General features: G+C 37.6%; 9 protein-coding genes, 4 non-coding genes and 4 pseudogenes across 29 annotated transcripts; 9 read left to right on the plus strand and 8 right to left on the minus strand.

Moving 5' to 3' along the window:
- The first annotated feature begins 1171 nt into the window (after positions 1 to 1171).
- Positions 1172 to 3484, plus strand: LOC131316456 (pentatricopeptide repeat-containing protein At5g15010, mitochondrial-like; annotated as a pseudogene).
- LOC131316461 (uncharacterized) lies at positions 1195 to 75958 on the plus strand. Of its 7 annotated transcripts, XM_058345836.1 has the most exons (7): positions 70368 to 70588; positions 70758 to 70842; positions 73000 to 73256; positions 74212 to 74299; positions 74903 to 74969; positions 75083 to 75144; positions 75487 to 75958. In XM_058345836.1, exons 2-6 carry the CDS (start codon positions 70787 to 70789, stop codon positions 75134 to 75136), a joined length of 522 nt encoding a protein of 173 aa, XP_058201819.1. In that variant the 5' UTR covers positions 70368 to 70588; positions 70758 to 70786; the 3' UTR covers positions 75137 to 75144; positions 75487 to 75958. The 7 variants fall into 7 exon arrangements, with proteins under 7 accessions (XP_058201822.1, XP_058201817.1, XP_058201819.1 ...); XM_058345839.1 differs by lacking the exons at positions 70368 to 70588; positions 75487 to 75958 and adding an exon at positions 1195 to 1253 and having other exon boundaries at positions 72995 to 73256; positions 75083 to 75480; XM_058345834.1 differs by lacking the exons at positions 70368 to 70588; positions 75487 to 75958 and adding an exon at positions 1203 to 1253 and having other exon boundaries at positions 75083 to 75480.
- On the plus strand, positions 3152 to 8353 carry LOC131316460 (quinolinate phosphoribosyltransferase [decarboxylating] 1a-like; annotated as a pseudogene).
- Positions 11801 to 22842, minus strand: LOC131316455 (RNA-dependent RNA polymerase 6). Of its 3 annotated transcripts, none has more exons than XM_058345826.1 (5): positions 22735 to 22842; positions 20819 to 20920; positions 15584 to 18451; positions 12654 to 13112; positions 11801 to 12542 (listed from the first exon to the last, which is right to left on the minus strand). In XM_058345826.1, exons 3-5 carry the CDS (start codon positions 18296 to 18298, stop codon positions 12120 to 12122), a joined length of 3597 nt encoding a protein of 1198 aa, XP_058201809.1. In that variant the 5' UTR covers positions 18299 to 18451; positions 20819 to 20920; positions 22735 to 22842; the 3' UTR covers positions 11801 to 12119. The 3 variants fall into 3 exon arrangements, with proteins under 3 accessions (XP_058201809.1, XP_058201811.1, XP_058201812.1); XM_058345828.1 differs by having other exon boundaries at positions 20774 to 20920; XM_058345829.1 differs by lacking the exons at positions 20819 to 20920; positions 22735 to 22842 and having other exon boundaries at positions 15584 to 18962.
- Positions 26962 to 31297, minus strand: LOC131317525 (probable carboxylesterase 6; annotated as a pseudogene).
- On the plus strand, positions 28949 to 29021 carry TRNAR-CCU (transfer RNA arginine (anticodon CCU)). Its single transcript has one exon. It is a non-coding gene; the product is annotated as a tRNA-Arg (tRNA).
- On the minus strand, positions 30620 to 30726 carry LOC131318272 (small nucleolar RNA snoR100). The gene has a single exon (XR_009197599.1). It is a non-coding gene; the product is annotated as a small nucleolar RNA snoR100 (small nucleolar RNA).
- On the minus strand, positions 31330 to 35273 carry LOC131316458 (SPX domain-containing protein 1-like). Its single transcript, XM_058345831.1, has 3 exons — positions 34576 to 35273; positions 32546 to 32672; positions 31330 to 32045 (listed from the first exon to the last, which is right to left on the minus strand). Exons 1-3 carry the CDS (start codon positions 34885 to 34887, stop codon positions 31597 to 31599), a joined length of 888 nt encoding a protein of 295 aa, XP_058201814.1. The 5' UTR covers positions 34888 to 35273; the 3' UTR covers positions 31330 to 31596.
- On the plus strand, positions 44571 to 54265 carry LOC131316462 (uncharacterized). Of its 5 annotated transcripts, none has more exons than XR_009197129.1 (5): positions 44571 to 45553; positions 50496 to 50573; positions 51230 to 51314; positions 51420 to 51583; positions 54197 to 54265. XR_009197129.1 is itself a non-coding variant. In XM_058345842.1 (4 exons), exons 1-4 carry the CDS (start codon positions 45484 to 45486, stop codon positions 51487 to 51489), a joined length of 303 nt encoding a protein of 100 aa, XP_058201825.1. In that variant the 5' UTR covers positions 44571 to 45483; the 3' UTR covers positions 51490 to 51859. The 5 variants fall into 5 exon arrangements, 2 of the variants coding, with proteins under 2 accessions (XP_058201825.1, XP_058201824.1); XR_009197130.1 differs by lacking the exon at positions 54197 to 54265 and adding an exon at positions 53156 to 53274; XR_009197128.1 differs by lacking the exon at positions 54197 to 54265 and adding an exon at positions 53112 to 53268.
- Positions 45650 to 45757, plus strand: LOC131318227 (small nucleolar RNA snoR100). Its single transcript, XR_009197562.1, has one exon. It is a non-coding gene; the product is annotated as a small nucleolar RNA snoR100 (small nucleolar RNA).
- On the minus strand, positions 54459 to 56069 carry LOC131316459 (ethylene-responsive transcription factor SHINE 2-like). Its single transcript, XM_058345832.1, has 2 exons — positions 55875 to 56069; positions 54459 to 55110 (listed from the first exon to the last, which is right to left on the minus strand). Exons 1-2 carry the CDS (start codon positions 55952 to 55954, stop codon positions 54567 to 54569), a joined length of 624 nt encoding a protein of 207 aa, XP_058201815.1. The 5' UTR covers positions 55955 to 56069; the 3' UTR covers positions 54459 to 54566.
- On the plus strand, positions 63968 to 65328 carry LOC131317526 (pentatricopeptide repeat-containing protein At5g15010, mitochondrial-like; annotated as a pseudogene).
- Positions 75959 to 78669: 2711 nt separating the features above from the next.
- On the plus strand, positions 78670 to 78772 carry LOC131318254 (U6 spliceosomal RNA). The gene has a single exon (XR_009197583.1). It is a non-coding gene; the product is annotated as a U6 spliceosomal RNA (small nuclear RNA).
- A 4277-nt stretch (positions 78773 to 83049) lies between these two features.
- On the plus strand, positions 83050 to 87309 carry LOC131313349 (EIN3-binding F-box protein 1-like). The gene is made up of 2 exons (XM_058341618.1): positions 83050 to 83354; positions 84508 to 87309. The coding sequence occupies exons 1-2, from the start codon at positions 83330 to 83332 to the stop codon at positions 86469 to 86471; spliced, it is 1989 nt and encodes a 662-aa protein (XP_058197601.1). The 5' UTR covers positions 83050 to 83329; the 3' UTR covers positions 86472 to 87309.
- A 1625-nt stretch (positions 87310 to 88934) lies between these two features.
- LOC131315561 (protein WVD2-like 6) lies at positions 88935 to 97614 on the minus strand. 3 transcript variants are annotated; one of them, XM_058344692.1, is made up of 10 exons: positions 97327 to 97614; positions 96153 to 96226; positions 95752 to 96030; positions 95310 to 95609; positions 95134 to 95195; positions 94808 to 94888; positions 94559 to 94658; positions 94390 to 94461; positions 94183 to 94293; positions 88935 to 89730 (listed from the first exon to the last, which is right to left on the minus strand). In XM_058344692.1, exons 2-10 carry the CDS (start codon positions 96153 to 96155, stop codon positions 89344 to 89346), a joined length of 1395 nt encoding a protein of 464 aa, XP_058200675.1. In that variant the 5' UTR covers positions 96156 to 96226; positions 97327 to 97614; the 3' UTR covers positions 88935 to 89343. The 3 variants fall into 3 exon arrangements, with proteins under 3 accessions (XP_058200675.1, XP_058200676.1, XP_058200677.1); XM_058344693.1 differs by lacking the exon at positions 96153 to 96226; XM_058344694.1 differs by lacking the exons at positions 96153 to 96226; positions 97327 to 97614 and adding an exon at positions 96518 to 96615.
- A 16099-nt stretch (positions 97615 to 113713) lies between these two features.
- Positions 113714 to 133935, minus strand: LOC131314431 (copper-transporting ATPase PAA2, chloroplastic). Of its 3 annotated transcripts, XM_058343046.1 has the most exons (17): positions 133284 to 133933; positions 130754 to 130831; positions 129999 to 130096; positions 129852 to 129905; positions 129528 to 129614; positions 128262 to 128426; positions 127561 to 127671; positions 124612 to 124680; positions 124203 to 124312; positions 122172 to 122277; positions 121352 to 121418; positions 120532 to 120611; positions 119960 to 120411; positions 119089 to 119263; positions 118387 to 118518; positions 115534 to 115684; positions 113714 to 114076 (listed from the first exon to the last, which is right to left on the minus strand). In XM_058343046.1, the coding sequence occupies exons 1-17, from the start codon at positions 133882 to 133884 to the stop codon at positions 113943 to 113945; spliced, it is 2670 nt and encodes an 889-aa protein (XP_058199029.1). In that variant the 5' UTR covers positions 133885 to 133933; the 3' UTR covers positions 113714 to 113942. The 3 variants fall into 3 exon arrangements, with proteins under 3 accessions (XP_058199029.1, XP_058199047.1, XP_058199039.1); XM_058343064.1 differs by lacking the exon at positions 128262 to 128426; XM_058343056.1 differs by lacking the exons at positions 113714 to 114076; positions 115534 to 115684 and adding an exon at positions 115713 to 116029 and having other exon boundaries at positions 133284 to 133935.
- A 4974-nt stretch (positions 133936 to 138909) lies between these two features.
- Positions 138910 to 142497, minus strand: LOC131315846 (G-type lectin S-receptor-like serine/threonine-protein kinase SD2-5). Its single transcript, XM_058345057.1, has one exon. It carries the CDS (start codon positions 141625 to 141627, stop codon positions 139177 to 139179), a length of 2451 nt encoding a protein of 816 aa, XP_058201040.1. The 5' UTR covers positions 141628 to 142497; the 3' UTR covers positions 138910 to 139176.
- Positions 142498 to 143448: the final 951 nt, after the last annotated feature.

Raw genomic sequence — 143448 nt, forward strand, 5'->3', positions numbered from 1 at the left:
CTAGCTTGTCTTACATGCAGTTACTTTCGGTTTGTTTGTACTTTAGATAATTAATTGGCAGTGAGTCAGTTTGCATGTAGTAAAGTAAATGGATAGGTGATGTTGATGCAGCCCCTGTTTTACACCATTTTCTCCCTTCCTGTCAATTTGTTTGTTTGTTACAGGGAATTCAAATTTGTACAAAATCAAAGTCAAAAAATCGGATTTGCATAATTACACTACGATTAAACTTGAATATTTACTTCAATTCCAAATTTAAATGGTAAAATTGGGAGTTTTGTCATGTTTTGGTGATTATTTATAGAAATGAAGCAAAATATTTTGGACAGCTCAAATTAAAAACATGAGCAAACAAAACGGGACGAATGAAGTGCATGATAGTATTCTGACTTGGTAAATCATTGGCTGCCAAATGGGGCATATGCATCGTGGTAGAATTTACAATTCAAAACTTTAATGGATAGAGTTGCCATTAGAAAATCAACCCCATAAATTCTTTTTGCCTTCTTCTAATCACTTAGGGGAAGTGCTACAATACACACCCCTTATTTGGGTGTGTATCATATGCACCTTCATTAAAATATATTAAAATGTTATGAATCCCAAAATGTTACGAATTTATTGTTAAAAAGTTACGAATCATATTGTTGAAAAGTTACGAATTTTTAGTATAAAAGTTACAATATGAAATAAAATGTTATGAATGACCGGTCCTACAATTAATTTTTTATAAGGTGGCACAACATGAACCACACAATAGGTGCATATGGTACACACCTTGAAAGGGTGTGTATTGAAGACTTTCCCATCACGGTAGAAACAAAAAGGACGAAATTACCTCTCACCTTCCATTTTAAATACTACTCATTGTACACATATGCACATATCATTGTGTTATGTATATCGTAACCCCTATATTTGTTGATTATTTAAGCGTTTGATATTCATCAATTTTTTGTTTCATCTTTTTACTAGAATCAAAAAACATTGTTTTATTTTCCTTGTTAGTTTTTGCAAATCCATATTTCAAAATCTACTCCAAAAATTAGCCCGAAACACAGCTTCTATATTTTCCAATAATTGGCTATGCTATCAACAAAGAAACATAAGTTGGTCATCCTTTTTCCCTCTATTTTAAATTATGGGTGGAACCGTGTAGCAGCACATGGGCACATGCTCTCTCTCTCTCTCTCTCTCTCTCTCTCTCTCTCTCTCTCTTTGTATTTATGTTTGGTTGCCTAGAAAACTGACTAGTAAGTTCCCTTTTTTTTCTCTCAGCAACCAAACGGAGTTGTTCTTGATCGAAGTTAAAAAGAAAAAAAATCTGATCCCGACTTTTGAATTCTCAATTTGGCCAGGACGCCTCCCAGGTCTCCCCACACGAGTAGTGCCCATTCAGGTATTTTCTCGAACACTTTGCACTCAATACTAAACAGTAAACACCTCAGCCACTGCAAATTCAATCATGTTTGGGTCTTTCAGAAGAAGATTTACTCTAACCTCCTTCTCCCTCAACCTTCGCCACCATCTCAATTCACAACATCTTAACCCTACCCATTTTCATTTTCCAAACCCTTCTTACACCTCACAAACCCTCACCATCCCCTTCAATCCCCCTAAATTCCTCATATTCTGCTCACCTTTTTCTGCCTCAATCACTCAAAACAGCGAAAAAGACGAAAAAGAAGAAGAAGAAGAAGAAGATGATGACGATGAAAAAAACCCACATAGAAAATTAGGTTGTCTTTCCCCTGACATGTCAACCCTTTTGGGTATTTTGCTAGATAAAGGGAATAGCAAACCTCAAGTTAGAATCCAGCTGGAGCAATGTGGTGTAATACCCTCATCGGATTTAGTTGTGGGGATTCTTTCTAGGGTTAGGAATGACTGGGAATCAGCATTCACTTTCTTCATGTGGGTCACAAAGCAGCTGAATTACGCGCCTTCGTTGCGCGAATACCACTCCATGATATCGATTCTCGCGAAAGCGAGGAAATTCGACACTGCCTGGGCACTGATCAATGAAATGAGAGGGGAGAATGGGAAGGGGAAATCTCTAGTGACTCCTAAGACGCTGTCGATCTTGATTAGGCGGTACTGCGCGATACACGAGGTGGGCAAGGCTATAAACACTTTCTACGCGCATAAGCTGTTCAAATTCGAAGTGGGTATGGAGGAATTTCATGATTTTCTATCTGCTCTGTGTAGATACAAGAATGTAAGAGATGCTGAGCATTTGCTTTTCTGCAATGAGAGTGTTTTCCCGCTTAATACTAAGAGCTTTAACATCATTTTGAATGGGTGGTGTAACATTGTTTGTAATCCACGCGAGGCGAAGAGAATCTGGAGGGAGATGAGTGAGAGAGGGGTGTCACGCGATGTTATATCGTACTCGAGTATGATTTCTTGTAGTTCGAAATTTAGTAAGCTAAATGAGGTTCTCAAGCTTTTTAATCAGATGAAGGAATTCGGTGTTTGTCCGGATAGGAAAGTTTACAATGCAGTCATTCACACTCTTGCTAAAGGCAAGCTTGTGAAAGATGCTCGAAATCTGTTGAAAACAATGGAAGATGAGGGTATTGGTCCTAATGCTGTTACTTATAACTCATTGATCAAGCCTCTCTGTAGGGCTCGCCAATTAGATGAAGTCCAAGAGGTTTTCCATGAGATGTTGCAGCGTGGCATGTCCCCTACAGTTCAGACTTACCATGCCTTCTTTCAGATTCTAAGATCGGGGGATGAAGTGTTTGAGCTATTGGAAAAGATGAATAAAGTGGACTGTTGTCCAAACAATGATACTTACACCATGTTAATTAGGAAGTTCTGTCGGTGGCGCCAACTCGACAATGTCGTCAAGTTGTGGGGTGAGATGAGCAAGAATGGTGGCCCAGACCGAAGCTCATATGTTGCGTTGATACATGGTCTCTTTTTGAATGGAAAGTTGGAGGAAGCACATAAGTATTACCAAGAGATGAAGGAAAAGCGGTTTTTGCCAGAACCAAAGCTAGAAGAGATGCTTCAGAGTTGGGTGTCGGATTCAGGTAAACAAGTTGCAAACTTGCAGATTATAGATTGAGAAGGCAATCAAGTGGATCTAAGTGAAAAAAGGCAATGAAAGGAGGGTTGCTTTTTGGAAATTTGATAGGGAAAGAGATGACATCCGACAACCTGAAACTAGAAGTGTTGGACGAGAACATGGGTTCTCTTGGCGCACTAGCTCAACCCATCACTAAAGCGTAACTGGTAACTCCGCGATTAATGACTTCAAGTGGTCTTCATGACTCCGTACAGGTGCATGACATTTTCTTTACTTGTCATGTTCACCAAGGTACACTCATTATGTTTGTTTACCTTTTCACAACTGATGCATTCTATGCTAAATCAAAGAAAATTTCTTGGAATCTTAAAGTTGATCCTATAGAGTTATTTATGGTTGCGATAGCTTATATTCGATTAATATGGTCTATGTTGGATACCTTCATCTCCATTGAACATTGCATTAGTCCTCAAATAAAACTATAGCATGAAATGTGTCAGTTATGTGTCTCCCTGCTTACATAATCGGAAAGTGTAGGATGGACACTTGCATCCTTGCATACGTTTGCATTTTGTATCCATTCAACATAAAATGTGTACGCATCAAATTTTCAGTGTAGCACTCCACATTATTCTGTTTATATGCATGTCGGTAAGTAATGCTTCATTATATTCAGCCCTCTGTTGGAGAACTGGAAGTATAGTGTAACCTCTTCATTTATTTTTTTGCATCGACTATTTCTGAAGTTGTCACAGTTTGAATGGTTTGATGAGAGTGAACTACCGCTCTTTTCTCATGTTGTAGCTTGGTTGAATCTCAAGATAGAGCCCACTTTAGCCATTGGGAAATAAATTTTATTTGCCTATCCTTGTATGACCACATAGGCTATTTAATTTCAGGATTTTCTGGTCATGGGCCATGTACAGTGGTAGCCCGATGTTGTAGCTTGGTTCAAGTTTTGTGCCCTCTTGGCAGACTGTCACCATCATCCAAACGTTAGGGAAGCTCTATGTGGAAAAGGTGCTCCCTTCCATAAAGATCGTCATGGCATGAAGTCATTTCTGCCTTTCCCCACTCCCAGGCCCGGCCTTGAGATTTTGGAGGCCCCAGGCGAGATATGAAAATGGGGCCTCTAATGTTTTTATATATAAATTGGTTGTCCATTATGAGAAGCAAGACTGCCTTGTAGCTTGGTGGAAGGCATGCTTTGAGCATAATTTTCCGAGTCCCCAGATCGCGAGTTCGAGTTCCACCACCTTCTATTTGAACAATTTTTTCGTAAAACGTCACATTTTAGAGACTAGGAAAACAGCTCCCAGTTTACGTCTGGTGGATAAGTGGGCTGTGTGAACTTATTTTGCTGATGCTTCTTGGATTTGCACCATATCTGTTCCCTTTTAATTTAACTGTTCTGTGATCTGCATTTATCTCTGAACAGGTACTGATAGGTGGAGGAAGGAATCACAGAATGGGTTTATTTGATATGGTGATGATAAAAGATAACCACATATCAATAGCTGGAGGTGTACAAAATTCTCTCAGATCTGTGGACATTCATTTCGAGGAAAACAATCTTCATATGGGGGTTGAGGTAGTTTTCTCACTTTTAAAGTTTTCCGCGGATGGGTTCCGCACTAATAAAGAGTACATCTAGTGGCAACATTATGTATGGTTGCGGAAATTTTGTATTTATTGCCAGGTTGAAACCCGGACACTTGATGAAGTTAATGAGGTGTTACAGTATGCATCTCAAACAAAAATTGCTTGACTAGGATAATGCTGGATAATATGGTTGTCCCACAACCAGATGGGGATGTTGATGTGTCAATGCTTAAAGAGGCTGTAGATCTGATCAATGGCAGATTTGAGACCGAGGTACATCCAATCATTGGTTCGCCTTTTGTGTATCATTTGTTATACCAATTTCTTTAGTCATCGCAAGAATGTCATTCTATACCTGATGCCTGCACCTAGTAAGGCCTTTTTGGTGAATCAATGTGCATAATGATGGTGCATAACTGCCGAATTCACATCTTGTAACTGCTGAAGTTCCCATGTTGGGCTACTTTCAGCTATGGGGCTCCTTTATCTACTTGATTTTCTGATCTATGAGTAGTTTCACAGAGTGTAGATGACACCAGAACTTTGGGTCATGGTTTCTCTGATTTCGGCTTTCTCCGCATATTTTCCCTGTGCAGATTACATGCCTCCTGCTGTATGTAGGATATTGTTGTCATCAAATAGATTATAGCTCGTCTTGACGTGACATGATCATGCAAATTCCATGCTTTACTTTGCTTTTTGATTTTGGTATATGCATTTTTTTTTGTTCTTAAAACATATTCTTGCTATTCCACACCATCATCATCAGAATTCTATAAGGCTTCTAGTAGAAGTCTTGCATGCCTTAATAGTAATACTACTCTCTTTATGGTTTCTAGGTGTCATGTCGTGTTGAAAATGACTGGTTGCTTGATTTCACTATCATTCTTATACAAGAGAGTGAATCCTAGGTCTGTAGCCTTAATGTATGTCGGTTTCATGTTTACAAGGCATCTGGAAATGTTACCCTTGAAATCGTAAACAAGATTGGACAAACTGGCATGGCATACATTTCTAGGTAATTATGTACTCTTCATCGAGTTCAATGAAGTTTCCATTTGGGGTTTATACAAACAAATACTGGGGTAATGGTTCACATGGTTGATGGAGCTCCCAAATGCCATCTTCTGAGATGCATAACAGTGACAAAAGTTATGTTGGCGGAACCATAAATGTTTTTCTTGGTATTGTGTTATTCACAAGAGGTGGTCACATATGCAGTTCAGATTAACTGCTCTGGACTAAATTATGGTGAGATAAATTATGTTAATTTTGGTTGTGTCAATGCGTCAATGCGAAACAAAATTGCAGCACGTTGCTGTGACAATGGAGAGAGACGTATTTCTTGTGTAAGTGGTATCTTTCTCTAGATATTGACATTAAGATCATGCATTGGCGCATTAAGATGTATGTTACAGCTCACACCCGCCAGGCCGGACCTATAATTTTTGGGGCCCTAGGTGAAACTATAAGATGGGGACCGTTAAACATTATAACCCATGCCTCAGCCCTTAAAGAACAATGGACACAAATCCTACCATATAACGAATCAGAACTTTTAGACTAGGACGCTTTGCGGTTTGACATAAGTTTTGTTAGCATTGTCTCATGCATTTTCACAAATTATTTTTGTTGATAGTGGTACTTAGTTGTTCGAAACATATTGGATGGACAATATTTGTTCACTCGTGCAATACATGTGGTTATTACACTGTTTTATCACACATGAGAAAAAGATTCTAAATTTTGTTTCTCGAACTCGCAAAATTAATTTCCAAAAAAAAGAACTTGCACATTAAAGATGCACCATTTCATTGGAGGTCTTGCCATATCAGAAGAACAACATATTTGGGGCTTGGATCACCATGTAAAATGTTAGCTGCAGGACTTGCGTAATTTTAGTTCCACGTCACGGAAATGTGAAAGGAAGAGGCATTTCCATCTTTGGGGGGGCCTATTTTTGGTCGACTGTTTTTTGGGGCCCCTAATTAATGGCCTGGTTCGCCTATGCCTAGGACCCAGGCCTGCACACCCGAGCAGGAAGTAGTACATTAGGGTCAATTTTTTTTAAATAATGCATGATTAGAGGAGTTTGTGCCTCACAATTCAGTTTTCACCCTCCATAGGTTACACGGACTCAGGTCCAAATGTCTGGCATGGTGTGACCTTGTGAGTCTAAGTGTCAAATTCATATACCTCTCATGCCAAGGACACGTGGACCTGCGAAATACTTTTTAATATTTCCTTAGTTAAATTGTGTTTCAAAGGTGTCTTAGGCCATTGCATGCCTTAAATAAGACTTTGCTACATAGCTCTTTCTAGGTGGATATCTGAGTAACAATGTCGAGCACACAAGTCCCAACTAAATGAGAGTTTGATCTTGATCTTGGCATCTCTTAGGTAAGTTGTTGGATCTTCTTCTTTAGTTGTTATTAACTAAGAAAGAAACATCAGGCAAAATACTGTTGAGCAATTTTCTGATACCGGAGACAACTGTGAGGACATTTGACTTGGAAATGCAGATGCACAAGATTACTGATGGAGGTTTTTTGTATATCAAGTTTAAGTTTGTTATTTTGTTCTGGATCATAAGATTTGGAAACCATCATAATATTATTTTAATGATTGAAATAAACAATTTAAACATTTGAAATGCCAAGAAAAAGTGCTTAGTTTCAAGTGACTTGCTTTTCTGACTAGTTTGAAAGATATGCCCGATTCATTGGAGAATATTAGTTGGTGCACGAGGAAGGGTGGATTAATTGGGTCAATCTATAACCATCACCCTGATCACCTTATATTTTGAATCATTAAACTTCTGCAAATCTGGAGCTTGTATGTGAATACTTGGATAATAGTGCTGCTGGACTCATCTACGAGACCATGATGCCAGTTGCGAGACTGTAATGACTAAAATGCAATGACAATTTTCACAAGCTTCATCTTATTGCTCCCAATTGAGTATGGGTAGAATCAGTGATCTGGGTATATCTAGTTTCGGCTAGGTAAGATTGGCAGTTTGGGATGCAAAATATTGTGTTTTACCTTACAGCAGGAAGGCCAAAAAACAAAACAATGGTACATCAGGAATCCTTTCAGTGTTTGGTTAAATGTTGGGATTTTGAACTTAAGTTATTTAAAACTTTTTATTTCCAACGCGACTTTCCATTTAGCTTTGATGGAAATATAGCTGCGTAAGTGCGTATCATTTTAAGAAATTGATAAGTCATTCATGTGTTGGTGTTTCGCAGTGGTGCATTGACGCATTCAGTGATGGCACTCGACATTTCCCTGAAAATTGAAACAGAGCTTGCACTTGAGGTTGGATGGCGTACAAAACGAGCATGAGCACCTTTCTTTTGTGCCCCTTCCTTTGCAAATAGGGTGGAGGAACGGAACAAAAGAGTGGAGCTGTTGAAAGGTAGGAAGTACCAGAGATTCCTAATGGAGGTAAACCTTTTGAGATGCTATGCAACCTGGTGAACTGAAGGATCTTAGTATTCATAGGAAGAGATTAGTATTTCCAAATAGAATTGTCTTCAATAATGCAGTTTGGAGATAAACACAATGGTTTCGATGTATTTTGTTACAAATGATGCGACTTCTTGGCATTTACCGGAGACAGATATGTATGGAGCTATATTCTCGCAACCTATGAGTGTATATTTGTATTATGTGTTTAAGTTTAAAAATTTAGAGCTGTTGTTGGAGACAGATGTACGGGCTTTTATTCTTGCAACCTAGGTTATGGAAAGATGATGTTGAACATAGACAACCGGTTTCAGGAGGAGATGATGTTGATCTAGGTTTGGAGGAGTGATTCGGGAAGAGAGAGGTTTTTGGAAGGCTCCCACACAACTTCCCCATGAAGACTCTGATGGTGACGGTTACCAAGTGCTCTGCTACGCATACTCTTCGAGACGGAAATCGAGTTGCCGATGCCCTTGCCAAGATGGGTTATGAGCAAGACGTAAAGCTCATCACCCTTGTGACCGCACCAGATGAAGTTTTGGACATGCTTGCCGCCGATATGGCAGGAGTGGCATTCATGCACAAGAATGACAATCTAGCCCGAATTTGGTGGTTGACCAAACCAACCAAACCGATTGAGGCTGTTTTTAACAGATTTTTAAACCGAGCTTATGATTTTGATTTTTAGTTTGCAAAAACCGGGGGGCTCGGTTTTGATTTCGGTTTTATATGATAGCCCACCGAAATCGAACTATAACCGAACCACAATAAAATTATGTAAATACCCCAATTTTTGCACTAATTATTTACATTGTTCTTAATTTTAATTCCTGCCCCTTTCTTCCTGGTTGATTAAAGATGGGTGATTAAAATGTTGACCAGTTCGATGAAAAATCTAACCAAACCAAAACGATAACCGCGATTTTGGTTAAGGTTTAAATAAAAATGAAAGCTGCCTATTTTAGTTACGGTTTTGGTTGAAGTTACAAGTTCCGGTTTTGGTTTTGATCTCACCAATACCCGAACCAAACTGAATCGTTGCCATCCCTATTCAGAATCATGCGGGGCTCGAACCCGTAGTTTCTGCCTTCTGTTGTTCCTTTCTGATGTACCCAAAAAAGAAGATAGCAATTTGATCAAAGCCATCTCTCTCTCTCTCTCTCTCTCTCTCAATCTTCATCGAGTTGGTCTTGGCCATCGGAAATATCCTCCTTGAGGCCATCGTTGGTGCGGCCGGACTGAGTTGATCCTCTTGGCCAAGGTTGCTACTATCGAACAATACAAATTTGAAATTGAGGGATCGAACAGTTGAGAAGAGATCCATATGCAGATCTATGTATACAACTTTGTGTACGTAGCATGTACTTTTGGTTATTTTTATCCTACATTTGTTTTGAATTGTTGGAATCTATTACTATGTGGAAGGGAATGCCACAGATTAAAGATGAAAAGCGCACACATCCGAACATCCAAATTCCGATGTGTTCCAAATCATCTAATACACGCGAATTTCACATGGTCAAATCAAATAGTTCCAGGCACACATGTGTTCGGAACTGTGTACGTCTAATCAAAATCGGCACCGATTTTCTTCGGGAAATGATCCATCCGCCACGGGAAGTCATTGGACCCCTAATGGGAAATACTACTTGGTTAAATCAGGGTGCCAATTGGGGTGGTGGCTGGCTTATGGGGCTAAGGAGGAATCCAAGTGAAGCCATCCTCCTCCTTTGTCCCTCCTAACAGGAAAATGATTTGGAAGTGCAGAATCCCTCCTGAAATCGAACATTTTCGGTGGAACGTGTGTGACATCCTTCTTGCGACTAGAGGCAAACCTTCATCGGAGAGTTAAGGCCAGCATTCCCAATACGTGTAGCGTTTGCAGTAAACATAGAGGAATCTGTTGAGCATTTGCTCTTCGGATGCGGATGGACTCATGCAGTTTGGTTTGGCAGTGATCTCAGCTTCTGTGTCAACCGGCCCCCAAAGGTTTAAATCCACACCCTGGAATGGACTGTGGACCTAAGTGCTGAGAATATCAAAGATCAATCAGAGTTGCTGGGAAGGGTGGCCTTTGTGGGTTGGTGTAGTTGGAAGGAAAGGAACAACTTCACAATCTCGTCGTTAATACAAAATAGAATAGATATTAATAATTTTTTAGCTCTTAATTTTTTAGGAAATCGTATTCCTCTGTCGATCTGACTTGAGCTATGCAGTCCGCTCACTCTATGAGATGGGAATTTATCTTTGAAACCTGGGAATTTATCTTTGCGGTCTCAAGTAATAGCCATCCGTCTCAAAACCCTCCTGATGCCTCTCCTTCTCCGCTTTGGATTCCACCTGATCAATAGATGTCGTTTGAAAATCAATTGTGATGCTTCTTTGATGAAGGGCATTTTGGTTCGTGACTGGAAAGGAACCTGAATAGATGGTTTCGCCAAATTTTACTCAGCCGCCTCAGCTTTCCAAGCTGAGGCTCTGGCCATTCGGGATGATTGTGTTCTAGCGAAGGCAAGGAACTTATCAAGCATCGAAATCCAAGGTGACAACAAACAGGCTACTCTTCTTAGTTCTTAGCATCTCAGAAAATGATCTGCCGCGGGAGTGTGGCCCCATCTTTTTCATCCTCTCTATTTAGAACGATCATCATCTCATCAAATTACCAGCAAATTACCAGCAAGAACTACCTAGATTTTTTTTTTTTTGGGTACTTCAGAAATTCAAGAACTAAATAACTAGATAAGTCAACACAAGAAGGGGGCCAAAAAAGAAAAGAAAAAAACACTTTCCAGCGGCCAAAAATATTTTGTTGCTACATAAAGTGCTGACCGAATTTGAGTCGATGGGCGACGAAATGATTAGTCGCCGAGAGTGCATTTTCTTGTAAGGAGAATGTCTACATATTTGCAAAAAGATCTGCGATGCGGCAATGTGCAATAGTCATGTTAGTTTTGAAGGAACTACTAACAAACAAGCTTAATGCAATTAACAGCACTACCTTTGTATTGGTCGTGGTGTTTTGGTCGGCTTCTTGCCTTCTTTTGAGTTTGGTTTCTCGGGTGGCATTATGTCTTAATCTTTGTATTCAGGGATTAATAAAATATTTTTTACCGATAAAAAAAAAAAATTCCAGCACTACCTTCGATAGCAGACAAATCCATTTTCAAGTTTTTAACCCCATGTAAAATACTTAATCTTCAGGAAATAAGATCAACGAGATAACCAAGAGTTTATGTATTCCACGAAAACAAATTTAATGAACCCGCGAAAAACAAAGAAGGTTAACGAAAGAAAAACTACCATAGTATTCAGAGTCCTTGAAATCGGATCAACCTTTCTACCAAAGTTGTTATACCTGTGGTTTTTGCATGATCTGATGACAGAAACTTGCCTAAACTGACAAAGATGGCAATTCCATGTCTGTTTGGGACCAGAAAATGAATTCAAATACACCGAAACTGTGCTCTTCAATACAGTTGGAAACACATTCGAAGCTATGAGCTTCTTACTTCCTATTCAAATACCCACCAAATCCTCAATCAGTGTCCGAAATGGATAAAAGATTATGCTTTTCTACATTCGATGCCTACAAGACGGATCGGAAAAAGTTCCGAAAACAACCGCTAGAAGGCTAGAAACTATATATATGATTAGATAATGTCCCGTTGGACAGAATGCAACAATAGAGCATTTAAAACTATGAAAATTATGGGTTCTCCTTATTTATAAAGCAGCAGCTTTTAATAACAGATCAGCACAATACTGCAGTAAGTCTTAGTACAAACTAACTCGTACATGCCATAGTTCATATATTAAATCCATTCTGCATAGTAAGAACGACAAAACCCGACTTGGCTAATGAAAACCAGTGAAACAGACAACCCAATAAAAACCTGACTTGGCTACAACCGCAGAACATTACAAAATAAACACCAGTTTTACTATAAAACAAAAACTGCGGTAAAGCTGACCTTCAACACTTGGCAGAGTGGTCTTGCAGCCTAACGTATCAAATCCTATCTGCGAGGTACCTCACAAGAGAATTAATTGGCTTTGTATGGTCCAGATTCCCAACTTCCCGTGACCTGATTTTGATCCGTGCAAGGAAATCAGTAGCAATCCAACAAAAGCTCAGCATCAATGTCTCCCCACCAGCACCATCAACATTGTGCATCTCCAGTGACTTTTTCACCCAACTAGGATGGTAAGTAACCTGGTACCACGCCGATGCCTTCTTCTCATACACACCATTCTTCTCATCTGCGGAAAGCTGATCAAAATTGGGCCCCAGTTTGTCAAAAACTTGTCTGAACTCCTTTCGAAGAGCACTGTAAGCATGTTTCAGCTTCTCTTGCAGGTCCCCCCTCTTTCGGGCATTGTACTTGGGCATGGACCATATGTGGCCAGTAACAACCTCTTCTTCCCGGTTCACCTTTTTTATCATCAAAGAAAAAAAATTAACATACAATCAATGAAAAGGGCATAAACAAAAGGACAGGTAATCTGCCAAAGACAATTAAAGACATAAAACCCGAATGGTCACCTTATATTGTCCAAGAAGAGCATTCAGTTGCCCATCATAAGAGCACTTATGCCCCCATGCATCAGATATGAAATCTGTCGAACCCGGAATCTCAAGGGCGGAATCATAGGGAATATCATCTGGGAGAAAGGTTAGATCGGATGATGCTTCTTCCACATCTTTGTCGTAAGCGTCTTTTATTAGACGATAGAGCCTCCCCAGGATTTTCTTTGACATGTACGTTTGATACTTTTCCTTGCCCATGAAGTCAGGATAAAGTTTGGGCTTTAGATGAGGAGGCATTGACACAACCTTCCCTGTTTTTGGAAAATCAACAGCTGTGGCAGCGAGTTCAGCTAGTTTAATGCACTTCTCATCATGTGCACCGTATTCACTCAGATCAGCATGAACCACATGAGCGTTGCATATTGTTCCCAAATTCTCATTCACCATGTTGCGGGTGAAAAATTCTATTATGTCCTGTAAAATTAAACCAGAAAATATTGTTAAGAGATGGGGAAGAAGCCAGAATTTGCACTGAGGACAAGCCCATACAAAACAATTAACTACTAAAAACAGGGCATTAGTTCTCAAAAAAGATTTAACAGAACACGACCAAAGAGTTCCTTTTTCAATAGATATCGACACTGCTTCAAAACTAAACTAAAAACTATTGGTTCAAATTAAATTCTAAATATCAAGACAAAAATGACTTCTCAAAAAAGAAATGACAACAAAACACGGCTGAAGAGTTACTTTCTCCGCTTTCCACTTTCGGATTCCTTTATCATCAACATTACTAAAGAACATGAACAAATCATCCATCACTACCAACTAGCTACGAAATCCCAAAAAAAAGAAAAGAAAAGAAAACAACATTACAACAAAGATAATGGATAAGAAATATTGTAACAAAATTGCAAATCTATCAATCAGCAAATCCATCACACATGAATGAAAACTACAATGATGAGAGAAGATCTAGAGGATGGCATCACTAATTTTTTTTGTTATACTAGCCTTATTGATGCTTTCAGCTTTGCAACACAGGGCCCCTGAAGTACATTCACGTCTAGAACATAGTTCTCAACGGCCTACTTGGGTTCCCAAACAGTCGACATACCAATGGTAGTAATAAGCATATGCTTTGGCTCCTAAGGCTTCAATAACAAACGATACGAAAATAATGACTAGATTATAGTGCTTCACATCATTCACCAATCTTGCTTCTTTACAGTTCCTTCTTTTTTGGCTGGACTCTTCCTCCTAGTATCTCAACTGAATCACACTAGTTCAACAATTATCTATTCTAGTAACTTTTTTCTCTGAAATCAATTCACCGCTAACACCTCAAAATGCATCCAAATTGCCTTGGAGCTTCGCGATTTGAAAGATCCACAAACTAATACCTTAACACAAACCTACAAGCTTGAAAAAAACTTGCTGACAAGACTTCTACTGTTCCAACATAAATATATAAAAAAATAAGGGAACGGTTCCACTCACACCAATTTTGACACTCAATCTCAACCATTGAAATCAATGGCTGAGATTAGATTTTACTCTCTCCCTCTATCTCACTCACACCTAATCTCTCTCTCCCTCAGCCAACTCCCGACCACAACTCCGGCTAGGCCTATCTCTGGTGAAACCCAACTCTTGCCAACCCCATCTCAGGTGAACCCTAACTCCGAAGTCAGTTGACTGAAAAAAAATTGATCATAACCTCTGCCCAGATCTAGTTCCCTTTAAAAAGCCCTAAACATTCACAAATGAACAAACTTCATCTCACAGCTGTCTCCATCTCCTCCAAACACTTGGAGAAAATCAATCGGAAACAAACAAAAAGTTCAAACCTTTTTTCTGCTTTCCTATATACCAAACTACAACCTAGCCAAAAATCAAACCAGTATAAATTATTCCCTCCGTCCCACTTTGTTAGGTCCTTATTCTTTTTTGGGATGTCCCAAAATGATATGCTTGTTTCAAAATTTTCCATTTTTAGATGTTCATATTACCATTTTACCCTTCATTTTCTCCCTCCCATATTCAAAATTTAAACTTGATTTGACATGACAGGACTAGTACTTGTGGGGTAAAATGGTAAAATTAACAAAAAGTCAATGAAATTATGATGTTCTCTTAAATATTGGGAAAGTCAATATAGGCACAACAAATTGAGACGGAGGGAGCATAAAAGTATAAACAGTTCATACCCTTAGTAGAAAATTGAAACCATTAGATTTGCCACATATTTCACACCAGATGATGACTAACACCCAAGCGAGCCATCTCTGCAATTTGCACACAGCCACACATTTGGGTGGAATCGACGGCGGCGGTGGCAGGTGGTACTTCATTTTGGGTGGGTATGGCGGGGGAGTGGAGGGGGTCAAGAGAAGGTCGGGTTCGTCGGAGTTGGGGTAGGCCGGAGATGGAGGTGCCGGAGTGGGGAGGGAGTCACAGGGCTTGTGAGGGAGGGAATGAGAGAGAGATTAGGTGTGAGTGAGATAGAGGGGAGAGAGTAAAATCTAATCACAGCCATTGATTTCATTGGTTGCGATTCAGTGTCAAAATTTTTTGTCAAAATAGGTGTGAGCGGAACCGGCCCCAAAAAATAAAGTGCTACTGCATTATTATTAGCAAAAAGATTAGATTCTGTCAGCTTTGAGTAAAAAAGCCACAATCACAATGACACCATTTTCTCCCTACTATTGCCAAGACAATGTGAAATAGAAAAAAAGTAAGTCAAAAGTTTTATTTCCTCCTCTTCCTTTAAGAAGGAAAATACCAGCAAGGGTCAATAGTTACTCTGATCTACGAAGTAACCTAAGTTACCTAACCACATGATAGGAGGTCAACAATTATGGGCATAGTATCAAGTAATGTATACGGACCAAAAAAAAAAGGCATCAGATAATAAAATGTATTCAGAAATGGCAGGAAATCACCTTCTGAATAACTGGACGAGGCAAACGTTTTTCTTCTGCTGGAGCATAGTCCATAGGTATCCAGCTCTTCCTACTAGGTGGAATCAGGTTTTCATCCCACGTGACAAAATACAGATCCCCATCAAGGTCACTTCCCGATGCTTCATTTGGATGTGGTCTATCTCCCTTTTGAGGGAAAACGAGACAATCAGAAAGATGATGCAACTCAGGGGCATCCACTGCTTTCAGAACTCGTATATCTCCTGGGTGAAGACAGGGATTCTTTGCTACCACCACACACCCCTTAATCACTTGAAGATTTTTTTTTGTTTCGGAAAACCTGGATCCATGATTCACAAAACAATTTTCCAAAGAGGGAGTTGAGACTTGGATGAAGCATTCGCCTTGTTCTAGTACCCCTAATTCATCTAAGCACCCCATTAGCCACCTTCCAGAAGGAACAAAGATCCGAGCCTTTTCTCTCAAGCCCCATAGCTGTGAAGCTCTTATACAAACCAACATGCCGCGAAGGTGAGGTTCTGCTTGGGGCTTGAAACCGGCGCTTAACATTATCGCCGCCGTATTCCCTTGATCGGCACATGAAGCAGTGAGGATATCAAAAGCCACTTCTGTGTCTACAACCATCTGATCAAGTTTCGAAATCATGCGCTGCTGCATTTTCCAAAAGACATCATCAGGAACGTCCAATGTGGAGAGTAGAGTCACAATCTGACGGTTGAGGAATCCCGGCTGGAACCGGGTCCAAGAACATATTTCAAGGATCGAGTGGTTGGACTCGAACTTGATCATGCTTGTCCTCAGGGAGAGGCGGACCCCGTCATTGTTTCCTGGCCAACAAGCAACAACCCCTTTGCAACCAGCAAATCTTATTTGATAAGCACAAGGAGGGTTCACTGCCAATTGCAATTTCTCTGCCACTTCCATTGCGAGATCAGGTGTTATTTTACCAATCCCATCAGAGAAGATATATGAATTTCTCTTAATTTCCGGCAGCTCTTTGTCAACCTCATTGGGTGAAACTTCAACAGTGGCATAAGTAGATGAGAAACATTGTCCCATTCTAGCAGCACACTTCGCAATGTTTCTGTTAGTGAATTTGCCCATCCAATCAATTATATTTTCCACTCTAATACGCTTGTTTTCGGCAAAAAACCAGGCCGAACGATCCCTCAATTGATTCGATGAGAAGGCCAAAAATGAGTATTTACGACCGCACAAATAAAAACCCTCACTTAGAATATTTTTTACCCTTCTGAACACGGCAGTCTTTTGAGGGAAGGTATTTGAGGTGAGGTCTTTCACGATTGGAGCAACAAAGAAGTTGAAAACACTGTTGTTTAGTGTTTGCATGCCTTCATCCATGAAGGTAACCCTTAAAAAGCGATCGGAAACTTCTCTATAATTCCTAAGAACCCGATTAGAGAGCTCCACCGTCGGTGGAAGACAGTAGGCTTTTGTTGGAGTAATAACCAATCTTCGTACCTCAACATCACCCACGTCTGAAGTACGGCTCTTGAGAAGTTTCGGGTTATTCATCAACCACTCCTGCACAAGTTTCAGCCTCCCATAGGCATCAAACACAGGCCTCTTGTAAGCATAAATGTGCTTCAATGCAGCTATATTGATTACATCTGATTGGTCTCTCAGCAGATCGAAAAATTTATCAGACAACTGGTGCAGGTTGATTATGCCTTTGTGCACAACAGCATTCACCATAAACATCACTTCAAAACTTATTTGATCCTTGTGTTGGATACAGAAGAAAACATCTTGCATTGGCATACCAAAATCTTGTTCATCAATAACCTTGAGGCGATGTTTGAGGATATCATTTGGAACCCTATGTTCCCGAAAATACCCCATGGCCTTCTTTAGTTTCAAACCATGACGGGGTGGAACCGAAACCCGGTAAGTATTACACTTACCAATGGCTCCACTTGGTGTGAAATCGGTAGTTCGGATCCAGGGATCGTCGTCGTCCAACAAATCAAATGGAACAGATTCCTCAATATCATCATCAGCAGTCCTGTAGTGCAGCAAAGGAGATGAAGACAGCTGCAAAAGAACAACCAAGGATGAGGTTTCAGAATACTGTTTAACCTCGTTGATATCCCGAACCAAGAACTCAACATTGAAGTTGCACTTTATAACGGCGTGTTTGGTGGTGCCTTTAATACCAAACGCAATATCCTGGGTGACGAGAAATTTGCAGCTTCTATTAAAGGGATCAACCACAAAATCAACCCCAGTAGCCGGTCCTCTCCAGCTGACAACAAATTTGTCTCTGCTAACCATGACCCCAACTTCAAGTCTCACGTCAGACAACTTAAAAGGGTCCACGGTCCTCCTCTTTTGATTCATGCTATACGGATTCTCAGGTCCCAAATTAACCTTCAAAAGTTTGTTATTCAACGCAAGATCGCAACGCCCTGCAGCATCCAAGGCCGACTTTGCTGAATCAGGAATTGCAAAATGCACAAAAGCATGCGGTTCCACCTTTTGATAATTGTTCGTTCTTTGGATATTTTGAGTGCCAATGTCGAAATTGGGGTACGATTCTGGAGGGGTGGAAGAAGTCTTCAGCCTACACCTCCATACAGATCCAATGTTAGCTTCAAAGTAATCCAGAAGCATTTTGGCAGTGACATAATTATCAAAGCCGCCAACGCTAATTTGCGTTACAACCATTTCCTTCTCGCTTCCCTCTGAAGCCATTCTTACTTTCACAGAAGTACCAGAATACAGTATCCTAAACAGCAAAGTCCTCGCCTCAATCTGCAATTTCCAGGTTCACCAATTATACAAACAAAGAATCAGCAAGGGAACTCTTTACAAGCCAAGTCAACACATTCATGCCGCATTCATTTTCTGCAGTAAAAACAAAAATTAGGTTGCACCCTTGGAGCCTCTCTTTACATATGTGGTTAATTAGACAAAAAGTACAAGAACAGTATCATTTAAAACTGTTAATCCTCAACCAACCATTACACAACATTCATTTTCTGCAATTACCAAGCGAATGGAAAGCAAATCAAAATTCTGGATGACACCGTTGTTTGACCAGGAAAAGAGAAGCCTGAAAGCCTTAAACTTGCAAAAACATTCGCCCGGATAAGGCTATGCCTTAAACTTTTGAAAAACCAAATCGAACCTTAACAATTCAATTACCTTATCATTTATGCTCAAAGAGTAGATACTGAATTTCAAAAGAAGTAAGATACGAATTTGAGTGATAATCATCTCGGCTTAGCTACAACTACAAATGCTTTCAATCCATACTACAGATGATATCCTTAGCTCTTCAGCCTCTGTAAATCAAATAAATTTGGAAACGCACTTTCAATCAACAAAAGGTAGAGAAAAGGAGAACACCTCTAACATAGTTGATTACCCAAATCAAGTGTTCATTTCTTTAGACCTCATTATACTAAAAGACAGAGCACAAATGCGTAAAAGCCAATACATACACACGCACGCACACACCAGCCTTCACATGCGGACGCCCTTAGAGTAGAAATCCGCGGACGTCGAACGCCTGCAGTTGGATTGTGTTTTCAATGGTCCGGATCTGCGGACGTTTTTTTACCAGTAAGAAAACGTCCACTGGTAAGAAAACGTCCGCGGATCCGGACCATTGAAAACACAATCCAACGGCTGGCGTTCGACGTCCATATTTTTCCTAGTTAAGGGCGTCCACTTGTGAAGGCTGGAAATCACGCAGGTGCTATATGAGGCACATAAACTATGTCAAGTAAAAAACAATTAAATTCTCGTACAAGAAAGGAAAAGGCAAACTTATTTGATAAATAAGATTTTAATAGCCATGAAGCAGATAAAGGAATCACCAACCCAATAAGTAAAGTATAAATGGGTATATCACTAGTTTTTTCCACCATTCTGCATCATCAAATGCAATACGAATAATTATTGTTGCAAAGAACTTCCTTTATAATTTTTCAACACAGAAGGAACCAAACAATAGTATTTAAACAGGTGCTGATACAAAATGGTGGCAAGAAAATGGTTTCCTTTTTCTTTCTTTTTTTCAAGTAAACACTATGAGGTGTATAACAGAATATTCAACAATGAGACCACAATTAGAATCCCAGAGACAACAAATAATTCATTAATTCCTACAATGTTCTGCACGATCTAACATAAGAGGATTCAAAAGCATTGCTTCAGAAATATAGGGGCCGGGGGGCAGGGGGGTGGGGGGCTGATTTACATCTCAAACTATTATACCATTTGTGTGTAAGTTTAACCATATACCAAAAGATAGACCCAAGACTAGAGTCCTAGACAACATAGAATGGAAAATCTTTCAGCAATAGAAGTGTGCAACACCTCCACTGTGATGAGTCTAAAGACTCTAAACTACATAGGAAATATCATAAAATGAAGGGACAGAGAACTCTCACTTAGAAACATCGAACGTCCTATCAATACTTAAAATTTCATTACAAGCAATAATCAAGATTTCTACTTTTCATGCGTTTGATTGATGGTTGAAAGATCAAATCCTTAAGATAATTCATTAAGGAACATAAAAAACTCAAAAGTTCATCGGAGCCTAGAACAAGTACTTCAATTAGCTGATTCATTAAAAAAAATGAAAATAATAACTTTTTCCCCCTCCATTTCTGCATTACCAAACAGCGGATAAAATTACTGATACATCACAAGCAAAAAGGTTCGCTATATAAAACACAAAGTTCCAGAACATATCAGAGAAATGTTGAATTTTTGCCATGTTTCCCCTCCTGTCAACCAACAGGATCTCACAAATCTGTCAGTATCAATAAGATTTGGATTTGAAGTATTTGTCTTTGGCTAATGTACGAACACAACAGCTAAACCAAGTGCAATTCCTTCCTATTGGTGTTCTCCCCAGAAAAATTGAGAAGACCAATGGAAATCTTCTTTAATCCACATAGCTCTAACGAATGAATGAATACACGGGGATGCTAGGCATTCAACTAGTCATTGTAATTTTTACCATTTTTAACAATAAATCTGGAACTCTTGATGCTAGATATTGGCTCAACAGCCCTTAACATATTAGTAAAACTAATGAAAAACAAACAAAAAATGCGATTTCATTCTTTGACTTGATCTTTCATACATGATCTTCTGCATATTATGCATACTGGTATCTGTATCCATCACCAAATAATTGAACTTAACTACCTGTGTATATCCACTGGTATAAATGGAGAGGGATTAGATGTACACCTTTCCAATGGATTTGCAATACCCTTAGGCCTGAACCTACCCTGGAACTATAACAATTGAAAGATGTTTCTTTCAGAGGCTTACTTCCAACAAGAGCCGCAACTGCGTAACAAGAGGAAGTAAGTACATTAGTCAGCAATAATACCCTCTCTAGCAAAAGAACAAGGACAACAAAGGAAAGGGTATACATTAAGCTCTAGAAAACTCGAAGGCTGTATACATATAAACTTGTACACAATAGGTTATGCATTTAGCTCTCCATTCATCAAGACTCGAGAAAAAACCAATCCACATTCCTGAGTTAACCAGATCATGTATTCCTTTCTTTAGGCCTGATAGTTCTAACATTCTAATACCGAAAAAATATATATCAAGACCATGCACTTAATTTAGAGGAGAAATGTGGCCAAGACACGATCTCAGGCTGAGGTTTTAATAATACCATGTGAACTACGCTATGAAGCAGGGCACTGAAAATGCTCAGGGAATTAAGGCAGGTGCTATAAAATGGCCAAACATCACCTTTAGCAAAGGGAAAAAGATATACCCAGAGGTGACTTAATACATTTACAAGAAATAACCACTTAATTAAAAATAATATTATACATAATAACAGAGAAATAATAATAGGGGGTAGACATAAAAAGTGATAACAAAATCGAGAAATTCTAGAGCAAACAAGAAAAGTGGAAATGGATCGAACACTAGTTTTCCCCAGGATTTACATCCTGAATTGTACCCCAAGATATTGCCCTTTTTTTTAACAACCTCATTTATGTTCATTTGAACAAACAAGGAACCAAATACAACTATTTAAGTAAGGAATGGTACAAAATAGTGGCAAGAAAATAGGGATCACGCAATGAAACTTGTAAACAATTCGCATAGTAATCTCTATTGTTTGCTACAACATTTCACTATAATTCCAAATTATAATCCCATGAATAGCATACAATCCTTCAACTATGAAAATGTTCAAGCCAAAATGAATGTTGTACACTATCCCTACATCAAAACTATTAGTGTAACAACACATTCAATGGCCCAAACAAGGAATGTTTAATAAATTAAACAAATTGCTAAAAACATCCTAATGGGCTGTCATTAAGATTTAAAACGTGTATTGAAATGTGCGAAAAGTGTATAGGAGTGTGTGAAAGTGGAGACCAGATCCCCTGTCCGACTCCCATCCCCTGTCCGACTCCCATCTGGATAGGGGCCTATCCGACACTTCTCGACCGTTGATCTTGCAAATCAAATCAACGACTGATATGAGCCGAACACTTTTTGCTCTAAAACGACGTCGTTTTGCTACAAAAAGTGTTCAGCTCATCTCAGCCGTTGATTTGTGAGATCAATCGCCGAGAAGAGTCGGACAGCCCCTGTCCGGATGGGAGTCGGACAGGGGATCTCCTTCCATGAAAGTGTATTGAAAACTATAAAATGTGCATTGAAGTCTGTGTTTTTCTGTGTTTTTCTTAGAAGTACTCCAAGAAAAAAAAAAAAGAGAGGAAATGATCGCTCAAAAAAGGAAATGATCACTCAAGATTTTAATTTTGTCCGGCTTTTGCTTGATGTTTGAATTTAGCTAAAAGGAAAGAGGAGATGTTAAAAGATCAAATCTTCAAATTCAATCGCATTTTTGGACCATTTTCAAAAAAACCTAGCCTCCTCTGAGCCTAAAAGAACACTCCGATTTGATGATTCATTGGAAATGCTATTTTCTTTCCTCTATTTCCGTGATGGCAAACAAGGGCTAAAAGTACCTGTATATCAAGAACAAAAAGATTTCACATTTAATACAGGAAAAACGATGTAAATGCATAAATACAGCAAGGGCATTCCAATTCCTGAATATTTCAAATCAAAAGCTTGAGAAATTGACCGATCAAAAAAAGATTGAGAAATTGTAATACCTTGGTAATCGCCCGATAATCTTCCCAGTTGTCAAGCAAGCATCGAAATTATACTAGAGAGAGAGAGAGAGAGAGAGAGAGTCAGAACTTCATTGCCTTTGCTTCGTCTCGAAGATTTGTAGTACTGAGAGAGAGAAATTTGTGTCTTTTCAGGTTCACACGCGGGAACGGTGGGAAATTATGTTCATGCCCCCTATTCTTTCAAAAAATAAAATAATGTTCATGCCCCCTACGAGAGAGAGTGAAAGACCACTGATAGAAAGAGTGTCACTTCATTGCAAGATTGTTAATTCCGTGTTCCGTATCAGTTGGTACATACCGTATTGTTGTCAAACCGGTAAGCAAGCATCGAAATTATATTAGAGAGAGAGAGGAGTGAGAGCATTTCCAACTAAGCTCTAAAACACAAAAATAAAGAATAAATGTGACATATTAAGAGAATATTTTTGTAATTTATTTTCTCTTTTTGCACTTTATGAGAAAATTTTAGAGAGACCTATAGTACTTTTTAGAGATTTGGTTTCCAAAATGAGAGTTCTCTATTTTTTAAACCCCAAAAGTAAATTTAGAGATCAAATCTCTAAAAAGTACCATGGATCTCTCTAATATTCTCTCATAAAGTGAAAAAAGAGGGAATAAATCATAAAATTTCTCCTTAATATATCACATTCATTTTTTATTTTTGTGTTTTAAAAGATGGGTTGGAGATGTTCTAAGTGAGTGAGAGAGAGTGAAAGATTACCGACAAAAAGTCACGATTCCTTTGCTTCGCCTCGAAGAGTTGTAGAGTAGTAGAGTAGTCCTAAAGTCCCGTTTCAGAACACCTTCTTAAAAAATAAGTACTTATTTCTCATTTTCAAACTCAAAAATAATATAAATGAAAAATAATTTTTCAATTTTTTTTGCGTCGTATTAAAGATCTCAATGAGATCTATCAAACAAGATCCATATTGCATATTTTTAGATTTTAATAAGCCTATAATTTTTGAGTTTGAAATTGCCTTCTTAAAAAATAAGGACTTAAAACCCGTTCTGGAACGGGTCCTAAGAGCCTGCTTGGATGGAGCCAAAAGGGGTGGGGAAAAATAAGAAGGGTATATGGGAGGGCCCCATCCCTTTTCCCCCGGTTGTTATCCAAATTAATTCCCTGATAATTTTTTACTCGCTCCACGTTTTCCCCTCTTCTCCGGTTTATCCTGTATTATATTTGGATTCCTCCTTGGGGTCCCTAAAAATAATCAGGCTGTGGAGGGTGTTTTGTGGACGAAAATTCCCCTCGTTATCCCCTTTCTCCATTCACCATTCAACCGACTTTTACTCTTCATTCTACCCAAAATCATATTTTTCATTCAAACATATTCTAAGACTCTTTATTTGGAGCACTTAATTTTTTAATATATAGACGGCGTAAAGAGGTTGAAAATTAAGTGTTCCAAATTTCAATCCGTTTAAACCGGTGCGAAAATCTTAGTTTTCTGATCATTTTATCATAAATGGTCATAGTTAAATTTTGACTCTAGGTCTCTCGTTAATTAGCCCTAAGAAAGTTGTACAATCAAATATCTCTTAGGATTAATCAACGAGAGCCCTAGATTCAAAATTTAATTATGATCATTTATGATAAAATGATTAAAAAACTAAGATCTTCGCACCGGTTCAAACGAATTGAAATTTGGAATATATAATTTTTTAACCATATTTTTTAATATATAAACTGTTTAAAGAGGTTGAAAAATTTAAATGTTCCAAATTTCAATCCGTTAAAACCGGTGCGAAAATCTTTTTAGTTTTCTGATCATTTTTATTCTAAATGATCATAATTAAATTTTAACTCTAAAACTCTCGTTGATTAACCCTAAGAGATATTAGATTTTACAACTTTCTTAGGGCTACTCAACGAGAGCCCTAGAGTCAAAATTTAACTATGATCACTGAGGATAAAATGATCAGAAAACTAAGATCTTCGCATCGGTTCAAACAGATTGAAATTTGGAACACTTAATTTTTCAATCTTTTTAGACAGTTTATATATTAAAAAATATGGTTAAAAAATTAAGTATTCCAAATTTCAATCCGTTTGAACCGGTGAAAAGATTTTAGTTTTCTAATCATTTTATCCTAAACGGTCATAATTAAATTTTGACTCTATGACTCTCCTTGATTAGCCCTAAGAGATATTTGATTATATGACTTTCTTAGGGTTAATCAACGAGAGCCTTAGAGTCAAAATTTAATTGTGATCATTTAGGATAAAATGATCAGAAAACTAAAATCTTTCCACCGGTTCAAACGGATTGAAATTTGGAACACTTAATTTTTTTTTAAAAACCAAATTTTATAAAAAAAATGTTTAATAATAATATGAAATTCGTTAATTTGTTAGTAGAAATAAATATTACGACTTAAATTGTGAAAGAATAATTAAATTTGCAATTACATATAAAACGTAATACATAATTAATTTAGGGACTGCACAAAGGCAAAAGTGTCATTTGACAGCTTAATCCATCTTCTCTAGTACCTCATCCAAACAACCTACTATTTAATCCCCTCCATAAACATCACATCAATGTGGGTCATCCCTTATTAACTAATACCCCTTACTATCTTATCCCCCTTATTAACTAATACCCCCAATTTTTTTCCTGCATCCAAACGGGCCCTAAAGAGAGAGAGAACAGAAAGTCACTGAGGCCCCGTTCCAGAACACCTTCTTAAAAAATAAGTACTTATTTCACATTTTCAAACTCAAAAATAATATAAATGAAAAATAATTTTTCAATTTTTTTTGCACCGTATTAAAGATCTCAATGAGATCTATCAAACAAGATCCATAGTGATAGAAAAATTATTTGCGTAAGCATATAATTTTTGAGCTTGAAATTACCTTCTTAAAAAATAAGTACTCCCTTCGTCCCAAAATGTTTGTCCGGTCCGCAAAACGGGGTGTTAAAAATAATACAATTTTTACAATAAAAAATCAAAAGTTTTTTAACAACTTACTAGATATCAATGAGTATTTTTAATTTGTGAAAAAAGTTTGAATTTTTTCTTGAAAAAATTGAATTATTTTTATCACTCCGTTTTACGGACCGGACAATTATTTTGGGACGGAGAGAGTACTTATTTATCGTTCCGAAACGGGACTGATTCCTTTGCTTCGCCTCGAAGAGTTGTAAAGTAGTAGAGTAGTCCTAGAGAGAGAGAGAACAGAAAGTCACTGATTCCTTTGCTTCGCCTCGAAGAGTTGTAAAGTAGTAGAGTAGTCCTAGAGAGAGAGAGAACAGAAAGTCACTGATTCCTTTGCTTTGCCTCGAAGAGTTGTAGAGTAGTCCTATAGAGAGAGAGAGAGAGAGAGAGATTTGTGTGTATCCCTTTATAAACTTCAATTCTTTGTTTGGGTGGATTTTTTTATAATTTTTAGTTTAATTTTTGCGTAATGAATAAAGAGAAAAATTAAGATAAAATTAGATATAGAGATAATTAGGAGAAAGAGATAAAGAGAAATGAGAATAATGATAAGAAATAGAAATAATAAATGAAGAGAGAAATTAGAGTAATAATTAAAAATATGAGTAACTTTTAGAAAATATTTAGTAGAACGGTGTCTAAGTAGTCATCAGTGCAACCAAAAGTCAACATTGTTCATCATTTTGCTACAAGCCTACAACATTCGGCTCGATTAATTTCAAAAACTTGTTTGGACGAAAAAATCAAACAATCAGAAATTGGAAACGATTCAAGACGGGGAGATTCGAACAAGGGTTTGGAGGGTAAACGAACAAGGTGAATTTGTTCGAAAATTAAAATCATACTAGTAATCTAAAGTTGTTTGGACCGGAAAATCTGAAATCAGACATCGAGACCCGTGCAATTGGAAATTACGAGTAGTTCAAAAGCCTTTAAAACATTCAAACCTCCAATCATTCAGACCGAACTTAAGGAGGCTTTTCTGGTGGTGGTGGGGTATAGAATTCCTTTTCCAATGTAGACCATATAAATCAAAATACTATATGCTATCGCAACCATAAATAATTTTATAGGATCAACTTTAAATATTTCAAGAAATTTTCTTTGATTTAGTATAGTATAGAATACATCAGTTGTGAAAAGGTAAACAAGCAAAATGAATTGTACCTCGGTAAACATGACAAATAAAGAAAATGTCATGCACCTGTATGCATGGAGTCATGAGGACCACTTAAAGTCATTAATCGCGTAGTTACCGGTTGCGCCTTAGTGACGGGTTGAGCTAGGGCGCCAAGAAAACCCATGCTCTCGTATTGTGGTGACAGCGACCTAGTGGGCGATATTTCCATGACAGGCTTTCTCGGATTGCTGTGACAGCAACCTCGTGGGTGATGTTTCTACCAGCATTCTCACCTGAGAGAAAAGTCTGCGACAGGTCAGCTCTTTTAAAGCCAAGAGTCGCAGTTTTTCTCTTTAACTATCCACTCAATGGCGGTGTAACCGTCATTGTAAGAGAGAGGAAGCTTGTTTTTGGGGGCAAGACGACAATCTATGGAGAAGACGATTGATTGGGAGGCGACCGAGAGATTTCCTACGAAAATATGGTAGCCTAGCCATGTGGACCTGGCGGAGCCAATGCAGAAACTACCCCATGGAAATAGACAATGACTAGGAGAAGCTGATTGGATGATGATGATTGAACTCGGGGATTTTACGTCGGGAAGGAAGATTCGGGCAGTGATGGCTTTTGATGGGTCAATCATCACATCCTTGGATTTGTATCCATTGGATGATTCAGAACAAGCGATGGCTATGACCGGAGCAAAACGCTTCACGGATCCGTCGGAAAAGACTTGGAGAAAGTCAGGGTCTCTGCAATGCTTTGCACATGATTTTCATAGTATTTTTTCGGGCTATATTTTCCATCCTTTCGAGATGAAAATTGAGCCATCCATTGCTGAAATTGGACAGCTTGGATGGAGACTATACAGTAGCAGGGAGAGTGTCGGTTGAGTTGAGCTTTGTGATTCTCTGATCTACTTTTGTTTAGGGCTCGTTTGAGTGTGTTAGCGTGAGATAAAATGATGAAGTCCACTTTTTGTCTTAAAGTTTGAATATAGCAACCGGTAAAAAAGAATTGCATCCACTGGGCAATTGATTCCACAAGCACGAAAGAGGGGTTGGTTCGGTAATAGAAATTCAAGACAAGATTGGACAAGTCCAAGTTCGAGCACAGTATATTATTGGGGCTAAACTTATTCCTAACATGCCTCACACATGATAAAACTTTAGCTTCGGTCCCAACATAAACGCAGTGAAATTCCCTACAAATAGGAACACGTCCCACATGTGATGGAACTATAACTTCGTTCCCAACATAAGCGCAATGAGATTTTCTACAAATAGTTGTGTGGTTTGATGAGGCAACACTTCTTAGCGAAGGTGAGTGGTTAGTGGTTACCATACCTACACTTTCCAAGTTCAAGTACCCAAAATGGGAGATAATACTTGAGGGATGTGGTATTAGGAAATATCTTTCGACACACTGACTGACCAAACATGCGAGCCTAATAGTATCCAACGGGCCACTAATTAATTATTAGAAAATAAGTTAGTATATTTTTATCTAGAATTTTCTAAATCTCTATTAAATAAAACTGGGGTTCATGATTTTGGGAAGCAATTTGTATTCGAATTAGACCCATTGAAGATTGAAAAATATTGTGACGGTTGTTAGTGTTCAACGTACGATACTAATGTTTTTTATTTTCCCACGACAAGATCAATGGTAGGAGGGGGTAACCAATGCGTGTCAATTTCTTGATCAATGAACATGATGATATATAATAGAGTAATTCACTAATGATCAGAGTCGGTCCTGACTTTTTAATGGTCTAAAGAGAAAATTAAAAATTGGGTCATTTTTGCTAAGGTGTTGTATAGGATCCCAAAATAGAAGATTCCCCCAATATTTGAAATTTTTTTTAGGCTTAAAGCAGCTGTCTCTTCGGCTCTAGCTTAGGGACGGCTCTGCTAACACAATAGTAGTATAGTTCCAATTAAAAAAAATAACTAATGATAGTACAACAAATGTCATAAATGCGGCCACGACCACGACCATTTTTTTTAAGCAACTCTAGTACCATTGGTCATTTTCTCAGCAAGTCCTCTGCATTCAATCCTTCCTTGGAAGATTTAGTTTACAAGTATAAATATAGATAAAAGCTTACAATGGCATTCAGTTGCGCCTGTAGCTCAGTGGATAGAGCGTCTGTTTCCTAAGCAGAAAGTCGTAGGTTCGACCCCTACCTGGCGCGAATTGAAATTAATAGTTTTTGTTTGGATAACATTTTGGAAAAAGAAAATTCAATTCAAAAAACACTTATTACTCTTAATTCCCATCATTATTCTCATTTCTCTTTTTATCTCTCTCTCCACTCATTGACCCTATCTTCAATCATTATTCTATTTTCTCTCTTCACTCATTATCCAAAAATCAAACTCAAAAATTTTCAAAATATTATCAAAACCTATTTTCTCTCTTTACTCAAAAATCAAAATAAAAAATTTTCAAAACATTATCCAAAACGAAGCAGTTGCAAAGATAGAGAAAAATTTTCAAAACATCATCCAAACAAGGCACAAAGATAGAGAAAAAATTTCAAAACATCATCCAAACAAGGCACTGCTTGCCTTGAGAGCTAAATACCAGTTCTTCCAAAAAGATGAGCATCTTTGTAAGTAACAACCAATATTTTCAAATCGGGATGTATCGAGATACGTGAGATATGTTTGTTGGAAGAGTAGGAATTTCTGTTGTGTAGTTGGACAATACTTTTGAAAGAAGGAGAATACTAAAAATCAAGAGTGGGGAAGAAGAGTATTTGTATTGCACTTGAACTCAAATATTTTTTTTTGGCTTAATACAAAATAGTTAGAACTCATGCCTATTTGTACTACTCCATGGAAGTTTCTAGTACAAAGATATTTTTATATAAGATAAACTTTAAGGTAATTCTAGAATTACACATGAGACTAATTTTCACAAAAAAACTCTAAATATTTCACAAGGATATTTTAGAGCTTATATATTTTAGAGTTTCTAAAAAATAGATATTTATACCGTTGTTGATAATATCTATCATATTTGGGTTTTGTCAATTGGAGCTTTGTCAAAATATTAAATTTAGTTTATGTTTCGACAACGTTAATCATCATTAATATATAATTAAAAAGTAGATACACCTATAACACCATCAAACTATCTGCTTACATTTAAAAAAAACTAAGATGCAAAATTTCAAGTTTTTCAACTGGGGCATATTACATTAAGGCTTTATGTGCCCTTTGTTAGAAAAGAAAAGTCAGAAAAAATACAATCGAAGTATGGTTATTTCTTATATTCAAGCCCTACATTGAGCTTAAATTTCTATCAAATGGTTTGAAAGATGTCATAATTAGATCAAACGGCTTAGATTAATCCATTTAGGGTTCCACTCCTTGAAAAAAGGTCCGACTTTTTTCGAATAAGTAATCGTAGGATACGCACAAGATTAGGATACGCTAAATCCAAGGACGGAACCAGGATTTTACCCTAGCAGTGGCGAAATGTATACTAAAAAAATAAAAAGATGCATTACAATATTAATAGTTATCGGCTCTAGAAAAAATTAAAATAACGTAATAAAAACTATAGTAAATGATGTTTTTCATTTGCACATGGAGTATGAAAAAACACTAATTTTAATTTTGAGTATCGATAATGCCACTTTAACAACAACAACAACAGAACTCATGTAGTCCCCATTGGGGTATAAGTGGGGGAGGATTGGAGACAGACCTAACTTTTGGCAATATATACAAAGTGGTCAATCTCAAAATACCACTTAAAAAGTAACCCCCCCCCCCCCACATGTATTTTGGTGCGAAACCATGCCTCAAAATAAAGCCAAATGACATCAGAGAAGATAGGTCTAAAGACCTAATTCAATTTATGTGCACATTACCAAGCTTCCTTTATTGATGATCCAGAGCATCTATAAGCACAAAGACAATGCCACTCCTGAAATCTATAATATCACTCCACAGATTCCTATATGGATTTTTCAAATTGATAACCGCACTCCCTTTTGGGAGGGGCATTACATATTTGAGAAGTGACATTATAATTAAGTTTCCTTAATTTTTTAGGTTAAGTTATTTTAGGGTTAGAATTAATGGGGAGTTTTTTTTTCTTAATTACACATCATCATTTATATTATTTCATTTTGGCCCATTGAATTTAGTTTTAGAATACTCTTTTGGGTCTTCTTTCTTGAAAAAAAAAATAGAAGATTTGTGACTAATATATAAGAAAAAATAAGAAAAAAAATCTAGCAGTGGCGAGACTATATAAGTTGGGGATAAATTTTTTTTTCCACATATAATAATTGCGTTTTCTAAAATTCTTGTCGTGGCGGCCGCCGCCACTAGACCCCCTGATTCCATCCTTGGATAAATCGTAAAATACGCGGTCGTATAATAAGATTTCTGTACAAAAATGATACATGATGGAATACGTATCATTCTCCGAAGAAGACGATACAAATCGCATGATACATATTGTGTATCGTAAGTTTTAACAACTATGGTAACAACAGATTCTATTATTTCCGTCTGACAAAAAAAAAAACCAACACAGATTCTACAAAGTAAATTTATCGGGAGACCAGAGTTCGACAGAGCATGAACATGCGGGTATCTTACACCTTCGAAAAATATCTACAAAACAAAATGGTACTGTATCATGGTTTACCATTCAGGACACTAGTAAGATCCTTCCATTTACCAGAAGCACTTCTGAAAGTAGAACCCTTAAATAATGAAAAGAGTCAAAGATAAGACACACCCAAACTACTTTGCTACTTGCTCTATAACAGGGACTTTCTGCCATTCTGCCCCTGACTCCTTACTTTGCATTGGAGGCAACGAAAATATGCTTACTGTAGAACTTCCACCTCGAACCTTATTCAAGACCTCCAAAGCTGTCAACGTATGTTTCATGTACATACTCTCAATGTACTTGATTTCTGCAAGTTCTTCCGGGACTTTCTGGACACTGCCTCCTTTTCCGGCATTAGTCAAGGTTTTAGTATGCTCTTCTTTCCCTTCAGTTGCTTGATAAGATGAGGCCAATTGCTCGTTCGTGGAGAAAAACCGATCAAGAATTGTCTCACAGTCCTTCACAAGCTTGTTAAGAATGTCGGTTGTAAAGAATGGCTGCTGTAAAACCTTTTGGATGAAAGGCAAGCGAATGAGAGCACCACTTCGCTTGTCGTACTTCTTTAGTATCTTCACTAGTCCTGCAAGGTTGAAAATTTGACATCAACATCGTAAAAGAAGGGAAATTATTTTTATCAACTCGAGCCATCTACAGATTCAATTTCTTGTCTTCAATCTTTGATTTCTTGTTTTTAAGTATCATTTCTGTTCTTCTTCATACAATCTAGTTGTGCATGTCAACTCCAAGAAATAATATTCAAGCAGGAAAATATCCCTGTAGAACAGTGATTCAGATTGGGATCGGATCGGTTCAAAAACAGAAAAAAACATAGTATAAAGGTGGTTTATAATTTAAGAAAGCTGCCACTAGGTTTTTTGACATTGGAACTACTAATGCACCTTCATTTGGGAATTCAGATTAGGCAGGGGTATACCAGTAACTTTATAGACTATACATAGATTTTGTCAGATGACACCACACAATTTATAAATATCCACCATCGTGTAGCTTATTTGACAGTAGATTATCCACCAATTCATAGAAGGCATCTCAACTATCAAACAAAGAAATAAAAAGCACCTGTATAGTTCAAGGCACTGTAATTCAGCAACAAAACCATCTCTCCATGAAAATCTACAATCTCCTTCCCTATAGTTATTAAATCTTCATTTGAATCCTGCACCTCTGTCACCCTATCTTGCAGCACCTGTACTCCAATGAGAACAGAGAAAAAACTTGTGTCTAAGACTCTAAATACATCACTCGGGATTTCACAAAAGGTTACTACATGGCGTCTAATGTTTCCACCCAAAATTGAGAGGGATTAAATGACTAGATAAGTGATGTTCTGATGAATAACACAAGGAGAATAGTCTAGCTTGGAAGATACATAAAATTCTTGCTTAAAGCAAAGCAGATATGGTCCTAAGGAAAAGAGTGGCAGTACCAAATTAGGGAACAGCCTTAGGGCACAAAAGCACTTGCAGAAAACATCAAAGCAGATAAGGCAAGTTGATTCACATATGATATGCGGCAATTTCAATAATGATTTCATTTAGCTTCTTCAGGTCTCTACACAAAATCCAAAGTTATGTCACACAACAATCAAAATTTAATTGCAGAAACAGAATGGGCATTACTTGATCTTGGTATTTGTGTGGAGCAAAAAGGAGGCAAGAATAAATATAGACATCCTATTCTAAAATGCATGCGTATATGTGTGTGGGAAAGCAAAAAAAAAAAAGATCAGGGCATTGGTTCTGAAATTGCCACTGGAACAACTATAAAATCTGAGCTTAATCAGTTCATAATCCTTGATACTTCAGGAGTAACATACTTACTGCGTAATGAGGTATGGGATTCCATGTCATGTGGGATCTCATTGTTTGCATATGAATGAACTATTATCATAGATATTACATATTTGTTGGACCACCAATCCCACAACTCATGCGATATAGCGTACATAAGAGATTTGGTCCTTGTAATTCCCTCCCTATCAGACCGGTAGGACTAAAAGATTGCCTACTTCTGGTTAATAGGCCAGAGTCTGGTCAAAAGGTTAATACACATAGACTTTCCTTTTATATAACCCAGGGTGTCGGGGCTGCTTAATACTTATGTTATTACTTATTACTATTAGTTACAAAGGAAACGCTTTTTTGTGTGAATGTCATTTTGAGGCTGGCTCACACTTTTTCACCCAAACTACCTCTTTAACTACCTAAAGAAACTGCCACGAAGAAAAGAAAAACTGCCATCTCAAATTTGATTATAGATTAAACTCAACTCAAGATTTCCCTCTTCCCATCTTTTGCATAATACTACTTATACAAGCATTGCGTGTGCCTGAGCATCTAGCATATACATAATCAAGCATGACTATCATATAAGGAACAAAAATTCATCTTTCATTTCTACCACAAAATCCTAACTTAAAACGCTTCAAGCAAGGAAAACATCAATCGATTTCTATTTGAAACATGTATTACACTAAGTAAATGAAATAAATGAAGGAAATTGTAAAAATTAAACGAATGACGACAATTGAATCAAGTAATGGTGATCATAACAGACATTTCGGCCTAAATTGTGTATTCGGTATTTTTATGCGTCTTTTCTGAATTTTTATTAGATTTGCGTCAAGTTTTCTCGAATTCATCATCCGTCTTGAGTCTTGACAATCTCCATCTAAAAAGTAGTGAAAAATTATTACTCCCTCCATCCCATTTTGTCCCAAATTGTTTGCATTTTCCATGACGACCATGAAAAGGGTAAAGTTACAACTATACCCTTTTCGTGTAAAATTCTAATACAACTATTAAAGTAATTGTATTGTTCTAAAGGGTGTTTTTTGGAAATTCATACACTTTTAAACCCAAAGCCTTGGAGAATTTCCGTAAAGAGCAAACAAATTTGGATGGAGGGAGTAACTTTTCTCTACCATTCGGTCCATTTTCACACTTTCTTATCCCTCTCGTCGAGACGAATAAATAAACCAACAACATGACACCGATTGTCCTTTAAGGAAAACTAATTTAGGTTACTAATTCCTCAACAACATGATGGTCATAATTTATAACTGGTTAAACATAGGGAAAAAAAGATACCTTTGATCTGATAATATATTCTTCCTCTTTATCGACAAAAAACGAGTTGAACTTATCGATCTCGTCCTCCAACAACCTCACGAAATCGATCACTTCCTTCGTCACGACCACCGCCTCCTCGCTCTCCTCGGCCACGCTGCGGCCGTCGACGGAAAGCCTGGGCCGCTTATTCGACCTGACGCCGCTGTTGGTAGTTTCTTTGGGGTAGATGAGCTTCAATTGCTTCTTGAGATCCTTGTAGGACAAGAACTGGTCCCGCCAATCGGGCAGTGTTTGTTCGATTAGGTTGGAGAGGATCTTCGAGAACTTCATGGTCCGTTGCGCAGGTAATTCAAACTCGCGACCACCCCCCCTTCTCCTTTCTCTTTAAATCGGTATCTGCTGTTGTTGAAGAGGCGAAATCGGTGGTTGTGTATACAGAGGTTGTATGTATAGGACAAGATATGGAGAGCGAGAGAGAGTGTGGTATGGACGGGTGGACAAAGAAGTTCGAATATTCGACGAACAGAATGGATATCCACATTCCACACACACTCTCAATCTCAATCTCAATTTCAATCTCAATCAATCTCTCTCTCTCTCTCTCTCAAGAAGTAATAATTCAGTGCTCTCTGAATCACTGGCATACGTTGCTTCAGAAGTCAAAGAACTCTGTTCGCACAACTGATTAGGGATATTCTTGAGATCATGATATTCTGATCATGGACTGGGGGCCGTCAGGTCACAGGAAAAAGAGTGCTGTTATTCGTACCGAAGGATTTCTCACCGAAATCGTACAGACGGTCTCGCCGGGCCATCTCCGGCCACCGGACGGCCGATCCGAACCGTCCAATAATTCTAAAAAAAAAACCCGAGGGGCCCTAATATATACACGAAAAAAAAAGTGTTTGATCCAACACCCTACACACATCGGATGCCGTTGTTTCTCGCGTAAGGCCCCTCGGTTTTTTTTTTATAGAATTATTGGACGGTTTGGATCGGCCGTCCGGTGGCCGGAGACGGCCCGGTGAGGCCATCGGTACGATTTCAGTGGGAAATCCGTCGGTACCTATATCTTTTCCGCAGGAAAAAATTGTTTGTAGAAGTGACCATGAATCGAACATGATAGAAACATTCACGGCATGTTCGGTTTGGGTCTCTTTGGACCCGAACTTTCTCTCTGCGCACGGTTTTTAAAAATTTGTACTCTAATTATTTTCATTTTTCTTTCTATTTTTCTCCTTTAAAATCCAAAATCCAAAATCTCCAACCGAACAAGCCCGCTATTGACGGACAAATTTTGACAGAACATCGATAGCAAATCAAGGATGGCCAGCCCCTGGATCCCAAGGGTAGGATTTTCCCTATTACGAGCCTACTCAGATTAGAACCAAAACTAGTTGATTCTCTTTCGCTTAACTTGGTCGGCTTTAAGCAACCTTCGCATTTTCTGCTGAGGTCCACTTGGCCACCCATGAGCTTGGCTTTTTGGAGAATCCCGCTCCAGCGTCATAGGACTTGTTCCTAGGTAGTCCACTAGGTGGGTTTTGTTTTTTTGTTTTTTTAACTTTAGATGGATAGTTATAGTGTTTAGTTCCGGAATGGATGACCTGTCGACCGTCAAACCAAAAAGTAAATACTATATATTGTTTCAAGGTCTCTTTAACCTCTATAATATCACTCGATATCACACGTTGATGTGAAAAACAAATAACTTGTGGTGAAAAGAGGTTTAGAGCACCATATATTTTTAGTGTCCAAAGAATTTAATAAAATTTCATGGAATATGTCTTTACTTTAAATTTGACAGTTCTAGTTGAATTTCTACTTTTGCGATATTCTTTCTTTGTTTTACTTTCTTTTCTTTAATGAGTACAACTCAGGCTTTCTTCTCCTTAGTTTTTTGGGTTTTTTTTGGCATTTTGTTTTTATTCAAAAATAAAAATCACGTTTGTACTTTGTTGATTCATCTGATGAGAGGAATCAAAAATTTTAAAATAAAAGTCATAATTTTTTATTTTTTCAATTTGTTTCAATAAAACAAACCAATAATACACAAAAGTTTAACGCAAAATAAATACGAAAAAAAATTGAATAATGATAAAACTCAAAGGTGGAGCTTTTTGTTAACATAAAACTAAAGAGAAGAAGGCTAGGCCAAAACTACTTTTGAGTTTTGTCTTTAAGTATCATGAGACTGGAAGAATAAATTATGGCAAAAAATGGCCCCTACTAGTAGTAGGGTACATTGTCTTGGAGCATTTCCAATCCAACAATCTACATTCTTCTATTTTGAAGGATCAAAATATAATTTTATATTAAAAAAGTGATTGTGAAGGATTTCACAATTCCTATTAACTTCAATCCACACATTTCTATTCCTCCATTCCTTCAATTGGAAACAAAAGAAAAAAGAGAGAGTAGAGATTTGGAGTTGAGGACCAAACTCAGCCTCTCCAATCCAATATATTCCATTTTTGCCTCTATTCTTCCATTCCTCCATAAATTTTTGATCCTCCAAATATGGAGTATCAAAACCAATCCTCCAAAATGGAGGCAAATATAGAGGATGTGTTGGATTATGGGTGATTTCGGTTCAGGGTGGAATTTTTTAAAACCGAATCGGTTCGCGGTGAATATGTAGAGGACCGATCCCGACCGTGTTCAAGTTTGGTTCGGTTCGGGGTGGGGTCGGTCCATTCGGTGATTTGGGTCTGGCCGAAATGGGCCTTAGGTGGGCCAAATATAAAAACTTGACAGTGGCCAAATGGCCCAAACCCATCAATTTAAGCATTTTTTGCTCAATTCGAACAGTTCAAAAGGGATGGCCCAACACTGTGGCTTTTAATTCAAACCCATAAATTTTTGCTCAATTCAAAAGGGACGGCCCAAGCCCAGGAATGAAATCTTAATTTTCTCTCTCTCTCTCTCTCTCTCTCTCTCTCTCTCTTTGCAGAATTCATGCAGCTTATCAGGGTTCAGCATTGCAATTTACAACTAAGGCATTACAACGAAAATTCCAAATTGCAAATTCTAACACCAATTTACAACTAAGGCATCAAAACTAAAATTCCAAATTCTAGATTCTAACAGCAGATAATAAACATTATAAGTTACAACCCTCAACATTACACAACCACAACACCGGATTCAACAAAATAGACTAAATAGTATCACAATCCACAGAAGAGATGGTGATCTCATTATGGAGCGTATCGATATGGCCTTCGCCAATGCGAAATGGCGTGAACTGCATAATCAAGCTATGGTTTTTGTAGATGCTGCAATTGGGTCAGACCATAATTCACTAATCCTAAAACATCCTTCCCTCTGCAGAAAGTGGGGAAACCGTTCCGGTTTGAATCTTTTTGGACAACTGAAGAAAGCTGTAAACCGATTATTGAGGAGGCTTGGGCAGTGGAATATGAGGGCACTAAGATGGTGAAAGTTTGTAAGAAGCTTAGGGGTTGCAAGGAAAAACTGAAAGTGTGGCACCGTCAAACGTTTGGAGACATTCGTCTCCAAATTGCTACCCTTAAAGATTAACTTGTGGAGGTTCAGAAAAAGATCGAGTTTGGCTTTAATCCGGATTATTTAGCAATGGAGAAGACTATTAAGGGAAAGTTGGAGGACCTTTGGCAGAAGGATGCCATGTTCTGGCATCAACGTTCGCGGATTAAATGGCTTCAAATGGGTGATAAGAACTCCCGTTTCTTTCACTTGAGTACTATCCAGCGAAGGCAAAGAAATCAAATTGTGAAGCTCAAAGATGATTTTGGCATATGGAAGACGGAGGTTAACGAAATTGCAAGTATTATTAAGTCTCATTTCCAATCACTTTACTCCCCCCTGCTGCCCGAAATTTTGATGATGTTCTTAGTCTCATTGATCCCATTGTATCCCCTGTTACTAACTCTTCTCTTACTAAAGCTATTTCTAATAAGGAAATCTATTTGGCTGCCTTTCAATTGGGGCCCCTTAAAGCCCCTGGCTCTGATGGTTTTCCAGGTCTTTTCTTTCAAAAATATTGGGAGATTGTGGGAAAGGATATCTCTGAGGCGGTTATTTCTTTCTTCCAAACTGGGTTTCTTACAAAAGAACTCAACCATACCAATGTTACTTTAATCCCAAAAGTGAGAAACCCAGAATCCATGAGTCATCTCTGCCCTATCAGCCTTTTGTCGATTTGTGTATAAGATCATCTCTAAAATCCTGGCTAATCGGCTTCAGCCTTTCATCCATGGTTTAATATCAGAACAACAATCTGCTTTCATACCTGGCAACCAAATCTAGGATAACGTTATTGTTGTTCATGAAGTCTTCCACCATCTCAAGCACAAAAAAGTTGGTAACAGGGCCTCGGTGGCTATTAAACTCGACTTGAACAAAGCTTATGACCGCGTGTGCTGGGATTTCCTTTTTAAAGTGTTGGAAAAGTTGGGTTTTGACAAGGTGTGGATCAACTGGGTTAATCAGTGTGTGTGTACAGTTAAGTATTCTATTTGTTGCTGATGTGTTCTCAGTTCTAATTCAAAAAGCCATCAAAAACAAATCCCTAAGAGGTATCAGAATGAAAAGGAAATGCCCAGTGGTGTCCCACCTCTTGTTTGCAGATGATTTGATGGTTTTCTTGGAAGCTGAAGCCGCCTCCTACTCAAACTTCAAGCATTTGGCCTCATGCTTTAGTGAGGCCTTTGGTTTGTCGATCAATGTGCAAAAATCCAGCCTATGTTTCTCTGCAAATACCAGTCCAGCAGTAAAGGAGGAAATTAAGGAGATCCTTGGTATGGAGGAAATGGATCCCAAAGCCAAATATCTGGGCCTTCCAACTGATTGGGGAAGATCAAAGAAAAGAGCTATGGGCTTCATCAATGACAAAGTTATGGGGAAAATTCAAGGGTAGGGAGATAATCATTTAAACCATGCTAGCAAAGAAGTCCTCATCAAATCAGTAATTCAGAATATACTGATATATCCTTTTATGTGTTTCAAAGCTCCCACTTCCTTCTGCTCTAATCTGAATGCAATGGTTAGCAGATTTTGGTGGAAGAATTCTGAATCAAAAAGTGGAATCCATTGGGGTGCCTGGAGTAAACTAATTACTTCAAAAAGAGAGGGTGGTTTAAGCTTCAAAGACTTTGCTTCATTTAATAATGCTCTCCTTGCTAGACAATTCTGGAGAATCAGTGAGAACCCCAATGCTCTATGGGCTCAAGTTTTGAAAGGAAAATATTTCCCTGAGTCTTCGTGTTGGAATGCAAAGAAAGGAGCATCTCCATCTTGGGTATGGTGTAGTATGCTGGAAGGTAGGAGTTTGTTGGAGGAAGGCATTCTTTGGAGCGTTGGTAATGGAGAGTCTGTGCAGTTCTGGAATGATAAATGGGTCCATAACTATGCAGAGAGCAGAGTGGTTACCAATCCTCTTCCCAATTGTATTTGGACCAAAGTTGCTGATTTTACAAATGAAGAGAACCAGACTTGGGATTTGGGAAAGCTTATTACATGTGTCTTAGAAGAGGAAGTCGAAGCCATCTCCAAAATTCCTCTCAGCATCGTCAAAAAGGAGGATAAACTCATTTGGGGTCATAACAAGTCTAGGAAGTATACGGTTAAAGCTGGCTATTATCAAGCTGTCAAGCAGAACATCCTTTCTAAGCCTACTCAAGCGTCCACTTCTCACTCTCCTCCTAGATCTATGTGGACTAAGCTTTGGGCTGTCCCATCCTTGCCCAAAATCTGTCACTTCATGTGGAAAGTTGTCCATAATTGGATTGCATGTAAAGCTAACTTGTTCAACCGTAAATGTACCCCCTCACCCATCTGCCCCATATGTGATGTTGAGCCTGAGACCATTGAACACACCCTTTTTCGATGTCCTTGGACTAGAGCTGTATGGTTTGGTAATGGGAAATCTTTTTGGACTATGGATATGGTGATCACTTCAACTTCTAAGTGGATGGAAGACCTTTTCTGCGGAAATATGGCCAAAGAAACTACTATGGAAGATATGGCAGTCATTTTTCATCAGTGCTGGGCCATTTGGACGTCCAGGAATGCCTTCATCTTTTCGGGTAAACCTCTGAATCCGAAGGAAACAATTGAAGCTGCTTCGGTGGGTGTCCGTGATTACTTGCTTACGTTGTTTAAGGGTCCTAAGATTAGTACCTCACGACAGGTTAGGGAGAATAGATGGACCCCTCCCCCCTCCTGTGTTGTGAAATTCAATATTGATGGAGCTTTTAAATCCTCCCGTAGCTTGGCTGCCTTTGGCGTTATTGTGAGAGATAGTGGTGGAATAGCTCAATTCTGGCGTACAGGAAAAACAATGGCAACTTCGGCTATTAGCATTGAGGCTTGGGCTCTCAGAATAGCTTGCAGCGTAGCAATGGAACTGGACATTTCTGAAGCAATTTTTGAGTCGGACTGCTTGGAACTTATCAACTGTTTCAAAGACTCCAATTCTTCTGAACCATGGGAGATTAGAACTTTAGTAGATGACATCAAAGAGTGGGCGACCTCTAGGAATTGGTCCTTTGTTTGGTGTTGTAGAGAGAACAACAAAGTTGCGCATTGGCTAGCCGCAAATTGTCTTAGTAGGAATTGTATTTTCTCTTCAGGTTGTATTCCGCCCACTTTGCAATTCCTTCTCGATTCTGATGTAATGCGTTGACTTTGTCTTAAATGAAATTGACCTCTTCAAAAAAAAAAAAAAAACATTCAATGTAAATGGTGCAGAAAAGTATAACAATTAATCTATGATCACAAACACTTATACGCACAAACTCACTTTCATTGGGTGTGGACCATCGAAAGTATAGAGAACAATTCGAATGACTAGTCAATGGTTTGGATGTACTGTATTAATTAGGTTCTGATTCTGTAAGCTACTACAAGCATTGTTTTTTTAGTTATCAAAAGCATTTTTTAATGAGTCTTATAATTGTTGAATTTTAATTTTATAATTTGTTAATCACATTTCATTAGACTATTTGTCCAATAACATGTAGGAGTAGATTTTGTAGAGTAAAATAGTTTTGTTCTGCAGACTGCAAGTAACAAACGTAAATGGTAAACCGCTAATGAGAAGGCTCCAAATATTTTTCTCCCAAAGTATTGATAAGTTGGAGACAATTCAACTATTCGAGATAACCTAAAGAAATAGAAAATGAAAGACTATCCACTTTTATTATGCAATTTGAACACCCCCTTCTACTTTGCCATTTGACAAGAAAAAGAAAAAGAAATTAGGCCCCGTTCTCTTGAACTTAACTTCAATCTGAGAATTTTGTCTTTATTTGAATTTTTTTCATATTTGTTAGTTTTATGCCAAACTTTTGTGGGTTATTAATTCGTTTATATTTTCTTGCTAAAAAGTGGTTATTTATCAAAATACTTCGGTAAAAGTAAAAAAAAAAAAATACTTTTCCGATTCCTTTCATTGAAACGAATCAATAACTCACAAAAATTTGGCACAAAACTAACAAATGCGGCAAAAATTCAAATAAGGACAAAAATTCTCAAATTTAAGTTAAGTTCAAGAGAACGAGACCTTAATTTTGTTATATATGGAGTATGTCGGAGTCAATTACCAGGAGTACCATATTTTGGGAGTGTTTGGGAGCTAGCCCCTGCCCGTGGAACGAAATGAGTCCGAACTTAAATAAGTTGTCTGTTCTACTCGACAGCTCTAAGGCTGGGTTCCAGAAACAAAAAAAGAACTTATTTTTTGTTGAATAAGAAGGGTTGTTCCGGAAAATAAGAAGGATGGTAATTATTTTGGTAGAATTTATATAGGTACCAATGGGCGGCAGGAGGGAAATCGTACCGGCGGCAGCACTGGGCCATCTCCGGCCACCGGACGGCCGATCTGAGCCGTCCAAAAATTCTATAAAAAAAAAAACCAAGGGGGCTTACGCGAGAATCAACGGCATCCGAGGTGTGTAGGGTGCTTGATCCGAGGACCCCTTTTCTGTGTATATGAGGCCTTGGTTTTTTTTTTTATAGAATTTTTGGACGGCTCGGATCGGCCGTCCGATGGCCGGAGACGGCCCAGTGCTGCCGCCGGTACGATTTCCCTCCACCGGCGCCCATTATCATAGCAACAGTCTTTTTTTTTGTATAAGGCAACTTCAAGCTCAAAAATCATGTGTTTACGCAAATAATTTTCCTATCATTATGGATCTTGTTTGATAGATCTCATTGAGATCTTTAATACGGTACAAAAAAAAATTGATCATTTACATTATTTTTGAGTTTGAAAATGTAAAAGGAACTTTTTATTTGTGTTTTGTGGAATGACTCTTCTTATTTTTCAATGAGAAATGGAAAAATAAGTACTTATTTTTTAAGAAGATTTTCGAAACGGGGCCTAACTGTTAAATGTAATATACACATCAGAAAGTCTATTGACACAGACTTTTCATACACATATCATGCACAGATCATTATGTGGGGTCCATTATGAGTTTCACACAAATGATCCGAACTGCTCATTAAATGTAAAATATTTTTTCAAAGGTCTCCTCAAAAAATTAACTCAATCCGATACCTATAGGCTCTCGATCCAATCATTTAACTTTTCATTATTCTGAAATCTGAATGAAAAGTTAGATGATTGGATCGAGCTTCTATATGTATCGGATTGAGTTGAGTTTTTGTGTGGACACTCGAAAAAATATTTTACATTTAATGAACGGCTCGGATTGTTTATGTGGGACCTTTAGTGGGTCCCACATTGAAATCTGTGCACAGAAATCTGTGTGGATAGCACAGCTCTATACACATAGCATTAGTTACGGAGAATAATTTGAAACCGTTTACTCATTTGATCATTGAAGACAACGTTTAATTTTTACGCTGGGAAAGGAAGAAACTTTAGTATTACTCCTACTTTGCAAATGCGGGAGCATCTATGTTGTGCACCATCTCGACTGTCTGTTCGGTCATTTGATGGTCCGGATCTCATATCGGCTGTGTCGAAATGAGATTAAAACCGTCGGATGGCCGAACGGACAATCCAAATTGTGCAAAACACGTAGCACCCTGGGTTTTGAAAAAACCGACCCCTACACCGATCCTACGTGAAAAGGTGAGGGGTCCCCCTGCTACGTGCACAGACTGCTGTGCACAGCAGCCTTTTCCTCCCGCCCCGGGTCGCACAAAGATGATCGGAGCCGCTCATTTTGTTCAAAATATGTCGTTTAAGGTCTCTGTAAAAAATGAGCTTCGTTTGATATCGTTAGAGGCGTTAACAAAACACCCAAAATCACTTCAGAATTTAGCCTCTAACGATATCGATTTTGGGTGTTTTGTTAACGCCTCTAACGATATCGAACGAAGCTCATTTTTTACAGAGACCTTAAACGACATATTTTGAACAGAATGAGTGGCTCCGATCATCTTTGTGCGACCCGGGGCGGGAGGAAAAGGCTGCTGTGCACAGCTGCTGTGCACAGCAGTCTGTGCACGAATCATTTCTGCTTCAAAATCTCGCGAGAGAAATGAAAAAAAAAACCTATTTCAAGGGCCACTACCCCTGGAGCCCCACCGATTCGACCGAGAAACTTTTAGGTATACCGGGGATATCAAGCTCTATGGTATCCCCTGGTTCGTTTCTTATTTTTCGGCTATTTTTCGATCACGTTTGAATAATCGATTTTGTTCATTTTGTAGAGTTCGGCGAGAACTTTAATCATGCCAAAAATGTGTTCATCGGACTTTATTTGATACATGATCAACACACATGAAAATTGCAAAAAAACTAAAACTGGGTTTTGATTTAGTGTGTTTTTGGACTCAGTTTAGATTTTCTTCAATTTTCACGTGTGCCGATTATGTATCAAATAAAGTCCAATGAACACAATTTTTATCATGATTAAAGTTCTCGCCGAACTCTATAAAATGAACGAAATCGATTATCCAAACGTGATCGAAAAATGGCCAAAAAATAAGAAATGGACCGAAAAAAATACCATTGGGCTTGGCATCCCCGGTATACCTAAAAGTTTCTCCCGATCGACCAGCCTACCACGATCTCCTCTCTTCTCTCTCCTCCATCTCAGACACTGTCCTCTTGTCGCACCACCACCGACGAGCAACCCCAAATCTGCCCCTTCCACCACCGACGGGCAACCCCAAACCAGACCCTACCACCACCAACGCACCACCACCATTTCTTCTCTCTGACAAGTGCACGCATGAAAAAATTAGGGGTTTTTTTTTCTTCAGATTTCATAAAATTTGGTTTTTTTTTTTTTTTTAGTGGTTGTGAACCTGTTGAGTGAATAAATTGCTTTTGGGCGTCGATTACGTTGATTGAAAAAATGTCTTACACAGATCATTGGAAGTTTGCTATCAGCAGGTACCAAAAAACTTTGTCATCCCTCATCTTATCCTCAAATAGAGATACCCATTCCAAGTAGACCGATTAGGTGAAAATCTGGAGTTGGCTTAGATACATCTTGGGAAGTTTGCTCGTAATATCCGCATGTCTGCCCCTCAGCTGTGAAGTGATTCACAACCATATGCTTTCATAGAAGCTGAATTGAATGGTTCATGTAAATGCCTTTTTGATGACTGTCTTGTACGTAATTTTATGCAGCAGGTCTGATTCAAATTGTATAGGGCTGTGAGAAACCATTAACAAGAGTTGGATTGGTGGCTACAATTTATTCTTCACCAGTTACGTGATGTTTTATAGCTTATCACATTGATAGTCATATTTCTAAAGGATGAAGAGAAAGAAATTATGCATCCTTCTTATGAGTACATTAAGTTGATCATTACTTTGTGGTGAAATTAAGTCGCATAGTAATGAAAACGCAAGGCTGCAACTAACAAATGGTTACTTTGTTGAAAAGTAGAGCAGTTGGCGAAGAATAAACTGGTGTTGCTGAAGACCTTCTCAGGTCTCTTCCCGGACCCCTTCTAATGGAAAAGAACGCATTTGGTGTCTTTGATAAAGCCTCAGCTTCCATGGTGTTTCTGTCGCATACAAGTGGTAAGTAACTAACCTTCGAGTGTTTTACTAGCTAGTAGTGTTTTATAATTTCTAGTTTACTAATACATTTCTTTCATTGTTGTTCCTCTGGACTATCAATGAAGGAAGCATGGAAATGTGCACATAAATTGAATTGGGTCTCTAGGTCTGCCCTCTCTGATGCCATTCGATTTTGATTTGGGGGCATAGTTTCGCAACAAAACAGGTATCGGGGGGCCACTGTTTCAGTGGTATTTTGAGAGCAGCCACTTTGTGCATATTGCCAAAGGTTAGGTCTGTCTCCAATCCTCCTCCGCCCATACCCCCAATGATTGGAGACTACATGGGTTCTATTGTTGTTGTTGTTCAGTTTATCGAGAACTCATTATTTCGGAAGAAACTTACAATACTGGATTTTTAGTTAGTGAAGCAGGTCATATATTGACCTGCTCTTACTCTGTTTCGCAGTAATTAAATATTTGGGACGAATTTGGAGAGCGTCGTCTATATATTGCATGAGAATTACATGGACTTTTTTCATAAATCCTGAGATCCAATCTATTGAAGCGGTTGATGTAGCTGCTATTCTACATATGGATCTGGCTGTGCTAAAAGTAAAGTCTCTCCCCAAAGAATTAGAATCCAAATTTCTTCATTTCTCCAAAATCCCTCCCCAGAGGTAATGCCTATTTTTCCATTGGACACCAATATGTGGAATATGCATTTTGAATGGGGTTTGTTTCATCCCCGATTCGGTATCCCTCTCACTTTACGAGTGGTATTTTTGGAACTTTTTTTAACCCCGTACGTGGTAGATGGCTTATATGTCATGGAAGTTGGTATTAATAGTCGCTAGCGTTTTCGGGCGCTCTTTTTTTATCTCTGATTGGGGAGGTTACCGGTATAATCATACGAAGACTTGACTCTGGTACTGTTGTGGTGCTCGCGGTTTTCTGTCAAATGCTTCTCCATTATGCTTTGAATAAACCAGATTTTTTTCACAACAAAATCATAAAGTAAAATACATTTGATAGAGAAAGAATTTGGGAGAAGATATTTTGGATGAGAGTTAGGTTTGTTCAAAGCATAATGGAGAAGAATTTGACAGAAAACCGTAGGCACCACAATAGCACTAGAGTCAAGTTTGCGTATGATTATACCGGTAACCTCCCCGGTTGGAGATAACAAAGGAAAGCCCGAAAACGCGGGGCCACTGTTAATATCAGCATCCATGACATAGAGCCATCCAGCACGGGGTTTAAAAAAGCTTCAAAATCACCGCTCCTAGAGTAAGAGGGATACCAAATCGGGGATGAAACAAATCCCGTTCAAAACGCATATTCCACAGATTGGTGTTCAATGAAAAATAGGCATCACCTCTCTGGGGAGGGATTTTGGAAAAATGAAAGAACTTTGGATTCTAATTCTTTTGGGAGAGACTTTACCTTAAACACAGCTAGATCCATATGTGGAATAGCAGCTACAACCACAGTTTCAATAGGTTAGATCTCAAAATTTATGAAAGAAGCCTTCGTGTGATTCTAAAGCCATATAGACTGAAGTTCTCCAAATTCGTCCAAGATATTTAGTTGCTGCGAAACACAGCAAGAGTAGGTCAATGTGTTTGACCTGCTTCACTAACTAAAAATCTAGCGTTGTACGTTTCTTCTGAAATAACAAGTCCTTGATAAACTGAACAACAATGAAAGAAATGTATCAGTAAACTAGAAATTATAAAACAATACTAGCCAGTAAAACACTCAAAGGGTAGTTGCTTACCATGTGTATGCGACAGAAAACCACAGAGGTTGAGGCTTTATAAAAAAACATCAGTGTGTTCTTTACCATTAGGAGTCCGTCCAGAGACCCAAGAAGTTCTTCGGAGAGAAAGTAGAACTCAAATAACATTCCTAGGCCTTACAAGTTACATCTACTCTAATTCTGCTCCAATAACATTCCTAGGCCTTTCATTGGAGTTCTAACAATTTCTTCTTTTAGGTTTTACATCCCCTCTAATTTGCATGTCTTTCTTTTTCTCTCTTTGTCATTATTTCGAGATACGTAAACTATACTATAATATATTTAGGGAGAACACTCTCTTGGTGCTCCCTAAATCTGAAATTTTTTCAATGGTTACATCAGGCTTATAAACTAAATGAGTGTTGCTACAGGGACCGAATTGGGGGGACCGAATTCGGACCGACGGCCGCCGGCGGGCCGTCTCCGGCCACCAGACGGCCGATCCGAGCCGTCCAAAAATTCTAAAAAAAAAAACCGAGGGGCCCCACGCGGGAATCAACGTCATCCGAGGTGTGTAGGGTGCTTGATCGGAGCACTCCTTTTCGTGTGTATATGTACCGGTGGCCGGAGACGGCCCGCCGGCGGCCGTCGGTCCGAATTCGGTCCCCCAATTCGGTCCCTGTAGCATTTTTGTAAACTAAATACCGTTTAACTTTGTAATCTCAGTGCAAATATGCATTGGGTTTGAGAAAACACGACTAGTCTCCACCTTCAAAAGAGCATAGTGGCTCTATATTTTATCCACTTTGCATGACCGCACAGTTGCAGCTAGAGGTGGCACGGCACGGCCCGTTTAACTTCGTGCTAACCGTGCTTCGTGTCGTGCCATGCCGGCCCGTTTACTTTATTTACTTAAATCGTGTCGTGTTGTGCCGTGCCGTTTGTCAATCGTGCCGTGCCGGCCCGTTTACTTAAATCGTGTCGTGCTGTGCCGTGCCATTTGCCAATCGTGTCGTGCCGTGCCGGCCCGTTTTTGAAATTGTGTTGTGTCGTGCCGGCCAATTTTCTTAAATCGTGTCGTGTCGTGCCGTTTTCAATCGTGCCGGTCCGTTTTCTTAAATCGTGTCGTGTCGTGCCAGTCCGTGTTCTTAAATCATGTCGTGCCGTGCCGTTTTCAATCGTGTCAAGATGTGCCGGCCATTTACTTAATCGTGTCGTGTCGGATCGGGCCGGGCCGGGCCGTTTTAAGTCGTGTCGTTTTAGTCTGCCCTAACACGTGTGGGTTGACTTAAGGCATAACTAATCTTGCATCAGACATGTAACCATTGTATGCATTTGATTTTTTGACATATTGGAAACTCAGCAACATTGGGCAAGGATAGAGAGATCCTTGCATTCACTGCATCCTCATAAAAAACAAGGGATGGGTGTGTGTGTTTGAGAGAGAGAGAGAGAGAGAGAGAGAGAGCGAAGTTGCTTTTCAACTTCGGTTGCCCCTTCTTTTTCCTTTTTTTTCTTTGACCGTCCCCTCTTTTTCCTCGTTTTTCTAGCTTCCTACTTAATAAATCTTAGACTACTTTTTGGTTAGTATACAAGCGAGTTTGGTAAATAGCTCAATCAATCTGCAGTTGCGCTTTCAATTCTTATTGTCGCACATTTGAATAGTTTGAGGTGTTTTCTTAAAAAAGCTTTTACCATTTTACGCTCTTACTAGTACACGAGAATTATGTTAGGCAAAAGGTCTACACTCGGTCTCAGAATATCATAATCACTCTGTAACTTGCAGAAGAGAAAAAGGAGAGGACAATTCACAATGAAAGGAGAAAAATAACAATGGACTCTGCATTTTCATATACCATGGCACGCCAAAAAAAATTTAACAATTAAAAAAATAACATATTAAAACCCCTAATTAAAAAGAAATTCTTGGTCTTAATGAAGTAAAATTTAACAATTAAAAAAATAACATATTACAAATAGTCCTATTGTCCTAGTCCAGGCTGTCCAGCTAACCCTTATTTATATGTTTTTTTCCCCTTATTTCTACTATGTATTTTTTTCCTTTTTTGTTTGACACTTTTTTTTTAATTTCTTGTTAGATTTGGGGTAAATAATATATGACTTTTGCACGTTTCCTTTCATATTAAATTACTCTTGCACCATAAATATTTTGATAAGTTTTTTTAATTTTACTTGTTATCTTGTATTGTAATGTTAAATTTGCAAACCAAAGGTCCAAAGCCTATTTAATTTTACTAACAAAAATAAAACAAATATTTTTACCGAATAAAATTTGATAGTTTTTTAAAAGTGAAAAAATAATTTTTTAAAAACATGATTTTTTAATAAATTGTTTTTTTTTAAAAATTAAATATCTTAGTTGTTTACCTTTTAAAAAAGGTAAACAAATATTTTTTACCGAATAGAAATTGTTTAATTTTTTTAAAATTTAAAATAAAAAAAGCCATTTGGGTTATTTAATTTTTTTTCCCGTGCCTCGTGCCGTGCTCTTTCGTGCCCATGTCGTGCCCGTGCCTGTGCCTTGCTAGAACCGTGCCGTGCCGTTCCTGTCCACTTTTCGTGCCCGTGTCGTTCCCGTGTTGTGCCGCCTACTTCCGTGCCCGTGCCGTGCCCCGGGCCCACTACAATCGTGCTGTGTCGTGCCGTGCCAGGCCAATACCGTGCCTGTGATGTGCCGTGCTACCCCGTGCCCGTGTCGTGCCGTGCCGGCACGGCCCATTTGACACCTCTAGTTGCAGCCCCAAAATTTTCGATCTCTGAAATTCTAGTTCCTCGATGGGAAATGTTTTGTTGTGTGCGTGGTCGATTGTGGTCCTCATGGTTTTGATTGAAAGTTTTCGGTCTGTGTCTATTGATTATTGTATCTCTCCCATCTCTTTGTTTATGTTGCATAGCTGTATATGTGTTTGTCTATGTGAGCTGTGTATATTTGGGTTCTTCAAGGATGGGACCAAGTCATCCACGTTACTTGCAGCCACGAGAATTAGGAAGGGAGGCAAGTCTCTGTACGATACCTGAATTTCATTCAAAGTACACGTCCGTATATATGCTTTTGTTTCAAATGTATATGGGTATGGAACTGAAAGTGCACGGCAACGTGGAATACAAATTTGTTCTGCCAGAAAATTGAAAAGATCATACGAGCCTACTTGTTCTCGTTTTCTGTAGTTCACTAATCTTTTGAATTGTACTTCATGGTCAGGGGCTGGTCCAGGTCTCATGAATGCTGCTACCAATGGTGCTCTACAAGTAGAAAAGCCAGTTGGCAGATTTAAGATAGGTAAAGAAGCTGAGGAGTGGACGGCTACAAATTTTCATCCACACCTACCTTTGGAAAACTAAAAGAAACAATAAATTTAGCCTCTCCGTTTCCTTTTCTTCTTAGATTTTCCTTCACATTTCGTTTCCCGTCATTGTTTTGGTTTATTTTGTGTAGGTTTGTTCTTCTTTCTCTGTCTAATGTGAATACTAACAAGAGATAGAGAGGTAAGAAATGGAATGAGATTTCTGAAGCAAATGTGTGAAGTTTTATCACCAGTGGTGAAGGAAGCATTCTTAATAGAGATATGGAGAATGAAATCTTCTTTTCGGTGGAAAATTTTCAAGAATTCAAGAAGGAAATCCTGGGAAGGAAGACTTTTGTACAATAACTACCATTCCACAAATTGTTGATCTCAACATGCACTTTGATTGCCCCATTTAGTAAAACTGCAAAGATAAGGTTCTTTCCTGCAAACAAGCATGGCTCATTGGATGCTTGCATTTAGACTTAGTAGCTCAGACAAAAATGTTGTACTATACAGAGATAGCCTTGTATTTATATGGAAATCCCTATTTGTGCTCAGGTCCCTATTAATCCTTTTTAAAGGGCTAATGAGATGATGCAAATACATAGTAACTCAGCAGTCCAACATTCAACTCGGAACAATTTTTCAGGGATGGGGATACCCTCGATGATCACAAGGAGTTTTGATGGAAAGCAAGTAGCCATTGAGGGATCATGGGATGACTGGAGGACAAGGTTTGACATTTGCTTTAAGTTTTTCTTTTCTCTTTCACTCTCTGTCTGAATTCTATTCTTGATTCAAGGCTGTATTGATATCAACAAGTGACTTCTTTCTACCAGAGATTTCCTACAAAAATCAGGCAAGGACTTCACGATTAATGAAGGTGCTCCCATCAGGTGTTCACCATAATCAGTTTATCGTTGATGGACAATGGAGGTACTCTCCGGAGTTGCCACATGAGCGTGATGAGTTGGGGAATATCTTTCATGTTCTCGATCTACAGGTAAATTCTTACTTTTGAACTATTTTTCTTTTCATAAAGAGGATCTTGTTCTTTACCTCTCTGTTTTGAGTGTTTTCTTGTTGGCAAAAGGGGATTTGTTTGTTTCGGAACTTGTTCAGTAGTAGAGTACCCGATATATTGAATTCATCTAAGCCTTGTACTTACCTTGTTGGAAAAGGGTGACTTGTATGCTTGATGATTTTTGTGATGTAATAGGCACCTTGGAAATTTTGGTTCCTGTTTTGGAATGGATAACTCTTGGTAGTTTCCTATTAATTGGCCATTTCAGTAAATATTTTGTGGAAACAGTTCTCAAAATCATTTCACAATACTAATCTTCCAGAAAAACAGAAACAATTACTGAAACATATCAAGCAGGCCCTGAACAAATTACCCGTGGAAAAGGATGTTCTGATGCTTTGCCATATGCATTTCCATTGTGGTTTTGACTTGTCATTGCTGACTTGATATCCTATTCATCAAACATGTTCCCCCTGTTTATTAAACATTTCTGGCTTCTGAAATCATCTTCCTAAGCATCCCCAATTTCGTGTAAAAACAAGGGCGACAAATCTAATTCTATTATTGGAAGAGGATTTCGTTGTTGTAGTTATTGAAATTACTATCACTGTGTTTGGTTCACAGTTTGAGTAAATTTTTTTAGTTTAAATGTAAAAACATGTGATTGGATGCCTCATCTCAAAGATGAGTGAGTCCCCCTCAGAAGGAAAAAAGAGTTTGTGCATCTCTCTCTCCTTTTGTGCAAAGCTTCCAAAGGAAACGAAACGACTCAGGAAAAAGAAAGGGAAAAGGAAAAAGCCATATCCGTTCCTCGCTCCAATCTAACCTATCTGACCTGTGATTTGCTTCTTGCCGCTGACCTCAAGTTTGTTCGAAACCAGATATGGAGGACATTCAAAACCAGATCTGGATCGTTGAATCTCTGTCTGTTTGTCATCTTCTCCAACTCAACGAATCTCTCATTTATTCAATATCTCGAAACCCAGAAGATTGTTGCTGGAGTGGAATTGTTAATTTAGATTGTGGAATTTGAAATTGTATAGTGCACAGTGCAAGTGAAAGATTTGCTGATTTCTTATTTGGTATAGTGCACAGTGCAAGTGAAATCGTAAATTATTTCGGATTTCGGTTGTTGTTGGTATCAATTATGAAGTCAGGACCAAGTCTTCTCAATCGGTTCAAGGATTCACAAAAAATAAATATAGAAAGATCCTGATTTTTAAGTGTGAAAGTTCCGGGCCTTTGCCAACACTCTAAAATGGGTTTTGATCACTGTGAAAAAAGATGGTCTCCCTTCCCTTTGGAAGCTTTGCACAGAGAGAGAGAGAGAGGAGTAGTACTCTAAGGTGAGGGCCTTGGCCCGAGAACAAGAAACAAATGAGTTGGGTGGATAGGTCCCATGTGGGATATGGTGTCATATTTAAGGGTGTTTTTATAATTATCTGAAATAAAAGTTGAACTAAACAAAGTGTATATTTTTTACATATACACATACTTTGGTTTGAAGGTGAATTTGATTATGATTAATTATTCCTTGGATGGGACGACAAGATATCAACTGCTATCAATCAGGAGAGGTGTCAATTGCACTTGTTCTCTAAGGTTTGAAAGAGGGCTGCAAAATCAATTGGTTGAGAGGGCGAGTTCTCTTGGGATTTTTTTCATGCCTTACAGGTATACATATACCGACCAGATCTGGGCATGTCATTGCTGGATTCGTACTGTGTGAAAAGTCTGTGTCCAGATATAAGTTTAGTTGTATGTACACATTACTCTCTTTTTTTTTAGAGACCACTTTGTAAAAAGTCTGTGTCCAGATTTAAGTACAGTTGTCTGTACACATTATTACTCTCTTTTCTTTTCTTTTCTTTGGCGACCACTTTGTGATTTATCGAAAAACCTATGGCCACCGACTGGGTGGGTACCAATCTTGCACCGATAGCCACGCGAGGCTCACTACAGGTCTTGCACATAAAATCTAAGCCGTTTAATAATTTTAAAAAAAAGGGCAAATTATAGTTACCCCCCTCTAACTATGCCTCACGTACACTTACCCCCCTCCAACTTTTTTTTTTGGCACTTAACCCCCTCAAACTAACGGAAATTCAAACGGTCATAACTTTTTCGTCCAAAGTCGAAAATATGCAAATTATATATCGATTTCGAGATCTTGAAGTCAGCTTTCTAATGACACCAAAATCACATCACGATTCAAAGCACACAGAAAGTTATGATCAAAAGAGTAAGGGCTGGTAGACAGAAAGACCGTTTTGATCATAATTTTCTGTATGCTTTGAATCGTGATGTGATTTTGGTGTCATTAGAAAGCTGACTTCAAGACCTCGAAATCGATATATAATTTGCATATTTTTGATTTTGGATGAAGAAGTTATGACCGTTTGAATTTCTGTTAGTTTAAGGGGGTTAAGTGCCAAAAAAAAGTTAGAGGGGGGTAAGTGTACGCAAGGTATAGTTAGAGGGGGGTAACTATAATTTGCCCAAAAAAAAACTCAATGAGTTTGTGAAAAATCAACTCAATTTAATATGTATAGGTGCTCGATCCAATCTTCTAATTTTTTATTCAGATTTTAGGTTGAGCGGCTCAGATTTTTGTGCAGGACCTGTAGTGGGCCCCGCGTGGCCGTTGGTGCAAGATCGGTAATTTTATTTTGTTCACAAGCGGGTGAACGTTACTCTCTTTCCTATTGGTTGAAATTGTACGGATCTCATCACAAAGTGATGTTATGCTTATCAAAAAGTGTATTGTAAATGTGAGACTTATACCATTTCCATCAATAAAAAAGAGGATAACGTTGGGTGAACAAAATTGCACTTGTCGGTGGCTATAGCAAAGTTGGTAACTAATGCATCATTTTCTCTTATGATTGGCAACTGTACAAATCGGTAGAAAAAGGGAGCCATCTACAGAGGAGAGCCCTAGTCTCTTATCTTATAGTATTTGCTAAAAGGGGTAGGAATTATTTCCTCCCTCAATTCCATTTGGTGGTGAAGAAGAAGGCATTATTGGATAATTCCAACTAAGGAGTTCTTCAATCATTTGCATGGCAACTCTATTCTCTTCATCAACACCACCACCACCACTCTCCACTTGAGATCTCACCGATGACGAGTCCGGGGACGACACGCCATCCAGTCTTTCTTCAGTCTTCTTTTCTCTCTTCCCCAACTGGAACCTCATGACCCAGCTCGAGCCCGAACTCGGCCCGGCCCGCTTCTGCCAGACTCCGATGTGTGAATTGTCTGGGTCAAGCCTCAAGCAAGTAAGGGAAGGGGATGGGCCCTTGCAGCATTTTTTAAGCTTTGCAGTGAGGATATCTGACATTGTTGGGCTTGGGCTTTCTTCGATGGGCTTTTTGTCACCTAAGTCCTTGCTTGGTGGGAAATTTGTTTTGGCAGTTTGTCCATTCATCAATATGGCTGCTTGGTCATATGCCTTTGCAGCTGCCTCAGCCGTCTCAAATGTGCCTAGCCAAATCCTCCTCTTCCTACAACAACAAAAATACCAAAAATGGAGAGAGAGAGAGAGAGAGAGAGAGAGAGAGAGAGAGAGAGATGATTATAAGGGTAGTGGTAGGTAATTCAAACATTCTTGTAAAGGAATTCAATAAGAGTTCGTACACTTATTGAATTCACATTGTAGGAAAATATATAGTAAAATTTGGTACTGTTTGCTTCAAAAAGTCGAAAAACTAAACCATAATTGGAACAAATTTATCATATTTATGGTAAATATGTTTACCATATTTGTGGTAAACATATTTACTAAAACCAAAGCAAGCATTGTGTCCTAATTAATTAGGATCGGTTACATTAATTCTATTTTTTTATTGAGCTACATCAAAGGCTACCTGTTCACTAAACCAAGCATTTATCAAAACCAAGCATTAATTTTCACATCTATGCACGATAAGCTATATTTTTAGGTGTATGCTCCTTTGAAAATTGTAATTCTCACGTCATTTTGAACATTATTTTCCGAAGCATAATTAATAACAACAAATTAAATGGAGGAATGTGGTACTACAATATTAGGATCATACTTCATGCATGAAAAGAGAGAGAGAGAGAGATCAGGTTGAGATGTTGGCATAATCAAGCATGTCTGTGCGAGAAATGAGGAGACATACAACATTTATGTACTTGCAGGAAAGTTTGGTGGGTTTTTTTAAAAACAAAATGCAGTGGGAGGTTTGTAATGTAAATGTGTGGTGGAGAGAGAGAGAGAGAGAGAGAGAGATGGGCTAATTACAGTAATGGGTGGCGGATTTCGGAGACCCAAGAACCCCACTGGCGTTGCCTGACACCTCTGAACTTAGTTGGTTGCACCATTTTTGTTAAGTAGTACTCCTACTTGGTACTATAAATCTAGAGAGAGAGAGAGAGAGAGAGAGAGAGAGAGAGAGGATGATCATGGGTAGATGAATGAATGAATGAACTATGAAGTGAAGAGGAGAGAAGGCAGATAGATGCTATTAATACTACTACCCCACTCTGCCTTCTTGTTACGTAACTGTCGGTGTTGTAAAGGAGAGGAGACTCCAGGCCTAGGAGAGGGTGGCCGAAAGTCCAAAGGGTGAGTAATTTTCCTGATCATCATATTGCTGCAATAAAAGTTTCATCTGCTCACCTACGATTCGACTCCCTCATCAATCATCACTGAACCATATATGCATAGGGGCAAGTCCCCTCACATAAAAATTGACACAAATTTTGACACAAAATTAATTGAAGTTCCACACAGATGATCAGAGCCGGTCAATTCGTTTAAAATAGGTATTTAAGGGGCCTATAAAAAATCAACTCATACCGATATCGGTAAGGACTTGATCAGTTCATTCAATTTTACCCTATAAAATCTGACAGGAACTAACCGAATGAACCGATTAAGCACTTGTCAATAACTGAATGAGTTGATTTTTTACGAAAACCCTTAAAAACCTATTTTAAACAAATTGAATGGTTCCAATCGTTTGTGTGGGACTCCAAAATAGGTTCCAGAAAAAGCTTGTGTCAAACTTTGTGTTAGGGAACTAGTGTTCCTGATAACTTATCTGACCCAGGACTTGCGCAATTTGAACCGTCTAAAAATGTTTGTAATGGTTTACATTAAAAAAGAGACCTTTAAAACACTGTGTCGAGAACTATTAGATGTATGTGATTTCATGTGTATCTAAACTATCATGTAGTAGTTGTAAATAAATAGGGAAGAAACTACTTCATTGCGTCCTTCTCTATGTGAGCATTTAGAAAAAAATTATTTTTGCTGATTTTGAGATTCTAGCTTTTCAAAATCAAATTGGAGTGTTTACCAATATTTCTAAATAACAAATTCTCATATTCTGATGATTTTGAAACGCTATAAAAGGAATGAAATTTTAAAAATCCTAGAATAGGGTTTGGGTGGCTTTTGGAGCTACTATAACTTAATCATAATTTCATAGTTATGGTAAATATATTTATCTGAACTTAGAATTTGAAAATCTGTATCTACATCTATCACCAACACGGAACGGAGATGGTGCTATGTGGGTGGTGCATAGGACGGTGATGTGCACCATCCGATCCGTCAGTTCGGCGATCCAACAGTCCAGATCTCATCTCGGTGTCGTGTAGCATTCAAACCGTTCATTGCCGAAATAAAATCTCCACCATTGGATTGCCGAACAGACTGCTTGAATGGTGCACAATACCGTGTTGTGTACCACCCGCACAACACGTCCCGTCCCACAAACACGCCCTATCTATCTGCTTCATTAAATTCTACTTTGGATGGAAAGGAAATGGTATATGGCTGAGATTGCTTCCCTGTTCCGCGGAGGTGAAAAGAGAGAAAATTGAGGTCATAGGGCTGTAGCCTACCCCATAAAGTCTCAAACAACCTATGTACTAAATGTACTGCATGCAAGGAGATCGTATAGTATGGCAAAAATAGGAGAAATTTTCCGGTATTGGCTAGGTATATCCCACGTGGTATTCGTTCGGCACATCTAAATCGTTCAATACATTTTTAGGCAGTTCGGACTGAAACCTTCTCTCTCCTCTCACTCCCACGCTTTCTCTTATTTTTCTCTCTCCAAATTCGAGCCGTCCAAAAACTCAACGGACGGCTTGGATGTAACGAGCGGACACCACGTGATACCCACCCGGCACTGAATTTCCCCCCAAAAGTAGTGACACTGTTAGCCCAAAGGTTTCTATAGAATACCTTATTGATTTTGATGATAACAAAACATATTTTATTGGAATTGAAATATATATAATTAATATTGTGATATTTGGTACTCATTTGAATTAATATTTATTTTGTAGGATTTGGTTGAAGTACATGGGAAACAAATTCTTCACCAAATCCCTATCTCCAATAGTCAAGATTGAAACTAAAAGGAGGAAGATAAAGGACAAATCTTCTCGTAATTTGTGATTGGCTATAAGGACTTCAATGGAAAGCAAATATCAATAAAGGATGATTGAAGACTTGATTGAAGTTTGTGTGAAGAAGATTCATTGCTTAAGATGAAATATGCAAAAGTCTAGAAAGGCAAGATTGGAGCCAATCCTTTCAACGGCTAATAAATACTTCATCCGTTCTGATTTTTTTGTTCAATCTTGGATTTTTAACTTATTAAGGAAACTAAATATAATTTATTGATTTTGAAATTGGACAGTCAATTTGGGATGTGTATAAGTCAAAAAAGAGACAAACAAATCGGGACGGAAGAAGAAAAAGACAATTTTTTTGAAGAACAAAAACACCAAAAATGGAGAGAGAGAGAGTTGTTTTCCTGATATAGGACCCGGGACCTCCTGCAATAGAAGTTTCATTTGCTCACCCACGACTCCCTCATCTATCAATATCACTGAACCATATGTTCCTAATAACCTATAGGACCCGGGACCTACGCAATTCGAATCGTCTCAAAACATTTCTAATGGTTTATATTCAAAAAGTCTAGGAACAGACCTTTAAAATATTGTGTTAGGAGCCGTTAGATGTATGTGATTTCATGTGTATCTAAACTATCATGTGGTAGTTGTAAATAAGTGGTGAAGAAACTATTTCATTGCGCCCTTCTCTATGTGAGCATTTACAAATATATATATTCATTTATATATTTTGCTGATTTTGAGATTCTAGCTAATCTTCAAAATCAGTTTGAAGTGTTTACCAAAATTTCTAAATAACAAATTCTCGAATACTACTAATTTTGAAAACCTATAAAAGGAATGAAATTCTAAAAATCCCAGTTTTAGGTAGCTTCTGTGGCTACTATAATTTAATCATAATTTCACAGTTATGGCAAACATATTTATCTGAATCGAGAATTAAAAAATCTGTATCTAAAACTATCACCAACATAGAACTAGGGGTGAGCATGGACCAGATTGATTCGATTTTATAGTAAATCAAAAACCAAACCACTATATACGGATTATGTATTTGGATAACCAAACCAATTCAAAAAAAGTGTAGAACCAAACCAATTCAAACTATTAGACTATGGTTCGGTTTCAATTTTGAACCACGTTTTAGGAATTGGTTTTTATTTATAGAAAAATTGCAGAGATAAACTAAGAATTGGTTTTTATTTATAGAAAAATTTAGGAATTAATTGAGCCGTGGAATCAACATTCACTAAATGGAACATTATATATCTATATACTATGTGCTTTTGAGATTATAGATATGGGTTGTGATATATAGAAATTTATACTAAATAATTTTGGTAGTAAATGAATAATGAATAAGATGGTGGATTGAATAAATTATTAATTTAGAAAATTAGTTGACTAAACTTTCATGTATACTTGGTATATCTAAATTAAATGATTTATATGTATATATATTATATCTATATACGGATCGGATCAGTTTGGAACCAAAACCATTAACATAAATTTACAGACCAAACCATTTAACGCGATTTCTAAATTTTTTAAATCAGAACCAAATCACATTACTGAAAAACCTTACCAAACCTTCAGTTTGGATTGGTTTGGACTAGATTCACGGTTTGACGGATTTTTTGCTCACCTCCAGACAGAACAAGGGATGGTGCTATGCGGGTGGTGCACAACACGGTGTTGTGCACTATTCGAGCCATCTGTTCGGCTATCTAATAGTTCATATCTCATCTCGGCACCATGCAACATCCGAGCCGTTCATTGTTGAGATAAAATCTGGATCGTTAAATCGCTAAACGGACGGCTCGGATAATGCACAGCACCGTGCTATGCACAACCCGTACAGCATGCCTCCCCGGTCCCACAAACACGCCCTATCTCTCTGCTTCATTAAATTCCACGACTTTGGATGGAAAGTAAATGGTTTATGGTTGAGATTGCTTAGCTGCTCCGTGGAGGTGGAGGTATGGATATATAATTGAGGTCATAGGGCTGCAGCCTACCCCATAAAGTGTCAAACAACCAACGTACGAATCTTCCACTAAAAAAAAAAAAAAAAAAAACCTAAGTACTAATGTCCTGCATGCAAAAATAGTGACACACTCACACTCACACTCACACTCACACCCATGCAACATGCTCTTTTCTTTTCCGGAAATTCTAATCGCAAGAAAGATTTGTAGGAAATCACGCAAGAAAAAACGCATTTGGAGCCATTCAGGGTCTCACAAAAATCTAGAAAAATATTTATAAATTTTTGAATATTATTTTATGGGCCCCTATAAAAAACTAGCTCCAACGGACATTAATAAATATTACTTTTGAATTCGTAGAGTGCAATTGCTCAGTTTGCCTTTACGAATCTAAAAGTAATATTTATCGATGTCTGTTGAAGCTAATTTTTTATAGGACCACATAAAATAATATTTAAAAATTTATGGATATTTTTTTGAATTTTTGTGAAATCCGAAATGGGCCCAAATATATTTTTCCTTACATGCGAATACCAAAGGCGATTTTATTCGCCTGGGTTAACATTACACGCCTTCTTATAATTTTTTTTATTGAGCAAAAAACCCGCTTATTGGCAGCAGTTAGCGGAATCATAGTAATAAAATGGGACAAATATAGTATATTTTAAGTGGACCAGAATTATATACTTGAGACCATTGTAGTCTCTCCGTTGCACTTTAAATTGTTCCTTACGAGGATCGATCTGTGCAATTTCAAACCCAAAAAGATCATATTTCTACGTATTTTTATTTTTATTTTCTTACACCAAATTAAATTGTTCATTGAGTACTTTAATTTGAAATATTGAGCACTTTAATTTGGTGTAAGAAAATAAAAAAAATATTTCTACATTTTTTTGGGTTTAAAAGTCAACGAATTCCCATAAAGAACATTTAAAGTGGGACGAAGAGAGTATCATAAATTATGGGGGCAAATTCACGGATTGGGAACATTTAAAGCGGAATGCTTGGCAGCAGTGCCAAGCGGCCCATCTGGCTGTTCACAGTGGCGGAGCCATGATTTTCGATAAGTGGGGTCAGAAATTTGAACTATGTGTAATTCATGAACGAAACCCTTGATTTGTTTTGAGGAATGAACAAACTAGCCCTACGTTCGGGAATTTTGTGGGTAGAGATTCTATTTTGTCTCTTTTTTTCTTAAGTACAAAACCTTTATATGGACTAGGGAAAAAATAAATTTTAAAATGGGGCCAAATTAGTAAAAATAGGATAAATATTATATCTATTTCTATGAAAATTTGGCAGCCAATGGGGTCGACTGCCCAACTTTGTCTCTATGTCCCTCTGCCACTGGTTGTTCATCTCGGCATGTACGGCTCAGATATAATTTGAGCGCACAATAATTTGAACTGTCTGTTGTTCGAATCTTAATCCGAATCGTTGATTGTCGAGATGAACGATCGAATCGACTGGAATGAGAGATGCTGCCAAGCAATGGAAATATTTGCAAGTCGATGGGTAAAATGTGGTCTTGATCATCTATTGTTCAAGCATTAATGTTTTTAACCAAACTCATCTAATTTACGAGGAAACCGACCCTACATATTCAATGCTCTTGCTCCAATTATCGAATTCGGATTTATAAATTTCATGAGTACCTGCCAATTTTGTGTGCCTTCCCCAGGTGGTGGTGTCCACTCAGCACTCTCGAGCCGTTCGATGAATTTTTAGACGGCTCAAATTGAAACCTTCTCTCTTCTCATCCCTCCTCTTTTTTTATTTTTTTTTTCTCTCCAAATCTAAACCATCCAAAATCGCATCAGACGGTTCAGATGTGCCAAACGGACAACACATGGTACCCACTCGACACCGAAAAATTTCTCCTTCCCCAGATGTCACCCTCCGCGCTTTTGGGCTTTAGCCGTCCATGAAGTAGCAACCACGCATTGTATGCGGGTTTCTTACAGTGTGCACAATTAATGCACTACAGGATTGCAATCTGAACCTCGGTTGGACGCTCGGAGCACTCAGTACTATGATTTAAACCGTTCATTTTATAAAGATAGTTCGAACACTTTAGTCTGTACCTTATTTGAACTTATTTGGTACGCAAAAGTACGTTTTCAAAGAAAGCACTTGTTTCAAGAAGATTTTTATAGAATGATTAAGGTTAACCTAGAATTAGATAGATATTGGCCGTTGATTTTGCCACTCTTTTTTTTTTGTTAACGCCACTCCCTTGCAAGTGTATTTTTGATCCAAAAATATACTTTCAGAGGAGTGGCGTTAACAAAAAAGGGAGTGACAAAATCATTTCCCTAGATATTTGGTAATAAATTATAATTCAACAACTTACTATCATGTAACTGTAAATAAATAGGGAAGAAACTATTTCAATTGTGTCCTCCTCTATGTGGGCATTTAGGAAAAAAATTATTTTTGCTGATTTTGTGATTCTAGGTTTTCAAAATCAGTTTGGAGTATTTACCAAAAAAATTCTAGATAACAAATTCTTGTGAATAACTTTTATTGCAACTTTTTAAGTTTTTAAGCGAATAATCAAAATAATCAAAATTTTATAATTTTACTTATAAGTGTTAACAAACATAGCGATTTATTGTATTTTTTGTGAAATCATATGTGCAATAAATGCATAATTCGAGTTTGCATTCCTGTGAACTTTTTTCCTTTTTTGTTTCGTGTGTTTTATTCGTCTTTTCTAAATTTTTTGTTAGATTTTTCTGATACTTTTTGGATTAATCATCTGTCCACCAAGAGGAATCTAAAAAGTAAAATGTCATGACTAAAAGCAAAAAATTCTATCGACGAAAAAAGTATCAAATAGCTGTCTTTTTTTAGCCTAAAGTATCATTTTGTATAAACTTTTGTAACATCGGCCCATATTTTTATATTTTTTTGATTCCTCTCGTCGAAACGAATAATTAATCTTAAAAAAATTAAAACAAAAAATTAAACAAAAAGTTACAAAAAAAATATCAAACAAAGTTATGGACAAAAAAATTCACAAGAATGCAACCTTACCTTAATGTAAAAAAAGTGTTCTCCCTAGGCCTAGAAACCTTAATAATGTACTCATTCCCTCAAAACTCTCAAATCTCGAAAAGGAGAAAATGAGAAGCCAAAAAACAGGTAGTCAAACACGGCCCGAGATTCTCCGTGTTGAAAAATGGTGTGTCCCTATGCCGAGTGCATTTTCAACCATTAGATCACACAAAAATTTTAAAACATAAAGAAAAAACTAACACGATATAACTGGCTCAAATGCACTTGGTACAGAAGCACACCATTTTTCAGCATAGAGGATCTCGGGCTGCCAAACACCCTCAAGGAAAGAGTGAACTTGCATTCCTGTGAACTTTTTTTAATTTCGTTTTGTGTTTTTGTTCGTCTTTTCTAAATTTTTGTTAGATTTGCCTTATATTTTTTGGATTAATCATCTGTTATGACAAGAAGAGTCTAAAAAGTAAAAAGTCATGACCAAAAGCAAAAAAAAATTCACTTACAATGAATAAAGTATCAAATAGTTGTTTTTTTTTTTTTTTTTTGCCTAAACTCTAAAGTGTCGTCTTGTATGAATTTTTTTTAATATCGGTTCATATTTTTATATATTTCCGATTCTTCTCTTTGACACGAATAATTAATCTTAAAATTACAACAAAAAGCTAAACAAAAAGTTATGAAAAAAAGAAATGGGGAAAAAATTATACTAGACAAAAAAGCTCACAAGAATGCAACCTTACTGTACTCCCTACAGCAGCTGTTCGGAAAAAAATTTACTCCCCAGGCCTAGAAACTTTAATATAATGTACTCATTCTCTGAAAACTTGTTTTGAAGGATGGATGCAAAACACTCAAAACTTGAAAAAGGGAAAACGAAAAGCCAAAAAACAAGTAGCCAAACACAGCCCGAGATTTTTTGTGCTCAAAAATAGTGTGCTCTTGTGCAATGAGAGGGGAGAATGGGAAGGGGAAATCTCGAGTGACTCCTGAGACGCTGTCGATCTTGATTAGGCGGTATTGCGCGATGCATGAGGTGGGTAAGGCTATAAACACTTTCTACGTGCATAAGCTGTTCAAATTCAAAGTGGATATGGAGGAATTCCAGGATTTTCTATTTGCTCTGTGTAGGTACAAGAATGTGAGAGATGTTGAGCATTTGCTTTTCTGCAATGAGAGTGTTTTCCCGCTTAATACTAAGAGCTTTAACATCATTTTGAATGGGTGGTGTAACATTGTTTGTAATCCATGCGAGCCAAAGAGAATCTGGAGGGAGATGAGTGAGAGAGGGGTGTCACGCGATGTTATATCGTACTCGAGTATGATTTCTTGTAGTTCGAAATTTAGTAAGCTAAATGAGGTTCTCAAGCTTTTTAATCAGATGAAGGAATTCGGTGTTTTTCCGGATAGGAAAGTTTACAATGCGGTCATTCACGCTTTTGCTAAGGGCAAGCTTGTGAAGGATGCGCGAAATCTGTTCAAAACAATGGAAGATGAGGGTATTGGTCCTAATGCTGTTACTTATAACTAATTGATCACGCTTTTGCTAAAGGCAAGCTTGTGAAGGATGCGCGAAATCTGTTCAAAACAATGGAAGATGAGGGTATTGGTCCTAATGCTGTTACTTATAACTAATTGATCAAGCCTCTTTGTAGGGCTTGCCAATTAGATGAAGTCCAAGAGGTTTTCCATGAGATGTTGCAGCGTGGCATGTCCCATACAGTTCAGACTTATCATGCCTTCTTTCAGATTCTAAGATCGGGGGATGAAGTGTTTGAGCTATTGAAAAAGATGAATAAAGTGGACTGTTGTCCAAATAATGATACTTACACCATGTTGATTAGGAAGTTCTGTCGGTGGCACCAACTCGACAATGTCTTCAAGTTGTGGGGTGAGATGAGCAAGAATGGTGGTCCAAACCGAAGCTTATATGTTGTGTTGATACATGGTCTCTTTTTGAATGGAAAGTTGGAGGAAGCACATAAGTATTACCAAGAGATGAAGGAAAAACGGTTTTTGCCAGAACCAAAGCTAGAAGAGATGCTTCAGAATTGGATGTCGGGTTCAGGTAAACCAGTTGCAAACTTGCAAATTATAGATTGAGATGGAAATCAAGTGGATCTAAGTGAAAAAGGCAATGAAAGGAGGGTCGCTTTTTGGAAATTTGATAGGGAAAGAGATGACATCCGACAACCCGAAACTAGAAGTGCTGGATGAGAACATGGGTTCTCTTGGCGCACTAGCTCAACCTGTCACTAAAGCATAACTAGTAACTCTGCTATTAATGACTTCAAGTGGTCCTCATGACTCCATACAACCGTACAGGTCAATGACATTTTCTTTACTTGTCATGTTCACCGAGGTACAATCACTATGTTTGTTTACCTTTTCACAATTGATGTATTCTATTCCAAATCAAAGAAAATTTCTTGGAATCTTAAAGTTGATCCTATAAAGTTATTTATGGTTGCGATAGCTTATATGCGATTAATATGGTCTACGTTGGATAAGGAATTCTGCACCTAATGCTATAAAAGTCACAATGGATACCTTCATCTCCATTGAACATTGCATTAGTCCTCAAATAAAACTATAGCATGAAATGTGTCAGTTACATATCTCCCTGCTTACATAATCGGAAAGTGTAGGATGGACCCTTGCATCCTTGCATATATTTGCATTTTGTATCCATTCAACATAAAATGTGTACATATCAAATTTTCAGTTTAGCACTCCACATTTTTTTGTTTATATGCATGTCGGTAAGTAATGCTTCATTATATTCAGCCCTCTGTTGGAGAAGTGGAAGTATAGTGTAACCTCTTCTTTTATTTTTTTGCATTGACTCTTTCTGAAGTTGTCACGGTTTGAATGGTTTGATGAGAGTGAATTACCACTCTTTTTTAAGATTAATATACATAGTGCATGTAGTAAATAATATGCTCAAGGAAGAGCAAGCCGAGAGCAACTATATAGATGATTGAATCTCAAGATAGAGAGCACTTTGGAAACATGGAAATCAATTATCATGTTGTAGCTTGGTTGAATCTCAAGATAGAGCCCACTTTAGCCATTGGGAAATAAATTTTATTTGCCTATCATTGTATGAACCACATAGGCTATTTAATTTCAGGATTTGCTGGTTATGGGCATGTACAGTGGTAGCTCGATGTTGTAGCTTGGTTCAAGTTTTGTGCCCTCTTGGGAGACTGGCACCATCATCCAAATGTTAGGGAAGCTCTTTGTGGAAAAGGTGCTCCCTTTCATAAAGATTGTCATGGCATGAAGTCATTTATGCCTTTCCCCACTCCTGCCTGAATTCCATCTTTGATGGGCTTCCCCCTACTGACATCTCCTCCATGAGGATCACCACTGGATTCATCGCAGCCATCAATGGAATTCGGCGAAATAAAATTAAGATCTCGTAGAAGACTGTACTTCATGATTCCCATGCTTTCTAACTAAGGGATCATTTGAGAGTTATTCAAATTTCAAAGCTTTTAGAGCCCCTTTGGTATTGCGCATCAATCTAAACCTAAGGTGTAATGCCTAAAAGACCCGCTAGGGATTTTGAAGATTTCATCAATGACTACTTATCAAAACCACTTTCCACAAGTAATAGTAGCACCATAAAACTTATAAGTATCGACATTTGACATTCGTAGAAAAGACTAAGGTTGTGGTCATCCCTTGTGTAATTTTGACCTTCGAAACCTACTGTTATAGTTACACAATTGAAAACCCCTGTAAGAACCAAATTTTGAATGGTTCTTGCATCTTCAGAATTCACCACTGCTCTTTCTTTTCAAAGAAAATTCAAGTAGGTATAAATTACAGAGAATAGATCGTGGGAGGACAATCTCTCTAGTCAAAGCTAGTAGTTTCTCTATGACCGCGATCCAATCCTGAAAATATTGACCATAGAATGTTAGAGACAGAATTCAAAGCTCTAGCAATGAAGTTATGAATATGTGATAATGTAACTTGCCCTGATATTCTTCTGGGTGAAGGTTTTAATTAATAGAAGAATCATTGTTTCGAAAGGTTGTGAACTTGTGGTGGCCCCATTCCAACGTGAGACTGAATCAATAAGTTTAGGGAAGTGTATTGTGGATTCTCCTTTAAGACAATGGTGACAAAGTTTGTTCATCTTTCACAACCTACTTACAAGGGATAGTTTATGGTTTGAAAAATGGGCCGCGACTATTACATAATGCCGTTTGGGCTATTAGATAACACTGATATCAGTAGGGTGGTTGCCACCGATTGTTACAGCTATTAAAATTGTGTGATTGGCTGTCATTATTCTGTATTGTCCGTAAGGGTTGTTGTGTTAACATGTTTAATGCCTTCTGACAACAGCCACCATCACTTGAAACCTTAGGATTCACCAATTTTTAGTTGATTCTCTCAAAATGACAAACCTCTAACATCACATATTTCCTATGATCCAACAGGCTTACCACTTTTACTTTTTTATGTCTCTAACAGAAAAATGTGGCTTACTTAAAGCTAAGATAAGAATTACGAATACAGGTCACCGATATGAGCATGAACACGACACCGCACAGACATGCCATTTTTAAAAAAATTAAGGCACAGTCACGTTGGGCAGAATGAAGTATATTTATATTGGAGGTGTACAACCTTTTGAATTCACCATGAAAGTCCAAACATTATTTTTATCACATGAAGATTGAATTTAAAAAAATTAAGGCACAGTCACGTTGGGCATGATGAAGTATATTTATATTGGAGGTGTACAACCTTTTGAATTCACCATGAAAGGCCAATCATTATTTTTATCACATGAAGATTGAAAAGCACAGATAAAATTAAAGTTATGAAGATACAAATCAGAGGTCCATATTTGAGTATTCACAACTAACATATAAGGAATTTGGACTTTGGGCCTTCTTTCAAAAATAACATTTTGACCTCCTAACATGTCTTTAACGTGTTTTCGGAGTGTCCCTAACTGGTGTAGTGTGCTGACTGAAGAAATATATATAAAAAAAAAAGTACATGAAAATTTAATTACCTAACCATTGAAGGAAAAGTGATACTTATTGAGAATTTTTCCGATCTTAAAGGGTAATTATTTGCAGTTAGATATTTTCAATTTGCAAAACTTCTTGACTATATGATTTTCATATTATTATTTCCACAATTGCATAACTTAGTAACATTTAACTCGTAATCTCAAGTGCAAACAACTAAACAGGCAAAGGGTTGAGTAAACATGACTAGTCTCCACCTTCAAAAGAACATAACTGCTCTACAATTTCTCCATGTCGCATGATTGCACAATTTGTCTGCCACTTGCAGCCCAAAACTTTTAATCTCCTTATGTTTCACCAGGTTGTATATAGTCCGCTTAGTTTCTGAAATAGAACTCCCATGTCCCAACAGTACACAGGTCTTTTTCTCCGCCTCTCTCTGGTATTTGTGACTCAGGTTTTTCGTCTCTCTTTTTCTCTAGAACACTTGTATATAACATCACATTCATATTCTCCATGCTCAATATTGTGTAGATTTTTTGTAGTACACACATCCAAGAATTGTTGCTGCTACAATTTTTGATGAAAATGCGTGCAGTTGGTACATACGCGTGTTCAAATTATATCTTGTTGAGTTTGGGATTCTTTATTTGGTTTTTTTTTTATGTGACTTTGCGGTTATCTGATTAATCCATGGCATATTGGTGTGATATGCTTTGGTGCAGCAGTTGCCTAATAGGATTTGGGTGCATGGAAACTTTATGGTGTTGCCAGAGGATTTGAAGAATTTCCAGGTACTTTTGTACACTTCAACTCCTCCTCACTACTAACTAGCAATAAGTTGTTCTGAGGTACTTGAACTTATCTTGTATTCTATCATTTGAAGTCGATACTAGATTTTGCTGAGAATTTTCAGAGTGCTACCTTTTGTTTGTGAATTCTAGTTCCTCGGTTGAATAATGTTTCGTTGTGGACACGTTCAATTTTGGTCCTCCTCATGGTTTTGATTGAAAATTTCAGTCTGTGTCTGTTGATTAATATATCTCTCATCTCTTTGTTTATGTCATATAGGTGTATATGTCTGTGAGCTGTGTATATATGTCACGTGCCACTCACATGTCTATGGATGGATATATGATCCTTATGTGTCATTTTCTTGGAAGATTAGCTGAAGGAAGGGAAGATCAAATTATTGGTATTGTTGATGAGCTAGCTGATGCGGCAATTTAAGAGCATCACCTGCAGCCATAATCCCCAAAATTGGTTCCAACAGACCAAAGGAAGCTCAGCAATTTGGATAGTCTCTTCTAAGAGCCTCACCAGCAGCCATAATTTCGGGAACTGGTTCAGCAGACTCGAAGGAAAGCTTGACAATTTGTATTATCTGTACAGTAGCTGATGTTTTTATATTAATCACATACGGTTTCTTTTTCTTCTTCTTCTTCTCTCTCTCTCTCTCTCTTTACTGTTACTTTTGGTTTGTTTGTACTTTGGATAATGAATTGGCAATGAGTCAGTATTTCATATGTAGTAAATGGGTAGGTGATGTTGATAGAGCCCTTGTTTTACACCATTTTACTCCTTCCATCCCAATTTGTTTTCTTGTCACAGGGAATCCAAATTTGCAAAAAGTCAAAAGTTCAGATTTTCACAATTAGCCTACAATTAAACTTGAATATTTACTTTAATTCCAAATTTAGAGGGTAAAATTGGAAGTTTTGTCCTGTTTTGGTGGTTATTTATAGAAGTATAGTAATAATATTTTGGAAGGCTCAAATTGAAAACATGAGCAAATAAAACGGGATGTATGATAGCATTCTCCCTTGGATTTGAAAACTTGAATTTTTGGCTGCCAAATGGGGGAATTCATTCAAAACTTAATGTGCCGTTAGAAAATCAACACCATAGATATTTTTTGCGTTCTTCTAATCACTTAGAAACAAAAGGATGATATTACCTATTACCTACCTTTCGTTTTAAATACTACTGTTCATATACATACCCACATATCATCGTGTCATGTACCCTAATCTGTACAGTGTTTTAAATTTTTTATGCTCATAACTCGGTGTGTTCTTTATAAGCTACACTATTTGTTGATTATTTACGCATTTGATATTCAGCAATTTTTTGTTTCATCTTTTTACGAGAATCACAAAACATTGTTCTATTTTCCTTGTTGATTTTTGCAAATTGATTGATATTTCAAAATCTACACTAAAAATTGGCCTCAAACACTGCTTCTATATTTTCCAATAATTGGCTATGCTATCAACAAAGAAACATAACTATTGGTCATGCTTTTTCCCTCTATTTTAAATTATGGGTGGAACCGTGTAGCAGCACATGGGCACATGCGCTCTCTCTCTCTCTCTCTCCCTCTCCCTCTCCCTCTCTCTCCTCCTTTTTTCCCGATAATCCCACTGGGGTAGAACTTTGTGAGAAAGAAAGAACAGCAACACTGTGAAACCACGTACTTAATTGATTAGATTAGGTTACCCGTAACGTCCTTTCCAGAGAGTCTTGTTGATCGAGAATTTCAACCAACCCAACATGTTATTTTTCGACAGGTATCCGTCTCTCTCTCTCTCTCTCTGTATTCATGTTTGGTTGCCTAGAACACTGACTAGCAACTAGCAAGTTACCTTTTTTTTCCCTCTCAGCAACCAAACGGAGTTGTACTTGATCGAAGTTAAAAAGAAAAAATTTGATCCCGGCTTTTGAATTCTCAATTTGCAGGTTATCGAAGAAGTTGTTTCCCTGATTAAATGCAACTCTGCCGTTCAGTTCCGTCTTGGATCTGCCGTATCTTCGCATGCATGGGGTCAGTCTTTCCGTCCATTTCATATATGTGCATATATGTTTGTGTTAGTTTGTATGCATACATTAGTTCTACTTAAGGGTGCAAGCGAGCGGAGCCGCGCCAAGCTTTACAGTGTTTGAGCTGCTCGGCTTGTTTAAGCCAAAAACTCAAGCTCGAGCCAAGCCCCGTTCATTTACTAAACGGGCCTCTATAAAAGAGCCGAGCCTATACAATTAGCTGAGCTTTAAAGTGTTGAGCTTGGTTCGTTTACTACCCGAGCCTGAAACTCGAGCTCTGCTCAATTACTGAACGAGTTGAGTCAAGCGGAGCCTGCGAGCAGCCCGTTTCATTTGCAGCCCTAGTTATACTCACTCAAGTTGGAAGTTCTGTTTGGCTGGTGAGAAAATGTTAGGGAATAACAGAGGAAATGTTAGGAAAGGTCAAAACTCAAAAGGGTACAGCATGAGGCAAATTATTATTACTGTTTTAGGGTTTTTTTCCCTTGACAAAAAACAAGGATAGGCCTCAGGGGCAATTAGCTTGTAATTATGTATATGTTAGTGTGTGTTTGCTTTCTGTAGTTAAAACCAAGAATTGGAAACCATTTCCGATTTGCGAGGCATAGGTTTCCTTTTTCTTAGTTTGCACTTCTGTTTGCTTGTAGTTTAAGTGAGACAAAGAGTGAGTTAGCAGAAATTTATTTAGTGGGTTTTATTATCTTGCATTTGCTATTGTCGTATAGTTGCTTTCCTCATCCCCAAATTCTACGACACTAGCTACATACCATATATGTTGTTTGTCAATTCAAGTCGATGTATGCCTTGGGACAGCAGCGCCATACTATTCATGTTTAAGTTTTTGTGGAGCTTATTGCTAGGCTATCCAGGTGATGATTGAAAAGTCGAAAGATAAATGCAGGGCTCTTTTCGGTGTGAATATGTATGATTTATGGTTTTTCTTTTCTTCCTAGGTTTTGTGCTTGGTGGGATCAGAAATTTACTAGGGTTCTGTTGGATTGCCCCTTCATCAAGGGTATTGTCAGATAGGAACAGATTTTTCAACAATCGAAGGAAGAGGTAGTGTGATAGATGATAGCCTCTTTAGCTCTCTTCAAATAACAGATTTTGTTTCCAATGACGCAAATAAATTGTCATGGTGTGGGAGAACATATTTTGCATCACACTGCCTCTTCCTTAGATTGTTGAAAAAATTGTTCCTATCTGACAATTCCCCTGACTAACAGGCAATCCAACAGAACCCTAGTAAATTTCTGGTCCCACCAAGCACAAAACCTAGGAAGAAAAGAAAAACCATAAATCATATATATTTACACCAAAAAGAGCCCCACATTTATCTTTCAACTTTTCAATCTATCACCTGGATAAATCGTATATACCAAAATTAACATAGATTTGATCATGAGATTTGGTCTCCAAATTTACTTTTGGGTCCATTTTTGAAACCAAATCTCTAAAAAGGACGATGGGTACAAAAAGAGGGAGTAAATTACAAAATCTCCCCCCAATATGGAGATTTGGAGCATGGTTGGAGATGCTCTTCGCTTTGCTTCTTTTTATTACACTGATATTCAAGTTTCGTTACATGTTATACATTTTGGGTTTCATTAATGAACATTGATCTTCATGTTTGTCAGTACTTTATGCTGGTCATTCTGTGACTCGCATGAGTCATATTGCTTCATCATTCTGCATTGCTATGGAAATCGGGGTATTATGATTTATATATCTCCATTTGTGAGTGGATTATGAATTTCTACTGAACACGTTATTGATCCATTTAGAGAGCGTCATTGGGGGAATTTCAATTGTTTTGTCTCGGTTTAGATTTCTTTCCATGACTTGCTGCTGGTTCCTTGGGACATGACCTTTCGTGATTGATGATGTGAATAAGAAAAATAACATAGCCCAGTTTGCAGTTAGATGCATTAGATGCTAATTGTCTTTTGAAACACCACACTAGTTGGTCAAGTATGTGAATGCATAGTTTTCTTTTATTCCTTTTTGTTTAGTTGACTTTCGGTTTTTTAGAGAGAGAGAGAGAGAGACCATAGTTTTACAGCTTTCAAAGATTCTAGATTTTTTTGTTTTTGGTGATGCATTTATGTTGTGTGGTTACTAATCTTTTGTATGGTTGTAAACCTGATTTGCAACAGAGCAGAGGTTGTCTTGGATGTTGTACTAAGCCCCCACTGATAATTGCTGTGGATGAGCCATCTAAGGGACTGAGAATTCGAGGCCAAGCAGTCAAGAAACCAAGCATTTCAGAGGATTTTTGGAGCACCAGCACTTGTGAGATGGACAATAGTGCGGTTCAGTCCCAAAGAAGTGTCTCATCAATGAGCACATCTAATCTCCCCCTAGATCCCTACAGCAATGTTGGAAGCACTAGTAACCCTACTGAATTTGTAAATCACGGCAAGTTCAAACTAATCAACTTTTCCTGTTATTTACTACTTGCCATAATGGTTGCTTTTTTTGCCCTTTATCACTATAGAGGTGCTTCGACATTGTTTTTGATGAGTCACCTCAACTCAGTCTTCAAGATATCTTCTAGTCCCCAAAACCAGGAACTAGTTGATTATCAAGCTTAAGTTTGTTTTTTGGTGATTCTCTAGAAACTCTAGATATGGCTGGAACAATCTCTTTTTGTAACTAGACTTTGGACACTCCAAGTTTTGAGAATCCCCTGGTATCCATGTCCCTCCAATTTAATGCGCATTGAGTGGTTTCATAGTCCATGTCAGTTGTTATCCCTTCTGTTGTTATGCCTTCTGTTAAACCAAGTTAAACCTTGTTTTCCATTTAATCGTGGTATTCCCCTCTATCAAGGGCTTTATGATCAGATCGTATCCTTTTTTAACAAAGCATCCCATATTCCCATGTCAATTCATGTTCCCCTTCCCTTAACATTTCTATTGATAAATATCTGTTCGCCTTTTGTACTCTAATCTACTGGTGAACGTTTACGTAATCAAACTACCTTAGCTGTTCAGTATTTGGTTAAAAAATAAAAAAAATAAAAAAAAGAAGTAAAAACATAGATGTCCTATGGAGAATTGTGGATGTCTAGGTTAGTCAAATGATTTTCATAATTTTCTATTATTTTGTGAAATGATCAAATAAGAGGTCTTGGCTCAGGCAACAAGATTAGGTTAGTTCCCCTGCTGCTTCACTGGTGATAACATGGATCTGCTTTGGGGTTATGTTACCGACTTGCTGAGTTTCTTACGCCGTGCATCTCCACTAGGTCTCAACAGAACTTTTTGGGGTTCACTTACTTTTGTAATGTTTAACTAAACTTAGTTCGTTCTCTTATGTACCTGTAGGTTTTCTTTCGTTCGTTATCTTTTCTAAACTTATTTTCGTGTAGGTCTTCTTCTTTGGAATCAAACAAGGCAGCAATGGACTGGAAATAAGAAGCCTCTGACCAGCACACAAGTCCGGGAACCCAAATTAAGGTTTTTTACTTCTTTATCTTAGGCAGTTAGGCTTAATTTATTCTTGTCAACCCCAAGGCGTAGATTTGTTGGTAAAGAACCTTACTCAAAGATGTGTAGGTCCTGCCCTAACCCCTCTTAATCTCTTGGGCCACTGCACAAGATAATCATGGTTCTCATGTGGTTTGGTTTTGCCAGGTCTCCCTATGCATTAGGGCATACATAGACCCGTCGTTTCCCTAAGTGATTTCTCGTCATCCAGAGAGAGTACAAACTTATCATCTATATGGTTCCATATGGTTGTGATTGCATTGTGTAATACGAACTTGTCGAAGAATTTACCAAGGAAAGTGAAGTTTAGGGAGATTGAGAAACAAATTTACATTGTTTACTTTGTTATCTTCTTGTATTTGCTTTTGCCTTTCTGTTCTCTCCACCAATCCCCGATAAATTCAGGATACAAACGTAGGCTTAAGCTTATTTTCTTGTTTCTCAAGAGTGCATAAGGCCATATGTGAGAGCCCAAAGTCTATTGCAATGCGATTTGTTCTTAGTTGAGAAGGCTGTTGATGTCACCAGCACTTGGTATCTATATTCATGTGATTGTTCTGTAATCGTTTGCAGTTCAAATGCAACTTACGAGAGTTTACTGGGGACCAATAAAGCTTTTCGCCAGCCCATCCCTCTCCCGGTAAGCTCAATTTGTAGTACTCGGTGACTCTTGTGTACAGTTTCTGTTATTTAGTTTTGTGCAAGCTAGTAGCTGTATTGTTGTTTGTGACTGGATTTGAATTCAAATGACAGGAAATGGTAGACTTCCTTGTTGATGTCTGGGAACAAGAGGGATTGTATGATTGAGCTTCAAGGTTGATGTTTTTGGTTTTTGGTGTTTCGTTGTAACTTCATTAGTGTTCGGTACCCAAAAACAGACCCCGCTACTTCCATAAACCATCGATATCATTCGTCGTGTCATTGTTCACAACTTCATGATACCTTGCTCCTTTTGACATTTTCTCTAGTTTTTTCAAGGAAGTTCTGGAATCGAAACTGTACTGTTACCTTTTTGAACTGGAAACTGTGTTACCTCACTCCCCATTTTATTTGGAGTTACAGTTTGCAGTATTGTATAGGAAGAAACCACATTTCATATTTTTCTAGCTTACCTTCGGATAAGAGATAATGAAAGTTTTGATGTTTGATCCTCTCAGGGACCTAATCGCTTACTAGGAATTAAGGTGGGGGCCATCCATTTGGATCCATCAGGATAAAAGTAGTTCACTCTTCATTCTTCCAGATTTATTAAGAGGTTTGTAACTGATAATTAGATTTGCATTCTGTTTCCAATCCCCTTCAATCATCAGAGCTGCCCAAACACGGATGTGGGTGTCATCCGTAACGCAACACGGTCACTAGATTAGCCCACCAATGTGATTTGAACCGTTAATTGATAGCATTCGGCAAGTGTATCACATGGGGAAAAAATCAGAATGGCCTGACATCAATAGCCACATAATCCTGAGAATGTTTTGTCTTCTCTGTATAATGTTGATATGATTCAAACGTACAAGTATACGGGCGTCCCATCGATCTTGTATGCTTGGCAGTTGGCAAACCCAAGGTGATGGTTAGGTTGGTATGGATGAACCTGAGTTGTGCATAGATGGGAAATAGATCCCTTCTTTCTCCAATTTGCTCTTATAGTTTAGAGATAAGCTTTTTCACGGAGGCTCTGTTCACGGAGTTGCGCAACCATAGCCGTCCATTTCGGCATTGGATGGTCCGGATTTTAAAAAAACTATTCGTTGGAATAGTTTAATTCTTTCCGTGAGTAGTTTTTTTTACAATCTGGACCGTTCAATACACTTTGAACGCACACGATTTGGCTTAATAAATACGAATACACAAAAAGGTCTGTAAATATGTTTTTCTGAATAGTTCAACGTTGCTTTTGAAAGCCCGATGCATTATTGCAACCTCGTTTTTTTCGAGACAACTAGTCTCGTTTGTTTTGGAATTTTGAATTTAGATTTGTAGGTAATGAGTGTAGAAAGAAATAGAGTAATGATTGAAGAGAAAAAAATGAGAGTAATAATTAAGATCCAAAATTTAAAATCCTTAAACGAACGGGTAAGTTTTGAAATCATGTCAAATCGTATTTGATTGATGTAAAAATTTGGCATGAGTTTTAAAAAGTGAATTATTTTGAGCATCAACCATTTTTTACTATGTTCCAAAAGCCATTTCAGTTGACGTGAAGGCGGACTTTAGTGGTGGAGCCACTCAACAGCCACCGGAGGCATGGTCCCCATTGTACTTTTTTTATTTATTTTAAATTGGTAGTTATACTTAAACGAAAAATTTAAAGCAAAACACTTGTTTTTCGATCAAATACGTTAGGAAAATAAGAATGGCTTGCATGAATTGTTAAAAAAATAAACCCCACAAAATCAATGTTTCTGATCATCTATGTAAAAATTCGGCAAATTTTTTTTTCAAAAATGAGTAATTTTCAACTAGTATGGATAGTAAGTAATGTTTACCTAGTGTTTAAGTGCATGGGTGAACAAAATAGAATTCTAAAATTTGAAAACTTTCATTCGTTTTTCATGTAACAAACAACATGCAAATCACTGTTGCATTGCCAACAACCATCAAGTCATGAGTCGGTGGGATGTTGTCGGGGGTTGGCCATCACCTGAGTTTTTGTTTAGTGCCCTTAGTGCCAATGATGTATAAATCCTGACTACAGCATTGGTGGACTCTGTTAAGAGAGCTGCTATTCCCCCCTCCCCTGACACACACACCCCCCGGCCCCACATCCTTTTTTCCGGAATTACCCCCCGCCTCTCTCTCTCTCTCTTCCTTTTCTTTCTTTCTTTACCGTTTCTTTCTTTCTTTTTTTCCTTTACTTTAAAATTTGATTTTTTTTTTCATTTTATTTCATTTTCTTTCTTTTTAGTTTGAATTTTTTTTCTTTAATAATAGGTTCAAGTCTAATTTTAAGCTTTGTAAAGTAATTAAGAAAAAAAAGTGTTTCAATTGATCATATTTATACGACTGTTTTATTTTTCTTTTTTTGTCCTTTATAGATTAAAAAATATAATTACAAAAATAAGTGTTTCAATTTTCAATCCGTTTGAACCAGTGCAAAGATGTTATTTTTCTGATCATTTCATCTTAAATGGTCGTAATAAATTTTTGGTTCCAAGGCCTTTCAATGGACATCCTAAGAAAGTTTTAATACTAAAAAATAAGTCTTACGGTGTTTTGTTGAAAGGCCTTAAAAAAATACGAGTAATTAAGTAAAGAAATAAATTAAAATAATATGATCAGAATAAAAAAATCTTCACACCAGTCCAAACGCATTAAAAATTGAAGCACTTAATTTTTTAACCATATTTTTTAATATATATAAACGGTCTAAAAAAATTAAGTGCTTAAATTTTCACTCCGTTTGAATCGGTGCAAAGATCTTGTCAATATAATCAGAATAACAAGATTTTTGCACCGATTCAAACGGAGCGAAAATTTGAGCACTTAAGTTTTTTTTAGACTGTTTATATATTAAAAAATATGGTTAAAAAATTAAATACTTCAATTTTTAATGCGTTTGAACGGGTGTGAAGATCTTTTTATTTTGATCATATTATTCTAAAGAGACATAATCAAATTTTGTCTCTAGAGCTCTCATAATTACGTTTCTGCTCCATAGGATTGCAAATTGATGGTGAGGATATTTTTTTTAACCCAAACGTTGCCGTTTAGAGGCAGCAGGGCTCAGGGAATTAAAATGGCGGAGGAAGGTAATTAAAAGGGCTGAGGGAGGGTAAAAGCGGAAAAAGGGTGTGGGACCGGGAGGGGTGTGGTGTCAGGGGGGGTGGGAAAAGCAATTTTCCTCTGTTAAATCTTTGGCAAAAAATGAATTTCTCCTGAGTATGGGCTAACCTAAATGGCTAAATAATACTACTAATGAGTGTAATCCGGAGTGCAGTCCAAATTGTTCGAGTATGGAATATGTGAGACCCCGACCCATAGTTAGGGTGATTTTATTGATAAATACGTCATCCGTCCGGATTTAATTGTCCCTAGTTCTATTTTAACCTGCTAAAAAATTTGTTATATCTTTAAATCCGTAATGAATTTCATATCGAATATGGATCTTGTTTGATAGATTTTGATTAGTTCTATAATACAATGTTTTTGAAATCATGTAAAATATTATAAATTGGAAGATATAATCGATTGAAAAATGACACGAATTCCAAAAAACGACAATTAAATCCGGACTAAAGGAGTAGCTTAATTGATTTAATCACCATACTTTTGTCCCACATCCCCTATTTACTGGGAGAGAGAAGCGTTTATTTAACAAAACGAGACAAGAGAGTATTGTCCCTTCGGGGACATCCTATAAAATTGGATACATACAGAGAAGATTAGCATGGCCCCTGTGCAAGGATGACACGCATAAATCGAGAAATGGTCCAAATTTTTTTGAACCTTTTTGCCCTGCCATTTTCTTTCCCCCTCCATCAACGGACTCTGACAGCCTAAGAACCCGTTACTCTCCTTCTCCCTAATAGACCAACGTGAACAAGCCCTAGCAACCTCCTTTGCTACTTTTTTTTTTCTTTCTTTCTGTCAATCGATAGATGTCTAGTCTACTTCTAAGGTGATGAAGAAGGGGTACCGATAAGCATAGTGCCGGCCCAAGCACAAGGCCCAAGAGGCATGGGCCTTGGGCATTCCAAAAATCCCAAATAAGGGCACTTCAATATTTTTATTACTTGGGTTTGAGTAGGATTTTTTTTAAGCCCAATACAAATTTAATTGATACTTTTGTTTCTAGAAATGCAACACGAGTTGTATTCAAGTGATACTCATGCGTTTATGAGATAATATGTATTTGCCTATTTGGAGACTTTGTATTTTGTATTCATATGTAATAATTAGTAAAACTTTATATTGATTCGGCTTTCTCATATTGTGATTGTTGCTGTAAAAATTATTAAGTATTACTAACTCTTTAAAGGCACACTTTTTTTTATTAAACCTTGGGCATTAAAAACCCTTGGGCCTGCCCTAGCTAAGCGGCATAATGTGGTTCTATTTTACTTTACTCCCTTGTTCCTTCATTCTCTCTTTGTTTTGTCTTCCAACCCTAACATAAAAGTCGCTTTAAATTGTTTCCTTTCCATTAATAACATGCATTTAATTACACTTCAACTTCAGGTTGATTGTTGCGGATCAAAAAAAAAAAAAAAAAAACTTCAGGTTGATTGTTGAACGTATATTACATCATAACAAAGTATAGTTCGGTGTTCTTCCTTCCATTACTTCTCTTTTTCTCACGCAGTCCGGGTCGACCCTGAGTTAAAGCAAATGTTGTGGCCGTTTTAGGCTTTTAAAAAATTTTGAATTGCAAGAGCCCCTTCTACTTTTTTATCCCTTATTACTATAGTCCAACAAAAGAGACCATATTTTTTTATCTTTAAGCCCCCGAAAATTCAGGATCGGCTCTGCCCAGCGGGTAAGCTCTATTCCTCCATTTTCATAAGTAGTACTGTCGATGGTGCTCAACTAACTTGAATCAAGAACCCCACAATACTTTATTGCTAATCCCGAGGGATTTGATCAAATGGTTGTGAGAAAATAATAAGTGTTCTTCTATGAAATCACATGATCGATTCTCACGGAGGCTGAAAATTCCCAACTTTGGGGCCATTAGGGATTATGTTTGGTCATTACCTTCAGAGCCACAGAATTAGTTCAGGTACGCGTAAGCTAGCCCAGACATCCGGTCATTAAAAATAATACTCCGTAATACTTAATTGCTGGTATATGTCCCTTGAGCTAGAAGTCCAGGTCTAACGACGGACTAATTAGTAGTGTTGACTTTGTTCTACGAATGGTGGTTTTGCGCACATGTCTATTAAATTGATGGATTTTAAAAAACACGTTTATTTGTATATCTATTGAGAATCATGGAGTGTAAAGACCGATTACGGTAAGCTTTATGTTTTTTTATTGATTTTTTAGGGGTTGAAGCGAAAATTAAAAATGAGGCATTTTTGTTGAATTATTATAGAAAGTAAAAAGAGTATGAGGGACCCGTAAAATTCAAAAAAATTAGAGGTCTAAAGAGGCCGTTCAAAAAATTTAAAGGTCTAAAGCGGCCGCCACATAAGCTTTTAGCACAGGACAACTATAACAACACGTACCATCTGACCTGTTTAATCTTTAGTCTAATCATGTAATTCGAAAAATTAACTTCAAATTAATAATGGCCGGTGGGCCTTACTTGTTAAACATTTCAATCCATCATTTCCCGATGTGGGACTATATGTTGCCCAATATGGGCTCTCCCAGCAACACTGATGTCTCTTGTATTATTCTTTTTCATTGCACTGAAATAACTTTAGCGACCATAAACTTAGCTCATCACACCGGGTGAATTGCATAAATATGATTTTCTCACGTGTTAATTTTATATTGTTTTTACTTGATTTTTTTTTTTGCATGTATATATTGTTATTACTTGAGATGTACCTTTATCAAGTTTTTTAATAAATTGTAACTTTTGCCGATTAAATTGTTTTTTTTTTTTTTTTGCATGCATCAGAAGCCCGTGTTAGGGTTTCACAGAATCCTAATACTTAAGATGCACATATCTCATCTTTTACTATCTCTCATACAATAAGCATAACACTGCGGTCATCTTGCTTTTTTTCAAACTTTATGCCTTGTAGACTAGTATAGATAGAGATCATTTAGAGAATTTGCCTTTGAATATGGTGTAATTAACATGGTTTGGCCTCTTTGATAGTATTAGAAACGTTTGAAGACAAACCCCAAGGACATGGTGTGGTGGTCAAGGCCTGGGACTAGAGAGTTTGATCTCTCCTAAGGTTTTAGGTTCGAAATCTCTTAGGTATTATTAATTGGGAAATGATATTAGCACTCTAAAAATTGATGCAGGCACTCCAAAAAACAAAGAAAAGTAGCTTTGGAGTTATACTGATTTTGGAATGCCTGCATCAATTTTTGGAGTGCCAATATCATTTCCCTTTTAATTTCTTTGAGAATTTTCAATTAACTGAAAAAAAATTATTAATTTCTTTGGGGTCAGTCCATATGAAGCAAAGATCTGGCTTTAAGTGGGCTACCCGTAGGTGGATAGTGAGATTAGTCCACCACCACTCAGATTAATCGAAATGCATATAAGCTAGTTCGGACACCTGAGTTATAAAAAAAAGTGTTTGAAGACAACAACCCATATCTGCCTCACTAATGTATTGGAGTGAGAAATTTCAAGTAAGCTTCGAACTTGAGTGCCATTGCCCCTAGAAGATTTGTTTATTTTGTGTTGATATCAGATAATGATGTTGAAAGAAATATTGGCCAACTAATTACCAAATAAAAACTGCCTAAAATTATGCTTAGTGTTGATTTTGGAATGCTCCAATTATTGCATGTTTGATTGTAATTAAGCATACTAAATATGGCAATTAACCTTAAGTATGCACTCCAGTTTAGTGAAGATAAAAAGTAAACTAAACACTAGCGCTATTTCGGTTCGCTTTCTTGACACTTTCAATAGCATCCCAATACTAGTACTATTTTGGAATTGAGCCACAAGATTAGTTAGCATGTGCGTAAGCTGATCTGAACACTTGAGATATGAAAAAATCATGGTCACATTGTATCCATACTGCGAATTTTTCCACATGAGGTGCCGCCCAGTCAACTAGTGCCCAAATATGATATTCAACGCACGCGAATTCTTCTGTACCGAACTCCCTCTGTTCCCATGTACCAAAGTGATTTTAGCCGTTATATCGTGTCTTAGAATTTGAATAAGTTAGATTTTTATAGAAAATAGAAAATCAAATAAAAACAGGTTTCTTTGTAAGTATAAAATTTAATTTTCCCTTTTCGCTTTTTCCTTTTTGACCGACTCAACCAAAAATAGACAAAATAGTAACTTATGAACCTCGTGTAGGTCCATTCTATTTTCCTTTGTATAGGCTCACCGTCCAAAACAAAACTTCACATGAAACTTAGGTATAGTTCATGAATGGATTAGGAGATAAACTACTCTACATATGAGTTGTTAGAGCATCACATAGGCTGCTATCTATAAGAGACCCCACTACAGCAACGTTGGCGTTAAAGTTAAAGTTCTATCGAGTGTTACCAACACTATGGCTATAGAGACGTGAGACCCATTAGAAGACCACATCTAGGCAATTGATGTCTGGCTATCTGTTTCATGTGCGTTATATACTAACACACACTCGTCTTAGCTCTTCAACGCGGAAAGCCAACCCCACGTCACAAGCCTATGAGCCTCACCAACCAAAAAAAGAGTGTGCACCACGACGTGTCACGCGAAAACCACTGCATGACACGCTTCGACACTTGATTTTCATGACGGAAAAACGAGAAATCCACGAGAAAATCACATCTAGATAATTGCTGATCGGAAAAGTTGCCTCAGAGTGTTTAAATTCACACACACACTCACCTAAACTTCCCATGTGGGAAGCCCAATTGCCACATCATTCCTTGAAATTTTCCCATGTGTCTCTCTTAATTTATTATGCAGGGGCAATAGGATTATAGGAATTAGGAAAATATTCAACTCCAAAAATCTTCTTCTAGGATTTGGTTCATTGCATGTGTACCCCCCTATGTCTTTAATACTCCACAATCAAGAAAAATATTGGCCCCACCACTCATAATAAAATGGTGGCGCACGAATATACTCTACACCTGATTCATTGCATTTACGACCACCACACCCTTCTTTTTCTTCTCTCTCTCTCTCTCTCTCTCTCTATCTATCTCCTCTTTTTTTCCCTAACAAGATTAGGGTTTTCCTGATGCTCTCTTTTCTTCTATTTCTCTGATGCATTCACCCTTTGAAATTCTTTACCCTGCTTGCACCCTCTTCTTGTTCGTGGGTCTTCACTTTTTTGCTCTCAATCGAGGGTTTTTGGGGTTTCAACGGTGCGGATTTGTCCTCCCTAGGGTTTTCCAGCAATACCCATGTCAAAGATCTTCGATTATTTGGGTAAGCCTTTGATTTTGTTGGTTTTTATTTTCTCCAATTCATAGTTTTGACCATGAATTATGTCTTTTTTCTTCATTGGGTCGACGTGATGTCAGTCTTTTTTGTATGTGGGATTTCTTTTTTTTGATAACTTAGGTGTCCGGTCTAGCTTTTGCACACCTCGACTAATCCCGGGAGAACAATCCCACCCCTACTTGTGGGCTTCCCAATTGAAGCAGAGCAAAGCTCTGTAAGGACTGGCGAGGTTTCGAACTTGAGACCTTATAGCACCTAGGAGGTTTCAAACCCCGCAAGTCCCAAGCCTTGACCACTAGGCCAACCCCTTGGCGTTTTGATTTATTTTTCAACAACTTAGCTTAAATTCAGATTCGTTGCTTGAATTAATTGACTAGTCCGAAATACCTTGTTATATCTTTTTCTATAAAAAAATTCATCTTTGAAGCTAGTTTTTCAAGCCTCCTGGCTCCTATAGCTAAAGCTCTTGAAAATTATCATTCAATCGCTTCATTTGAAATTCGCATCTTTCCAAACGGAGCTTTAGTTCTTCATGTGTTGTTTTGCCACGTGGGTTGCAAAGGTGATGAGGTCTCAGGATATGCGTGAAAATGATAGCAGAACTGACGAGTCATAGTTTAGGGGTTTAATTATGAATCCGTGGAACTGATTGCAAAGGTGTTTTGTGTCGTGATATATTTGAATGCTTCTATTATCAAGTTCTGAAATTCTCATTTGTTGTTTAGCTTCCGTTCAACGGCTCCTGGTGCAACATCAAGCACCAGTTTAACTTGGGCTTTTCTGTGCTATTTGTCTCTGAGAAGCTAAATGCAGTGTTTTTTGAAGCTAATTGTTTTCCATATTATCACCAACTAATTTTAATATGGGTGATAATATAGCTAGATTGAGAGATTTTGTTTATGGGAACAAATTTAGAGGTTTGTGTTTTTAGGCTGTGTTTGGATCTTGGATTTATGGAACACAATTTGAAGGAAGAAAGCAAAGATTTATTTAATTGGGTTACCTATCAGTTAAATGGCCTATAGTGCACATCTATCTAGCATGCTTGCAAATAAAACGTAACTTATGATTAGTAACGTGGGAAGTATAGTATTTTTTGACATTTGCTAAATTGTTTTCCTCGTATATTCGTTTTCAGGAGATGCTACTTTTTGTCCTGGGGGATCTATATACCCGAATCCAAAGGAATCAAGTCTCTTTTTGTCCCTTGGTCATGATGTGGATGTCTATTTTCCTCCTCGCAAGAGGTCTCGCATTGGCGGCCCTTTTCTATTCAGGGGAGAAATCTTTGAGCAGCAGCAGCCAGCCTCTATTGAAGTCCTACCTGATGAATGTCTCTTTGAGGTCTTCAGACGTCTACCTGGAGGAGAAGATAGAAGCATATGTGCTGGTGTTTCCAAGCGCTGGCTTATGCTTTTAACTAGCATCCGGAATGAAGAAATATGCGCCAAAAAAGTAACTCAACCGATTTCCAGTGAACCAGAGGAGCCCCTCCTTTGTAATAAGAAGGGTGAAGTTGTTGGTTTGAGTGGTGATGACAATAAAGATAAGGAGAGAGAGGGTGATGGATATCTTTCTAGGTGCCTTGAAGGGAAGAAAGCTACAGATGTCAGACTTGCATCCATTGCTGTGGGAACTGGTCACCGCGGCGGATTAGGAAAGCTCTCTATCCGAGGAAGCCATTCTGCTCGTGGTGTCACAACCCTTGGTTTTCGGGCAATTGGACGTTGCTGTCCTTCATTAAGGGTACTTTCTCTATGGGACGTGTCTTCTGTAGGAGACGAAGGCTTATATGAGATTGCTAATGGATGTCCGTTATTGGAAAAACTTGACCTTTCCAAGTGCCCTGCTATTTCTGACGATGGTTTAATAGCCATTGCGAAGAAATGTCCCAATCTGGCGTCGTTGACAATAGAATCTTGTTCAAACATTGGGTATAAAAGTTTGCAAGCAATTGGGAGTTTCTGCCAAAACTTGACCTCTGTTTCGATAAAAAACTGCCCTCTTGTTGGAGATCAAGGAATTTCTAGCCTCTTGTCATCAACCAGCTGTTCGCTGACGAATTTGAAGCTTCAGGGTTTGAGCATCAGCGATGTGTCTCTTGCTGTCATTGGGCACTATGGAAAAGATCTTACCGAGCTAGTACTTATTGGCCTTGAGAATGTAAAGGAGAGGGGTTTCTGGGTCATGGGCAAAGGTCAGGGTTTGCAAAAGTTGAGGTCCTTTACAGTTACTTCTTGCCAAGGAGTTACTGACTTGAGCCTTGAGGCTGTGGGTAAAGGTTGCCCAAATCTGAAGCACTTGTGCCTTCGCAAATGTAGCTCGGTTTCGGACATTGGCTTGGTTTCATTTTCCAATTCCGCAATATCACTTGAGAGCCTTCAATTGGAGGAATGCCATACAATTACTGGCTATGGGCTTTCTCATGTTATTTTTAGTAGTGGCAGAAAATTGAAGGCTCTTTCTCTGGCTAAATGTTTGGGGTTTAAGGACTTGGTCTTTGGATTTCCTTCAGTGGTATGTTGCACTTCTCTTCGGTCCTTATCCGTCCGTAATTGCCCTGGATTTGGCAATTTTAGCATGAATATGTTGGGTAAATTGTGCCCCCGTTTACAGCATTTGGAACTCAATGGGCTTCATGGAATAACAGACGAGGCTCTTCTCCCACTTATTGAGAACTCTGTGGCCGGTCTTTTGAAGGTTAATCTTGGCAATTGTGTGAATCTAACAGACAAGGTCATTACCGTACTTGCTAAGCTGCATGGTGTCACTCTTGAACAACTGAATCTCGACGGCTGCAAGAAAGTCACTGATGCCAGCTTAGTAGCGATTGCAGACAATTGCTTATTTTTAAGAGAGCTTGATGCTTCCAACTGTGAAATTACCGATTCAGGCATTGCAGCTTTGGCTTCTGCACTCCAGCTCAATTTGCAGATCCTTTCTCTCTCAGGTTGCTCCTCCATATCTGATATGAGCTTGGCTTATCTGATGGAGTTGGGTCGGACTCTTCTGGGGTTGAACATACAGCAGTGCAACGCAATAAGCAGCAGAATGGTTGACTTTCTTGTGGAGCGCCTATGGCGGTGTGATATCCTTTCCTAAGAAGAAAACAGCAGTGGTACGCAATAAGCAGCAGAATGGTTGACTTTTTTCATGGAGCGCCTATGGCAGTGTGATATCTTTTCCTAAGAAGAAATTTGATTTAAATGCCCCTTCCTCGACATATTGGGGAAGTTCCGATCTAGTTTTACTTCTTCCGTAGCAGGACTTTTAGTTTTGCGGTCCATAAGTTGTGGTCTTGTTTTAGTCCAGTTACCCAGTTTCTTTTTCAGGTAATATGGCCTATTACTCCTTTTTTGCAGCTTATCTTACATTAGGAAGCTGTTGGAAGAATTTTGGTTCCCTAAACATGGGTCCCTGCATTCTTCATGGTCATATTTCCCTGATTATTCAGTTCTGGGTTCTGGTTCTAGCAATGGTTTTCCGTTGTTGTTGGCAATTAGCCTTTCAGTGCTTAGGCTAAGCTTTTTTATTGGCTTTCTGTCTTGCAACATGTTTTTTGAGTCTGTCCGCTTTCAGTTTTTCAGAGTCTTCCAGCGTCGTTGAAACCCTTTGTGCTCTTCGCGTGATTGGTAGGTCTCTGTTTTCCATATATGAGGGTGGGTTAAGATTCCTTGTTAAGTCTGTTGGTTTAAGGTTGCTTTTGACAGTTCAAATTGTTGGCCTCGTGTTCTTGGGCTTTGGCCGTGACAATCCCTTTCCTTTCGGTAAGGGTTGTTTTTTGTTTTTTCCAAGCCCTAGTTTTTTCAGGCTTCTTCGCCAGTTGATGAACTGTATTCTGCAACTGCTTTGTTATGTACTGGATTTGAGTTTCATCTTTGTAATGGCTTCTGTTTATGTGAGAATCTTGAATAAAAAGCTTGCTATATTTCTGTTACAATGAGATTTGTGTTCTGCTGTAAGCAATTTGTTTCAGCCTTGTGCAATAAAAATTGATCAATGTAAATAAATACCCAAGCAACGTTACAGACAAATGGATGCGCACATATCTTGATACAGATGGGTTCAGAACCGCGATGTTGGACCACATGGTAGATGTGGAGCTCCTATGCATCGGACAGTTTTAGATACATCATACATCCGAGTCTAAATCTTTAAATCTTTGACTGATACACTGGTTTTCTGTGTCCAGATGATGTGTACAGTTCTGGATACATCCGTGTCTAGATCTTTGACTGATACACTGGTTTTCTGTGTCCAGATCTTTGACCGATACACTGGTTTTCGCTTGTTCACATGGCGGTTGGAAAATCCTGTGACCTCTAGGGGTTTGTTCACATGGGAGGAAAGGAATCATGATCTCTTGTGTGATCTTGCTGAGGTGTGCCATGTGTGATTGATTGATATAAACAAACTATGGTTTCCTCTTTTGGGGGAGGAAGGTGTTATAGAGAGTATCTCTTTGGGGATTAGCTGAGATGATTCCCTTCGAGGATTTGCTGGGATGTGTGGGTTCCCTCAGTGCAAATCTCATAGAATCCATTAAAGAAAACGCTGAAACATCTCCAAAAGATGTCATTGAATAGAAAATAGTTAATACTCATCCTATGGGAATCAAGAAACCATAATTATATTTCCTCCCACATTTGTTTAATCTTATGGTTAGGGTTTAGGCCTTGGGACTCTCCCCATGATGAGATGATCCAGGAACTGGTGAAATCGCGGAGGGAGTTGTTAGATGGAATGACTCCTCTCTTGTTACTCAACGATGCTATCACATGAATCATTCATTTTGTAGATTTCGTCAAATATTTTGTAGATTTCGTCAAATACATGAAGCACGTCAAAATTTATGGTAATCCAGTGCTATCAATACATTGTGCATGGTCATAGAACACACTGATATAAGTGTATTGCACCCAACGTGAAAAACTGTTTTTTCTTTCATTAGGATAAATCATGTATGTGATCGGATCAACGTGAATTTTGGCAAGATTGATGGCTCGACTTGATTTACAGAGAGAACATTTCTAATTATCAAAATAGTTTCCGAAAGGACCCAAATTAGGGCCGACAGCTCCCTTTTTAGGGATTGGAGAGGAGTTGTTCGCATCGGGACGGTGTTCCGTCATTGGTAACTAGTACAAAAAAACATATCAAAAACAAAGAAATCACAAAGTCTTCTCTATGATGTATGGGTCTCTTCCCCTTGTCATTCTGTTTCTCTTCCTCTCTTTCCACTTGAACGGTTGTGATTTTCTATCCAACCCCATGCATTTGAAGCAGAATGGCAGAAGAAACAGGAAAAATACATGCCCAAAACAACCCAACTCCTGAGAACTGGAAAGAAATGGGAAGGCATTTTGTGAAAATTCTCTCTTTTATCTTTCGATTTTCTTTTTCCACCACAAATCCGGGATTCAAAGGGAGAAGAGGCTCCAGAAACTGTCACATCGCCATCATCGGCTGCAAACCAACTATACCAGCATTTCTTGCTTCCGGTGAGAATAAGTTCAACGACAAAACTGAAGAATTCAAGCTCAAACAACCTTATCAATCGCAACGGAAGCCTCAACCCTTTAACAATTAGATAAATATTGATCGGAGTAATCTTAACAGCCATACAACCCACCAATTCATGACAGAATCCAAACAGAAAGTACAGAGACAATGGACTATCTGAAACACAAGACTTTCCCAAAATTTTCCCATTTGCTCCCAACAACCAGGCAACTACAGCATATTTAGACAAAGGAGCAAAACAAACGGACACGGTTATTATACAATGCTGCAACAACATACAACAATCCTAATGACCAAACAAGCAAACCTTGCTTTGCCTATGGACAAGACAACATAACAACCCTTGTTTCGAAACCCTTCAAGCCTTCATCATCAAATAATTTCAAGTCTTATTCAAGCCTCTCGTAGTAATATGCAGGCAAAAACTTGATGGAGGGCAATTCAGACCAATTCACTTCCACTGATTGCTGTCGTTTACTTCTCCAATGCAATTGGTTCCTGCACTAAGGTGGTCTGGGCTTGGATCTTCAACTACAGGCACACCGTTCACGCTGAGCTCTTGAATGTGAGATGCAACTTTGATGAGTGATTCATCAGTTTTATTTTCGCCTGATTTGTTGGATAAGGTGGTTTTTTGAGAAGGCAGCTTGGGAAGGGATTTCCGCAGTGGCTTCTTGAGATGGGAAGGAGGTCCTTTGGTGGTGTTACTATTTTGGGACTTCTCATCCAAACTTAAGCGAGTAGATCGATAGCTTCCAGTACTGTTCCCTACAGAATCTCTGGTGGGTGAGGCCTTCTTTCGACCAAGCTTTGGAGATTTGGCTCTTGTTGTTGGTATCTGCATCTCAGTAACAGAGAACATCATGATGGAAACCAATACCGAAACAATAAGCAATCGGTATCTGCATCTCAGTAACAGAGAACATCATGACGGAGACCAATACCAAAACAATAAGCAATCATCACATCTTTGGTATAAAATCCTGTTAGAAAAGGAAATCCAATTCATCTCCCTTTTGACATGAAAGAGGAAGTTGTATCCGGCAAACTTGACTCAGAAAACAATGTAAGATATCATGTCACCAATCTTTTCCACCTTCCATGATATTTTGGAACATGTTTCTTGGTTATATTTCACACATGCTTTGCTAAGAAGCATAGATAGACAAGGGACACGACACATGGACACATTATATTTGTGGGACACAATGAATATAAGAGATATTAGAGCATCATTTGCCATTGCCATTTTTTGGCAATGAATAGTGCCATTTTGCCAACAAAAAAAAAAGAAGACAATGGTTTTAGCTAGTGGTGGACGCAGGGGTACCAAATCACATGTATTCATAAATTAACAACAAAATTTTATCCTTAAATTGTAATAACAGAAACTTATGCCAAAAAGTAACAAAAGCAAATATCGTGAAGTACATTGGAAACCTTGCATACAACAAAAATGACCAAAGTGTGATTACATAAGTATAAGTTTTGGAAGAAAATGGGTGGTATACATTTTCTCAAGGGAAAAAGCACTGCAAGAATTTTGACTTGGGCTCGAGATGTGTGGGCATTCTTCATTTCCTTTACAAACAAAACAAAAAATATACGAAACCTAATGGATAATTGGGAGGTGTGCAAGGGCCCGGGGCCCCTCTTGCACCCCCTAGGACCGCCCCTAGTTTTAGCACCCATGTTTTGCCTCTCTTTTTTTGGCAAAATTTGATTTTCCACTATTTTCAACGAAGTTCATATCTAACTTTTTTTGACATGATACGACATTAATGATGCAAGTCATTATTTTTTTTCAAAACATTTTTTAAGGACCTCTACAAAAAATTAGCTCAATCGGATATTGGAGGAGTTCAACTTTGGTGCTTTTCGTGTCCAACAACTCTCTCTTTCTCTCTCAAATTGCATTTCGCCAAATTTTTTTACCGCATATGGCAGAAAATATGGCATTCAATAAATTTGGGAGAAAGTTAAGTTTGTGGGTGTGGTGCCCATTTTGCCATATCTTGTATGATTGTACCATTTTCTCGCAATGGCAAGAAATCTAGCCATTTTACCTGGGCAGAGTGGATGCTCTAATAGTGGTATCTCATGAATTCATGCAAAAGTCAAAAACAATGTTTCTACCAAACTAATATAAAATTCATGAATACAAATAAGTTTATGAAGACATAAATCAAAGTCCCTACTCGTGAACCAACCATCCATGGAAATTTTGAGTTTGGGCCCACTTTTGGAAAATAAAATTGACCTCCTAATGTGGCATTAATGTGTCCCCAACGTGTTCAAACGTAAGTCAAAAACAATATTTCTATCAAATTAAGATAAAACTCATGAATACGCATAACTTTATGAAGACGTAAATCAAATTCCCTATTCACGAACCAACCATCCATGGAAATTTTGACTTTTGAATAATGAATTTGACCTCCTAATGTGGCATTAACGTGTCCCATCATGTTCCTAAAGTGTCCTAGCATGTAGCTAGCTAACCAACTAAACAAATATGATCAAAAAGTTAACAGACAAAATTAGGCGCACCTGGCACATTCGGAGTATGTCATGTGCGTGTCTGACACGTGTCATGTGGAGTTGTGTGTTGGACACAGATACATAAGGCTCGTAGACGTATCTATGCTTCTTGGAGGGTTAGCCATTTCCTTTTCCCTTTCCCAATTTGTCAATTAAATCCAAAGATAATGCAAGAAGATATGGTAAATGGAAAAAACTTTGAATTTTACAAATGGTTCATATGAGGTACTTTTCGGTAGTTAAAGACTTAAAAGTAGGCCACATAATTGTTTCTGACTTTAAAAAAAAAAAAGAGCGCGTAGACTATTAACGGTATTACACACAATGCAGAATATGAGTGCATAGAAATCATACTCACGCAATATGCCTCCTAAACCAAATAGACAGGATGATGCAGAGACTCTTAATTTTCACAATATACACATGGTAATAGAAACCATCATCCTTTTGATTTCGATATCCAAGAATCATGCTCGCTGAGTCGCTGTAACATCTGGTAATACTAGTCAGCTTAACTGAATGGGCTACTTGCATGATACTGATAAAGGGAATCGATTAACAATTATTACCTGATTTCAAACATCAGTATTCAAATACAATATTGACTGTCTAAGAAGCACGGATAAGCATATGGATACGGATACTGGATACAGATACGATATGATACGGATACACGGATACGTGATTTTTCCAAAAAGAAAGATATGATACGTTGGGGGATACGTTGAATATAAAAGTAAATAAAAACTATATTATATAAATGATTTTTAATTCCTAAAATTTCATTAATGATTAATTTCCATTGCACAAGTTCACCATTCCACATGCTGAGAGAAATATATTTACATATTATTACATATAACTGTACCTATAACTACATACACACAGCGAGAGAGAGAGATGAGAGAGAAGAGAGAGAGAGGATATCGTCGGTGTGTTTCTGCCTTTCTGGTGTTGATTGGTGGGGAAAAAGGAAAAATAGTCCTAATTCCAATTTTAACCCATAGATTTTATGGAATAACATATTTACCCTCGCGCATATCTAAAACGTATCCGAGCGTATCCAACACAAATCTGTGCGTATCCGAAACTTATCGGGATACCAAAAAATAATTCTAAAAGCGGGATACTTTAAAAAATAGATTGGATACGTATCCGGAGAGTATCCGAGAGTATCGGTATCCGATACAAATACGATACGTGATACGGAGGCCAAAATAGAGTATCTATGCTTCATAGTTGACTGAAATCAAATTTGAACTCAAAATCATCAACGAAACTGCCTTTGCTTAAAGACACTCAGAACAGGAGCAAAAAGTAAAGTTACCCGTAAATATACCTTGAAGACATCACACACACACACACAAAAACCCATCAAAATAAAACACCAAGTAACCAAGACGGGGAACTTGTTGCATCTACTTAAAAAAAAATAGCACACTAAAAACTTCTGCTTAGAAATATTAATCCAGGCAGAAGACTTGTACTCATAGGGGTTGCCACCAGAACTTCTAACAAACAATTGATTTTCAATTTAGGCTAAGTTTTGATGGGCGTAATTCTCAAGTGGGAATGAATCGAATGATAATCTCCTTAATCTATTAAAAAAAACTAATGCCGATGTACACCCATTCAAGTATATGAATCAGTTTAGAAATCTCATCTAGTAAACTTTTTGTACATATCGGAGTCCATATCGAATTTGTGATGGGATTATATTCCATAGTTTGGGAATGGGATTCCAACTTCATAATCTAATAAGGAATCAGTTTTCAATTCAAATATGTTCCATGGGGAACCACATCACATTCGCATTCCCTTCAAGATATCCTACCATCCAAACTAAGCCTCAAAGAGTTTTATCCTCTCTTGATAAAGGAAAAGTGGATTCATTTTCAGCTTTAAAAACCATTCAACCAATGCAACAAAGCTTCGAGCCACGGGTGAATAACGAAGAGGAGAAAGATTACCTTATTTGTAACTAAAGAAGAAGTTACAATCAGGTACTTTTAAACAGGAGCAATCTATCACAAGAGACTACTTAGAGCCCATTCTCTAATCAACTCGAGAACTCATTCGCCATCATATACTAGGCCTAACACTTTTAATTTACTGGTGAAAAATATGTTGCTTCAAAGAATTAAGGCAACAAAAGTCAACGTGCCAACTGCCAAGACTAACGATGTCTCTCAAATAATTTTGGAAAAAATGTTCATCCATTCCCAAATACGCCCTTCCAAACTTAAAGGATCCCGTCTTAAAGAAAAGAAGAAGAGAAAAATAAGCGGAGTTACTATTTATTAGCTAACGAGGGGTTGATCCGAACCAGGATATCAATTGACAAAAGATAGACTTTCACAAGGATGGATGTCATTGCTGGTTTGTGAACAACTTTCCTCAAAGCACTTCCAAAGACATACTATTCCCAAAATATAAGACCATCCATTTTCCGGAAACATAGTATTTAATTCTACCTCCACCAACAAGAAGTCTACAATTGTCTATTGATCAAAGACGCGCATGATTCTTGCTTGTGAGTCTTGTCTGATGAAAAACAGCACCTCTAGAATAGGTTAACCGTTAAAAGTACAAAACCATGCTAAAACGGTTGTGAAGCTAAAAAGCACGGCTTGTGAATCGAGTCCCCGGAAGAGGGTTAACTTTCTATTATTTCGAGGTAACAAGAATCTGGTCTGTAGATTTAGTGAACAAGTATTGAATTGGATCTTAAAGAGAAACACAAAGTTACCTTCTTCAACTCTGGCTTAGGAGGTGGAGGTTCCTGATAGAAACTTGGCATTGGAGTTGCTTTAAAAGTCAAGCTCTTTCTTAGCATTTTGATCTCAGCTTCTTGACTTTCCTGTTTGAGAAGTATAGGACTAGTCAATCACAAACTTTTACTGCATAATAAACAACCAAGGAACTTTGAACGACCCATAAGTACAATGTTCTATACCTTGCTTTTGGCCTCCAATTTATTCTTTTCTTCTTCCATTGCATGAATCTTTTCCTCAAGTTTGGAGTAGAACTGTCCAAACAAAATGACAATAACCATATCAGCTGACAGGCATAGCTCCTGCTCTACAGAATCGGAGAAGGAATACTCAATACAAATAAAATCTAACCTCTTTTCTTTTCTCGGCTCTTTCATCACACCTGAAACTTATATCGTAGGATGGAAGAGTACCCACTTTGCGAGTCTTATCGTCTCCTGCAGTGGGGCTTCTGTCAAGTAGTTAAGGATGAGCTGATCATAATTATGGATGGAAGAAATTAGTCATTCAACAGACAGGCCTCCAGGAAACGAAGAACCACCCCGGCTGCCACACAACGGAATAGGAGGTCCAAAAAAAAGATAAGCGTTTATAGGATACAGAGTAGATTCCACAGAATCCACACCATCTTCAGCTTTATCGGTTGGACCTTTTCTCAATGCCGTCAGTTTTGTCTTCTCCCTGTGGTCATGAAATTGCAGCTCACAAATTGGCAGAACAGGGTCATCTATAATAAATATCTCAAAGGTTCCTAGCTAAATGACAAAGAAATCAGAAATTTCAAAAGTAGGTGATCATTAAACTCTACGAGTCATCCCATATCCTCTTGAACATGATAGTGAAACTGATGCTAACAGTGTCGTATACAAAATTGAGCTTAATGAGATAACGAGGCAAGTAAGAGAGTAAGTGCAATCACAGCATACATGAGTCCCTCGGATTTTGTTGCATTCATGGTGGATGATACTGCATCTGACTTTCCAGATTGCTGCAAATAGGGAATTGCAACAATAGTTTGTAAGATATGAGAATCAAATACCAAAAGCGAAACATTGACAGAGAAAAATACTTCTAGCAATGAAAGGAAAGGACAAATGTTGACCTTAGTTACACGAGCATGGATTGGCACAGGTGTTGGTTTAGAGTTGCGGTCAGCAACCTCTCTGTCATTAAATGATCCGCTCTTTGTTCCAAGAGCAAATGATTGTTTTGGGTGTGAATTTGAAGCCAAGGAACCATTTGAATCAGCAGTATTTGTCTCCACACCTTTCCCATCTTTTCCCTTTTTCACCGATGTTGTCACCACAGCTTTGGGGCGAGAAGACTTCTCAGCTTTGGCCATACTTGGACCCTTTTGAGTTTTAGGATCCTTCGAATGATCTGCTTCTTTCATTCCATGTTCCTAAGATAAGATGGAAATCTAGGTTGGTTTCACTCAAACTAATGTTTGGTTATTCACAATTTTCCATTTTCATCAGGGAGACAAATACATGGGTTTGAGTGCACGGGTTACTGAACTAACAGAAAAAATAAATACCTCATACCTTGGACTTGGACTTGGCCAAACCATTACTTTCGGTAAATGCAGTTTTGCTAGCTCGCACTGCTTCACTAGATGAGTCATTGGATGCACCGTCCTCCAACTTGGCGTCGGTTTTGGGATTGCTGTTTGGCCCATCGATCTCATAAACACAGGCAGGAGTCCCGTTCACTTCTCCCAAAACAATACCTCCTTCTCCATAAATGCTTTGCTCTGGGTCCCCATTTTCATGGCTCATCCCGTTGGCAAAAACAGGTCCGACATTGTCAGAGTCCATTGCACACTGCAAATAACAGTAAATCAAACAAATGACAACTGCAAAATGCTACAAATATTGAATAAAAAAACAAGTCAGGCTAGAAGTTTCAGATTATATTTCAAACACTAGTAGCCACTTTTGTCCACCATTAAAGAAAAGAGAACGCTAAAAAGTGGCTCCCTTTGTGAACCAGATTCCAGATATTATCCCCAAAATTCTTCTGAGAACAAAACGAATTTCTACATTAGCATAAGTTATTACCATAAAAGTAACAAACAAACATGGAAACTTCTACACAGATTGCCATCACCCAAAGATCACTATTACCAATGACAAACTTTATGCAGACGAGCAATCGAGCATCACCCATGAGCATAAAACACAAAATATCGAAAAACAAAATCTGATTCACTCAAAGAAATGGGGGAGCAAATGTACCTACTAATTTGTTTAGTTGAGGTCAAATACAAGAAACACACTTTTCCGGTGTTTATTTGTCTCAGAAAAATACCTAATCAACGAAACCCAATGAAAAAAATTGCAAAACTTGAGCTTAGCCCAGGTGGTTGCACCTCTTGAAAAAACATTGGCGATAAAACTAACCCACTAACATCCTACAAAACCACGAAACAAAAAAAAAAAAAAATTAGAATCCAGATTCTGTTGTCATAAGATTCAATTTTTTGATAACTCACGTGTCTAAATCAGTTTATGCGCACCTCAACTCATCCTGGTTACCAATCCCACCTTCCATTAGCGAGGGCCTAATTAAAACAGAAGCAAGCCCCATACAGACTAGCCCCAAAGGGATAGACAGCGAGAGGTTTCGAACCCCAGACCTTAGGAGGGAGCAAAACCCTAAGTCCAGGCCTTGATCACCCGGGGGTCGGCTGCACTGACTCAATAAAACAAACAAAAATAGCACCCCAAGTGTAAATTAACAAGTACACAAGTCGCTGCTACCGATACGACACCGATCAATCCCTCAACCCCAAAACTTCACTAAACCCAACAATCAGTAAATTCAAGAGACAAACAAGAAAACGAGAGTATATTCTACTAGATCTTCAAAACCCAGGAAAAGATCCACTGCCCCCGTTCTCAGATTCAGCCCAAATAAACAACACGGGCCCACTTTGATGATCTGGGTTTAACTTGGTTAGAACACGAAGTCAAAGAGATCTTCACATTTGCACACAAAATTAAAAAAAAAAAAAAACCCAGATTGAACCCATTAGTCTTTCGCAAAGCACATAACAGGAAGTTCAAATAATCTAGCAGTATTGAGGGAGTAGATTTTTGGGTATTTTTTGGTCTTACCTAATGAAGCATTTGAGGATCAAAAGAAAGCCATTGAGTGAGCAGGTGAGAGTGGATTGAAGGATCTGAGGTTGGGGACGAACCCGAGGGAGATTTTTAATTTGAAAATCCGAAGCAAAATGGAATCTGGAATGAGAGGGAAGGGTGGACTCTGATGACTTGATTATTGGTAGGGGTTGAGTATTTGATTTTTGAAACGAAGAGGCTCTCAAAGGTCTTTTTCTTTTTTTTATTCCATGTCACTCTCTGCTTTAGGAGAGAGAAAACGGATACACACTTGGAGAGAGAGAGAGAGAGAGAGAGAGAGAGAGGGGATATACGGTTTTGAAAGTGGAGAGAGAGAGAGAGAGAGAGAGAGAGAGAGAGAGAGTTGAGATCGTGCCACGTCGTGTGAGTTGGGTGAGTTTTGATGACGTGGCGAGATCGGGAGCGTTAAATTAGCAGACAGATTAATTCGAGGGAGGTTGTCACTTTACGGTTAGGGGTGTTGCCTTCCAATTAAAGCTCATGTGTTTTTTTTTTTACGTATTTTTACGCAGGTCATCCTTCTCATGTACGTCAGCTAAAAAAAAAACAGCAAAAAACGCACCCTAAGTAAATTGGCTTATTTTTAATCTTTTAGATGGCAGACGATTATTTTTATTAGCCCTAACTAAAGAAAATAAATACATAAACTAGAAATTTTATCGGTCATTAACTTTAGATTTTTAGACTAATCAAGTTGTGCATCAACTAGTAAAATAGTACTTTGTACAAGTTTAGTTCAAAAACGTAACGAGTTTTCAAAAATATTACTAGTGTTTTGTACTTGTGTAATAAACAGATTATGATTTAGGGCGAACAAGTACATAAATTCGAGTAACTTGGTTTATATACCAATCCTAATTTCTACAACCATGCAATTAGTGGAAGCATAAAAAAAATATGTTTCTACCACTATCATATTTGTCTGAAGAGATACGAACAGACAGATTCGAAATAAGTACATTCAACATGATGATTTGTCGAAAGACGATTGAAGCAAGAAAGAGACAGTGGAAGCTTGGTGAGATTTGCCAATTCAACCACTTGTGAATACTGTATCATGTCTTATCCGTTGATTCGGGGATTCCATAGGATGGGTTGTCTTACCAGGTTATATAGTGCATCACGCTAGCCATTCATCTCAGCAATCATGCAATGATCAAAATATAATCTTTCCTTAAAGAGTTTGTTTCAAATTCTAACATTTAAAAAACACTTTTGGACACTCGAATGATGCCTTACAACCCCTTGTAGTGCACCCCTGTACTACAGGGTTCCCGAATCCCTTATCCATAGTTGCATTTCCCTTTGTTTATTTATGAAAGAAAAGATAAACACTGCTAATGACATGCTAAAGAAAGTAGTAGTACTCCATTTTAAAACTACTAAAACTTTGCGGGCTGTAGTGGCTCAGACGTCTTATCTGTGATTAAGGATAGTAAATAAAATCTTAAAAAATTATCTCAAGTAGATATAGGAGTAGTAAAAGTCTAGTGCTAATGTCATGCGCTTGGAATTTTGAGGAGGTTAAGGATTAAGAGATACACAAACATAGAAAAATAGGTCGGAGGTAATTATAGAAAATTGAATTTTGTGAAGGTTGGTTGAATCCACAAACATAGTTTTGAAAATTGTGTTTTTTCAGTTTGATTTTTTTGCTCGTGTTCTGTATTTTGTTCGCCTTTTGTGGTTTTTAAAGTTTTGACAAAAAATTTTTTTTTTTTTTTCCGTTTCGTCTCAACGAGAAAAAATTATAAAAAAAAATTACAAAAAAAAAATCATTAAAGACGAAAAAAAGGTGAGTGTATCACCTTATTTTTGTCTTTAGTCATGATCTTTTCATAGATTCTTGACAAAATTTTACTTTTCCAGTTCGTAGTGTCGCAGGGAATTAAAAAATAAATTTTTATTAGAGCTCTAAGAAAAAGTCACTAAAGAAGAACAAAATACGGAAAACGAGGCAAAAAAAATAAAACTAAAAGTAAAATTATCAAAACCTAACCAAACACAGGTAATTTCTTGCGTTGAATTAGAAAACGAGAAGAAATCTACTATGTATATAGGAAAAATGTATTTTCTTTTTCTTTTTTTCTTTTTGAGACATGATAAGAGTTTACCATGTTTGAAATTAACTATGAGACATCGACACTGTCGCATTATTTCCAATAAGAGTTTATCATATTTAGAATTAACTACTCCACTATCGCATTATTTCCAACACACAACAACATCATTCTTGAAAATTAACCCAAAGGGATAGACCACTCGGGTCAAGCTTACGTCCAAATAAATTGGTTTGTTTAGTACTCCTACTACGTAAGCGTATAAGAGAGATCCTTTTTTCTTTTTCCTTGAAATTAAAATCCCAAAAAATAGGCCGAAATGCTACTGGTACATATAATCTGTGGACATATTTTATGGTGGGGCACACCACAGGTCCCACATAAATGATCCGAGCCGTTCATTAAATGTAAAACATTTTTTCAAGGGTTCTTGTAAAAAATTAGCTCAATCCAATACCTATAGGTACTTGATCTAATCATCTAACTTTTCATTACCCGAAAATCTGAATGAAAATTTAGATGATTGGATCAAGGACTTATAGATATTACATTGAGCTGATTTTTTACGGGAACTCTTGAAAAAATATTTTACATTTAATAAACGGGTCGGATCATTTGTGTGAGACCCGTGGTGAACCCCACCATAAAATCTGTGCACAAATTGTGCACAGATTGTATGTACCAGTAGCATGGTTCAAAAATAGGTTTGCCAAGAAGTGGGCTTTACTTTCTCGGCCGGAATTATGAGGCGGATTTTGTTGACCAGGAAAATTCCGCACGCGTGCTCTTTAGTCAAATAAAGGATATTTGGACATATTTGGCAATTTAGCTTTTCTGTTACAAATGAGAAATGATTTTGGGAATTGATTTTGTCCCTCCTCTTTTTTTTAACGGCACTCTCCTTATCTCACAAAACAAATTATCTAATAGAGACACAAAGGGGAGTGCCAAAATCACTCTCCATGATTTTTACCTCCTTTTTTATCCATTGACACTTCTTTTCTTTCTTTTTTTGTCTTTTATTCATGTGTAATTATTAAACTACCCTTACTTCTTGAGTCACATTTTCTATATGAAGGACAAGTTTGTAATTTTATGTGAATAAAGATAATAAAAAAAAGGAGTGCCAATGGAAAAAAGGAGAGTGGTAAAATCATTTTCGAAAATAAATAAGTTAGGAAAAAATTCAATTTTTTTTTAGCTTCTTTTGATTTTTAGAAAGTTTTCACTGTTGTTCACCTATTATTGTTATATCCCAAATGACAGACGAACATGGCGGACCACACTTGTAATTACTTGTATCCGCCATCGATTTATTAGCAAATTTATTAAAAACCCATATGTCAGGAAAAAAATTAATTTTTTAAATAAAGTACTTATATATATATATTTTTTTAATAACTCAAGTGTCTGGCCAAATTACAAAACAAGGGAGTGTGGGACTAATGGGCCTCTTTCATTGAAACCAAATAAAACAAGGGAACCTTTTGAGTGGAGTGGCCCCATGTCTTTGAAAATTAAACTCCAGTACACAATACCTGAGCCATTGGAGCAATAGGGTTCATATTGGGGTGATTTTCGTACTTTTTAAATTGTGCCCAATTAACTCATATTGATTTTCACACTCATCAAAAGTTAACAATTTGAAAAGTGCGAAAATCACTCCTCTTTATGTTTCATAAAACGTTTGTCATTTTATAAACAGAAAGAGAAATGCTGCAAATGACACATGTACTAAAACAATTGTCCTAATTTCTAGTCTTTCAAGAGTTAGTCCTAGTTGCGAGTGGGGTGGTAGACGAATTGGTAGACACCGTATACCCCATGCACAAGACTAAGGGTCAAATCTCACTAAAAATAACTACTAATTACTAACTCTTCTTGCATGTCCCCAAAAAAGTGTTAGTTCTAGGCTCCATTTGTTTCGACGTAAAATGTTTTACAATGTAAAATATTTTTCCATGTAAAATATTTTTTCAGAAAACAAACTTCTAACTTTTATTTTCCGGTGTTTGGTTGGCACTTGAAAATATTTTCAAAAATCAACAAAATAATGTAGAGAGAGAGAGGGGAGGGGCCTTAAACGGTAGAGAGATTTGAGAATATTGGAATTGAACGTGGGTCACGACTGACGATCGAGGAAACTGAGCAACATAATTGTAATAGAAGGCAACAGGTTTATTTCAGAAAATAACTTACGGAAGATTTAAGGGTAAATTATTTTCACCCAATTAATGAAAAATATTTTACATGTAAAATGTTTTCCTCATTTTTTACACAACCAAACACCGGAAAATAGGTAAAACATTTTACGCCCAAACAAACGGAGCCCTAGTTTCTTTAAGAGGTTATGCTTTAGTTCTATATTTCAAAAAAATTCATAACTACCATTTTTTCCATCTTAATTGTTGAGATCTTTTTCTCTCATGAATATTCAGTTCTTTCTGATCTCTCTTTATATTGTCTCTCCTAGAATCTTAAAATAATTAAAGTAAATTGCAAAGCTTTGAATAATTACACTATCAAAAACATTATACCAAATTTTATTTATCACAATATGATAAGCTATGACACACACACACTAAAACTTAATGAAATTCTTGTTACATCAAACAAAACATATCTATTTAATAAATATATCGTATTTATGACAAAACCTACATCCATGCGACGGATTATATATGATCAATTTATCATGAACTTATTGTAAAATCTTGCTAAACATATGATAAAATCAAATAAAAACAGATTTATTAGTTTATGATACTTTCCTAAATTTGTCATAATTAGGACAAATCCCACCGCTAAAGCTTATTATCAAATCTTTATCATGAAGTTACCAGAAAACATGCTAAATATATGATCAAATAGTTATCATGATTCATGGAGTTATCAGAAAACATGCTAAACATCGCTTTAGTTCGAATTTAGTCTGGTGGTTTGTTGGTCATGTGCTTGATATTAGTTTTATTTTTTGCATACCTGATCTCGTTAGACGAGTTTGTAATAGGGTCACATACTGTGCTCTGATTGCCCTCTCGCCCTCTCTAATGGTTCGTACGGACTGTGGATACCCATTTGCCCCCATGGAATTTCTCTCTATTGTGTAGACTTTTCGCCTTACAAGTGAATATAACTTCTCACATTTGCCCTAACACTGCACCGCAGGCATCAACGATAACATCTTGACCCCATACAATCACCCAACCCCGACGATTTTCGATAGTCCCCTCACACACTAGATCCCACGGGGAGACTAGGAAGAATCACAAAGATTACATAATTGAGGGATCAGTACTAGCACTAAATTAAGCAGAAAGTCTACGTTTTGTTTCACCGCTTCCTCTACCGTTCTCAATTTTACAATTCAAAAGTATTTGAACGGTCCGGCTAGATTTTAAAAGAATCTTTTAGGGAAGAGTCCCTGAAAGAGTTTTTTTTTTAAATCCAGATTATCGATTATCGAGACGGACGGTGAGATTGAGCGTTGCGGTAGGAGAGCTGTGAAATGCCCTTTTCACCATTCCTCTCTTCCCTGAAAGAGTTTTTTTTTTAAATCCAGATTATCGATTATCGAGTCGACGGACGGTGAGATTGAGCGTTGCGGTAGGAGAGCTGTGAAATGCCCTTTTCACCATTCCTCTCTTCCATGAAAGAGTTTTTTTTTTAAATCCAGATTATCGATTATCGAGACGGACGGTGAGATTGAGCGTTGCGGTAGGAGAGCTGTGAAATGCCCTTTTCACCATTCCTAAATTAAAGGATCACAACTAAAATTAAGGGATCTTATGATTATGGGATTTGAAAAATGTCCTTTTCACCCTTCCCCCCCTCTTTTTAGGGCAAAAGGAAACACCTTATAAAATAAAGGCCATTGATAATTAGACGTGTAAATGTGTATGTAATACAGTGTTATAATGAGAGTAAAATTTTAATTTACGATAATGAATATGATGACAAACTAAGTGGGGTCTCTACTTAAGAGTTAAGACTATAATTTATTCCTAAATTAATTCCTCGCTAATCTTAATTACCTCTATGCTTATATACAACGGGACGATAAAAGTTTCGTCTCCTTTTTTTTTTTTTTTTGCCTTTTTTTTTTAAATAGAGTACAAGAAGTGTGGCCACATGCGATGCTTGTGCGTGATCTTTTGTTCAACGTACCCAATCACATCAATCCATCATATGAATAACCCAAGACAGAAGTATGCCACATGCAGTAGTATAAGTCAGAAATCTAAATTACCAAAAATTAAAATACAAACACCCCAAGTTTCCAACATCATGAAACATGAAATAAGATGATAGACACTATAACACACAGAATCAATATTTAGATCCCATCTTGCTAACTAAATTAAGTACTTACGAACAAATACATGTGTTGTATTGTGATAGAATGACATGTTTCGTAAAACAAAAAATAAGTACTTACAAATGAAAATCTTAGCGGAATGAGGGTTAGACTATTGGATGATATGTCCAAATAAACAAACCACTTGTTTAAAGTTGAATAGAGAAAAACCTGGAACTAATTGGGAATTCGATCTGCCAAAGTATGGAGAGAGAGAGAGAGAGAGAGAGAGAGAGAGTGGAGTTGTGATTGAAGGAGAAGATGGGTGCAACTGTAGCTGCTGTTGGGACAGTTTATATTGTAGTGTAAATAACCAATATTTTAAGACCCCCTTCCCCTAACAGAATAAATTAATATGTAGCTTCCTTATTTTGTTAAATGATTGCGTAGCTTAATTATTGTTCTTCTTCTTTTCTTTTTTAATTAATCAGTGATGAGTATATAGCTAACTACCACAAAATCAAGATTAGTTGTTCACCAAATTAAAGTATATCCTTCTCTTTTCTGTCTTTTCAAGGAAGTGAAATATTTATATTTTGAAGCTTCTGGATTAATGAATTATTAATCACAACCGACAACAAAAAAAATTAAGAACAAGAAAAGTTTACTTGTTGCTAGAAGTCTGGGTGAAATTATTTAGGTTAGAAGAAAATCAACCAACTAAGCCAAGATTAATATTAAAGAAATAAAGCATGTCACAACTGAGTCAGCTGACACCTTTTATGCAAACACTAGTACATGCCCGTGGCTGAAGGCACGGCTAGACTCTGGTAAAAGAGTAGCAAACGCTACCTTCTTGTCTTTGTTCTCTTGCTCTATTTTCACACAAGGTGCTAGCCATGTGATAAAAAACACAGGGTGCTAGCCATGTGATAAAAAAGATGAATGGTTTAAATTTATATATGTTTCTGTCTCAAGACTCTCAACCAGTCAGGACACTACACATACATGTATTTTTGAAAAAACTGAGTTCCCTTATTATAAAGAAAATCACAAATACAATCAAAATATTCTCTGCTGAATAATTAACTAGATGTGAATTGTTGAATATGTGTCAATACCATATTATTCTGCATCATTTTTTTTTAAACATTAACCAGATATAATCATCAAAATAGGGCTCATGGTGGGACACGAATTCAAATTACCTACACTGAAAATGCTTCTATATATTTGTGCCCAATCTCTTATGCAATAATTATTTTCGCGCAATTCTGTAAGTGACTGAAATTAAAAGGCATTCGCGATAGCACCGATGGGTCCCACAGAGGGCCGGCCAGTCCAGTTCTTAAGACTAATGTATGCTTTAGCATTTTCTTTCATTTCATTTTTAACATACATGCTCCAAATTTCAAAACTTTTGCACTAATGATTTCACCCAGCCCTAGCCTAGCCTTCCATGGCTCCCGCACAAAATACTCCAAAAAAAGCCAACAGGAAAATCCAACTTCCAAAGAGTCCAACATGGACACGTGCTCAGAGGGGCAGAGGCACGTGACATGCCCTAGAAGAAGGCCTCATTCCATTCAATATGAGGACTGAGTAGGCCTCACAATCCTAACATAAGTGATTAAAGTGCATTTGGGTAGGCTAGCTACCCTGGGCAAGTGTAATGCATGCATGATGCTTCTTGCTCTTCACCCTCCAAGAGGACCAAGACATTCTCCCAACACCTCACGTGTAGAATGGGTCCTCTCGTTTCTGTATGCTTAATTTCCTTGCTACAGCTAGTGTAATTAGCACCTACTCTCTGTTAGCCTCCTTGGATGACAATCTCATCCGAACCGATAGATACCTGAATCGATCTGTAGATATACTGTACCCATTAGAAAGCGGTTTGTAACTTTTTACCTGATTTTTTTACAATGCATATAGTTTTAGTTTATCGTTTGTAAAAGCCAATGGGTTTCAGTTCAGGTTCGGTTTTACACAATATCCGCACCAAAATTCAAACCCAAACTTGAAATGTAATATATATCTACATGAATGCCCTCCTATATGTATACACACACGATATATGCCCTTGTATATACAAGCGTGTGCGCACAAACACACATAGAAATCGGATTCGGAGAAAAATCGAAACCAATCCCCGTCATTATAGTTTCATCGATTTTTGTTCGGGTTCTGTGTTCGTTGTATATTTCGGGTTCAATTCGAATTCCATAAAAAACCTAGGCTAGACCGACCAGTTTTCATTTTCTTAAAAAAAAATTTACAATTGGAATTACAAATCCGTCTGATTATCAAAATTATGAGAAATATGGAATATTTAATGCGATTCATTTGTTTATTTAGTCCTGATTAATAGGGAAAATTACGGGACAGTGGTGGGTCCCCAAACAAATACGCACTTTAATTAATGGTCTCAACTATTGAAACTACCACATGTCAAAAAAAAAAAAAAAACTATTGAAACTAACAAACGAATGGTGGAGTTCAAAAATTATGACCGAAATATGGTAACCATGATTCAGAGAGACTCTTTTGCCCTTCAAAAAAAGAGCGTCCTTGTTGAGAAATCTACAATTCCTGCCCAGACATCTTTACCATGTATTTAAGATAGGAGTTACCATGTATTGGTGATTTATAAACTGGTGACCATGAATTGGTGTTTAATCCCAGTCAACGCCTCCTTTTGGTAATTATATGAGATTGTTTGTCCTACATATGAGATCAATTATATGTTTCTTGATCGTTTATAAAAAAAAAAATAGAAAACCCAAGGGGTTGGCCCGGTGATTAAGGCCCGGTACTTGAGGATTTGCTTATGTTTGAAGAGAAATCTCTCAGGTGTACTCAACTCCTTTGAAGCTAGTCCATAGAGAACGTTGCTCTAACTTTAAATGGACCCTTACTAGTGGACAGTAGAATTGATTCCCTAGCTGAAAACCTGATTATCTTAAATAAAAAAAATCAAACAAACCGCCGAGCCCAGGGCCGGTGTTGGCTTAAAGCCGGAGGCACGACGGCTTTAGACCTCCGAAATTTAAGCGAAAACTGAGGCCCATTTTTTTATAGAATTCGCGATTATATTACATATAAAATGTTCCAATTTACTCCATAGATGGAAATTTGGCACAGTGACACCAGTGATGATTGAGATTTTACTAAAGATAAGGGTCCTGTGAGGGCCCTTTTGGTTAAGTAAATTTTTTCTTTTTTGTCTGTGGGATCTAGTGTTAGAAAATAAGGGAACTTAAATAGGGGTCCTCTCTTATATAGATACTTATATGTTTTAATCCTTAGGGATTTGAAAATTTATGTTGTCATCCTAAAGTTTAAATAATACCCATCTTACCCTTAATATTTGGTTTACCATGTTTTTTCTTTAAACAAATTTGAATGGATAATATCCCATAACTATCAGAAAAAATTGTTTGGTAGAGGTCCTGTTTTCATTAGAATTGGTTGTAGATAATTATTATCCCTTTATACACGTTTATTTTATTTGCACAAGTGTCCCACCATCGCATTTACTCTCCACTTTCCCCATCCTCATCCTTCAAAATAGGGGAAAGTAGAAACTGAAAAAAAAAGACAAGAAAGGGGAAACAGAAAAAAGGACGGTAGGTCCATTCCGCGATGTGTAATAAATATATATAGAAGACTTTGGTCTGTAACGAATATAATTGGTGGTAAATTAATTATATGTTTATACTGTTTGTGTAGGTAATCAGTGATGTAAGCGTCCTCTCTTTACGTCTATAAAAGGAGAGCTTCTCCCATTGTAAAGCACCAAGTTAAAAAGCCAGTCAGTGTTTGCAATAATATTCCAGTCTTTCGTGTTCTTATAATTTATTGTTGTGTTCTCTCTATGAGCCCCGTTGGTCCACTTTTCCTATCCTTTCCCATTCGAAACAAAAAAATAATTTATTGTTGTGTTCTCTCTACGAGCCCCGTTGTCCACTTTTCCTATCCTTTCCCATTCGAAACAAAAAAATAAAGAAAAAGGAAACCGAAATGGCGAGCTCCGTTTCCGCTTGCAGTTCGTTCCGCGACGAAAAGAATCCAAAAGGTAACCACTGCTGACCTCCAAATCCAAGTGATCAGCTTCGACGGCAGCGGACAGCAGGCTGAGGTGGTGGACGAGATTCGCGAGGCAGCTGGCACTTGAGAGTTTTTCTAGATCTGAACCATGCGTGTCGTACATTTTTTTCCCTGGTAAATGAGTGTCAAACGTTGAATTGATGAACGACAAAGTTTGACTTTTTACTGGTTCTTGTCCTCAATGGATTTTTCCAGATTTAAAACCATGCGGCAATTTGTCATGTTTTGCTTGAAAAATGTTTCCACTTAGTAGTATTTGGTGCACGTCCTCATGTCCACGTTGTTCGTTTCACTCATCTTCTGCATTCTTTGCATTTATGTTATCGTGTTTGCAAATTTGTGACCCATTTTATCATGTTTTTAACTTATTTGTCATGTTTGTGGCAGATTTATATTGTGTCTAATAATATTACCTTCAATTTCATGGTAACTTGTAAAAAAATTCATGACAAGTATTGTCAATTTGATTTTAATGCGTGCGTTGAGTAATTTTGTGGCGAAATGTGTCATGATAAAACATGGTGAATTTGCAGAAAATTGTCATGAAATAATTGTTGTAGTTTGATTCTCAATTGTCATGATTTCGGTATGTTTGTTTCGATTTCACAACTTCATCATGATATCAGTTTACAGTAGTTTATTTTTTTTTACGGTAGGGAGGGAACGTTGGGTGGAATAGCATGGTGAGAATGTTTAGGAGTCCATTTACTCTTTCAAAAGGGGAACTTAAAAATAATATATATATATATATATATATATATAATATTTATATTAATATATAACTAGGGTATAATGGGGCAATAAAGCATTTTGAGGATAGAAACATAAGTATTCAAATATGCAACTCTTTCACGACTAAAGATAGTAACCGGATTAGTTAGAAAAAACGTAGAGTATGTTGTATATCGTTATATTGATTTCATGTTTTTCTAATGGTACACAAAATTAAATGTTTATTTACTTAAATTACGAAGCTAAAATACCATGTTTAATATTTTTACCTTATATAAGTCACGTATATTGAAATTTTCTGCTAATTAAAGAACCTAAGGCTCCGTTTTAAGGATCGCTTTAGGCCACCAAAAATATTAGGATCAGCCCTAGCCGAGTCTATGGATACAAGATACTCCCTCCGTCCCAATTTAAGTATCCTCTAAATTTTTAAAATTAACCTTAAAAACTGTGAAGTTAATTATGTGTATGAAAATCGCTTACATCTTTCCATATGAATCTCAAAAAAATATATAATATGGACCTTATTTGATAAATCTCAATTAGTTTTATTATACAAAGTTTTCAAAATCATGAAAATATTATAAATTGAAAGATATTGTTAATCTAAAAATGATAAGAACATAAAAAAAAAATTGCCAAATCAATGTGTACTTTTTAAGGGTAAAATTGGAAGTTTGGCATGTTTTGATGAATATTTTTAGAAAGTGAACCCTTATTTTGGGACATTCCAAAATAGAAACATAGACACTTAAATTGAGACGGATGGAGTAATAGTTTTATTTTTATTTATTTTTCTAAGTAAAGATAATACGTACTGGTAGGGGTTTTTTTTTTTTTACATTGGAAAGTGTAGTAGTACTAGTTTTACAAAAAAGGCAATGGAAGATGCAAAGGACATGGTAAATTTTGGTCATTGTGTCCTTTGTCGGAAAATGCGATGATTTCAAATCACAATCATTCATTCATTTGGGGACGTGGATCACGAATCACAGTGGTGGCTATTATTATGGTTTACAAAAGGAAAGGGCCGTAAAATATTACTCCCTCCGTCTCACAAATTTAAGTGCAGAGTTCACATGTGAGGGAGTTTGTGTATATATGTATGTATTTATGGTTGTGATTGTACACCCAAAAGAAAAATTCAATGATAATTTATACCGAACCGATGGTTAACCGAATTGAACCTGTCGAGACGGTTCGACAGATTTTTTTAACCATGGTTATGGCTTTGGTTTTTAACTTCTTTTTTTTTTTTTTATAAAGGCCCGTTCATTTTTGGTTTCGATTTTATTTGACAATCGCACCAAACCGAACCGAACTGCAAAAAAAAAAAACGAAAACTACCCTTACATGGATAACTATTATACTCTTTAAGTTCCAGCTTTGTTGTGTATTCTGATGCCTGAATGTCTGTGTTTTAAAGATTGATTCACTTTGTGTTAATTGCATTTTTATAATTTATATATTAATTTTTTTTATAGGCTCTTATACTTTACAGTGTTGTTAATTTTTTTCTGCCCATTTGTCTCGTTGATTAAGGTTGAGTGTTTACAAATGTTAACCATCAATTTTGAGTGAAAAACCGAACCAAACTAATAATCTACGGTTTTGGTTATGGTTATGGTTTAATAGATGAAAAGAAAAACCGCCGGCTTTGTTTATGATTTTGGTCTTAGGTATGAGTGTTTGGGCTTTGGTTTTGATTTTACCAATAACCGCACACTGCTCTTAATCATTGTTCTACGCTTGTTCTCGCAATTTTCGATCTAATAAATTTTGATAGTTTGGATATTTTTGAAACATTGGCATTCGTGCGCTCCCGCTCTTGCACGAACACAAGTCATGTGACTAAAGCTGCGGATCTTCTATTCCTCTCTTTGCAGCCCAATTAAATGGAGTTTGACCCTTTTCAGGTTGGGCCTTCCAGTTTCCTTGCGTGGGCCTCCTTGTATAGTTGACAAAAAAAAAAGTCTTCGCATACTTGGGAGGGAGTTGTTATAAGCAATAATATTTAGAGAAAATGATGGCCAAAGACGTGTTTTGATAATTAATATCCGCTAAGGACATTTTCAGCATTAATAAATGTTCTTAGTTTATCCTTGACGGGTATTAATTATCAAAACACGTCTTGAGCCTTCATTTTCCTTAATATTTATTGGTTAAGATATTAGTATTTGGTATGTATTGGAATAATCCAAGGCAATTTATCACTAAAAAAAATATGGAAATTTGAAAGAAAAACAACCTATGAATTGGTTTAAAGGAAAAAATGAAAAAAGAAAAAGCAAAGGCTTTGTAAATTGGATGCACTATGATTCAGAAAAACCATAAGACCAATTTGTTATTCGTGATAGTTATAAATACAGGAGAAATAAAAATAATGGAGCTCAAATAAATAATGCCAGCCAAAGTGAAAATGACAGAAAAAATACCATTCACGCACATCTTACAAAATAAAAAAATTTCCATTATATCGTTAGACTTTTAAAGGTTGAGACGATTTTTGCCTGTTTAAATAAAAAAAAATCTATTAATAAAGGTTCAAATTTCTTCTAAAAACTCCCAAAAGATTGTCCAAATAATGTGATTGAAAGCGACACTAGTCAAAATAATGTGAAAAAAAATCTTTTGCCTATTTCGAAAGTATCAAATCATGTTGCTTCCATTAGCATATATTCACATATATATATTTTTTGACGAGCAATATCAATCCATTAATATATACACATATATATATGTGTGCGCGCAAAGCATGTTTTGGTTTAGGACAAATTACACTCACCTCTCCTGAGATTTCTAACAATTTCAAACACATCCCTTATTTTTTTTTATAAATTGCACTGACCTCCCCTGTCATCCTATAATCCCTAATTTATTGTACTCATAACCTCTACTACATTTTTTTTTTTAAAATTGCCCTGACCTCCCCTGTCAGACAGTTTGTGCTCCTATATTATATCAAATGTGGTAGGAGTGGAAGTTATGGTTTTCTTATTTTAAGAAACAACTCCTTAATTAATATGGTGATCGAACATTGACTAGTAAATTTTTAAATTCTTGAACAAGAAAAGAAAGTTTGGATAATCTTTATAAGTGAAAGGGACGATGGAAAGAATGAAAGGGCACTACTACTTGGTGCACCGACACCCTCATCCACTCATAAACTTAATAGGTTATATTTGGTTCTATAGAATAAAATGGACACAGAAAGAATTAGAATGGATAAGAGTGCAATATCATTCTCATTTTCATATTTGGTTGGGCTAAAGAATAATTGTTTTTATAGGTGTAGTGCTAACGGATTTTGGTGTAACAATAATAAATGTTGAAGTGATAGTTAATTTTGGGGGATGACATTAGTAAGGGTGTTTTCGCTAATCTAAAAGTTGAACATTACAACTTTTTTTTATTTTGTTTTTATTCAAATTTTTTATTTTGTGTTTGTTAGTTTTGCGCCAAACTTTTATGTATTATTAGTTTGTCTGACTTTTTCGATTTTTCTTGATTATTTCGAAAAATAATTGTGTAAAAGTCCTAATTTTTTCCCTTTTCGATCCCTCTCGACGAGATGAACCAATAATGCACAAAAGTTTGGCTCAAAACTAACAAATGCAACAAAAAATTTTGAATAAAGACAAAACAAAAAAGTTGCAATAACTTTTTGGTTAGCAAAAACAGGGCCTTAAAGTAGTATTAGCCCACTAAACAACTTCGTTAGTATAGGAGTATATATAGAATAACTGTATTTACACGCAACAATAATCGCACATTCCTATACTGCATTGCCTATAACAAAAAATAAAAAAAAATTCTTGCACACCTATACTTCGTAAGTATAGGAGTATACGAGTACAATAACTTCTACTGCATTGCCTATCCAAAAAATAAATAAATAATTCTACTGCATTTGATATTATAAAATATTTGGGCATTTACACGCAACGATAATCGCACATTCCATGGTACGTCAAGTGATGAAGAAATCCACACAAGTAATTAGAGTCCTCTTTCAGCACTAGTGGTAGGGTGGTGTGTCCAAGTCGTCATAGACTTCCTCTTTCAGCACTAGTGGTAAGGTGGTGAATCCAAATCGTCATAGACTTCACATGAAGACTTTGGAAGCATTAAATTAAATTAATGTACAGTCAAAGTTGGTTGGCAGCCCTTGCGAATGGAGGTAATTTTAATAACTTGTTCTTTTTTTTCATACTTTTTTTTTTCTTTGCTAATATGCTATAACAATGATTGTTCTTAAATATGTCTTATTTTTCTTCAAAGTTGAGATTCCAACTATTAATGATGAGGATACGGACGTTGATGAGTGTATGTCCGATGTAACATGTGTAGATGATTGATTGGGTTATGGGTAAGAGTTCATGGTTGTGTAGAGAGTGATATGTTTGTATTTTATGTCATAGGTGGTACTATGGAATTTTGAAACTTTGGAGTTTTGGACTTCGGATGGATGCTTTTTGTTAGAGAGTGATATGCTTTTAATGTTGTATTCATTTCTTCGGAGGTTCAAGAACTTTGGAATCATGTATTATGAACTTACTAATTGTTTTTTTTGCTACTATGGAATTATGTATTATGAAACTATGGAAGCCCAACATTGTGTTGTTGGATGCTGAGTTTGAACCTGGTTGGCAAATTGTGGCTTGGCTAAGTTAACGTGCAATAGTTGTGGAATGTTTTCATGTTTTTTGTGCTATACGGTTGTGGGATGTATTATGTGCTTACAAGGGTTTGGAACTCAGGATTCATCAGTTGTAACTTGTATGCATATTTGGTGTTGATTTTGCTATGTCAATGGTCTGGAAACAAAAAATGATATTTTCCAATAAAATCTGTTTTTTTTTTTCAAATTCGGATCTACGAATCTCTGCGAGAATCTCGGTTTTCCGTTTGGGGCAGAGATGGAGGACCAAACAAAATCTCCGTCGGGGATCGGGGTGGATTCGGGAATCAGAGCCTGATATCGCAATATCCACCTCCGATCTACCCATTGCTATCACTATTCCTGGGTAGATTTTGGTAACATTGGCTGGACCATGTCGTCTTTCAGTATATGACTACTTTTTCCCACAATATTTCGTTCAAAACCACCAGAGGTTACCTATTCATTTCCCTCCGCAAATTCAAGACCACACAACAGAAATTAGAAACATCACTTTGTGCCCCATTCCTTTGACATTTCTTGCCCAATCCAATTTGTTCAAAGTTCATACAGTTTCAACTCTCAACATCTCTTATTACTTGAACGCGAAGATCCTATATATACTCTAACGTGAACTAAAAAAATTACCACCTCACGAGTTTCTCACTCTATCAACAGAGGTAGCCTCAAAATTAACAAGGATTTGTATGTTGTTTATAAGCAAACGTTTTTAGATTTTCGCCTCGAATTTGAGGGGGGTGGTTTGCGACCTCAACTCTTTTCTTTTGTTCCTCTGAGAACCATGGAGCTGCAGGAGCAGTGAGTTGGAAACGACAAATATTGAGCTCAATGCCATCAACCCACCTGCAAATACAAAGGAAAAAAAAGAAGGAAAAACACCACATTATTGCAAAATATTACTCCTAGCAAACTGTTCGGGAAGCACTAATGATGTCCTGGTGCCCTCTCAAAACTAGAAATTCCTTCGGTCGGCGGTGGAAACTACGGATTTTCTACCACCGTCATTATGAGCCCACAGTGCGTCTATTGAAGCTATATCTTGTAGGGCTGTAGTGGAGTGCATTCGTTCAAAAAATTAGCTTGATCGGACAACGATAGATGTATCAAAATATGAATTTTGGTTTATAAAATAGATAGTCATGGACAATTTAACTTTACAGAATCAGACCATCAATTTGACAAACTAAAATTCAACTATATATATCGATGTCCAATCAAACTGATTTTTTGCGTGGATATACTACTTTGTGGGCCTTACAAAATGGTTGGTTCAGATTACAACAAGAAACGCACGGTGGAACCCACAACGGTGGTGGCGGAAAACCCACCGTTTCTAGTGGAAAGAATTTAATTTCAAAATAGAATTGTAAAGTAAGACAGTGGATTTGAGTCATCGTGATTTAAGGCATGTGAAATGGTTAGTAACCTAATGGTAGGTGGACTGTTTCAGTGTTCTCGCCTTTTGACCAAAGGTAATTATTAAAGAACCTTTGGAAATTTCCATTTCGTCGTTTTATATTTATAAGTTATAACTAGTAAACCATCCATTTTGAATATATTATGTCATATTTGTTTTGCAGAAGCACTATAGCAATATTCAAGAGAACCTTGAAGGATTACGGTGATCAAAAAGCTTTACAAAATCCATTGTTTGTATCATTTTATAGTTCTTGTTACTTTCATCTTCATGATTGAGAAAGTTTTATTGAACCCACACACTGTTCAGTACATGCATGGCCACCGCTGGACGTTTTGAAAAACTGCGAGGAGTGGAGAGCAAGCTAGCCTATGAGATTGCGAAAATGTGACGTTATGGTTACCCAGGTTGATGTGGTAAGTCCAATCAGTCAATCCTCAATCTGTAACATCTCTTAAGTTGATGGCAAACTGTGACCAGTCAGGTATGCCTTAAGTTTGCCAGTGGGGATTGTCATCAAGTACATCGGGTCTCTCTTTACTATAATGTGTTTTTTGGGATAGATAGGCTCATTCCAACAAGGATAAAATGATTAAAACAACGAAACCTTTATTAAGAATTCCTATTCGACAACTGTGCAAGGGAGATTGTTACTAAGAAAACCTGAGGGAGTGTCCTAGCTAATAACTTCTCTTTCTTTTTCTGTTTTTGATAAGTAGCAGTACAAGTAAATATGAATACTAAATGAGGGTACAAGAGAAACAAGGGGCATGACGTCTGCCAAGAAAAATACAAAAGAAAGAAACAAAACAAAATGAAGATATTTAGCAAAAAAAGGAATTCACCAAAAACCAAGATTACAAGAACAATGATGGTTGCTTACCTGAAAGAGAAGGTGTCATCGCAAAATCAAATTGGGGAAGTAGCAAACCAGCTGCAATGGGGATGGCCACAACATTATATGCTACAGCCCATGACAAATTTTGATGAACTTTCCTCATTGTTGCTTGGGCAAGATCCATTGCATCTACCACCTGCCCGGAACACACATAGAATACCATATAGACTCAGTTTGAGTCTCATTTTAATGTGCCGCACACATTTGACTGTTTCTGGACAGATTACCAGCATTTCATACAGCTATAGATGTTACAGGTGTATTGGCAATTTCGTATCTTTGGTCATGGGCTGTGGGAATCGCTCATGGGTCTTGTTATGGATCAAATTTATGCTATGGGTCTTTACTCTGTTTAGAACAAACTGGTAGGTAAAAATATAATATTCTTACCTTCACAGCTACGGATTCCTAGCCCAGAAACTAACCCTGCTCGTAATACACAGCATAGCACCTTGTAAATATGCAGGTAATAGTTGGTAACCTGTTGGAGTTTGTCCCACATCGGTTAATTATCTCTTCTAAAACTAGTATATGAGCCTGGGCGAGCTGTCCACTCATTGCCAGAGCTAGGGTTTTGGAGAATTTGTTTCCCCTTGTTTGTGCCATAAGTGCACCGTTGTTTGTTGTGATCCAAGTGTTATGGATCGTATGTTTACCTCTCCACGTGCGAGGGAGTGTTGGAGTTTGTTCTACATCGGGTAATTACACTAGTATATGAGCCTGTCTGGGGAGCCTCTCTACTCATTATCAATTGATTTTGATTTTGATGCTTTAACATAACCTTTTTATTAAATTAAGTTGATTTTGTGAGAATTTATTTAGTGATTGAGTGGCGTTTCCCAACACAAGCAAAGGCTAGTTCTCTTCTTATGACACACATAGGAACACGACTGGCGTTAAATATGTAATTTAAAAATAAAAAAAAAAACTCAGGGTAAATGTGTATTACTTCAATTTTTTGGGTTAAAAACGTAATACGATGTATACATGTTGATATTTCATGCTTCTACATACAACTACATTTCCATAGGTTCAACATAAGTGTTAGTTATTTATTTACTTTTAACATGTCCCCTGCCGTATCCGCTTCCCCATTTCTAGAAATCACGTGTCCCATGTCCATGTTCGTATCCGTGCTACATAGCTACCAATGTTATCGTCCAGTTTGACGTAGCGGAATTCACGTGAGACTAGTTCGCATAGCGGAATTCACGAGAGACTGGTTAGCGTACTAGTCCAAACGAGATAAACAACTCGTCGCAACGAGCAAACCTTGGGCACAAGGAAGAAAGAGAGAAACTCTGCAATATTATTGACAAAAAGTTCCATAAACTCTATGTTACAAACCCTTATATAGGCCGAAACCCTAGAAACCTTAAAAGTAAACTTGGAAAATAGAAAGTCCCAGAATTTGGGGCTTTTTCTAAAATTGAAAACGGGAAAGAAAAAACAAGACTTTCCCAAAAAGAATCAACTTAAAAGGAATTACGGTCTAAGAGTTATTAACGAAACAAATCTTTCCTAAAACGGCAAAATAACGCAATTGAAGGCCTAAACGAAGAAATTAGGCCAAAAAACACTAGGGCTCACAAACTTAGGGTGGTGAGCCTTGACCGGAGCACGAAAATAAGTCAGCCCACCAAGTTTGGGCCTATTCCGAACTCGTCTAAATTTTGCCAATTTGGGTAATCTAAAATTAAACACCGTTTGGGCTTCCGGGACTTGGCTTGGTCCAGCTGATCATGGAATTGGGCCTCTACGTGTTCTACATCACAGTTTTACATTGGTTTTTTATTTGTAAAGATGTTACTTTCTTCAAGCCTAATCCATACTATTCTGATAATCTTTCTGCTAGTGATCTTACAAGTGATTTTCCTCTCCTCCTTAGTATGGTTTCTCCCGGTCCGACTTCGTCATCACCTGTTTCTAATAACATTGTTGAGCCACTATCTTTTCCTCATTGTGCACAAGTTGATTCACATAACTTGTCTACTTCACCAAGTGATCACTTGTCACAGAATCCAAGTCATCAAGCTCTCTCATTCTCCACCACAAGACTTAGATGTTCCCATATATGGAAGAGTAAGAGATCGTGTACTTTACAACCTATTTCTAATTAATGTTAATGGTATCAGAAACTAATATTGATTTCGCAGAATCAGTTTCATACCAAATATCTGGGACAATTAAGATATTTTTTGCTATTAAAGTGGCCAGTCACGTCATGGCATCTATTTCTCAAAGGAAATATGTTCTCAATTTGCTAAGTGAAACATGAATGTTGGGAAGTTATTGCAATAGCACATATAGACTTATCTAAATCATACTAAGAGGGCCTACTTTCCTAAAGCAAAAAAAATCAACCTTGAAGGAAAAGAAAATGACTCCTAAATAACTCATATTTCCAATTTACTAACAAGAAAATGTTTAAGTAGAATGACATAGCATAACTTAGGTAACTTAAAAAACTTTTATCCTTTCAGAAAACTCTGTCCTTGGAAAGCTATTGAAAGCATAATGTCATTGTATGTGCAGCATGAACATACTGACATAGGATGCTGACGCTGTCTACAACATGAAAATGTAGTCATTTTACCATCGTCACACATCTCAGTTCTTAGGGAGAAACCACAAATGTTTCTTCATTACGGTGTAATTTGCATTAGCTTGACATAGTGAAGTTTGTTATTTATGTTTTCTGCATCCTTCCCTTGGGACTTGATCTCTGGCCAAATCAGACACCCCTTGTCCTCATAGTTTATTCTTTATAGCCTGCTATGAATCTGGCAGTCTTTGATGCAGAATTTATTCAGTAAGGCAGAAAGTAAAACTACAGACCTGTGAAAGTTTGTTTCCAAGTAGAATGATGGATGCTGTATTTGATGCAGCATTTTCTTGAGCGTCAATTTGCAAAGCAATCCCAACATCGGCATGGGCCAAAGACGGTGCATCGTTAATGCCATCACCCACCTTCAAAGGTACCCGAACATGTCAGTATTAGATGTAGTTTCTTCTGGTTGTATAATACTCTACTACAATGAATTGGTTGCTCACAAAGTAGAGCTAGTAATATAAAAACTCTTATGCCTAAAGCTTTTCTATACACAAGCAATAACAAATAGGCATCATATGACCAAGCCAGCGAATGATTTATAATATAGAGGGACCGCAATTGCTGTCTAGGTTATCTCCTCCAAACCAAGCCAATTGAATGGCCCAAAGCTTTGAGGAGATAAAGCATTTCAAAATGGAAATGGTGAACTATTTAGTGTTAGACACATTTTGTAGCTCTAATTGTTCAGCAAAACCCAATTAGCAGCAGCTCATTTAACATCTTCATTTGAAACACCAGGTAACAGCTGAATTACCTTGTCAAAGGTGTTTCATTAGTATGCCAACAAGTCCGAGTTATTAACAAGAGAATCAAAGCACAATTCAAGGTGTAAGATATATGCCACACAAGAGAGTACCGTAAAAATCAAATTATGTCTTGTTCAAATAGGATTCCAAAGAAACAATTAGCCTGATTGAATAGATTACCATAGCCACACGATGACCTGAAGCTTGTAAAGTTGATATGACACCAGTTTTCTGCTGTGGAGTCATGGATGCATGGACAAATTCACTTCCTATTCCAACTGTCTTGGCTATACTTGCGACTGCCTCTTCCCTGTCTCCTGATAAGAGAACTGTTTGAATTCCCTTGCGACAAAGCCTTCCAACCAGGGAAAAAAACCGTATATAAGGATACAGGCAATAGGCTAATCACATGAAAAGAAGAGCAAGAAGAAATTTCTGGTCAGTATATAAACGTGATGGATTTAGCTACAAATTTAGTTATCTACCTACAAAGCATGAACCAGTCCTTTCTTTGGCATTGGGTTAAACAATCTGTTTTCAGCAAGAATGTAGAATGACTAAATAAGTCAATACATCACATCGAAATATGAGCAGGAGCCATATGATTACATAGCTATGTTGCTTTTGAGACTTGATAGTTTAGGATATAGTTTCGCCTCTATTACTTAAGCTTTTAGATTAGTTGGTGGCCAGCAGTTCAACATGTTATCAGGGCACGCAATAGAGTATGTGTTCAAATATCACTGCCTACTTGTCAATTAACAATAGATAATAGTTCCCATGCTTGGCCATTCTCATATAATGGGAAAAATGTGTAGTTTGGTTTGGTTTAATTTCCCTTGCATATTTGGCCCCCTTACAGAGAAGTCTGGCCATTTGTGATGGAGCTTGTTTAGTGTATAGGTAATCCCTCCGATGAGTTGGATGTTATCAATTTAACAGCTTCAAACATAGGCTATATCAAAGCCTAAGGTTACTGTCCTAGGCTGCGCCATACTTGTTAGCAGTTCATGGATCTAGCACAACTTTTTTATACAAAAGAAGATAGTACCTGTTTATAGTAGATAAAGCATCATGACGTAGACTATCAGATATTGCAATAGCACCTATGATGCCCTCCTCTTCACGTCCAACATAAACTACCATATTTGAATAGTCTGATGAGTTACGGTCCGAAGGTTGATGCATCAAAGCCTGTTCCAGACTCATTAGCTCGGGCATGTTTGCTTTTTGCTGGAAACGTTCATGAACCCATTGCATAGAACCCACTGCAACCAAAAGTCCATCTACTTCTGCTAATGATCCAAAACCCGGTTCTGTTAACTGTCCTTTTGTACTGGGGATATTCAAATTTAATAACTCTGCTTTCGTTACAATAGCCTTTGCAATTGGATGTGATGCTGTTCTCTCAACCGCAGCAGCGATACGGAGCATTTCTGATTCATCGTGAACCAGAGTTGCCAAAGCAGACACAGAAGGTTTACCTTCCGTGAGGGTGCCAGTCTGCAGTGGTGGTATGGTTAACAATTAGAGCTACAGCTCAGATTAGTTAAAGATATTTGTGCAAAATTTCAAGAAGTATTGGCCATCAAATGCAATATAATTTAGCGAAAGATGAGCCACCTTGTCTAAAGCGACAAAATCAACGCCAGCCAAGTGTTCCAGTACATCACCTCCTCTGATGAGCAGTCCTTGTTTTGCTCCTGCTCAAGGATTAGGTTATTTTGTAAGAAGGATATATTGCAGCAATGAAATGAGGATCAATAGAAAATATAGATATTGTTACGGCCAGATAAATTGGATAAATGTAGGAGCTTTCATAAGAATATCAGTACCTACATCTAAGAAAAGATACACTGATTGACAAGACATAAAAAATTTGCATACTTTCTCCATGCTCCTGCTTAATAGCTTCTAACATCGTAACCATTACACTACGCAAAATAAGTAGACTTGGGTTTACTCAAGAACACCCCATAGCACAGTTGGCAATATCACGTTAATGCAATCAAACTATGTTGTCAAAATCCAAATGGAGTCACCTACATCTAATGATCAGATTTGAAACTGTCATCACTCATGAGACTATACCAGTTCAGCAAATATGTCATTGCGTAATTTAATATTCAAGGACTGTACCAGTTTACTCTGGAAGAGCATTTCTTTCCATCACAACGCAAGAAATGATCGTCAAACTAATACCAACACATTTACCAATCACTTAACATGCCTCAAAATTTGGTAATCATCAATACAAAACAAGTATTGCATCAGAGAAAATCAGAGCATCGAGAACAAGAGATCTATAGCAAAATGAAGATAAGGTAAGTTAGGTAACATGCATACATAAGTGCAACTTTATTCTTGGTTTGCTGTCCAATTTTGGTTTCTCAGATAACATTTCGACAACAAAAGAAAGAAGGGACCAGGTTTAATTATGTACCAAGAGAGGTGCCGACTAGAATTGCCGTGGGTGTGGCAAGGCCCAGCGCACAAGGACAGGAGACTACCTGGAACAGAAACCAATTTTACCAAGTCACACAAACATATGTACCCCCTAACTTCATTAGAGAAAAACTTGCACAGAGAACATCATCACATCATCCACAAGAGCAGCAGGTCTGGATATATAGGAAAAACTATTGGATCATAGCACCATTTTAGGCATCAGAGGCATATTCCTCCATTCTTGGCTACTCGACTTCGTTACATTTGATTTCAGCAACTTTGCTGCTAAGCCAGGCACCTTCCAACCTTCCAGGAAATTATCATGTTGCAGTTTGTTTTAACCTTCTTTTTTGTGAAGATAACTACGAGTAATAGAAGAAGCTGGTGGAACATGAGTAGCAAACTACGAGTGAAGTGGAGGACTTCGAGCAATAGAAAGAAGAAAACATAGAGAAGAGAAATAGGAAACAGTAAAATAAGGAAAAGGTGGAACCAAATTCATAAAATACAATTATTCAAGTCCCAGGATGGTTGTCTAAAAACTACTTAGAAGTTGTCCACTGCATTATCCTACCACAACAGATTCAAACAGAGCTGTTTGTGTCCATAGTTTTAATCTTCATTCACTAGGACGGTTCCTCTAATGAGGATAAATCCAGCGATTAATAAACAGAGACCCCAAAATATTTTTAGAGCGTCACTACCTGCTACTGCCAAAAATGGGTTACATAGACATCAAAGCAAAGCTTTGCACATTAAGTTGGAAAAAAAGTAGAAACTATCAGCATACAGCTTGCAGAGTCAATAAGACTCACCAAGACATCCACAGAAAGCTTCAAGCTTAGGAGCAAAGAATTTCCATCAGGCCCAGCAATATCATTAAGCAATACATCTGGAAAGATGTGAGTTCCGAAGTAGTACCTAAGCACAAATTGTAAGTAACTAACAACCAGAATGCAGCCACAAGAATAAATATTGCACAAATAACACCATCTGAAAACTATCCATGGTGTCTGTTGTTTATATACGTATCCATTTTCTTGTTTTGTTTCAAGATCGATGACATTAAACCGGAAGATGCAAAAACTTCTGGCTTTTGTTTTTGGCATCCCACTGAATTGATTGACCAGACAGTGAACATGCCATATTAGTGTAGATTTATAGGTATCACAATTGTTCTTATTTCCAAGAGTAGTTAACACTTTATGATTCCTAGGAATAAATAGGATTTGCCTCCATAACCTAATGGTTTGTCATGTACAGGAAACACAATATATCTTTTCGACTTCTCAATTTGTTTCATTAGTAATCATCCACATATGTGGTGAGGTTTATGAGGACATGCACAGGGATCAAGTCAATAGAAGTTCAATAGAGACATGCAGCAATGTTCTAAAAATTGCTAGGTGCTAGTCTGGTGGAAAAGAGGCACCTAGGCACCGACTAGCCGGCTGCCTAATCTAGGTGTTGGACCACCGCCTAGCGCCTAAGCTGGGACTAGTTGGCCTAGGCGGCTGACTTTTAGAACACTGCCTACCAGTGCAGTGATAAAGAGAATTTAGGTAACTAGGCTTCACATTCAAACTCCTTAGCATGTAAGTATATAAAATCCTTTTTAGCAAATACTCCAATTAATAATCAGGAAGGGAAGGCTAACTTGAATGATAAGTAAGACAAAAATAGTAGCTTCAGAGAATTTTCGTAAAAATGGCGTACTCGTGAAGAGAATACTTGCTCCAATGTCCAGTGGGACAAGAAATATTGACTTAGGACAAAAAAATATTTCATTTGTAGTAAGACCGTACGAGAGAGTTGGGGATACTAATAAGGCGGTAACTAAGAACAAGATAGGCACGTGATAAACTCTACTTCACACAAGTGCAGTAAAGGAATCACCTTGGGTGATTGTCCGGACTCTTGGTGGACACACACACATATTTTATGAGTGTTTTTACAATTTTATCCCAGATGGTTACTACATGGAAAGCTTCGAAAAGGTTATTATCATTTTCCTGTAGGACTAAAAAAGGAAAACACTTTTGTGATGGAGCTTCAAAATTTTGGTTACACCAAAGGGTGCTCTCCCATTATATAGTAGAATAGATACTGGGTTTGTACATAAAATGTACTATACTTGTACATACATACGTGTATAAATAGTATACTGATGCTTATATATACTTGTATGTATATTTGATTACAATATATTGCATGTATTATATATTGTTAAATACTAATAGGCACATATATGTACATATCCTGATGCACTATATTTGTATATATATTGACAGGGAGGGGCTTCGATTGAGAGGGAGTCGATGATTGGCTTAGGGCTTCATCGAGAGGGACGATCTACTCAAAGAACAGTCTAGACAGAGACCAGGAGTGATCAACTTTTAGGGCTTGTAACCATTGTTAGAGGGTTTAATGGATGTAAGTATTGTGTTTTATAAATTGTATGCCACTATTAACCCAAAATAATTGAAGTAATACATATTTACTCCCAAAAAGAAATATAAAAAATTGCATGTTTAAGCATGCCGTGTCCCCATGCGTGTCCCTTTGGTGCCCCCATGTCCAAGCCATGTAGCCTGTTAAAAAAGTCAATTAAAGTAATTCGACACACCACGTAGTGTGTCACCCTTATTTTGGAATGTCCCCGGCGTATCGCGTGTCCTCGGCGTGTTGGACACGGATATGGTGACCTCTAGGCATGTTGGTGCTTCATCGATAATCTCCATATATTTCCCCATGATCTCCATTAGATTTCGGCTTCCATCTCCATTTTAAAAGAGTCCTTAATTGCCTTCACTGCATCAGGAAACAGTAAACAAGCAAATGCTTACCAGAAGGCAAATGTCACAGCTGATAAAGTCATCACAGTGTACACAAACGGCCCAGCAATTGTATCTGCAAGCCGTTGTATAGGTGCTTCATGGCCTTGAGCATCCTCAACCTGAAATCAGGATATGGAAGGTTTCATAAGAAACAGACGATGCAAATCTGACAAGCTCAGACATAGGTCAACTACATCTACAAATTTCCTGCATTCCAGTTGTGACATATACGAAATGTAAGTAGATTTAGCCAAGATAAGGGTATTTGAATGTAATCCTTCACACCGTTTAACAAATTTAAAAAAAAAAAAAAAAAACCAAGTATGTTACATGCCACAACAGCAGAAAGGCAACATACACAGGAAGATATGTTACCCGTGTTACTTAAATGTCTGCCATCAAAGAAATGGTTACTGACCATAGAAACAATCTTGGCTATAGTTGAGTTGGAGCCAGTCGAAGAGGCTTCAATCCTCAAAGGACCATCCTGAAAGGGGAAAAAAAGTTGCTTTCTTGTTTCAGAAATTGCAACCACTGAAACATCAAATGAAACATGCACATGCATTTCACTTCTAAAAAGTATCCATAAGTGCATCTATCGGTGTCTATTTTTCACTTGGCCTCACTGGCCAAGAAGTTGATGGATTAATAATACAGTGGTAGCCAATATATGGTGTCATGAGAGTCAGAAGTCTATGTATTGATTCTATTGAAGATGAAGTGAAAGGCCATTGATCGAGGTTGTTTTCTATATGCAATGTGGACCAACAAACAGTGACATGGTAAAGGTATAAAGCACCTAGAGAACGAGAGGAAATGAAAAGAAAGATGTAGGTAGCGATTGTAAAAAGTATATAATTGTGTTAGACTTAATCAAGGTAGAGCATGTAGCTGACCTCAATTGCGATTAGGGCTTGTTCAGTTGACGTGCATGGTTTCCCCACTAATATTTTTATTAGACAGAATATCACTTACTAAGAGTACAGGTGATAAAGTTACCCTATCTCTAACAACTTAACCCTTCAGATGCATTGGGGATAACAGTCGATATGTTATCAAACCTTCCTATTACTGGTATTCAGAACTCAACACCAACCTGGTAATCAATAATACTCGGATGCGTTTAGCCTGCTTATGGAGGAGAGCTTAGTCACGCATGAGGGGATGTCCCGATAGGGTAAATACTAAACTTATTCCCGTCGCCAACAACTCGGTGGTTAACACAATTTGGAACTGAAATGTCAAACATATTCGAAGTCACTAGGGCTATCAACACTTCTGCCAAATCTCTCTCTCTCTCTGAATGTTTGTGTGAGTGTGTGTCTTCTTCTCTCTCCCAAAAAAAAAAAATATATATAAATAAAAAGAAAAGGGACGTAACTATTTCCAAGCTGACAAAGCCACCCAACTAACACCTAAGATCCCTAAAGCCTAATGTGGTTTGCAAGATTGATGACCCCAACTAAAACATGATAGAGGAGAAAAAAATATGGTACTAGAGCACAAGAAGTCTGAACAATTAAAGCTAAGACACTCAACAAAACAATCATTAATGATGGAAATATAAACCTATTTCTTTTCTTAAAGAAAGGAGGTAATAACCATAATATTGACACCCCAACCTTCATAATCAGGTTTACTAATCTATCATCGATTAGTGTAGTTTAATTATTGATTATCATTCCCTTGTATTGTTAAACATGCCTTTAGGTGTACTGAGCAATTCGTTGTAACCCTAAAAACACTACTGTTGGCACATAAATTTCAACCAAAGATTGATGAATATCATCAATGTATCATATGTTGGGCTTGCAGACTTAAAGGCGTATAAAGAGCATGTTGACTCAGCGAGCCTGCGAATCAACGAACACATGTTGGCCCGACAAGCCTAACGAGTGTATCGGCCTGCGGAAGATTACAAATCAGTTGAACCATGTAGGCCTGCATTTCTTAGGGCCTACAAATCAAATATTCGTTTGAACCATGTAGGCCCGCATTTCGCAAGCCCTACAAACCAAATATGGGTTCACGTAGTCTCAAATCAGGTGTTACGTAGAGCCCAAGAAACACTTATGTGGAAGCAGAAGAATATTCCAAGGTGGATGCCATCTGATGCAACCAACATTCAAAATTTGAAGAGACTGAGAAGATATAATATCATCCTATCCTCTGGCAACAACTATTCAAATTCAAAGGAATTATTTGGCAGCCAAGCATCTGATGAAGAAAGTCCCTATAAATATGAGGTCCATCATCAAAGGAAGGGACTTCAGACCTCAGACCTCATCTCTCAACTCTTCGCCAGAACTCTCAACTCTTTACCATCACACTCTCCGCCCAAACATAGAAGCTATACACACCTCTTCTCCCTCAACGTAGAAAATATACAGAGAGAGAGAAGATATACTCCATTCAAGCAAAACCACTACAATGTACAACCACCAAGCAACCTACTCGCTCACTACCACCTGCAATCTTCAGCAAACTTCGAAGATCAATAAGAGTAAGCATACTAAGTGATAGGTAAAGGGTTCCAATCCCTCTAAATGTATCAAATATTCTCTGTTTTGACGTAAACAAGGGTTTTGAACCCCAATCATCAATAAAATTAAATTGTTCTAGTCTGTTTCCTGTTCTTTATTCTTCATTAATCGGAGGTTTTACTTTTGTAGTATGTAATTAATGATTTGAAATCCAAATCGGAAATAGGAGCCTACATATAAACAATCAACACTGTTCGCTTGAACCGTGGATATTGAGATATAGATTTTGAAGTGTGGGTAAATTCTACAGTTCAAAATTTATGTCTACAACTACCGAACTTGGCATTCATGCTCGTGAGACCTAGGATATGTCCTAAACGTGCTAACTTAGAAATTAGAAATCCGACCGTCAAATTCGACCAACTACAATCGAACCAGTGAATCGTAGAACACTTGAATTTCTCCACTTCGGCATGGAAATTCATAACATTTGCTGATACAATCATGACAACCTTGAATCCATAGCATTTATAGGTTATGACTTTTGTCTTCACATTATGCGTTTTTATGCAAATAGTGTGACTTCCTATGCAAATGTTATGAATTTCTAATAAAAAAGTTATGAAATTAGGGTTGATGACATCAATTTAAATCCAATGTTAAGAATTTCTATACAAATGTTGTGGATTTAAGGTGATTCAAGAGCTTGCATGCAGTGCACACCCAAATAGGGGATTTTATTGTAGCACTTCCCAAGATAGGGGTGTAGCTCCACTCCAAGATAGATATAATGATCCAACTATTGAAATTACTGACATAGAGAAACTTGGAAATTCGAAGTCGACCTGAATGATAGATGTCAAAATAAGAGATCTATGTCTTACCCAGTTAATTGTTCCAGATGAGACCCTAAGGCCTTCTTCCTTAAATACAGGAAGCGACTCTCCACTGAGCATGGACTCATCCACCACACTTCGTCCTGCGAGAACAATACCCTGTGTAGGCATTTCATAATACCAAATCAATTTCTGCATTTATAAACAGGGAACGAGGGACACTTGTGTAAAAACACTGAGAAATAAGGGTCTGTCCAATTTTAGGGTTAAACCATTTCATAAAGCAAGTAGGCAGATTTTGTGCTTCAAGTGGTAGTTAACCACTACATAAAAGACAGAGTAGTTAAACTTCTGCTGCTACTGAGCATTGTTGAATTTGCAAATAGAGATGGTCTAATTCACCTAAATTTCACACTGTTGCACCAAAACGAAATCTGTTAACGACACAACAAGCACATTAAACTTCATGTGTACCAATTTATCAGTATCTTCATCAAATACCAACGTAAAGTAGATGTACTCATGTAAGTCTAAATTTTTTTTTCCATCTCCCATGATCTCTACCGCTGCACACCACATTTGACCATACAGGCTCAGTTTAGCATAGAAAATTATTTACGTTTTGAATTGGTGATGAAAGGTGAATACAAAACACAACAGGGTATACGCAGTAAGAATTTTCCAGACATGGGTTTTCATCATGAGATTTAAGAAATAGAAATTTTAAAAATGCAATTGAATTAGCTTACATCTACAGGTATTGTTTCTCCAGGCAAAACCAACACTGAGTCTCCAACTCGAATATCATCAGTTGGGACTTCAATGCAAATAGAATCAGAGCAAAGAACACTACGAGCAGATGAGTTACTTTCTGATGGGGTAATCACAAGTCGCGACTTAGTTGATATCAATGACTGCAGAAAAACCCAGTGGTAGTTTGTTAGAGAGAAGCTTGCGAGAACCACAGGCATTAAAGTACAGAACATCAACTCCATGTAATTTTCTGACACAGACATTGACATAGAGTTCATTCCAGAGTAAAAATTGAGATCAAAGGGCGGTGATCATCAAATTAACTGATGGCTTAATAAACCAATATCATTAACGATTACCCACAAAATATCATTAATACCATGCATACATTAACTAGAATATCTCAAAAATTAGAAAAGCAAAACAGAAGTCCTGTATCAGCATCAATAAGGTTATACTGATGAAGCTTTTCTGTGACCAAACATGTGAATATAACCTAACTTAAAACAATATAATAATTTTAAGAAAGGTTACTCATTTCCCAGTGGTTACTAGCATGTTCATCAAAATGATCACGTATTACTCTGATCTCTTAACCATACACACCTCCTCGCTGCCCACACATACGGTGTAGCCAAGGAATGGGTGATTTAGAAATTTCACCGCACACATATAGCATTAACTTATGTCATCATTGTAGAAAAGTTGCTACAATTCAGCTAATTCCAGCACAAAGAGGTTATATGTTAAGGACCAAAAAAAAATAGCAACAGGGAGAAGAGAAGGAAGAGAACAAGATAATCCATCAAGAACAGGTAGTGAGAGAATACCATAGTAAAAATGATATGAAGGGCTTGAGAAAAAGACATTTCTACAAATTAAGCATGTAACTGGTATTCTCTTTAGAAAAATTATGCCTACATGTTTGGAAATGAGTGCCTCGTTGGAAGGATGGACTAGGGTCATGCGTTGTAGATCAATTTACTCGAGTCATATCTTTCTACGCAGTGTTTAAGATAAACGTTTTAAGACACCATTCCTGTGAATGTATATACACGGCAACTTTAAGAAAACTAAGCTAAACATATCTGTCATAATTAAATTGAACAGTGAATTATGCACTACACATGACACAAAACATTGACAGAGATACAAATAAATACAATGCCAAGCAGAAACTTTTTAAACAAGGGGAGGGCACAAATACTGTGCTAAATTCACAACCTTATAGAGAATTGACTTGCGAGACACATTGGACTTACCAAGAGTTCATTCATATCACTGGATGCCTTAATCCTGGCTTTTTCTTCCAAAGAACGCCCAAGAAGCACAAAACCAAGAAGCATTACCTGCATGCTAAAAAACCAGTAACCATGCATGAGAAAAATATTCCGAAGAAATTATTCAATTAAATTCCTAGTCTTTGAAGTTTGAACTTATAGAAAATGCCAGCAATATATCTCTCAATCAGTCATCCTCATAATAAGGGTACCCCAGTGCACAAAGCTTCCAACTTACAGCAGGTGGAGAGGTAGAAGAAAGCTTAATCTGAAAGTATTTCAAAGAGGAAGAGTAAAATAAATCACCGGTTCATCAAAGAAGGATGCATCCCATTCAAGCTGCGGGTTAAGAAGTGAAACCTACAAGAGACGAGCTTATCAGGAATGCTCTGGAAACTGAAACCATCATGACCAAAAGAAAATCTCAATCTCAGGATCTAGAAAAAGCCTTACCGCACTAATAATAAATGCAGCGATTGATCCAAATCCCACAAGAGAATTCATATTTGGTGATCCCCTCACGAGTGACCTTATACCATCAAAAAGCAAGTCTGTACATGTTTGATTCGATCAGTTTACTGAATGGAACTTACAAACAACATTTTACGCCAAAGAGCCAACATACACAACATACAAACGTACTGTATATTTCTAGGAATGGACCTTCTAATCTGCAAAGTAACAGATGATATGGTTACTATACACTAGTAATATTCTGTACAATGTTCCACAGAATGGTGAGACAAGGTCAGGGGTATCTTTGCTGTTTGTAAGTACAAAGAAAGCTATTATATCAGACTTTCCTGCATCTTTGACTCTTCTGAGCACCAAACATAGAAAGACTGCACAGTGTAGAATTGAAATCTTTAACGATATTATGCGATGGAACTCTAGTAACTCTTTCCATTGAAAATAGGCAAAATAGCTCAATGGTAGAAATGATTTTATTGCATAAATCATTACTTTGTCCCTCCCACAGCAGAAGAGCAAAGATCAGACTTGGCCTGAGGCCAAGACAAAAGATCAAATGGGAAGAAAAATTTCAGTGGCCTTCATAATCTTACGTTATCTATGTGTAACTCTATTCCATCACTTCAAATATCTATTTTCAATAAATGAGAGTGAGTGTGGTGAGAGGACTAAATCCTCGAACATAAAACTTATGGAAGACAAAGATTAAGCAAAAAAAAATTGCCAGTCCAACTGACCTCGTCCTGGTCCCAGTAAAGCCCCCAAAGCCAGACCACCTTTCACATAGGAATTATGAAGTACTTCCCAGATTGATCCTAAACCAATAAACACAAACACCAAAATAATATTTAAAATAATATTCAGCCATTTCGCAGTCATTAGAATAAAATTGGTTCCTTCAAATTTGACAGAATTTTTCTTGCTAATGAAAAGCAAAACTACAATAATTTTCTCTCTCCCTATTTAAAAAAAGGTACTTCCAAAACACTAATGAAAAAATGCCAAATTCAATTCCACCTTAGAGCATCTCCAATGGGAAGCTGGAAGTGTCTTACCCAAGCTGGTCAAATCGTGCATCAAAATGGTCCTTTTTTTTAATCAAGAATCGACTCGAATCGTGAATCGTAAAGATTGGGTCATAGTAGAAAAATACAAATGTATGCATATAGATAGTAAATGTTCATCATAAAAATGAAAGCTTAGCTAAAAGTATGTTTTAATCAATGATTACATAGCCTAGTAGGTGACTATGGAAATTTCACCAAACTAACTAATAGAAAATTCACAAAAATAAGGTATCTTAACCCTAAACATACCAGGAATCATTATTTTAATCTTATGGAAAAATGACAAAAAGAAGGGTTCACAACATGCTCCGAAATTCCGAATAAGACTGGAAAAAAAAGAAGCTCCGAATAAGAATAAATGATCTACAAACGATTGGCAAATTTTGCATCAGAACACATACTTTCGAACTTGAAACTCTATGATGTAATATTCTCACTTTTTCAAAAAACAAAAAATGAAGGGGAAAGGGAGTTTCAGATTCATCAAACGCAACAAGAGTTAGGTTTGCCAAAAAAATTGAATCTGAAATGTACAGTTCATCATCGATTCTGTTAAACCTTGATTTGCCTACGTATTAATTTGTGAATTGCGCAATTCTGACAACTATGGAATAACCCAAACCTATTTTTCAGCTTAAAGCATCAAAAAATCCCTCTCTGTTGGTGTGCCAAAATTTGGACTTTCCGAATCTTGCCGCAAAATTTGGACATGATAAGTCAAAACCAAAGTTTCCATATCTGCGAAATCCTCATCATGATCCCAAGACTCTTTGGAGAAGTTGTTTCCATGACACTAAATTTAAATATAAGAATTGATTTTGCCAAAATGGCATGTCAATAATTGGAACATTATAGCCAAAAATGACATTTTGAGACAAAAAATAACTTGGGCAATGACATTTGGCTAGAACATTAGAGATGCACTTGTATCGTTATTTGTATGCATACACAACAAAAGTGGGATTATCCCAACAAATTGTCTTTTTATAGGGTACGCACTCCACTCCATCTTAATCTCAACTAGCAAACAGTGCAATATATGTACAACAGTTTGTGTACATATAGTTATATTAATATAGGTGTAAACTGGGACGGGCAAGGCCCGGGCATGCAAAACACAATCATTGATGTGCCTCTGTCTGGGGCCAAGCTGAACCTACATTATTCTAACACGGCACGACACGATTAATAATGGGGTCGGGCTAGAATGAGAATTTGGTCCGGAATAAATAGGTCATGCCACCATAGCCCAGCCCATTTGAAACCATTCATTGTGAATTTAGGCTAAATTTTACTTATCCCCCCCAACTACTCAATTTCTTTTTATTTCATCCTTAGTCTAATTTCGGATCCCAGTCTATTTAACGAACAACAGCTACTATACCAGTACTGGGGTCAACATTGAGGCTCGTTATCATTTTTTATTTGGTGGTTAATGAAGAAGATTTACCGCCTATTGTAAGTTGAATACATACTGTGTATGAACAGGATGTCAGGCACAAATTTACTGTTTTGCTTCTTATAATACAATTAAGAACATTATACCTCAATTTAAAGAAACACAACCAAAATGTTTTTTTATTTTTTGATCGGCGAAAAACAACCACCAAAATAACATTGTCCCTAGAAAAACATGAGTTTCTGATGAATAAATTGTTTGTAATTGAGCACAACAAGTTCTTTGCTATTTTGAAAAGAACAATAACTGGGAGTAATAAATAGAGGGGGAATCCAAAATTAGACTATATTAGAGAATGAATTAGATAGAAAATCAATAGCTCTAGGGCGTTTTCACTAAACTAAATAGACTGAAGCTCATTTTTTTTAATAGATTTTTGAGCTGGTCATTCTTCTCACATGCATCAATTAAAATACTCTCATTTAACGGAAACAATTTGACTTTTGCCATTAGCTTGTAGTTAGGGGTGTAAATGAGCCGAGCATGGAGCTGAACCTAACTAATTTACTTAACAAGTTTCTTTAAACGAGTCAAGCCTATACAAACGAGCTGAGCTTTTGAGTAGCGAGTTTGGCTAGTTTAGTAAACGAGCGCAAAACTCAAGCTCGACTCAAATTACTAAAGAGCCGAGCCACGAGCTGCTCGTCGTTTGCAGCCGTACCTGTAGTCCAATAATATAGCGGAAAGGAAACAAAGGGGGTAAAAGTAAAACTCTTGCGAATTTAACTGCACCTTACTTACCATGAGCAACATGAATCCCAAGAGAATGCAAAACATGAGAAGCATGAGACCCGCAACACAGCGCCACCAGAGTCCAAGCGAAAACCACCCGGTTCCGGCTCTCCGCCAGCAACTCCTCCTTCTTCCCCACCATCTCCTTCCACTTCCTCACCTTCTCCTCCACCCCCGCCCCCGAAACCCTAGTCTCCGTCGGAAACCCGCACTCCGTCAGCCGCCTCGCCAGTTCCTCCCCCACCGCGTTTCGCCCGATTTCTCTCAACCGAACCGCGGCCGTGGCGGTCAGCAGGTTGACTGCCACGGAGTCGACTCTGTGGTCGGAGGAGAGGATTGATCTGACGCGGGAGGCGCAGCCGGCGCACATCATGCCGGTTACGTCGAGGAGGACTGAGGACGACGGCGTTTCGGCGTGCGGTTGTAGTTTCTGTTGGAGCTGTGGTGCCGCCTTTGCGAGGATGATGTTGGGTGATTTGCGGTTGATTGGTCGGGGGGAGAAATTGGTGGGGCGTCGTTGAAGGAAGAGTCCATTGGAGTGAGAGAGGCGGGTGGAGGTGAGGTTGGGGTGGGGGGAGAGAGAGATGCGGAGGAGGTCCGTCGCCGGCATTCTTAGAGAGAGAGAGAGGCGTTTACTTGACTAGATGAATTCAAAAATGAAGGGCGTTCGTTGAATATTCTGTTAAGGGAATGACGTATTGGATCATGACACGTGGACATAAGCTGGAGTATTATCCTCGTGCGTTTCTTTTGGCAGAAATGCTAGGGAGAACGAAAAATTATCCCGAAACTACCCCGAAAAGATTAATCAGTGGTTGAGATTTACTTTGATGTGTGTGACACAATTATCAAAGTGATTCTCAACCATTGATTGCTGTTTTCGAGATAAATTTTTTTTGTACCTTGCAATTCCCTTCTTTTGGGGTCCTCGGCGGCTATCAAAAGCAACCCGCTTCTCATTCTGGTCCCTGGCTTCCGTCCGGATTTTGGGAGAGATTTTTAAGGGTAGTAATAACAAGTGGAGTGGATGGAGATAGACAGTGATAATTTATCGGAGATCGTGCCTAAAATTTCAAAATTTGTTGTTTTTATGTGTTGGGTCAATCTGGGTTGTTCATACTCGGTAATAGACGGTTCAAATTGCATCTCGACCGAACAGATCTCGATCGTCCATTATTGTTCAGTTGTGATGCAATATGAGCCATCCATTACTTAGGCCCAACACGCGTGTTGTCCTTAAGGAACAACACACACCCTTGGGTTCCAAAACAAACAAGATTTTAGTTTTTTTCTCCATTTTTGTTTTGTGTTTGGGTAATGATTTTAACACTCAATTTTTTTACGAGTTAACTATATTTCTTGCCGATTGCAAGTGGAGTGAAGTGTGTTGGTGCCTCCGTTATATTATCATGCAAATAGTCCTTTCCTTAGGCTCCAAATTCATTTTTAGGTTATGGCACATATAAATGGGGTTCTTCCAAGCAATTGTCTGTGTGAGTTGATAAGTGGAATTACCCTCTTGCCTTACTCCAAAAAAAAAAAAAAAAATGGGGTTCTTCCAAGCCGGCCCCATTTTGTACTTGCCTACCTGTCCAGGCCCTCGCGCGCATCTAACCATTCCCGTGTAGGCCCAGACTACCCCCGCTCATCGTCGCTCCTCTTAACACCCCCCCCCCCCCACCCCCCCCCCAACTAGCTCGTAATGACGCACAACTTCATCTCCTTCATCGTCCTTTCTCTTGTTCAGTCATTGAACTGATCCAGAATCGAAGGCAGAGCCGCCGCCTTATGCACCTCAGCGACATCACCGTTGTTGGTGGTGCCGAGCTATTTAGGGTTTTCTCTTGTTGGTGCTGAGATATCTACAGATCTAGAGGTTCTAGAAAGAGAGAGGTTAGGGTTTGGGAGATTGTACCTGTGATCGTGTGCGCTGCCGCAGTATCAAAGACGTTTTCTGGAACTTCAAATACGACTCTCTCCCTCTCTCTCTCTCTCTCTCTCTTCTCTCTCTCTCTCTCTCTCTCTCTCTCCATAATACAAGTACATATAGGAAGAGTTTCCTAGTAGTCAGAATTCACTAAGGGCTTATTTGAATGCGGGATTAGGTTTGGATGTGTTATGTAAGAGTGTGAGATTGGATAGTAGGATATATTGGTTAATAAGGGATGACCCACATTGATGTGATATTTATGGGGGTATTAAATAGTAAGTTGTTTAAATGAGGTATTAGAGAATGAGGATCAAATAATACTTTGTTTGGACAGAAGATTAATATGAGGTATAAGGAAATGTGGATGATGTAAAATGGATACCTCAGGGTGGGAAAGGGAGATTAGGAGGGGTAGATTCGTCCGAAAAAAATGAGGACTTTGGGGGATTCCATAGTGACTAGTCAAAGGTAGCCCATCTCCAACACCCCCTCAGGCGGTATTAGGTGGTGTAGTGGAACACCAGGTGAAGGGAATATCCCCTCCACTTTTGACTGCCAAGCGGGGTATAAGGGTGGGTCCCAAGTGTTAAAAGGGGGATAATACAATACCCATTTACAATACCCCATCTAAACAGGCTATAATCTTCTTATCAGAAACCTCGTTTCAAGAGATTGGGCGGAAGGCCAAGGGAAGGTGTTCTGTGTGAACCTTTAGTGTTTTTTTTTTTTTTGTAAATTCACACCTTTTTGTTTTTTTTGGTGGTGTGAATACTTTTTTTCAAGGTGTGAATTCTTTGTTTTTCGAAGGTGTGAATTCTTAATTTGGTGAGGTGAATTATGTTTTTTTCTAGGGTCTGAATTCTCTTTTTGAAGGTGTGAATTTTTAATTTGGTGGTGTGACTTCTCTCTTTTTAGAAGATGTGAATTCTAAAAAGTGTGAAATTATGGGAGTGTGAATTCTGCAAAAAATGAGGAAATGGGTGTTTGTAACCCCAAGAATTCACACCCGCCAGAGGTGTATCGGAGCTGAATTCACACACCCAAGAAATTCACCCATAATTCATATACCAAGAATTCACACCAAGAATTCACCATGAATTTATACCCCAAAAAGTCACATCTCCAAAAATTATGGATAAGGACAAAATAAAAATTGTACATATGGGCAAAATCGCAAATGCATCTTCAAAAGGGCCCAGGGAGGATACACCCTACAAAAAGAGATGGAAAAATAACGGCTAAAGACATGTTTTGATAATTAATACCCGCCAGCATATAAATTTGTTACTATAATTAACCTTTGGCCCAAAGATGTTCAGTGCCCATTAGGCCCGATTCTTATTTTTTTTTCAAAGTGGTCATCTCCTCCTGTTTTCAAAGAGGACATCCACTTGTCAAAGTGGTCAAATCCAGTTCTGTTTTCATTCCGCCGTTGTTGACTTCTGGAGCTTCGTAGTTAAGGCTTATGAGCGGTCAACGGTGCAGTTATATTCAGCAGATTTCCAGCTCACGTGAGTCTCAACGGTTCTCTTTTGCATTTAAGGAAGAAGATCACAATTGGAGAAGAAAAGATACACAGCTCAGCGGAATTATTTCAACGTTAATATTTTCCCTCTCTAATAAAAGAAGGGCTTCTGTAGATGGAAAAAATAAATCAAGCACAACTTATAGAGAACACAGAGAGCAATACAGAGCAATATTCACCCTCTCCCTACACTTCATTTTCAAATTATTACTTTGAGAGATTTGAGAGCAAAAATGTTGTATAGAGTTTTTCCATCCTAAGGATACTTCACAATTGTTGTATTGAGAATTAGCAAAACTCTCAGTGAGTTCATACATGACTGGGTTTTGTTCTGCAAGTGATTTGAGTTTGGGAGATAAACTCTAGCGGTTCAGCTAACTCCTCGGGAAAGTTAGCGTTGCGATTGTAAGGTTTAATCGGCACCAGAATCTGGTAAATTGATTAATAAAACATTGAATCCATAGGCCAGTGGACTAGGCTAAGCAGTGGACAAAGCTCGAACCGAACGACTATACATCTCTGTGTCATATTTATCTCCCTTAAACTCTTTTATTTTCAATGATAATTATTTGATTTCATAATTTATCATTCTCTTTAGTTAAGCAATTTTTTAATTTGGGTATTTTAGTTAAGAACCCGATTCACCCCTCTTGGGTTGCCTCTGGGGTAACACATTTATTAAAAAAAAAAAGGGTTTTAAAATCGTTTTCCAAGTTTTTTCCCATATGACTCTCATTCATAGGAATTTTAGAAGTACTATAAGAAAAAATATTGTTTTAAAAAATTATTTTGGGTTGCGTTCATGCATGTGCTATTGTTCACATTTGTATATGCATATTATGTGATGTAGCGTCTCACCGTGACCAGAAGTGTCGGATGCAGAATTTGTGCCTAGTAGAGGCTCAAATCACGTGTATTTTCATATTCATAATAAAACTTATATTTTATTATCATATATTGTTACTTGCGAGTTTCAAGAAGAGACAATATTTTATGTGTACGTGTAGTTATTGTTTAATTTTATACATGCAACCAAAAAATAATTGATAACTTGAAATTTTAGAAATTTTTCCGCACAGAAATTTTAAGAATTTTTTTTCATCTAGAGAATTGAAGGTTACCATAGAATTTTTCTTAATTAGTATAATACATGAGAATATTTGGAGTTGTGTAGGGTCTGGGTCCCTTGCACCCCTTGGGACCCCCCGGGTGACTAGTACTTATGAAGTTGACACTCTCAAGTCTCAATCCTATTTTTGGTTCCCGCTAGACACATATTAAGTTAACACTGTCAATCGGTCTTCGAAAATTTTACCCTGAATCGAATCGAACCGAAATCACCCCTACTAGAGAACAGTCTTTGCTAAACATATTTTTTTAAATTTTTGTAGACTCGGAATGATCTCATCGTATCAAAACCTATAGTCGTAATGAAAAAAGTGTAGTTGACGATTTGGTAATATAACATACAGTATCATTTTTTTGGGTGTTTATCACAAGTTAACGTATGCAGTGCAGCTTTTGTCATAGTTGGTAGCCCAACTATTAACAAATCATCTGGAACCCATTTCTGCTAACGATCTGTTGTTGTCGAGAGGGTGTCGGCAATGCGTAACATACACTCAAAAAGATGCATAACATGTCACGGTACCATAGCTTTCTCCTAGATTTTTTTTGATAACCGGATATCCGGGCAAACTTACGTGCACCTCGACTAATTCCTTTCTTCTAGATTTAAACACTAGCTTTCTGAGAACTTGATTTTGTTGTCCTTCAAAATGGCATTCAACTCGTATTGCCACAAATTTTCCTTGTGAAATAGGCAATAAGAACCATCAGGTAAGAATTAGAAATTGAATCACATAAAGAGCCAGGTGACTGAAAGCATGAATTGTATTCCCACATGTTTGGTCTTAGATTTGACTGATTTGTAAAAGTTGCAGTAAAGTTCCTAACAGGATTTCAGACCTCTGATATCATTATATACTTGCGTATCGGCCTATACCGACAGATGAGATCTGATATCGGCCGATATATCATATATGACCGCATCACTGATACCGTTATGTTTTGGTTACCGAGATTTACAACCCTGGTTCTCACTATGCAAACCAGAGACCAATGAACTATTCCACTGACCTTTTCAGATCCTTTGCTTTAAATTGAAACATCATCGAACATGGAAAATAATCCTTTGTTTCATTTACAGAGCAATAAACAAGGGAATGTGCAAACAAGTTCCAAGCTTCATACTGGCTACTAGTATTACAAAATTTGAGTGATCTAACAAATATACAGAAATCAAACACAATGTTGTTGTAGTATATACTATAGTACTACCTGACCATATATATCACAAATCGCACATCTTTTTCAAGTGCATATCCCGTTTCCAGAAAAGGCGCTATACCATACTCATAATCCTCCTCCTCAGTTTTCACCAACTGTTATCTCGGCCCTGAAAGCTGAACGGCAGACATATGAGCATCGCTGTTGCAATCCGAGGGTCCAGAAGAAGTCCCTCCCTCGCTAATCGTCTTGAAGAAACTCGAATAGAGACGGGAACCCGATTGAGAAGCCATCGGAGGAGGAGGAACCACAGATATGCCTTCAAGCATTTGGACTACTTTGGTCATTGATGGCCTTAGGTGCATATCATCTTGTATGCACCACAAAGCAACTTTAACCGCAATCGCCAACCTGTCGTCCTCCTCATCTAGCTCTAATTTCGAGTCTAGGATACTTCTCAGTTTCCCTTCTTCCATCATTTTGAAAGCGTAAGATGGGTAATGAGATTTCTCCGACGTTTCAGAGGGGTCGTAGTTTTTCCTTCCCCCAATGATTTCAAGCAACACCATGCCATAGCTATAAACATCGCTCTTTTCGGATATGGCATAGCTTGTGATCCACTCTGGAGCAAGGTACCCCCTAGTGCCCCTCATCGTCGTGAAAACGTGGCTCTGCTCTCTAGTCATTAGCTTAGCCAAGCCGAAATCAGAGACTTTGGCATGGAAATGATCATCTAAAAGCACGTTTTCGGGTTTTATATCGCAATGGATAATTTTCGAGTCGCAATCGTCGTGGAGATACGCAAGTCCCTTGGCCGTCCCCAACGCTATGTTGAACCGTGTATTCCAATCCAACATAAACCCCTCTTTGTTTTTCTTGAAGATCCATTTATCCAGAGACCCGTTTGCCATGAACTCGTAGGCAAGAAGGCGATGCGCTCCTTCTGCACAAAAGCCTTTAAGTTTGACCAAATGGAGATGATGGATGCTTCCAATGATGGTAACTTCAGCCCGGAACTCTTTCTTTCCCTGACCGATTCCCTCCAATTTCTTCACAGCCAAACGGGTTCCATCCGGGAGAGCCCCTTGGTAGACCGAGCCAAACCCTCCTTGTCCAAGCTTCACAGAAAAGTTATTGGTCGCAGTTTGAAGATCACTGTAACCAAAACGTATCGGCATCCCTGATATACTCTCTAAGAAATTGTCCTCCTCTGAAGAATCTTTGTGAGACTCCGGCATTTTCCTCTTCCTCCAATACCAATATCCAGCGGAGAGCAAACCAATGATAACCACAACTGTGACAACAGCTATGATCACGACATACGGGAAGCCTTTCTTCCCATTTCCACTTCCTCCTCCGGTATTATTCCCACTGCCCCCGGTGCTCAAAACCTTTGTGAACGAAACAAAACCACCACCATTGTTTACGTTCTGAAAACTGCCTGTGCTGTCGAAAAGAAAACAGTTTCCAGAGCTGTAGTCGAAAAACAAAGTGAGGCAAGAACAGTTACTACGACATGCAGCTTTGCAACCGTCCAAGTTGGTTTTGGAAACAGGCGAAACAAACCCAAGCGCAAAATAGTTGAGCTTATCCCCTACTTGTACAAGATCGATAGGGTCCTTAGAGCGATCACAAGGGGATCCAATCCCCGGTTTGCAATTCGGACTGGAGTTCAGAACAGAAGGGCATTGGCACCTATTGTCACTGTAACATACATAATAGGGACCACAAGGCACCGGCGTGCCACACCAGTTGTTAGGTATTTTTGTTGGCGAAGGGCTTGGAACTCCGCTTTGGAGAATGGAGAAGGTGATAAAGCCATCATTTCCAAGAACCGCGACCCATGTGGCATTCGCATCCGTGCTATCCGATATAATGAATTGCCACAACAAGATCTTATTCGAATCGTAAAACTTCCACGAATTGGCTTCGAGAGATGCAGAAGACACCACCCCACCATCTTGGTTGATGGTTTTCCGATTTTCCTGATTCATAGACCAATAAGGCTGTGGAGTCTGAAAACCCGCGGATAGAATCATATCCGCGGACTTGATTTCCAGGAAATAGGTCAAGTTATTCGCGTCCGGAGTGCTCACAAGTCTCATCCCACCACTGAATTCTTGATTCGACAAAAGGGTATCGGTCGGATGGCTAAAACTCTGCCAAACCACACCACCATCTTTCCCAAGCAAAATCAGATTTCCTGAATCCAACAATTCCATTGCAGAAACTCCTTTCCCACCAGTATCACTAGACCAAACAGTGCTTTTACCACTTTGTAAGTAAGCATTTCCAGTATCATCAAAATAAAAGTTATCTGAATTCTGAACCAGGGAGGCTCTATTTGCAGCCCAAACAATTGTTGAACTTCCCATGTGGATTACAGTGAGCAGAAACAAAGTGACATCTTGGGTTGGGGTGAATCCGAAACCGAAATTCGAGTCATTGGATAAGAGGATTATCCCATTATTGTCTATCCAATTCATTTGAGAACCTTGAAACCCTGGATCCACCTTGCCAATCTTTCGAACACTGGCCGTACAAGATTCAGAGAAAAGGAGGAGAAAAAGAAACATGCCCAGAAAATGGATGAAACCCCAAGTTTCCATTTTGACACCACAAGAAGTGAAATTCAGGCTGAATTTTGGAAAACCCAAGATGATGGAGGAAGAAGAGAGGTGATTTTATAACTCCCAAAATTAAAAGGACCCGAAAAGCGAAATTAAACTCTATACTCTAATTTCTTCAAAGTAACAGGGGGCACGACCCGGCCAATTAAGGCCAGGAGGGCATCGCGGCAGAAGCGACGAGACGAAGTTAAACCTTGTACTCAATAATTGAATCTGCTAAAATAGTTTTGCGCAATAGGCTGAAAAACCCAAAATTCTTAAGCTGAGAAATCAATTAGGGAGAGAAGTAAAGCTGAACTGGACAAGAATTCCCCATTGAAAAAGCAAAACACAAAAGTGACAATAACCCAAGAAAGAAGATGCAAAAATAGGATTTTGGACGCAAAAAAAGAAAACAAAACAAAATTGGACAAACGAATTGAAGGGTACTCCAAGTTTAGCCAACAAACAAGGGACACAAACAAGACCCAGTTCAAGATTTAGACAGAGAGAGAGAGAGAGAGTTAGGGAGCCATTAATGGATGACAGAAGAAGATGGTGAGCACAAGATACATACCACTTGAGGCTTGAGAAAGGGAGCTATCAAATACTGTAGTTTTTTTGGGTTTTGGGAGAAACCAAGTGGGTTTGCAGACAGGGGTCTCCTTCTGGTCTTTTTCGTGAATTAAAGCGAAAGATACAGAGAGGAATCAGATGAATCCGTTCCTCCTGCGCATGTCAATGCTTTTGGACTTTGAAGAGATCTGAGGCGGGTTTTAACCAATTTTTAAACTTTTCTCTCTGAAGAATTGGCATGAACAGGATAGGATTTTGCACAGGTGCAAGGACCACAACCAGCTTAAATTTAGGACTGTGCAAGTCCTCCGCTTAGAGCATCTTCAATCCATCTCTATTTTTTCAAAATAGAAAATGAATGTGACACATTAAGGGGAGATTTTATAATTTATTCTCTTTTTTCTTCACTTTTTGTAGTTTTCGGGAGAATTTTTGAGGGACCCACCGTCCTTTTTAGAGTTTGGTCCTCCAAAAGTAAATTTGGTTCTCTAAAAATGGAGGATCAAAAGTAAATTTGACGGACAAAATTCCTCCAAACTCTAAAAAGGACGATGGGTCCCTCAAAGATTCTCCCAAAAAGTGAAGAAAAAATGGAATAAATTACAAAATCTCTCCTCAATGTGTTACATCCATACTCTATTTTGGAGGAAATGGAGATGGATCGGAGATACTCTTAGGCTTTGTTTGATCCTATGGAAAAGAAAGGAGAAGAATGGAAAATAAGTACTGTAATTTTTTCTTGCTTGGATTGGGAGGAAGCAAAAAGGCAAAATAACAAAACAAAGAAGAAGAATTCTTCCCCTTATTTTCCTCCTCACTTTCCTTTCCTTTCCTCTAAGTTCAGCCTTTAATCTTTTGACCAACTATATTTGAAGGAATTGGTTTTTCACCCTACAAATTAACTATCCAATAAAGTCAGGAACACTGCTATAGTCCTACAGACCATTCTCCGACCACTTATCTCTCACCTATATATGGGGCTCATCCCACTATTAAACGTGTGGAGCTGACACATATGTGAGAGAGGAGTGATCGAGGAATGATCGATAATAGTGTATATAGCATTGTTCCTAATTAACTATCTGCATTTCAAAACGGTAGAGTGCGCCTTATCAAAACTTTTTTTCAATTTTATTTCATGCTAATGTACCATCTTTTTCTTTTTTTTTTTCCGTTTCTCACATAAAAAAGAATGATTCATCTAAAATAATTTGATGAAAAATTAATTAAAAAAAACACTAAAAG

The sequence above is a fragment of the Rhododendron vialii genome, chromosome 2a (genome assembly GCF_030253575.1).
Source record: "Rhododendron vialii isolate Sample 1 chromosome 2a, ASM3025357v1".
NCBI classification, from domain to species: domain Eukaryota; kingdom Viridiplantae; phylum Streptophyta; class Magnoliopsida; order Ericales; family Ericaceae; genus Rhododendron; species Rhododendron vialii.

Bases quoted from the DNA above. Each gene is read 5' to 3' on its own strand.
- LOC131316455 (XM_058345826.1), bottom strand. From the start codon at position 18,298: ATGGCTTCAGAGGGAAGCGAGAAGGAAATGGTTGTAACGCAAATTAGC. The intron at 13,113-15,583 runs GTGATTTCCTGC...TTAATTTTACAG, and splicing joins CTCGTCCAGTTATTCAGAAG to GACATAATAGAATTTTTCAC. The intron at 12,543-12,653 runs GTGACCATTCGG...ATGATAAAAAAG, and splicing joins CTCTTCTTGGACAATATAAG to GTGAACCGGGAAGAAGAGGT.
- LOC131316458 (XM_058345831.1), bottom strand. From the start codon at position 34,887: ATGAAGTTCTCGAAGATCCTCTCCAACCTAATCGAACAAACACTGCCC. The intron at 32,673-34,575 runs GTATCTTTTTTT...ATTGGAGTACAG, and splicing joins AATATATTATCAGATCAAAG to GTGCTGCAAGATAGGGTGAC. The intron at 32,046-32,545 runs GTGCTTTTTATT...TCAACCTTGCAG, and splicing joins CAGTGCCTTGAACTATACAG to GACTAGTGAAGATACTAAAG.
- LOC131316462 (XM_058345841.1), top strand. The intron at 51,584-53,111 runs GTAAATTCTTAC...TTTGGTTTGAAG, and splicing joins TTCATGTTCTCGATCTACAG to GTGAATTTGATTATGATTAA.
- LOC131316459 (XM_058345832.1), bottom strand. From the start codon at position 55,954: ATGGTGCAACCAACTAAGTTCAGAGGTGTCAGGCAACGCCAGTGGGGT. The intron at 55,111-55,874 runs GTAATTAGCCCA...TTGTTGTTGTAG, and splicing joins GAAATCCGCCACCCATTACT to GAAGAGGAGGATTTGGCTAG.
- LOC131316461 (XM_058345834.1), top strand. From the start codon at position 70,787: ATGCAACTCTGCCGTTCAGTTCCGTCTTGGATCTGCCGTATCTTCGCA. The intron at 70,843-72,999 runs GTCAGTCTTTCC...GCAACAGAGCAG, and splicing joins CGTATCTTCGCATGCATGGG to AGGTTGTCTTGGATGTTGTA. The intron at 74,300-74,902 runs GTTTTTTACTTC...AATCGTTTGCAG, and splicing joins GTCCGGGAACCCAAATTAAG to TTCAAATGCAACTTACGAGA.
- LOC131313349 (XM_058341618.1), top strand. From the start codon at position 83,330: ATGTCAAAGATCTTCGATTATTTGG. The intron at 83,355-84,507 runs GTAAGCCTTTGA...ATTCGTTTTCAG, and splicing joins AAAGATCTTCGATTATTTGG to GAGATGCTACTTTTTGTCCT.
- LOC131315561 (XM_058344692.1), bottom strand. The intron at 94,462-94,558 runs GTTAGATTTTAT...TTGTTTGGACAG, and splicing joins GAGCCGAGAAAAGAAAAGAG to TTCTACTCCAAACTTGAGGA. The intron at 89,731-94,182 runs GTAACTTTGTGT...ACTGAGATGCAG, and splicing joins CTAAGCCAGAGTTGAAGAAG to ATACCAACAACAAGAGCCAA.
- LOC131314431 (XM_058343046.1), bottom strand. From the start codon at position 133,884: ATGCCGGCGACGGACCTCCTCCGCATCTCTCTCTCCCCCCACCCCAAC. The intron at 127,672-128,261 runs GTAAGCTAATTC...ATGCCTACACAG, and splicing joins GAGAAACAATACCTGTAGAT to GGTATTGTTCTCGCAGGACG. The intron at 115,685-118,386 runs GTCTGTAGTTTT...TGTTCCGGGCAG, and splicing joins TTGGAAACAAACTTTCACAG to GTGGTAGATGCAATGGATCT.
- LOC131315846 (XM_058345057.1), bottom strand. From the start codon at position 141,627: ATGGAAACTTGGGGTTTCATCCATTTTCTGGGCATGTTTCTTTTTCTC.